Source organism: Hyperolius riggenbachi, chromosome 1, assembly GCF_040937935.1.
Source record: "Hyperolius riggenbachi isolate aHypRig1 chromosome 1, aHypRig1.pri, whole genome shotgun sequence".
In the NCBI taxonomy this organism is placed as follows: Eukaryota; Metazoa; Chordata; class Amphibia; order Anura; family Hyperoliidae; genus Hyperolius; species Hyperolius riggenbachi.
Window position 1 is genome coordinate 471,213,861 of NC_090646.1, and position 144,179 is coordinate 471,358,039.

A 144,179-nucleotide genomic window follows, 5' to 3' on the forward strand; every position below is an offset into this window, starting at 1 on the left:
AATCCCACAATGCATTTGCCTTTATGAGTCATGACTGTAGCTGTCAGACACCTGCAATGCATTGTGGGACTTGTAGTTCCTCAACAGCTGGAGGGCCAAGTTTGCCCATGCCTGGGCTAGGTTCACAGTGGTCAGTTGCTTAATGCATGTATTAAATACAAAGCCTGCTTGCAGTGAGTTAGGGCTCGTTTCCATATGCACGCTTTTAGCTGCGCTTAGGGAAACGCAATCTCAAGGACATCAGAGGGTGCATAGACTGCATTGTCTGATGTTTCCATACATGTGCTGCAATTCACCTAGCGCTTGGTTGCATGCATTTTGGTGCGATTGTGCAGCGTTCCCATTGATTATAGCCACCAGCATTGCAAATGAAAACGAGCGCGATCAGGTACAACACAGTACTGTGAACAGGCCCATAGAATTGTATGAGTAGTGAGATGACATGCAGAATTATTCTGCAACACAACTAAGCACTGCGAACATGGGCTTAGGCCTGAGACCCACTACAAATTGCAAAGCGCAATCATAATCGTTAGCGATTTGTGGTAGCGCTTTACAAGCGTTTTTTGGGAGGGATTTTCCTACTCCTATGCAATACAAAGCACTTCCAAAATGCTGCATGTCCTGTGATTGCGATTTGCTTAATCGCAATCACTGTAGTGGAATCAGTCCCATCCATTTACTTTGGCAGAATGTTTAGGGAAATCGCTAGTGATTGAAAGCGATCCCTAAATGCTCAAAAAACGTTCTAGTGGGTCCCAGCGCTGGCTGAATATTTATATAATATTGCACACCATAGGTAAACACATGAAGATGGCACTGCAATAAAATTCAGTAATGAAGATAAAGCAACTGTGAAAGCATTACTGAGGAAAATAGGAAGCTGGCCATACATACAGTATGTCAGCAGAAATGTAAATGATCATTTAATATGAATGAATCAGGATGAATCAGGACTTTATCAATCTTGGTGGAAAAACTGCTTTTTTCCCATCAAACAATGATTTATCCAATCGTACTGGTTAATCCTAGTCAGACATAAGGTTAATTAATGTTGAGTGTTCAGATTGCTATTTTTGTATGACCACAATTACAATGCAAAAACATTCTCAGCTCACAGCACAGATTTTATAGATAGCTGCCAACTGTCCCTCTTTTCGAGGGACAGTCCCTCTTTGGGAGCCCTGTCCCTCTTTCTTTCCTCCTCATTTGTCCATCTTTCAGGACTCTGTCCCACTTTCTATTTAAATATACTGTATGTATTTCTCTACTGAATTTTTTTTTTTTATTGCCTTTAAACTTTATTCCCATCTTTTAAATCGATGTATTTTCAAATGTTAATTTGAAGGAAAATAAACTAGGACCAAATGAAAATGAAAATGAAAAGGACCAATGTGGTTTAAATTATAAAACAACATATTTTTCTTATGAAATCGCATGACTAGGGGTGTGTCAGGGGCGTGATCAGGGGGGTGGCAGGGGCGCGGCTTAAGTGTCTCTCTTTCTCATCTCAAAAAGTTGGGAGGTATGTTTATGTTATAAAATAATTTAATAGCAGCAATTAAAACAATTAACAATAATAGTGTATGGACCAGCAATACTAATAAATTGAATCTGTAATGGAAGAAATCTTGTATCCTTATGTTCTTGCTCTGATTGTAGGTAATTCCACTGAAGCTGTTGCTGCCTTGTTTTTACATGTTGCCTTAGTAAAATCAGTCAGAAGTTTTGTTTGTTCTTGGCGGTGACAACCCCTTTTTAGCACACACCCAACACTGATGCTTTTGGGGAGAGTTAAATTACACCTCCATGAATGGGAAATTGGATGATTCCTGGTGGTTGAGATTCCAACCGCCAAGGTTCTGTAATGAGAGAGACCAGGAGCCTAATGGTGCAGTATCATTAGGTAAAGTTGGTATGAGTAAGATAGTAAGATATACTCACAAGGGTGGCTTGCACTCCTGCAACCACAGACAGAGAGCCTACAGGAAATCAACCGTTCCCATTCAGTATCCCAGATCCGCTTGGTAGGTACTGGTCGGTCGCTCTCCTTAGGTATTTGGACACGTCGTGTACCATATCCTATCCTGAAGGGTTGGACTAGAACTGAGTAGAGATGGCCGAACCTCCAATTTTAGGTTTGCAAACCTGGTTCGCGAACCTACCACGAAAGTTCGGTTCGCGCAAACTTTCGCGAACCGCAATAGACTTCAATGGGGAGGCGAACTTAAAAATGTAATAAAATTGTGCTGGTTAGAAAAATGATGGAAAAGATGTTTTAAGGGGTCTAATACCTGGAGGGAGACATGGTTAAGTGGAATACACATCAAAAGTATCAGAAAAAAAATCTGGATTTGACACAAAGCAGTGTTTTAAGGTCAGAAATCTCATTGAATGTTCAATTGCAGGCCTACACTGCTTTACAACATCAGGAAGTGTAATCCTCCCTTCCTCCTTTCTCCCGGAGGGAGGAGGGTCTTGTCTTCCTGGGAATTGTAGGATTTCAAAAGCCAGCTTACATACCTTGGCCAGGAATTGAACCCAGGTCTAGTGCTTAGTAGGCAGCTCTCTTCACCACTATATCACCACCAACACTACATGCTGAAGCCAGCCTAGCATGTACCATTATGATATATCCAAGAGAAAAATTAGCTTGCTTAGGGATTTGTAGGCTGTCAAAAGCCAACTCACATTGGCCAGGAATCGAACCCAGGCCTACCGCTCTGTAGGCTGCTATCCTAACCATTATACCACCAACACAACACACTACAATGCTACATGCTGAAGCCAGCCTAGCATATACCATTATGATATATCCAAGAGAAAGGTGAGCTTGCTTAGGGATTTTTATGATTTCAAAAGCCAACTCACATTGGCCAGGAATCGAACCCAGGCCTACCGCATGGTAGGCAGTTATCCTAACCATTATACCACCAACACAACACTCATCTGCCTACAGTAATTACTTGAGGGACAGCTGCTGACAGACTCTGCTAGGGAAAGCTTAGTTAGGCTCTTATAGGCTTGTTAGCTTGCTCCTGGCTGATTGTTATTCCTTATATTGCACCCCACCACAGCTCCCTCCTCCCTCATACCTCACTCCCAGAGGGAGGAGGGTCTTGTCTTCCAGGGAATTGTAGGATTTCAAAAGCCAGCTTACATACCTTGGCCGGGAATTGAACCCAGGTCTAGTGCTTAGTAGGCAGCTCTCTTCACCACTATACCACCAACAACATTACATGCTAAAGCCAGCCTAGCATGTACCATTATGATATATCCAAGAGAAAAATGAGCTTGCTTAGGGATTTGTAGGATGTGTGCCACACGGCTGTCTCCAGTACATCGCTGCTGAAGATCACAGTGCTGTACAGCCCTATTAGACGGCAATCACCACTTGGAGACTAAAGGCGGGGCGGAGCTCCACCTCCCAAGCAGGAGATGCGCGTGCAGCCTGTGTGCGATCTCCTGCAGTATCCGGCCCCTTGACGCCAATTAGAGTTAGGCGGTCCTGGGGCTGTTGCCGCGGTCACGCCCATTGGCGTGACACGGTCATTAGATAGTTAAGATAGTTATACTCCGAGCGCCTCCAATAAGTTCTCTCAGTTGTACCACCATGAATGGGCACCAAATGTGCATTTGTAATAATCTGAAATGTTTTAAACTTCTTCAAAAATGAAATTACTTGAGGGTCAAATTTGATGGGCAGATTTGGCCCGAGGGTTTGACATGTATGCATTAGACAAACACATTTTGAGCCTGGGATTGATCAGAGACAATACAATGAAATGAGAGGAAACTTGGCCATCCCATGAAGGTAAGATTTCAATTCATGAGCAGTTTTGGAAAAGAGATTTATATTACAAATGCTAATTTGTATATGGTTTTCTCTGCAGAGTAACTCCATAAAGCATTAGTGATTAGATAATTGCAGTTATTGTTCCGCTGATAAAAACAACCCGTTTGTCTTTGTAATGGTTGTTTATGGTTTTATGGATATTATTCGAATGGCTTGTCTTGTCTCCAACATGTGTGTCAGCTATGATAAGAAATTTCCTCCAGTCATAATCCTAAAGTTCTGCTTTATCCGGAGCGTCCGCTATTGATTCTGGAGGTGAGTCAAGAGTGAGACTAATTCCACTGGAACTTGCTAGAAAGGTAACTAAAAAGCAAGGAATTATTCTTTATGTTTTGACGTTTTCCATGGACTCGCCTCCCTCTGTATTGGGGTTTCCCAGTCCTGTCATGTTGCTTTGTTTACTGAAGTTTATTGACTGGTTACATTGTAACTCATGAAATAACTGTATGAGTTTAGAAGGTAATGATCACAATAAGGAGATGAAGGTCACATAGTGAATGTCAAAGTGTGTACACATTCATAATGATTGTCACCTTGGAGAGTGGGACTCGATGCTTTAGGTGTAAAAGTTCAAGGCCCAGTGCTGTACAGATGCGTTTCTAGGCTCCAGCCCAGCCTGCATGCTGTTGCTATGGTGGGGTGGGAAGAGACATTGGTGACGTGCACAACAAGCGGCTTCCGGTGGGAAGAATAAGGAGGGGAAGATTGTGGCTGCTTGAGATGTTCTGGCACTCCAGATTTTTAGTGATGCATCAGGGTGATTGTACACACACCTACTTCATAGCAGAGATGCCCCGACCAGCTGCCTCTGCAAAGTTTAGAGTAGCATGTGTAGGAGGCTTTAGTCTGACCAGTACTCAACGAATGAAGATGCCCAGTGCTGTAATCTCCCGTGCTGAGATCACCAGTGCATTTAAAGTGACGTGCATGGTAATGAAAATGTCATAGATTACATGATTACAGAGTAATCTCAATGCCTGTTTGTTTTTTATTTTTGAAATTAATAGTCTACTAGTGCCCAGAGATACATCCAGAGCCAAAAAACTTCAGTGGTGGGTCCAACTGCCTAGAGACCTGACTCTCATATGATAATTCCACAGTGGCGAAGGTCTAGCATATGTAGCCAATACCTACATGATTATCAGTAGCATAGCAAACAAGCTATGAGACCCAGTGCAAGTTTTACATTGGGCCCCCTCAAGCACTCTACAACTGATACAGCACACCAACACCTGCCAAAGACAACCACATTATCAGAGGTGCAGCTCTCTGCGCCATTCCCTGCTCTCGCAGAATATAATGTGACAGAGAACTGTACAGGCCTTGAGCCTGATGCACAATTCTGAGGTAAAACAAACATAGGGGAAGAAGACACAAAGAGCTCAATATAGTGCTGTATGTACTGTAAGTGGGTGATGCTGTATGACAGCTTGAAAAGAGTAATACAAACAAGTGTCCCCACAAAGGCAACCACTGTATAGGCAGGTGGGAAGATTAGACCTCACCCCACTCAGGTTTGCATAGTTCCCCAACCCTGTCTTCAAGGCCCACCAACAGTACATGTTTTGCAGTAAACCACAAACATTCACAGGTGAGGCAATTAGTGTCTCAGCAGAGCTGATCAAATTCATCTGTGGATTTCCACAAAATATGCACTGCTGGTGGGCCTTGAGGACAGCGTTGGGGAACTATGGATTAAAGGACAACTGAAGTGAGAGGGATATGGAGGCTGCCATATTTATTTCCTTTTAAGCAATACCAGTTGCCTGGCTATCCTGCCGACCCTTTGCCTCTTAATACTTTTAGCCAAAGACCCTGAACAAGCATACAGCAGATCAAGTGTTTCTAACATTATTGTCAGAACTGACAAGATTAGCTGCATGCTAGTTTCTGGTGTTATTCTGACACTACTGCAGCAAAATAGATCAGCAGGGCTGCCAGGCAACTGGTATTGTTTAAAGGCAAATCAATACGGCATCCTCCATATCACTCTCATTTCAGTTGCTCTCTGTAGTGTAGATAAGGAAAGACACTCCTCCTCCAAGGGTGGACATCACTAGATGTCAAGGTTGCGATAACAGGTGCCAATACAGAATAAAATACACTAAAAAACTTTTTAAAAAGGAGGTTGTGGTGGACTTACCTCCCATTAGTCAAACTCAGTCTAGTTACAAAAATAACTTTTTTTCCCATTTGAAAAAATGCATCTCTGGAGGCGCCAAGCTTGAACCCTTGGTCTCCACAGTAGAGATGGCCCGAACCTCCGATTTTTGCTTCGCAAACCGGGTTTGCGAACTTCCGCAAAAAGTTTGGTTCGCGCGAAATTCCGCAAACCGCAATAGAATTCAATGGGGAGGCGAACTTTGAAAACTAGAAACACTTATGCTGGCCAGAAAAGTGATGGAAAAGAGGTTTCAAGGGGTCTAATACCTAGAGGGGGGCATGGCGGAGTGGGATACATGCCAAAAGTCCCGGGGAAAAATCTGGATTTGACGCAAAGCGGCGTTTTAAGGGCAGAAATCACATTGAATGCTAAATTGCACGCCAAAAGTTCTTTAAAACATCTTGCATGTGTATACATCAATCAGGTAGTGTAATTAGTGTACTGCTTCACACTGACACACCAAACTCACTGTGTAACGCACCGCAAACAGCTGTTTGTGTAGTGACGGCCGTACTGGACTACTGCGCACCATGGCGAGATTGCTCTTCCTCACTCAGTGATATCAGGTAATGTCTGACTGCCTTATCAACTTTCAATGGTTCCTTCTCTAACATAGTTAAAGCTTACATCTATTTATTTAAATTACTTTTTCTGCTGGCTGTTCACTGCCTGTAACGAGAATCTGTTATGGAGGGCAAGTCTGCCATTGTGACCACGGGTAATGGCCGGGGAATCAGGGTTCAATTCCGGTCCAGAGTTGGAGCCTGAGAAACGGCTAACACCACACATCCAAGGAAGGCAGCAGGCATGGCAATGCATGTCCCGAGGTAGTGACGTCCGGAGGTGGGTGCACTGAACACAACAGGTAGGTATATGCAGTTATGAGTTGGGTGCACTGAACACAACAGGTAGGTATATGCAGTGATGAGGTGGGTGCACTCAACACAACAAGTAGGTATATGCAGTGATGAGGTGGATGCACTCAACACAACAGGTAGGTATATGCAGTGATGAGTATTACAATGTTCACCTGTCACACACACAGGTAGTCACTGAATGTGCTGGGCCTGGCTGGCAGTGGCACACACACAGTATGAATTAGCAAGGCTGTCTATGCAACACAAGTGTTAGTGGGACACACACAAAAAAAATAGATCACAAGAACAAGATTAGCTCTCAAAAGAGCTGTTGCGGGGTGCTATTTTAGCAATACGAATCAGCAAGGAGCAAGCTAACAAGCCTACAAGAGCCTAACTAATCTTTCCCTATGAGAGAGTCTGATGCAGCTTTCCCTTCTCTAATTATTGCAGGCACACGAGTGAGTATAATGGCCGGCGGGGCCTGCCTTTAACCACTTCACCACTGAGGGGTTTTACCCCCTGAGCACCAGAGCAATTTTCACATTTCAGCGCTCCTTCCATTCATTCCCCTATAACTAAATCATTACTTATCGCAATGAAATGAACTATATCTTGTTTTTTCCGCCACCAATTAGGCTTTCTTTAGGTGGGACATTATGCCAAGAATTATTTTTTTCTAAATGTGTTTTAATGGGAAAATAGGAAAAATGTGGGGAAAAAAATAATTATTTTTCAGTTTTCGGCCTTTATAGTTTTTAAATAATGCATGCTACTGTAATTAAAACCCATGAAATGTATTTGCCCTTTTGTCCCGGTTATAAAACCATTTAAATTATGTCCCTATCACAATGTTTGGCGCCAATATTTTATTTGGAAATAAAGGTGCATTTTTTTCATTTTTGCGTCCATCCCTAATTACAAGCCCATAGTTTATTAGGTAACAGTGTTATACCCTCTTGACATAAATATTTAAAAAGTTCAGTCCCTAAGGTAACTATTTATGTATTTTTTTTTAATTGTAAATTTTTTAATTTTTTTTTAATTACAAAAAAAAAAAAAATTGGGGAGTGTGGGAGGTAATGAGTTAATTTTATGTGTAAAAGTCATTTATTTGTATGTGAAAAATGTGTAGGGTGTAGTTTACTAGTTGGCCACAAGATGGCCACAGTAACTTTTTGTTTTAATGCGACCTCCAAGCTTCCTTCCGGAAGCTTGGAGGAAGTATAAGCAGGCTGGACACATGAGTTTTTTCTCACAATGATCGCGCTGCCCATAGGAGAGCAGCGGATCATTGCGGGGCTTAGATCAACGAACGGGAATGGATTTTCCCGTTCATTGATCTCTGGGCGAGCGGGCGGCGGCGTGTTTACTAGCGGCGGGCGGCGTGTTTACGAGCGGGAGCGCGGACAGCGTCGGGAACGCGGAAAGTACGTATTTCTCCGTCCCTGGTTGTTAAAGGATGGAAAAAGGGGCGGAGAAATACGTACGCGCGGGGGTAAAGTGGTTAATAAGGGGGGGAGTTGCTCCACGAGAGAGTGTAGCCTGATTGGCTACAATGTGCCTGCCGACTGTGATGTAGAGGGTCAAAGTTGACCCTAATGGTGCATTATGGGGACGAACAGAACTTCTGGAAAAGTTCGCGTAAACGCGAACCACCGAAGTTCGCCGGGAACCGTTCGGGCCACCTCTACTCAACAGATACTCCAATAATTTTGCCTGAATAAATGTTTTCTTGGGAGTCCCTTTTTATTTTTAGAATGTAGCATGTAACTAGAAACAGTTTGACTACCGTGAGGTAAGTCCACCACAACCTCCTTTTTAGACTGTTTTTAGTGCATTTTATTCTAATGCCGCCTCTGTTATTGCAACCTCGACGCAGGGAGCACAAAGCAATTTTACAGTGAGGACTCTTTTCTACGAGCAGCTGAAGGAGGTGAATTCACCACACAGGCCCACTCATGTAGTTGTATCTGAGCACAGCTGCCATGCTCAGACACAACATGAGCCTTTTTTCACCGCTGGGTAATGCCGCCACATGTCAAATGTGACATGCTCATTGATTCTGAATGCTGCCATTCGGTTGCACATAATTGCAGCCTTACGGCGCTTGTGGCCAGCAGCCAGGCAGCTGAACTGCTTGATAAACAAGTAGTTAATTCATCTGTGGAAAAGAGGCCTCACTAACACCAGGGAAGCACCACATGTTAATCCATTTGAGGCCTTACTAACACCAGGGAAGCACCACATGTTAATCCATTTTCATCTTCGGTGTTACCAGGTCGACACGCATGTTGCAAACCCTTAGCAACACACGTTACCGCTCTAATGCCCACAGCACTAAAAGGTTAGCGTGCGGTGCTCCCCTGGCATTAGTAATGGTAACATTTACTTTGTAACAGTGTTGTGGATCAGGCCCATTGTTCCTAAACTCATCCCTTGTCCCCAAACTCACATAGGCAGTGTCCTTTATTTTCATTACAGGTCTTTTCATTTATGGCGGCTATACATAGTTACATAGTTATTTGGGTTGAAAAAAGACATATATCCATCGAGTTCAACCAGAGAAATCAGCCTGCTCCCTCACATATCCCTGTTGATCCAGAGGAAGGCGAAACACCCTTACAAGGCATGGTCCAATTGGTCCCAAAAGGTAAAAAACTTCCTTCCAGATGGAAATCAGATAAAATCCCTGGATCAACATCACTAGGCATTACCTAGTAATTGTAGCCATGGATGTCTTTCAACGCAAGGAAAGCATTTAAGCCCCCTTTAAATGCAGGTATAGAATTTGCTATAACTACTTCCTGTAGCAATGCATTCCACATCTTAATCACTCTTACTGTAAAGAACCCTTTCCTAAATAAATGGCTAAAACGTTTTTCCTCCATGCGCAGATCATGTCCTCTTTATATTGCCCTCTGATGTATTTATAAATGTTAAGTAGATCCCCTTTAAGGCGTCTTTTCTCTAGACTATATAAACCCAGTTTATCTAACCTTTCTTGGTAAGTAAGACCTTCCGTCCCATGTATCATTTTTGTTGCTCGTCTCTGCACCTGCTCTGAAACTGCAATATCTTTAATGTAATGTGGTGCCCAGAACTGAATTCCATATTCCAGATGTGGCCTTGCTAGAGAGTTAAACAGGGGCAATATTATGCTAGCATCTCAAGTTTTTATTTCCCTGTAATACCTCTAATAGGATGCTGGTATAGCTTGTATAGACATTATGTATTTGGTACCTGAAATGCTTGCCTGTGATCACTTCAGTGAGCTTTCAGGTAACCACCTTTCTTCTATGTACTGTACCAGCATACTTGTCTGGCCTGCTGCAATCAGCATCATTTAATTATTTGTATTTCCCGTAGCAGGAGATCTGCCATCACTCTCCTTTTTGTAGTACAAAACATGCTGCTCAGTGGGACAGACAATGCATGTCTGTGCAGAGATAGTTGGCACACAGTCACCTGAAAGGATTACAGTCATTTCAGGTAACAGACCCTTCATGCTTTTATTCAGTCTTACATTGCTTTGGGACGTGCCACCTGCTAAATGTTAAGTGTTAAGAAAATCTTTTATACAATATTACATACAGAAATAAACAAAATGGGGGAAAAAAAACAATCCTGATGTTTAAAATATTTTAATACAGTCTATAATGCAAATGAAAACAAAATCACTATACATTCCTTTTAAGGGGATAAGTTAGCAATAGTTTACTGCTCAATACCATCATTTCTACCAAAGCTAAAAAAGTTAGTCAAGTTTTCTTTCTATATTTTCTGTTTTGGCTGCCAGCACTAAAAGCCATAGTTCAGACATCTGTGCATTGCATGCAAATCGTTCTTTGCACTTATCATTGTTTTATTACCTTGCTGTCTGGGTTTGCAATGCTGCATTCATGTGCTAATGACAGATACTGCATTTTTAATGCAGTGCTAATAGTATAAGTGTAATTTACACACCATCATCAGTGTTGCCAACTCATCCCTTTAATTACTGACACATGAATTATACAGGTGTTGTGGCTAGGTAAATGCAGTTAAGGCACTGATTATGTGCAAATAGCCCCAGAACCTGTATAACTTAGATGTGTCAGTAATTAACCACTTAAGAACCACAGTCTTTTTGCCCCTTAAGGACCAGAGCCTTTTTTTTCCATTCAGACCACTGCAGCTTTAACGGTTTATTGCTCGCTCATACAACCTACTATCTAAATGAATTTTACCTCCTTTTCTTGTCACTAATACAGCTTTCTTTTGGTGCTATTTGATTGCTGATGCGAGTTTTAGTTTTTATTATAGTCATCAAAAAAGACAGGAATTTTGTCAAAAAAATGATTTTTTTTTTACTTTCTATGATAAAATTTTTCAAATAAAGTAAAATTTCTGTATACATATTTGTCCAAATTTATTGTGCTACATTTCTTTGATAAAAAAAAAAAACATTCAGTGTATATTTATTGGTTTGGGTAAAAATTATAGCGTTTACAAACTATGGTACCAAAAGTGAATTTTCCCATTTTGAAGCATCTCTGACTTTTCTGAGCACCTGTCATGTTTCATGAGGTGCTAAAATTCCAGGACAATATAAATACCCCCCAAATGACCCCATTTTGGAAAGAAGACATCCCAAAGTATTCACTGAGAGGCATGGTGAGTTCATAGAAGATTTTATTTTTGTCACAAGTTAGTGGAATATGACACTTTGAGACAAAAAAAAAGGTTTCCATTTCTGCTAACTTGTGACAAAAAAAATGAAATCTGCCACGGACTCACCATGCCCCTCTCTGAATACCTTGAAGTGTCTACTTTCCAAAATGGGGTCATTTGTGGGGTGTGTTTACTGTCCTGGCATTTTGGGGGGTGCTAAATTGTGAGCACCCCTGTAAAGCCTAAAGGTACTCATTGGACTTTGGGCCCCTTAGCGCAGTTAGGCTGCAAAAAAGTGCCACACATGTGGTATTGTCGTACTCAGGAGAAGTAGTATAATGTGTTTTGGGGTGTAGTTTTACACATACCCATGCTGGGTGGTAGAAATATCTCTGTAAATGACAATGTTTTGATTTTTTTTTACACAGCGGAAAGTGACACTTTGTGAAAAAAAAAACAATAAAAATCAATTTCCGCTAACTTGTGACAAAAAATAAAATCTTCTATGAACTCGTCATACACCTAACAGAATACCTTGGGGTGTCTTCTTTCTAAAATGGGGTCACTTGTGGGGTTCCTAGTCTGGAAACCAAATGCCTCAAAATGACTGTTCAGGGGTATAAGCATCTGCAAATTTTGATGACAGGTGGTCTATGAGGTGGCGAATTTTGAGGAACCGGTCATAAGCAGGGTGGCCTCTTAGATGACAGGTTGTATTGGCACGGAAGTGCAGGATGTTCTTAAATCGTGACCTGGACATGGCAGCAGAGAACATGGGCATGTGATTGATGGGTGTCTCAGGGGGTGATTAGAGGGGAAAATAGATGCAATCAATGCACTGGGGAGGTGATCGGAAGGGGGTCTGAGGAGGATCTGACGGTTTGGCCGAGTGATCAGGAGCCCACACGGGGCAAATTAGGGCCTGATCTGATGGATAGGTGTGCTAGGGGGTGACAGGTGGTGACAGGAGGTGATTGATGGGTGTCTCAAGGTGTGATTAGAGGGGGGAATAGATGCAAGCAATGCACTGGCGAGGTGATCAGGGCTGGGGTCTGAGGGTGTGGGCGGGTGATTGGGTGCCCAAGGGGCAGAGTAGGGTCTGATCTGATGGGTAGCAGTAACAGGTGGTGACAGGGGGTGATTGATGGGTGATTAGATGGCAGAACAGATGTAAACAATGCACTTTAGAGGTGATCTGAGGGTGGGTCTGCGGGCGATCTGATGGTGTGGGTGGATGATCAGATGCCCATAAGAGGCAGGTTAGGGTCTGATCTGATGGGAGGCATTGACAGGTGGCGACGGGGTGATTGACGGGTGATTGATAGGTGATTGTCAGGTGATTACAGGGGAGAATAGATATATACAGTACACAGGGGGGGGTCTGAGGTCGTGGACGGGTGATTGGGTGCCCTAGGGGCAGATAGGGGTCTGATCTGATGGGTAGCAGTGACAGGTGGTGATAGGGGGTGATCAGTGGGTGATTAGATAGCAGAACAGATGTAAACAATGCACTTTGGAGGTGATCTGAGGGTGGGTCTGCAGGCGATCTGATGGTGTGGGTGGGTGATCAGATGCCCGTCAGAGGCAAGTTAGGGTCTGATCTGATGGGAGGCAGTGACAGGTGGTGACGGGGTGATTGACAGGTGATTACAGGGGAGAATAGGTGTATACAGTACACAGGGGGGTCTGAGGTCTTTCTGAGGGTGTGGGCGGGTGATTGGGTGCCCGAGGGGCTGATAGGGGTCTGATCTGATGGGTAGCAGTGACAGGTGGCGACAGGGGGTGATTGATGGGTGATCAGATGGCAGAACAGATGTAAACAATGCACTTTGGAGGTGATCTGAGGGTGGGTCTGCGGGCGATCTGATGGTGTGGGTGGGATATCAGATGCCCGTAAGAGGCAGGTTAGGGTCTGATCAGTGAAGGGTGGCAGTGACAGGTGGTGATTGATGGGTGATTGACAGGTGATTACAGGGGAGGATAGATGTATACAGTACACGGGGGGGGGGGGGTCTGGGGAGGATCTGAGTGTGTGTGTGGGGGGGGGGGGTGATCAGGAGCCCCCAGGGGGGCAGTTTAGGACCTAATCATAAAAATAGTGTTGACAGATAGTGACAGGGAGTGATTGATGGGTGATTAGGGGGGTGATTGGGTGCAAACAGGGGTCTGAGGGGTGGGCGGGGGGGGGGGGTCTGAGGGGTGCTGTGGGCGATCAGAGGGAAGGGGGGGGCAGATCAGTGTGCTTGGGTGCTTATCTTGGTGGCTGCAGCCTGCCCTGGTGGTCCCTCGATCACTGGGACCACCAGGGCAGGAGGCAGCCTGTATAATAAGCTTTGTATGGCTTATTATACAGGCTGGATAGTGTACTGGTTAAGGGCTCTGCCTTTGACATGGGAGACCAGGGTTCGAATCCTGGCTAGGTCAAGTACCTATTCAGTAAGGAGTTCAAGGCAAGACTCCCTAACACTGCAGGGTGGCCTCTTGAGCGCGTCCCAGTGGCTGCAGCTCTTGAGCGCTTTGAGTCCGACAGGAGAAAAGCGCTATACAAAAAATGTTCGGATTGTATACATTACAAAGTGTATTATACACTTTGTATGCGGCGATCGGGCAGCTAGTAACCCACTGGCGCTTCCGAACGGCCGGCGGGTTACTACGCAAGGGGGCAGAGCCTGTCGCCGGCGGCTGATCGCGTTACGCACGATGCAATCGCCGCATAACCGGCGCTTGGCTGTGGGCGGTCGGCAAGTGGTTAAAGGGTTGAGTTGGCAACACTGATCATCATATTTAATCACATTTAGCGCCCAATTCCAAAGGCAGGTGTCGTTTCACACTGCGCTATTTCCATGACAGTTCTCTAGCACAGTAAATGAACAGGACATTTAGCTGGGACTAGTAGGTCTATATTACTAAGCAGAATGCTGCTACTAATACCAGGACTGAACTACACACACAATAAGGCTTGTTAAAGTGTAACTGTCAGGCATAAAATCAAAAATCAACTGTTTATTATTATCTGGTAAACAATAAGGATGCTAACCAGGCAATCCAAAAGTCAAAAATCACTATTACTTTTCTTGTTGATAAATAATCATTCCCCGGTTTACCTGAATCTTATTTGGTACATTACCACACAAAGGAAGTTGCAGGACATGCTGGGTTGTCTTTTTTGGCTTCTTTACTTTCCTCTCAGACTTAACTAATGCAGCCTGATTGGCTGAAGCCTCTTTCCCTCCTGCTTTCCCTGCCACACCTCTGTTCCTCTCTGATTGGCCAATATTTCTCATGCTGAGACAAAGCACTTTCTATTGCAGAGCTGGGTGGGAGTGTCTGAAGACTGGGAGGAGGACGGGCAATGCATGCACAATCAGGCAGAGGAGAGTAAGGGAGGAAATGACATCAGGATTGGCTTCAAGATAGACACAGTTAAAATGGAGAATCCTAAGAAGGATTTTTACTTTTTTTTTTACTAAAGAAAAATCACTAAAATCAAAACGTGGACAGTGCAATATATATGTTAAGTAAGTAGAGCAAGTATTTATCCACTTATATATGTGTTTTTTTCTGAGATAGTATGGATGACAGCTCCTCTTTATTAAACAAAAAACAGTCAGAAAAAAATACACATTTAAAAAATGTTTCCACTTTTGAAAATAAATATGGTTTTGTTTCCTGGTGACCAAAGGGGAGAGCTATAATTTCCATAAAGTCACAATAAAAAACCCCATTGGCTTGCTCTGAAATCAGAGAACTAATGGTTCACCACTCAATCATTCCTATCATGTACCATGACCAGCAAAGCGCCTTCATGTAGGCCAAACTAGCACTGTTGTTCTCCAATATTTCCTATGGAGATGTTTGCTATCAAAGTGCCAGTCCCCTATGGGCCATTATAAAGGGAATATCAGAATACGTTGTTATCGTACTTTACCTATGTAGCACCTGTAAAGTAGTAGAACTTCAGAAGAGGTGAACACACAGAAAAGTTACAATCCTTTCAGCTGATTGACACTTTTCAAAATGTGGTCATCTGAAAAGAGCCATGGTTTTAGTAGAAATAATAGCATTGTTTTCTGCTGTACGGCATACTTGCCCTTTTTATAAATAGGCCCCCATCAGTCAATATCTATTCATGTACTGTATATAATACAAAGCAATACCTGTTAACTACTTAAAGGGGCACTACAGCGAAAAAATTTAAAATTTAAAATAAGTGCAAACATATACTAATAGGAAGTACGTTTCTTCCAGAGTAAAATGAGCCATAAATTACTTTTCTCCTAAACTGCTGTCACTTACAGCAGGTAGTAGAAATCTGACAGAAGTGACAGGTTTTGGACTAGTCCATCTCTTCATAGGGGATTCTCAGCAAGGCTTTTAGACCTCTTTCACAGTGGGACGGTGCATTTGATGCGACGTTAAGGTTGATAACGTGCCCCTAATGCAATAAATGTATAGGTTTTCCTCAGCGCTGTTATCACCCCAATCCTGTAGTTCCAGCCTGCAGCCACCCAGTGCTCAACAAGGGTACATAGTGTCCACCACCACAGGACAAACAATATGCCAGGCTTAATAGGATGTTTTGTAATAGGGGTTAAAATTTGATTCCAATATTTGCAAAGATTAAAAGATTAAAACAAAAACAACTTACATTGTGGGTCCATGCACACTGGACCCAACTGCATACATATAGCTCATAAGGTATCTGCACTGAACTTAATCAAAGTGCACCTTAGCATATACAAATGGTGTGTTCAGAGATAGCCCGTCTCTCCTTCCCTACCAGGTTTCGGCTCTATGCCGTCATCAGGTGCCCCTAATGCAACACATTGAAAGACTATAACTTGGACGTTATAGTACATTCTTCAGCCCTGCGTTTTGTGCGCTGTTTTCATCGCACAGTGATGGAACAAAAACGAGCATATGTTACATTAAAAAAAAAAACAACACATTACTGAGCATGTGCAACACACACAACGCAGCAGGTTTATTGCTAAATGCACAGCATGCAGCACTTTCTAAATATTGCTACACGTTACACACAACGCAACGTGTGCACTGTGAATGTTGCACAGACTTACTATTCCTGTGCGTTAGTCCACGTTAAAACATTTTCTAACGTGCGACTTTAACATTGCACTGTGAAAGAGGCCTTATTGTTTATAAAGATATTCCCTAAAAAGCATTTAAACAATGATGCTGGCCAGCTTCTCTGCTCCCTACACAGTTTTTTGGCAGTTGGACAGAGCAACTGCCATTCATTAAGCACTTTTGAAAATAAATATATCCCTGAGAATCCCCTATAAAGAGATGGACTAGTCCAAAGCCTGTCACTTCTGTCAGATTTCTACAACCTACTGTAAGTGACAGCAACATAGGAGAGAAGTAATTTATGGCGCATTTTACTGTGGAAAAAAATGTACTTTTTATTTGTATATGTTTGCACATATTTTACATTTTACAGTTTTTCGCTGTAGTGCCCCTTTAATAAATATGAACAAGAGCAAAGGTCTATAACAAACCCATGTTACAGCTGTAAACCTTCTTCTGTTGTATGTGTTTACATTCTTGTTTAGGTTTATTCAGTAAGAAATGTGCAAAGTGTAGTAACTCATACATAGTCAGATTGCCCTGATTGCTCTGAGTTGCTGTAAGTTGCACATCATCCCTGCTCATTGGACACTGAGTAAGCATGAAGGAATAGAAATGGTGGTGTGAACTGTCACAGCATGATCAATGTGATTACTAAGCCTGAGCAGTGGCGTACCTACCATAAGGCTGCAGGTGCTCACAGCACCGGGTGCAGCCATGGCTGGGAGTGCCACTGTGGTGCTCAGTCACTCTGTTCTTCCACCTGGGACCTTTTTTCATGATTTGGACAAATAGGGAAAATAGCAGCAGGCAGTGCATGGGACTGTACTACTTCCTGCACTAGATGTAGCACCCCTCCCCCTTCCTGTCCCGTGGGCAATGCATCTCCTCGCTCTTTACACACAGCCTGCATTGAGTGAATGTGCAGAGCAGCAGGGTGAGTAAAGAGAATTATTGCTGTGCTGCAGCTGGGACATTAGCAGGGAGAGGTGACAGGATGTGTTTAGTGCTTCAGAAGTTGTCTTTCATTAGTAGCCATGTGCACTGGCTGCTGGAATACCGGAGTGCCCTAGACTATTGATTATTTATCCTGATCAGAGTAATTCATCAATAATGCAGGGCAGTCTACTGTTGCAGAAGCCAGTGATACAGGTGCTGACAGCTGACTTCTGTAGTGAGCAGAGAAGCAAGCTCCAGGCAATTTAGATTAGCTTGATTGCATGTAATCGTATCTCTCAGCTCCCCCTTCCACCATGTTGTCTTCCCTCGCGACTCTTTCCAGATTTTAGTGGCTTCTTTTAACAGCATGACCCTGCCAAACAGCAAAGGTGATGTCTGCAATCCTGGTGAGAGGTCTACCTGCCATTTCTCCTCTCCCACCAGGCTCTCTGTCTTGAACCTCTACCACTTTATCCCCCCCTCCTCCTATGCATCCCCCTCTTTCGTATGTCCCCCTTTTCTGACTTTCCTCAGAGGAACTCACAATCTAATCATACCATAGTCATAGTCTAATGTCTTACCATATTATTATTGTGTATTTATAAAGCATTGACATCTTCTGCAGCACTGTATAGTCATAATGGTTAGCTCCGTCGACATCATGATGACTCCTTTTCTGCATAAATCACCCAAAATTTGCAGCAACATGCTCAGTGTCCCAAACCGTCAAACCCTCCCATTAAAAAATTGGTTGTTTTGAGGGGTTGTGTGTCTGTAAATAATCAGCACCGGGTGTCAAATTCCCTAGGTACGCCACTGAGCCTGAGTAGACTACAGTGCAATTAACTGTATTATTACTGAATATGAATTTACTGAATATGAATATCATGGTCAATCTTCCCATACATCGCACATGTATGGCCACCTTAACCTCCTGGGCGATAATCCCGAGCTGAGCCCTGGTGGGCCGACTTGCGTAATTTTCTTTTGTTACACGCAGCTAGCACTTTGCTAGCTGCGTGTAACTTCCGATCGCCGCTGCTTGCCGCTGATCCGCCGCTACCTGCTGTGCCGCGCAGCCCCCCCTCCCCCTTGCGCAGCCTGGCCAATCAGTGCCAGGCAGCGCTGAGGGGTGGATCGGGACTCCCTCTGACGTCACGACGTCCATGACGTCGGTGACGTCATGCCGCCCCGTCGCCAGGGCGACCGGGGAAGCCCAACAGGAAATCCCGTTCTGAACGTGATTTCCTGCTTACTCTGATCGCCAAAGGCGATCGGAGTGGGTGGGGGGATGCCGCTGCGCAGCGGCTATCATGTAGCGAGCCCAGGGCTCGCTACATGATATACAAAATAAAAAAATTTAAAAAAAGTGCTGCGCCCCCTCCTGGGCGATGTAATTATATCGCCCAGAGGGTTAATACTCTGCTACAGAAAAGTGTAGCAATGGATGCTACTGTATGCACTTAACATACTCTAAGATCGATTCGCCCTACAAATCCCTATATACAGCTTTTAAGACAAAAAAAATAAGTAAAAACAAATAATAATAATAATACTACCTATATATTTATTTATTTATTGTATTTATAAAGCGCCAACATATTACGCAGCGCTGAACATTAATTTAGGTTACAGACAATATTTAGGGGTGAGATACAGCAATATGACAATACAGGATACAAGAAAACCAGATCACACAGCACAGTATGAGTACCAGGTAATGCTTAGTCAGTCACTGGAGGGGAGCATGGAGATTAGGCAAGTTAGGTTCACTCAGATGCATAGTATGGGTTCACAGTAATGGAGGTGCAAGATCAGGTAGGACACAAAAGGAGGATACATATGAAGTATACTCTTCACATCTACTGGTCAAAATGCCCCGAGCCTGTTTATAAATTTGGGGATATTCACAGTGACCATCCTGCATGAACCCAAATATCAGTGGGTTTGCTTCAGTGAATGTGGTGTCTGGAGCTATCAGTGAGATGCTAAGTTTGTTGCAATATGCATGCAGCTTACGAATATAGCTGGCTTGGAACTAGACCAACCAAATTTGATTGAGATTGGCAGTTCCAAACTGCATACATATTGCAACAACATTTACATCAGCTTGAAAAAACTCTACTTCACTGACCTGTCTAGTGGTGTTTACTCCTCTGAATACCCACCAGGTCCTAGGCACATGCCGAGGTTGTCTTGTGGAGAGTCTGGTTCTGCCCAATATGCTATGTTGTCTCTAGGATTGTTTCTGATGGTAATACGCATGAGAATGTGAAACCTATCCTGAATGGGTAATCCAGCATTTAGGTAACTTTATAAAAGGTGTTATTTGATAATGTCTAGTGGAAACAAAATGTAGAAATAGTGAACCCATATGATTTGTGCCAGCTTATTATTTTAATGACAAACTAGCAGTACTTTCAAGCTAGTGAATGATCATAGATTTAACGGTAGGTCATGAACCCTCGTCAAATATTGCTCTCCCAAGTAGTGAAATGTCTTATGGTTGTAGCTATATGCCTGGGCCTTTTCGTCCCAACCATGTGGCCACCTTGTCACTGATTTCTTGCTTTATGCTGTATATACGGTATGTATATAATTAGGAATGATATCTTATTGTGCGTTTATGGAGACTGAAACTCTGCTACATTAGTGCACTAAACTCATTTACATTGACTGAGTTTTATCACATAATAACAGTAATTAAGCAATAACCACATTTTTGATGTGTCATGCAATCTAAAACAATGCTTAAAGAGAGTCTGAAGCGAGAATAAATCTCGCTTCAGACCTCATAGATAGCAGGGGCATGTGTGCCCCTGCTAAAACGCCGCTATCCCGCGGCTTAACGGGGGTCCCTGATCCCCCAAATCCCCTCCGAGCAGCCGGGGATCTCTTCCTGGTTGGGGCAGGGCTAACCGCCGCAGCCCTGCCTCCCGCGCGTCTATCAGACGCGTACCTCCGCCTCTCCCCCGCCCCTCTCAGTCTTCCTTCACTGAGAGGGGCGGGGGAGAGGCGGCGATGCGCGTCTGATAGACGCGCTGAGAGGCAGGGCTGCACCCGTTAGCCCTACCTCCAGGAAGAGCAAAATTTACGACCAAGTTGGTCGTTGATTTTGCAGGGGGGGGGGGTTGGGGTTGAAGGGACCCCGGTTTAGCCGCGGGATAGCGGCGTTTTAGCAGGGGCACACATGCCACTGTTAACTATGAGCTCTGAAGCGAGATTTATTCTCGCTTCAGAGTCTCTTTAACGCATCACTGAGTGTATGCAAAAGTTCAACTCTGTATAATGGTGAGTTCAAACCCTAGAAAAAATTTGGCTGAGACACTGGCTCTCTAAGGTGTGAGCCAAAAGTCTAGTGTATGTGCGGGGGAGCCATGGGCTTCCCTGAGGATTCATTCAGGGCTAGTTTCACCCCACTCTTTGCTTTGTTGAATAATAAATCGGAAATGTATGACTGAGTATTGCATTTTTAGTTTCATACATAAAAGAATCAATAGTAAGCCAGCACCTATTCAGTAGGAGACCTTAGGCAAGTCTCCCTAACACTACTACTGCCTATAGAGCGCGCCCTAGTGGCTGCAGCTCTGGCGCTTTGAGTCCGCCAGGAGAAAAGCGCGATATAAATGTTATTTGTCTTGTCTTGTCTTGTCTAATAATAAGCCTGCTGATAAAGAGGCAAACTGTTGGGTATAATTGTTAATTCTGAAAAATGCCAATATCCTATTTATAAACATGCAACGAGGCACATGGCATCAACAGCAAATGCAAGCCACTCCCACTTAGGGGGGTTGCTACTTATCGACCTTTGGGTGCCTGTTGTAGCCATTTCTTATAATAAGGGTCATTATTCTGCCTCATTTTCTCACTAGTAAGATGACATGACTTTTCACACTATAAAGGTGCAGTCTATCCCTACATTTTAAACTAGGCTTCTGGATAAGTAATTTTTTTTCCAATTTAAAAAATGTTTATCCCCAACAATCTCATTCTCTCTCTCTCTCTCTATATATATATATATATGTATATATATATATGTATATATATATATGTATATATATATATATATATATATATATATATATATATACACACACACACACACATATATATATATATATATATATATATATATATATATATATATATATTAACTCACATTATATTTTGAGAAAAAAGTCTTCTATAAACTGTTCCTGCCATTGCTCCGTACGTAGCTTTAGGATTACTTCCCTTATTTCGCTGTGCATACATATACGACCAGCACACCACAGAATGCTTCCAATGCTCACTCTGTTGCCACCCAGAAGCAGATGCATACCGCATGAATGGGGGTGCAGCTGCCGTCTGCTCCACAATTACATTTTGTACATACCATTTGCAGGCGTTTATTCAGTGACCCTAGGCCTTAGGTATCTGCATGAACTTTGACATACCCGGTAACTTGTTGCTATCTGCCTTTGTTGCTGGTTAAATGTTGCTTGTGCATACAAGTGCATCATCGGAACATCCAGTACATTTCTCTGGAGACATTAAGTATAAGTATCAGATGAAACATGCTCAGTACTCAGTGCCAGCTTATATGAGTAACAGTGCTCATATTGCAATAAGATTTATTTTTATTCTTTTGTTTTTATATCTGGCTAAGTGCACGAATAGCTCAGACCACCTCAGGAGCTACACATATATCAGGATGTAAAGGCCCTTACATAAGCATACTATATGTGAATACTTCTGTCATCCAATATTGTATTGATCAGTGGACAGTTACGTAAATCTACATTACACACTTGGTGACAAGTGGTGCACATTCATCAGTGTTTACAGTTATTGCACTGTGATAACCCAGGAGGACAGTGACCCCCAGGACAGACGTTTAAATAGCAGTTATATTAACTGCGTTATTAATAGGAAACCTCAAGATTTCTAGACATGAATCATAGGCTGGGGAATGCTGCCCACATGCTGCAGATTGGCTGGAAGATTCTTATTTGATAGAACAAATTAATTAACAGTGCAGGTAGTGTACTGAAGCAAATGTGCAATGAAGCTTTTCTGTGATGACGTCACAGATCCAATAGGATGACTGCATGTAAGCACTGCAATTTTTCTTAAAAGACTTATTTTAATGTGCAGTTCTCCTTCAGAAAGAAAAGCATTTGGGTCACTGCAGGAAGTCATTATTTGATGGTGCCTAGTGGAAATGAGCTTAAAGAGAACCTGTACTGAGTAAAAAATATTTAAAATAAACACATGAGGTAACTTGAAATGAACATTGCATAGTTACCTTGCCATCAGTTCCTCTCAGAAGCTCACCATTTTCTTAAGACAATAATCCCTTCCAGTTCTGACAACATTTTGTCAGATCTGAAATATATCAGTTGCTGTCAGTAAAATATCAGTTGCTGTCAGTTATAGCTGAGAGGAAAACTGATGTACCAGGTAATGTCCATGTTTCCCTATGGCACAAGTGGGTGATGTTACAGTTTAACTGTGTGCTGACCAGAAAGCTGTTATGGGTAATGGCCATTTTCAAAATGGAGGACGGAAAATTCCCTTGATCACAGTGGGCATACAGGACGCGGTACAGAAGAAAGACACTGAGGAGTAGACTACATGGAAGGTAAGTATGACCTGTGTATGCTTATTTTGACTTTTAATTTTCAGTTCAGGTTTTCTTTAAGTTTACAAACAGTAGCACCTACATGATTTATGCCAGTTTATTATTTTATTGACAAACTAGCAGTACTAACAAGCTAGTGAATGATTACAAATAATAGTCATTCATTCACCCTCTTTAAAGAGGGCACTCCCAGACATTGAAATGTATTGTGCTTGTATCTATCTGCTTGGTGCAGTGAGGGCCCGTTTCCACTAGAGCGAATCTGCATGCGTTTCCTGCATGCAGATTCGCATAGACAATACAAGTGGATGGGCCTGTTTCCACTTTTCAGGATTTTTGAGCGTTTTTCTGTGCAGAAAAAATCTGCACGACAGAGCCATCAGAATTTGCATACCGCATACAGCTATGCGATTCGCATACAATGTATTTAATAGGGAATTCGCATGCGGTTTTGGTATGCAAATTTAATCAATGGAAAAGCACACAGGCACTGCCATGGTTAAATTCGCATACATCGTCATCCATGCAAATTCAATAAATACACCCGCATGCGAAATTCGCATCCACATGCGAATTTTTACAGCAACGATTCGCACCGCACAAGTGGAAACAGGCCCTGAAACTTTTCTGCTCTTCGGTAATCAACTGCACTGTTGGACAATTATGTCGAATTGATGGATATATGCCAGTGTGTTGCCAGTATAAGAATAAACCTAGTGACCATCAATCTTAAAAATAAACTAAAATAAATAATTATTTTTGCTTTAAAGCAAACTTGTTAATAGAAAAATGTTAAAAGTTAGATATTTACCTAAGTAGTGGTGGGAAACCTCTGGATGCTTCAGAAGTTTTGCAGATTCTATGCAATCACACCGCAGATTCTATGCAACCACACCGCTGTAGCCCGGGACCCTTTTCTTCTCCATGACCACGCTCCTGTCCATGTATGAGCACGGCCTCCCTGGCACAGACAGGAGCGTGACCATGAGAACACACATGACAAGCTCTTGATGAATATGTTCAGGGGGACCCAGCGCTGCAACAGGGGACTCGCTGAGGATTAGGGAAGCCTCTGGACTTATCCAGTATTGATTGGACTGAGAACTTAAGAAGCATGTGGTATTCCTACATGTAAAATAAACAACTGCTAGGTTCTGTGAGATTTCTGGACCCTTAGAACTGGGGGCATCATTCATGATCTTTATCAGATACATTCTCCACCCCTCATCCTAAACAAAGAAAACATATAAAGGGCTTCTCTAAATAAAAGCCATATTTCGAACATATTTCTGCCCAACATGATTCAGTCAGAGTTGGCAGAATTGATGGGCGTAACCAGTTAATGATTCTATGTTACATATGTACAAAGGTACCCTGTATGATATTGTCCAGTGCAGGAGAGTTCACAAAGCAACTCTACTGAAAATACTGATCTCACAAGAAAATACTTGAAAAAATATTCTGTCTCACTATCAAAACATCACCAGTCTTTTTAACGCTCTGCTATTATCTCGGAAAGCAGCGTGATCTTATCTCTCTGGCGATCAGCCAAATAATAAATTATGCTTCCCTGTCTGATGGTAGCACAGCCACTGGCTTGTTGTTATCACCAGTTCAGCAACGCCCTGATGTTAGCCCACAGTCTAGTAACCCAAAGATCTGCACCCAGTCGACTCATGTACTGGATTTCAGGAGTAAGCATGCTTCTGCACAGCTGCCGGTGCTTTGGTAAAATGTTCTTCTTCAGATTATATCCTTGGATAGATGATTTTCCCAGAGGTTGCCATGGACGCAGACCAGACTCTTGGATTTTATTAGCATCTACAGGACCACCTCCTGCTATACATTCCTGCTTTAATTCTTCATTCCTTGTCCTCAGTTCCATGATATCCTTCTTCATCCTTTCCACACCATATTTTTCTACTTTTTTCCAAAATGTGGCATTGAAATGTTGATAGATAAGTGAGTCCAGTGCATTCCACTGCTGTGCCATTTGATACACCTCAGCACTCAGGCGTGAGACGCCTGAGTCTTTTCTGGCATTTAGCTTAAAATATAATATGTCATCCATTTCCCAACACATCAGCTCACGCAGAAGTAGCAGCGACTCATCAAAATACTCCAAGAGCATGACTAAGTGAAAACGTCCATCAAGCTCTTCTATTAAATCTTGGACTCTGGTGTCTCCTGCATCCATTTCACTGTCATAGCCCATGTCAAACGTTAACAGGTTTCGCAGATAATGTGCATTATATCCACTGGAGTCATAGTAGGTAAGGGGGCTGCGCAGGAAAGCATCCATTTTTTGCTCGCTCCCTGAACCTGGTAGAGTCCATGTTAATGGCACCAATCGACCAAAATATTGGAATGAAGATTCAAAAAGCAAGGCTGGATTGCGGAGGACTGTGACAAATATGGTATCTGGAGGCATGAGCAAACTCACTTCTGAATGCCGGTAACGCATATGATTACACATTATATTAAAACATATACCAGGGCGGTAGCCTTCAACCTGCATGTGGTTAAAGTAGCTTGGGTATTCAAAGTCATTGCGCCCACGGGGGAAAGCAAAGTGGAGCTTGTGTTTTTCTCCATAGCGGAAAAGGATATTAAGGATTGTGCTACTACCGGTTTTATGGGTCTTCAGAAACATAATATGATGCCGTGGAACACAGGGCGATTGGGAACCAGAGCTAGAGTTGGCTTTTGGTAAATGGAGGATTGGAGTAGAAGATGGCTGACAAGGTAATGTCACAGGATTTCTGTAAAGAGACAAAACACACACAAAAAAATGAGTCAAGGTTTATATACTGTTCTAAACCACAATATACTGTAAGCACCAATGAGATAACTGCTAGAGTCTCACATCACTAGTGATTTTCTTAAAGGAGTACTATCGATTGAAATGACTTTTTTTTTTAATACTCTATATAAGGGCTCGTTTCCACTAGGGCGAATCCGCATGCGGGCACTGCATGCGGATTCGCATAGTTAATGTTAGTGGATGGGGCTGTTTCCACCTGTGCGGCGTGCGGGAGCGATTTGGCGGCGGGCCAAATCTGCACGGCGGGACCCGCAGAATTCGCCTGCGTCGAGAATCCGTGCGAATCGCCGCTAATGTATTTAATAGTAAAAACGCATGCGTTTGTTACATGCGTTTTTACCCGCGATTTCGCACCCTTCTCAATGTTATTTTGCCCTGGCAGTGTCATGGTTAATTTCGCATGGCACCCTGCCATGCGAAATCGCACGCGAAATCGCGGGTAAAACGCATGCGGAAACGCACCCGCATGCGTTTTTACAAGCGTCGGAATGCCGGCGAAATCGAGTCGCACTAGTGGAAACGGGCCCTAAGTGTAAACATTACCACTAGTGCTAGGGGCACTTTATTTATTCACCCAGGTCTCTCTCTCACTATCCCTGCTTAAAAATTCATTTCTCACACAGCTCATAGTAGTTTATGTCACCCTGAGCTGCTTGGTTACTCTGTCACACAGCTCACAAATATATTTCACTGTGTCACTCACAGCATGCAGCAGACATGAGGAGAAATAGGCTGATCTGAGGTGGTAACAGGTAACTAAATGAGCTGGAATATTGCTGGAATATAACTAGCTATACCAGGAGTCTGTGTTTACACTCAGACTGGCTGCCTGCTTGAGGCGATTCACTCCAGGCTGCATCCACTTTACAAGCTGCTGAGAGGGGCAGACCACTGTCTACAATTAGCATTATTAGTATCTTTATCAGTAAAGAGAAGCAAAGATAATAAACACACATTGCTAGAATCTTTAACCCCTTACCACCATATCAACAAGATTCTTTCAGCAAGGTGATAATTAAACTATAAACTGAGTTGATAGCATCTCCCCTTTGCAGAGACATGGTCTAGCCCTCTGGGAGCTCAGTATTAGATACATTTGTATCCAACACTGACGCCAAAACTGACAGAGGATTTTACAGCTGAGAGGAACAGCTGTGTGAGGAATCAAATTACTCCTAGTACTTGCCCTAATGTGTGCTACAACATACAGCATTTAAAAATAAATGCATACATCGATAGTATTCCTTTAACCATGAAATCTCCATTGACACAGGAAGTAGAATCCATGTACACTGTGGCATATCCATGCCTTGGAGAGCAAAAAGGGAAAAACTACAACTTAATCCCATTAGTGTGGTTATTGCCAAAATGTTGTGCCCCACCTGGTGAAGTCATGACCCCGTTCCACATGTAACCCGTAAATGAAGCACAACCATTAAGTTCTCCCCTGTATACATGTAGCCATAATGCCCACCTCCTGCTTACTCCACCCCCCCCCCCCCCTTAAAACAGAACTGAATTGTTTGTGATCACTATCTGCATGGAGTTTGTATGTTCTCCCTGTGTTTGTATGGGTTTCCTCCAGACACTCTGGTTTCCTCATACATCCCAAAAACATACAGATAAGTTACGGTAATTGGCTTACCCCTAAACATTGGCCCTAGACTATGATAGACACATGACTATTGTAGAGATTAGATTGTGAGCTCCTCTGAGGGACAGTCAGTGACAAGACTATATACTCTGTACAGCGCTGCGGAAGATGTTGGCGCTATATAAATAATAATAATTTAGCTGAAGTGACAAGTATATGTCCTTGCGAAGATGAATCTCTGAGGAGAGTGTTCAGCCCTTCTGGAAGAAACACAGAGGCTGTCGCCACAGTTACGTAATGTGAAGCTTTATTAGCTACGTGTTGGATAAGGTTAGGTGCAGAATTATGTACCGTATATACTCGCATATAAGCTGACCCGCATATAAGCCGACCCCCATATTTCCCCTGAAAAAACAGGGACAAATGATTGACCCCCATATAAGCAGGGGGTAGGAAATGCTGGATTGGTGAAGCCCCCCAGTGTGTCCCAGTATAGCTAGTATAGTGCCCAGTATGGGTAGGTAGTGCCTCAGTATAGCTAGTATAGTGCCCAGTATAGCTAGTATAGTGCCCAGTATAGCTGGTAAAGTGCCCAGTATAGCTAATAAAGTGCCCAATATAGCTAGATGTAGTGCCCAGTATAGCTAGTATAGTGCCCAGTATAGCTAGTAAAGTGCCCTGTTTAGCTAGTATAGTACCCCAGTACGGCTAGTATAGTGCCCCAGTATGGCTAGTATAGTGCCCCAGTATGGCTAGTAAAGTGCCCAGTTTAGCCAGTATAGTGCCCAGTATAAGTAGGTAGTGTCCAGTATAGCTAGTATAGTGCCCAGTATAGCTAGTAAAGTGCCCAGTTTAGCTAGTACAGTGCCCAATATAGCTAGTATAGTGCCCAGTATAGCCAGTATAGTGCCCAGTATAGCTAGTAAAATGCCCAGTATATCTAGTATAGTGCCCAGTATAGCTAGTATAGTGCCCAAGTATAGCGCTCCCCCCTCTCCGCTCCCCCTGCTGCTATTACCTGCTTTAGGCAGCGGCTTCCTCTAATCCGGGTTCCCGTCTCGCAGCGCTGCTGCTGTGACGATGCAGGGGGCAGCAGAGAGGGCTGCTATAGCAACATAGAGGGCGCTATTGTGGCTGGGAACGCGAAGAATCACTCGCGTTCCCAGCCTGTCGGGTCCTGACGGCGAAACCGGAAGTGGTCGCCGGGGGGTCCAGGAGGATCGGAGCGAGGCTGCGAGGGCACCGGACAGCTGCAGGGGGCTGAGGGAAGCCCCTGGAGAGTAAAACTCATTTTTTTTATTTGGCTTAAGTGCCTCTTTAAATACTCTTTCTCATAATTGGATTTACCTGTGTATGTAGGTCAGGGGTCACTGAGCTTACCAAGCCAATTTGAGTTCCAATAATTAGTTCTAAAGGTTTTGGAATCAATAAAATGACAACAGTGCCCAAATTTATGCATCTGCCTAATTCTTTTTTTTTTTTTTTTTCAAATAAGTTTTATTGAAAATGTTTTTCGTATACAAACATACATTACATTGATAACATCAACACCACTCCCCCACCCTTTCCCAACCTGAAATTTCACCCCCCGCCCAACCTTATTTCCTCTCGCAGTCCCCAACCACACAGAATCATTTGTGAGCTTACACATCAGTGTCATAGGCAACGCCATGTTTCTTAAGGTGTTCTAACCACGGAATCCAGATACTGTCGAATTTTAGGGGACAATTCCTCTGAATATAAGTTAATTTGTACATGGGTATGGTAGCATTGACTATTTTGATCCAGGCTGCCGCGAATTTGGCCTCTGACTGTATCCAATGCAGGATAATGGTTTTTCTGGCAAAATATGAAAGTATGTCCCAAAGCAGAACTAATCTCCTAGAGGGTGTAATGTCGCCTGAAATCCCCAGTAGATGCGTTTTAGGATCCAAAGAAATAGGTCTTTCAAATATTTTTTGTAGCAATTCGTTAATCTGTTCCCAATATAGCCGAATGTTTGGACAATTCCAGACCATATGCATAAAGTCTCCAGGGGACTGCCTACACCTACGACATTCATCAGATCTGTCAGGGTACATATTTGCTAACCTGGCTGGAGTGTAATATATACGTAATATAAACTTCATTTGGATAAGCCTGTCTCTACAGGATATTAAGTATTCCCCTGGGTTTTCCAACAAGTCCTGCCACTCCTGTTCCACAGGAAGTAGAATCCATGTACACTGTGGCATATCCATGCCTTGGAGAGCAAAAAGGGAAAAACTACAACTTAATCCCATTAGTGTGGTTATTGCCAAAATGTTGTGCCCCACCTGGTGAAGTCATGACCCCGTTCCACATGTAACCCGTAAATGAAGCACAACCATTAAGTTCTCCCCTGTATACATGTAGCCATAATGCCCACCTCCTGCTTACTCCACCCTCCCCCCTTAAAACAGAACTGAATTGTTTGTGATCACTATCTGCATGGAGTTTGTATGTTCTCCCTGTGTTTGCATGGATTTCCTCCAGACACTCTGGTTTCCTCATACATCCCAAAAATATACAGATAAGTTACGGTAATTGGCTTACCCCTAAACATTGGCCCTAGACTATGATAGACACATGACTATTGTAGAGATTAGATTGTGAGCTCCTCTGAGGGACAGTCAGTGACAAGACTATATACTCTGTACAGCGCTGCGGAAGATGTTGGCGCTATATAAATAATAATAATTTAGCTGAAGTGACAAGTATATGTCCTTGCGAAGATGAATCTCTGAGGAGAGTGTTCAGCCCCTCTGGAAGAAACACAGAGGCTGCCGCCACAGTTACATAATATGAAGCTTTATTAGCTACGTGTTGGATAAGGTTAGGTGCAGAATTATGTACCGTATATACTCGCATATAAGCTGACCCGCATATCAGCCGACCCCCAACTTTCCCCTGAAAAAACAGGGACAAATGATTGACCCCCATTTAAGCCGGGGGTAGGAAATGCTGGATTGGTGAAGCCCCCCAGTGTGTCCCAGTATAGCTAGTATAGTGCCCAGTATGGGTAGGTAGTGCCTCAGTATAGCTAGTATAGTGCCCAGTATAGCTAGTATAGTGCCCAGTATAGCTGGTAAAGTGCCCAGTATAGCTAATAAAGTGCCCAATATAGCTAGTGTAGTGCCCAGTATAGCCAGTATAGTGCCCAGTATAGGTAGGTAGTGTCCAGTATAGCTAGTATAGTGCCCAGTATAGCTAGTAAAGTGCCCAGTTTAGCTAGCATAGTGCCCAGTATAGCCAGTATAGTGCCCAGTATGGGTAGGTAGTGCCCCAGAATAGGTAGGTAGTGTCCAGTATAGCTAGTATAGTGCCCAGTATAGCTAGTAAAGTGCCCAGTTTATCTAGTATAGTACCCCAGTACGGCTAGTATAGTGCCCCAGTATGGCTAGTATAGTGCCCCAGTATGGCTAGTAAAGTGCCCAGTTTAGCCAGTATAGCGCCCAGTATAGGTAGGTAGTGTCCAGTATAGCTAGTAAAGTGCCCAGTTTAGCTAGTACAGTGCCCAATATAGCTAGTATAGTGCCCAGTATAGCCAGTATAGTGCCCAGTATAGCTAGTAAAATGCCCAGTATAGCTAGTATAGTTCCCAGTATAGCTAGTAAAATGCCCAGTATATCTAGTATAGTGCCCAGTATAGCTAGTATAGTGCCCAAGTATAGCGCTCCCCCCGCTGCTATTACTTGCTTTAGGCAGCGGCTTCCTCTAATCCGGGTTCCCGTCTCGCAGCGCTGCTGCTGTGACGATGCAGGGGGCAGCAGAGAGGGCTGCTATAGCAACATAGAGGGCGCTATTGTGGCTGGGAACGCGAAGAATCACTCACGTTCCCAGCCTGTCGGGTACTGACGGCGAAACCGGAAGTGGTCGCCGGGGGGTCCAGGAGGATCGGAGCGAGGCTGCGAGGGCACCGGACAGCTGCAGGGGGCTGAGGGAAGCCCCAGGAGAGTAAAACTCATTTTTTTTATTTGGCTTAAGTGCCTCTTTAAATACTCTTTCTCATAATTGGATTTACCTGTGTATGTAGGTCAGGGGTCACTGAGCTTACCAAGCCAATTTGAGTTCCAATAATTAGTTCTAAAGGTTTTGGAATCAATAAAATGACAACAGTGCCCAAATTTATGCATCTGCCTAATTCTATTAAAACAATTATTGCGCACTTTCTGTAAATCCAATAAACTTCATTTCACTTCTCAAATATCACTGTGTGTGTCTCATATATGATATATTTAACTTACATGTTTTATGTTACAACCAACGTTTTATACAGGAAAATCATGAAAATTAACAAGGTTGCCCAAACTTTCGCATCCCACTGAATATACCTAATCAATGTATTTGTACAGCAATTCTTTCTACTAATTCTTACTTTCCGTAGTTTCAGAAAGTTCTTGACTACTTAGTGTGGCTGCTCTAGTGGCCTTTTCGCCTGAAAAATGTGCATATTCCCTTTATTTAGAAGGCTGCCAACATCTCTGATTGAAAATGTGTGAGAAATATAGGGGATTTTGTTTCATTCTGCAGTTATTAGCTAGTCATAAAGTACTGTATCCCATACTAATTCCAAAGCTGTGGCAGAACTTTAGCTACTAAAGTCAACAGTGAAAGAAACAGCAAATGCTACAGTGGGAGAAAACCCAGCGTGGCTCTGTCAGTCACATGACTTCTGTATTAGGAATAACATCAACATATAACCTCAGTTTGTCTTTTAAAGCAGTAGGATCAGCCATACTATGCCAGGGAAAAAAAACACATAAATACTTGATCTACTTACATAACACATGTATTATACTGTCCACGTTTTGATTTCAGTGAATGTTATACAGTAAATGACGAGAATTCTGTTCCCGGTGGGGGCCAATGTCTTTTGCCCACAGTTAAAGGGATACTGTAGGGGGGTCGGGGGAAAATGAGCTGAACTTACCCGGGGCTTCTAATGGTCCCCCGCAGACATCCTGTGCCCGCGCAGCCGCTCACCGATGCTCCGGCCCCGCCTCCGGTTCACTTCTGGAATTTCTGACTTTAAAGTCAGAAAACCACTGCGCCTGCGTTGCCGTGTCCTCGATCCCGCTGATGTCATCAAGAGCGCACAGCGCAGGCCCAGTATGGTCTGTGTCTGCGCAGTACACTCCTGGTGACATCAGCGGGAGCAAGGACACGGCAACGCAGGCGCAGTGGTTTTCTGACTTTAAAGTCAGAAATTCCAGAAGTGAACCGGAGGCGGAGCCGGAGCATTGGGGAGTGGCTGCGCCAACACAGGATGTCTGCGGGGGACCATTAGAAGCCCCGGGTAAGTTCAGCTCATTTTTTCCCCGACCCCCTACAGTATCCCTTTAAGGCTAACTCGTGATGTCATTTCTGCCCTTTACTTTTTTTCTTGTCTCCTCCAATCGCTGAGTCACCTCAGCCTTGCTTGTAAACACAAGTGAGTAGGGAATTAGGTTTCAGATAAGCAGGTGGCAGGGAAATAAAGGGAAGAGGAGGAATAGATTATAGATAAAAAGAATCCCCAGCATGCAATTCTTTGGCACGACTACTAAAGGGCCAGTGCTCCTGAAGTATGTGATAACTTCAAATCATAACAGCAGAAAAAGTTTTGAAAGTTTTGAATGCAGGCTTAGCATCTTTATCATTTAATACACTCAGACCAGTTGCTGTTGAAATTTCATTGTTATGGTGACGATACCGCTTTAAAGAAGTATAGCAGACAGCAGCAGGTGTGGGGAGTCTGTTCTGGACTCTGATTTGCTGAGTCACATTTCAACTCACCTATCACCTACATTCCAATACCACTTTATGTCATATTGTATAATAAGAAATTATTTTCAAGAACTTATTATGTTGGCTGATTTACTAAGACAAAGTACAAAGAAAAATGGAGCATAATTTGAGAAGCTTCCGCTGTTGAATGATAAAAAGGATTCTAACCGATAGCTCAGGTCATATTCTCCACTTTTACACCAGTTTTTTCGCCCTGTTCTGGATTACTCAGGCCCAGTAGGAGTCATCAGTATACAGCCTTCTGACTTTGTCTTGGACAAAACCTCAAGGTCAGACACTCAGGAGCAGTGTGGAAGGATTATATCACAGGTAACATGTGAACTCTGCAGATACTGGTATTGTGGTTATGCAACAACAGGAAACAGAATGTGGTTTCTAGGGAAAATAGGACCACGTGATCCCTAGGGCTGGGAACACACGTTGCAATTTCCTGTATCGATCAACGGGTGATCGGACAGGAAGTTGTACCGTGTGCACATGTCCAAACTGCTCCCGATCGATAAAGGAATCAATTTTTCGATAACTTGGCAAAATCAATCCTTTTCTCAATCGGAAACGGATCGGACCTGTTGTAAATAAGAAAACCATTTCACACCCAGTTATGATGGAAAATTAGATTTTTTTAATCTAATCACTGATCATGAATAACACTGTAGTGCATTGGTAGAATAACTGGGGTAAACCCAGTAGAGTACAAGCTATGGATTCACTTATTTATAGCATCAATGGTTTTGTAACCACTTGCTCAGCTACAAGTGACTATGTTCAGTTATAATCACCGACTTTCAGAATTTTGCTGGATGGGGTTAATTCTGGCCCCAGTGTTGCAATTACAAGGAAAATATGCTGGTGCTGAAAATTTAATCTGATGAAGGCTGTATTTGCACCAGGGGTGGAGACAGTGCACAGTGTGTATTAATTAGGATTATTGACTGGAATTAGGCATCATTTGGAAGAGTTAAAGGATATACTCGTATTAAGCAGGTGGATTTTTAGGGTTTTATGTTAAGTGGAGTTTAGGATAAAGGTCCGTACACATGCTCTATAAAATCACCGCAAACAAATGACCAATGCCACGGAAGCGACTTAACCGGCGACAAGGAAAAATGATGAGTCTTCCTAACAAATTTGTCCACACACCAATATTGCAAACGACCAACTCATTTAATTTAAGTAAAATACAGCACATGCAAGCAGAAGCAACATTACACACAACATGTGGACATTCTATAGAATTATTTAGTCTAAATGACATTGTACACACGTGACTGATATCTGCCCAACTGAGTAGATCCACCGGTTGGATTGGTTGCTCGACGTTGTCTTTTGGCTACATTTTTTAACAAGATTGATATCCGTCAAAATCTGTAGTTTATGGGACGTTTCAAACAACCTTTGTTGAGCTTGTGTGCATGGCTTTAGGCCTTGGAATGGGATTATTTGTTAAAAGAAATTGGTAAGGGATAGCCAAATTATAGGGGGAAAATTATAAAACCACTGGCAAAAATTGTATAGATGAAATCTCAGCTGTGTGGCTTATACTAGCACCAAAATGAAAGGCGCCAATTCCAAAAGTCCCAACAAACCATACCATTTGGCCTTCTTTATACAGGTCCTTCTCAAAAAATTAGCATATTGTGATAGAGTTCATTATTTTCTGTAATGTACTGATAAACATTAGATTTTTATATATTTTTAGATTCATTACACACAACTGAAGTAGTTCAAGCCTTTTATTGTTTTAATATTGATGATTTTGGCATACAGCTCATGAAAACCCCAAATTCCTATCTCAAAAAATTAGCATATTTCATCCGACCAATAAAAGAAAAGTGTTTTAAAACAAAAAAAATCAACCTTCAAATAATTATGTTCAGTTATGCACTCAATACTTGGATGGGAATCCCTTTGCAGAAATGACTGCTTCAATGCGGCGTGGCATGGAGACAATCAGCCTGTGGCACTGCTCAGGTGTTATGAAGGCCCGGGATGCTTCGATAGCGGCCTTAAGCTCATCCAGAGTGTTGGGTCTTGCGTCTCTCAACTTTCTCTTCACAATATCCCACAGATTCTCTATGGGGTTCAGGTCAGGAGAGTTGGCAGGCCACTTGAGCACAGTAATACCATGGTCAGTAAACCATTTACCAGTGGTTTTGGCACTGTGAGCAGGTGCCGGGTCGTGCTGAAAAATGAAATCTTCATCTCCATAAAGCTTTTCAGCAGATGGAAGCATGAAATGTTCCAAAATCTCCTGATAGCAAGCTGCATTGACCCTGCTCTTGATAAAACACAGTGGACCAACACCAGCAGCTGACATAGCACCCCAGACCATCACTGATTATGGGTACTTGAAACTGGACTTCAGGCATTTTGTCATTTCCCTCTCCCCAGTCTTCCTCCAGACTCTGGCACCTTGATTTCCGAATGACATGCAAAAGTTGCTTTCATCCGAAAAAAGTACTTTGGACCACTGAGCAACAGTCCAGTGCTGCTTCTCTGTAGCCCAGGTCAGGCGCTTCTGCCACTGTTTCTGGTTCAAAAGTGGCTTGACCTGGGAAATGCGACACCTGTAGCCCATTTCCTGCACACGCCTGTACACGGTGGCTCTGGATGTTTCTACTCCAGACTCAGTCCACTGCTTCCGCAGGTTCCCCAAAGTCTGGAATCGGTCCTTCTCCACAATTTTCCTCAGGGTCCGGTCACCTCTTCTCGTTGTGCAGCGTTTTCTGCCACACTTTTTCCTTCCCACAGACTTCCCACTGAGGTGCCTTGATACAGCACTCTGGGAACAGCCTATTCGTTCAGAAATTTCTTTCTGTGTCTTACCCTCTTGCTTGAGGGTGTCAATGATGGCCTTCTGGACAGCAGTCAGGTCGGCAGTCTTACCCATGATTGCGGTTTTGAGTAATGAACCAGGCTGGGAGTTTTTAAAAGCCTCAGGAATCTTTTGCAGGTGTTTAGAGTTAATTAGTTGATTCCGATGATTAGGTTAATAGCTTGTATAGAGAACCTTTTCATGATATGCTAATTTTTTGAGATAGGAATTTTGGGTTTTCATGAGCTATATGCCAAAATCATCAATATTAAAACAATAAAAGGCTTGAACTACTTCAGTTGTGTGTAATGAATCTAAAATATATGAAAGTCTAATGTTTATCAGTACATTACAGAAAATAATGAACTTTATCACAATATGTTAATTTTTTTAGAAGGACCTGTATATACTCTAGTCTAAAGTTGTTCATTTTTAGTTCATGAGCCTTGTAAACACCATAGTGCCTCTTTGGAAGTGTTTAAATGTGAATTTTGTTGTTATAGTTTCCTGTGCAAACGTGCCACCTGAATCCACAACTTTTTCAGAATGCTTTGCTCTCATCTTTGTTAAGACCGTTAGCATTTATTTATATTAATATATTTATTTATTGTATTTATAAAGCTCCAACATATTACGCAGCGATAATTTTAACCTTGATTATATCAGGGATATATATAACACCTACTCAATGCTAATCTGTCTAAACTCTGCACATATGGCATGCTGCCATAAATGACTGCTAATAGAAGGGAATTAGTCATAAAAGTTCCTGGCCCTTAAACAAACAATCCATAATTCCAGTGTTCTATCTGTGAATGACAGCTCCTAACAGCCGCCTCTGTTTAGAATCCAGTGTGTGTACGGCAGCTACCGACCCCTCTCCACCTCTCGGGCCAGAGCTCAATCTGGGCTGATCACTTTAACCGATCGACAACCAAGAGCAGTGCCCTCCCCACTTACCCTGCCCGTGGCGTGATGTCACTCCCGCCATGCTAAGGACAAGCCACCCATCCCCTTCTCTGGTGCTAATAGTATGGTGGGGACTTATACAATACAATACAATAACATTTCTATAGCACTTTTCTCCCATTGGACTCAAAGCGCTTAGGCTCTCTCAGATTCAGTAGTTGGTAGTAGGATGAAGTATTCACACAACAAAAGTTATATTTCTACAAATGCCAAACTGAACAGGCGGGTTTTCAGTCTGGATTTAAACATGTCCAGACTTATGGGAATCTAGAAGTACCCTTTAATAATAAAAGTGCCCCCAGACATCGACCCCTTACTAGTTGCCACAAATAGCTAACAGTAAATAACACACCAACACAATGAAAAAAATATTTCAATTAAAAAAAATATTGTGGAGGTGATATTGGTGTGTATGGATGTCAGCTGGTTCTCTGATAGAGATTGTAATAATCCGCTCAGCTGGCTGCACAGGCAGACAGCTGTTTGACCATTCCTCAAGTCTGTGGGCTGCAGGTCTCTGGGAGAGAGACCTGTCTTCACTTTGCAAGTTTCAGACCTGCTCTGCTGCTGAGGAATTTGCATACATTTGTCATGCAAATTATCTAGCCGCCTCCTTTGAAGGCTTGCAGCATAAATACCATGTGATCCCACAATCCTTTGCTGGTCATGATGGTTTGTTAATACACTCCTGGAGTGTCAGCCTTGCTATTGTTTGCTAAAGATTATCTTAGAGTAATTCCTGGGGACTGCACTAGGCAATCCTCTAGTGCAGTCAGGTTGCATTATCTGTTTTGCCTGTGTTGTCTCTCTGCTGCGATTGTCCTGCCGCCAGCGGCGGTCGACAGGAAATCGTTCTGTCTGTCTGGGGGTGCTAACCAGAGCAGCGGTTGCTACTGGTAGCCCCTTCTGTTCATCTGTCTGGATTGCGTTAGCCCTAATGGTAGTGGCAGTGCCTCCTTCTGTATTCTGCCTCAGGGGTGCTAATCAGAGCAGCGGTTGCTACTGTTAGCCCCATCTGTTTGTCTGTTTGGATCGCACTCACTCTAGCGGTAGCAGCGGTGGATCTTCCTTGCCTGAGTTCCTGGAGTGTAGACCATAGCCGCGGTGGCTACTGGCTGCACTCATCTGTCTGTCTTGTCCTGTGTTTGCGCCTGCTGTTGCCTGGTGCGAGGCAACCGATTAGCAAGCGTCTACGCAACCTGTTTGTCTGTGTTGATCGTTTGCTTTCGCAAGCATTCATTCTGTCTGTCTCAGTCTATTTGTGTTCATTTATATTACTTGTGGTTAGTTAGGGTGGCACACTTATTACTGGGTGCCTAATGCGCGGTGACCATGCCGAAAACGCGTTCGCTGTTGCGAATGAGTGCGGTGTTTCGCGTTTAGCTAGCGTTTGTTATTTTCCTTGTCTTCTCATTGTTGTTTGCTGTGCCTTTGCTACTCTCGTGCTCTGTCCTGCTCAGTCTTGTGTCACTTCTGGCAATCGCCTCTCTCGCGATTGCGTTCCTACTTTGTTTCTGCTGTTGTGTGTTCACCGTCATTGGTTGGCGACTAGATTGGTGCACACACATACATTCTGTCCCTGTGCTCATTCTCATTGGCAATCGCATCTCTTGCGATTGCGTTCTCTCGCTTGGTTTCCACTGTTGTGTGTTTACCGTCGCTGGCTGGTGACTAGATTGGGGGACATACATCCATTCCGTCTCTGTGCTTATTCAGTCTTGTGTCACTGTTAGCAATCGCCATCTCTTGCGATTGCTTTCCCACCCGGTCTTCACGGTTGTGTGTTCATCGTCGCTGGATGGCGACTAGATTGGTGGACACACATACACCCTGTCTCTGTGCTCTCTCTCTTTAAGGGCTATCTTGCCCTGCATTGCTTCCCCTCGTACAATTCCTATCTGGCATCTGTGGCTGTGCAGAGGATCTGTTCCTCTGCACTCCACAGCTCCATTTGCCGGCAGGAATTCCCCTCTACAGGTGCATAGCACCATTGCTGGGTTCTCTCAGATTATACGCTTGTGGAGGATTTCCACAGTGTCAGCGCGCATCCTGTGCGCTGACCACGGGAAGAATTACACAATCGTTACAGAGATTTACTAAAGACCCCACAGAATGACTATGATGGGAAAGCTATAATTCATGGATTACAATGGATGATGATAATACAACATTTGATTTATCTGACATGTGGTTTTCTTTGGCTTTTATTTAGGACGCTTGTTGTAAATACATTTCAAAGGTAATTTTATTTATAGAGCTATAATCAAGTTGTAAACTGCAGAGCTCCATTATACAGCTTTTAATACAAATACAGCATGTTAAGAGTTTTGTGCAAAGCAATAAAAATACATACTTAACTCGTCTTTGTTTCAGCCTATAAAATGATATGCATTTCTAAGTATATTAAGAGTATCTATCTACATCACCAGAATATTCTTATACCCTCACCATTCCATTGACTGGTCTGCATCTTTTTTCAACAGTCAATCAAATAATATGGCATCCTTCCTTAACCACTTAAGGACCACAGGTTTAAACACCCTAGTGACCAGGCTATTTTTACAAATTAGGCCACTGCAGCTTTAAGGCCTCACTGCAGGGCCGTACAACTCAGCACACAAGTAATTCCCCCCCCCCCCCCCCCCCTGTAATGATTTGCTCAGCTGCCTGTGCAGGCAGGCAGCTTTTTGACCATTGTTTAGGTTTGCATGCTGCAGGACTCTGGAAAGGAGAGCTTCTGTCAGTTTTGCAGCTTGTGCTTGCTGAGGAATTTGCATACGTTGTCATGCAAATTGCCTGGCTACATTCATTGGAGGCGTGTACTATAAGTACTATGTGTTTCCCACAATGCTGGGCTGGTCATAAGGATTCCTTCCTGTGAAACACTCCTGGAGGAGTGTCAGCCTTACTCTTTGTTTGAAGATCAGCTTAGAGTAATCCCTGGAAACTGCACTGGGCATGTTTCCTTAGTGCAGTTAGGATTGCTTATCTGTTTTGTTTGTCTGTTGCGATTGTCCTGTCCCAGCGGTGGTCGACAGGAAATCGTTCTGTGTGTCTGGGTGCTAACCGGAACAGCGGTTGTTACTGGTAGCCCCTTTTGATCTGTACCTGGATCGCACTAGCATCCTGCGCTAGTGCTGTGGATCCTTCTGTTCTGCCTTCCTGGATCGCACTCGCCTTGCGCTAGTGCTGTGGATCCTTCTGGTCTGCTACTCTGTTCTGTCTGCCTGGATCGCACTCGCTTCGCGCTAGTGCTGTGGATCCTTCTGTTCTGTCTACCTGGATCGCACTGGCATCCTGCGCTAGTGCTGTGGATCCTTCTGTTCTGTCTTCCTGGATCGCGCTAGCCACTTTCGCTAGTGCTGTGGATCCTATCTCTCGCTTGTCCCTGTTTTCGTGTGTCTGTCTTGTCTGCTACGAACGCTTGCTGGAGGCTCGGTGAGGTAACCGTTAAGCAAGCGTTCGCGTCCTCTGTTTCATGTTTGTCTGTCGATGGTTAGTTAGGCGTGCTTGTCTCTATTGTGCTTATCACGTGGAGACCGAGCATAAACGCGTGCACTGTTGCGAATGAGTGCGGTGTTCGCGTTTAGCTAGCATTTGTTATTTTCCGTATCTCCTCATTGTATGATTTGCTGTGCCTTTGCTACTCTCGTGCTCTGCCTTGCTATAACCTTGTGTCACGTCTGGCGATCGCACCTCTCGCGATCGCGTTCCTACTTCTTATCTGCTGTGGTGTGTGCACCGTCGCGGGTTGACGACTAGTTTGGTGCGCACACATACAACCTGTCCCTTTGCTCGTTCTCATTCGCAATTGCTTCTCTTGCGATTGCGTTCTGCGCTTCGTACAATTCCTGTCTGGCATTTGTGGAGGTACAGAGGATTGGTTCCTCTGCACTCCACAACGCCATCTGCCGACAGGAATTTCCCTCTACGGGTGCGTAGCACCTTTTGCTGGGTTCCTGCAATTATACGCTTGTGGAGGATTTCCGCCGTATCAGCGCACGCGTTGTGCGCTGATCACGGAGGAAGTTCCACAATCGTTACAGTATGACCAGCCCAACCCAAAACCCTAGTGTAGACGGAATTTCCGATTTGTACGATTTTGTCGAATATGGCTCTTGTACCTTTAAGAGATTTAAGAATCTTGAACCTGAATCAGCAGACGAGTTTTTGTCTGAGTGCACTAAACTGTTAGCGAACCCTGAATTCCAATGCACCCCAGTGTCTACCTGGGCCCCCCAAATGGTCTACATTCTGTTGGGGGGCGAAATGTCAATGTGGGCTTATGATGTGTTAGATCATACCACCCTGAGTCAAAGACCCCTGGAATTCTTGGCCTTTTTAATTCACAATTGGCTGAGATTACCTCAATTACCATACATAATGAGTTGTTGTCAGCAGCTCAATCAGCTGTTCCATCTACTCTTTCATCCAAAAAGCAGCCATCCAGAGCTGCTAAGTCTAAACGTAAAAGATCTAGGAAGACTTTCCAGCGGAAAAATCTGTTGCCCATAGCAACTACAAATAAAGAAATTAGTTCTGTAAACTCTGAAGTACGGAAAGCACTTGAATGTGATGATTTCAGAGAGACTTCTCAGTCTCAGGTTTCGTTGCCCCAATCCAAAGCTTATATGGATCCTATTATAGGTAGGATCGCACACTATATTACAGCAGTTAAAAAATCTGTTCTTGTTCCTGATCTCCACCCATATGGAGATTATCTAGATACTGGCTTGTTTGAACCTCCATTTGCCTCATGGGATGTCGGGGCCTTATTGGAGGAATTTGATTTTGATTGGAAAGCCTTTTGCGATTTTTACATCGCAAAAAGCGAAGATGTCTTGAATGCTTGTCTCGATTCTATGTACCTTCTGATTGATTCCGATGAATGTGACAAGGATGATGTGGATCTGGTGATCTATGTATGGCAAACGATTTTGGATGAGTTACACACACACCAACCAATTGATTCCAATAAAGAGACATCGTTGTCGGATGATTGTTCCTGCCTTTCTGGGGTAAAGCATGAGAGTCTTGACTTTGTGCAATCTGAAATGAATGAGTGTGCCGCTGTGGTTGATTCCTGTGCGAATCCTGAAGGATTCTCTCCTGACAGTGTGCAGTTTGAATCTGTGCGATCTGATGCCTGTTTCTCGGATGTTCCTGCAGATTGTGATCGGCATGAGTCTGCCGGTTTGCTCAAGGATGTGTGGGATCCTTTTTCATTTAGAAACAGATCTTTGAGATCTTCCGTCTGTGACCCTGCTATGGGGAAAATTTCTCGACTATGCAGCGTCAAAAGTAAAATTAATATGCCTAATAAAGTTTATCCTGTTGATGTCGCTATTTCTTCTGCAAATGAGTCTCTGTCTCACCCTGTTCACACCTCTAGGGGCCCGTTGCCTGATGACAGTTGCTCCAGTGTTTCGGTCCTAGATGCCTTGCAGTCTGCTCCGCAGATCGCGGAGGTTTTCGCTATGGAAGCGTCAGTTTCACAACCTAAAGTGAATTTTGATTCGCAGGTTTTGCGTTCTGATTCCTCGGATTCGACATTGTTAGCCGCATCTTGTCTGCTACGAACGCTTGCTAGAGGCTCGGTGAGGTAACCGTTAAGCAAGCGTTCGCGTCCTCTGTTTCATGTTTGTCTGTCGATGGTTAGTTAGGCGTGCTTGTCTCTATTGTGCTTATCACGTGGAGACCGCGCATAAACGCGTGCACTGTTGCGAATGAGTGCGGTGTTCGCGTTTAGCTAGCGTTTGTTATTTTCCGTATCTCCTCATTGTATGATTTGCTGTGCCTTTGCTACTCTCGTGCTCTGCCTTGCTATAACCTTGTGTCATGTCTGGCATTCGCACCTCTCGCGATCGCGTTCCTACTTCTTATCTGCTGTGGTGTGTGCACCGTCGCGGGTTGACGACTAGTTTGGTGCACACACATACAACCTGTCCCTTTGCTCGTTCTCATTCGCAATCGCTTCTCTTGCGATTGCGTTCTGCGCTTCGTACACTTCCTGTCTGGCATTTGTGGAGGTACAGAGAATTGGTTCCTCTGCACTCCACAACGCCATCTGCCAACAGGAATTTCCCTCTACGGGTGCGTAGCACCTTTTGCTGGGTTCCTGCAATTATACGCTTGTGGAGGATTTCTGCCGTATCAGCGCACGCGTTGTGCACTGATCACGGAGGAAGTTCCACAATCGTTACACACACACACACACACACCCCTTTTCTGCCCACCAACAGAGATTTCTGTTGGTGGGCTTTGATCCTTGCGGGCATGTTTGTTTATTTTTTTATTATTATTTGTTTATTTTTTTAAATACATTTCACTATTTAATTCTTTTTCCCCTCGCCTGCCACATCATCCCTCCATCACTCCCCCCTCCCCGCATAGCAACAGAACACGTTATTAGCTACACAGCTGCTATTGTGTCTGTACAGCCCGGCCCAGCGATGTCCCCCAAAGTGAACGAGTACCGAGACCCGATGGGCGACATTCATCAAAAGTGTATACACACCTTTAAATGCACCTGAACTGACATGTGGCATGATGATATAAAAAATGGGTACATATAGTACTAGCTCTACTTAGAAATTGTCCGAGGTCTCTTTTTATTTATATTTTGTTGAAAAGGTTAATTAACTAGTGTTTTTTTTTCTATGCAAATGAGGCAGTTGAATGGTAGACAATTGCAGCTGGGCCTCTCTGGAACAGCAAACGAAAGCCAAAACATTCGGGATGATGAAACAGTGCTGAAAGCAATTTAATCCTGAAAAGTTCAAAAGGCTATCATTTATTTTGCTTTGCAGTTGAACGAAGCAGATTTTACATCCCACTGATATGCTGCTTTTTAAAATTTAGTCTTAGAAATGCAGCCAATAAATTGAAAATAAGAATATGAGACTACAGGAAAATTCTAATTGCTAATAATACTTCTACACGTAAAATGATTTATTACATACGTTTATTTTAATTTTATGTCTGCTTTAATAATCCTTCGATTTGGAACAGAGGGAAAGAGGTCGAAAGATAATTGCTCTTCTTTTACCCCACTCTGTCCAAACTTCCTTCAGTTTAGGTTAGTGCTTTATGTAGTATATAAGCACCCCATGCTTAATTACAGTGGAACCTTGATGTGTGAACATAATTCCAGAAACCTACTTGTAATCTACTGTAAAGAAATATTTAATACAAGGTACTTTACTGTATAAACTGAAAATGTAAAAATGATTTTAACTACTGTATAACTAACAGAATCATTGCTACCTGTTGGCTCACCCCATCCTATTTTTCATGGCTGTAACAAGGAACTTATCCAGTGACAGTTGCTTTGGCATACCAAAATGTGACATTATACAGTCCCTACACTCAGAAATAAGTACAATCCTGCAGCATCAAAGGTAGAAGAACCATTGGCTCAGTTGTGATGACATGACACACATATACTGTATGTTTTGAGTTTGTATATCAAGACGTTGCTTGTATATCGAGCCAAAATTTTATAAAATTGTTTGCTTGTCTTGCAAAGTGCTCTTAAACCAAGTTATTTGCAATCCAAGGTTAGTGGACAAGGTTAATGTACATTTCTCTACCATGCCTTTCATTCCAATGCATCAATACACTTTGGACCTAATACAGTATTCTCTAGTTTAAGATAAGCTTTTGAGTATGGGATTTTTCCTGACTTTCACAAACTTATTATTGCACATTTTCCTGCTGCCAAAGTACTGTACTTCATTATGATGTTTTATAGGTTTCTTTCTTTTTTCTTTTTTTTTAACCCTCTATGTTGGGAGCAGAAAAACATAAAATCAATAGGATAACGTAAATCTTATTTTTAATTCAGTTATATTTTTGCTCCACTTCTTTCCAAAAAGTCAGAACAACTGGGTAAGTCCACCAAATATAGATTAAAATAACTTTTTACACCACATCCCCTGAAATATTGTAGAGAGGTGGCTCTAAGCATGTACAGGTAGTCCACGTTTAACAAAGGAGATAAGGACTGTAGGTTCGTTCTTAACCCCAATCTGTTCTTAAGTCGGAACACTGTGCCATCTCTGTCCTCTGTACCTCCTCTGTGACCCCTCATACCTCCAGTGTCCCCCTCTGTGTCACCTCTGCCCTCTATACCTGCTTATACAAGTTTAAAAGCCATTTTTCCTTTGAATTTTTTAAAATCAATTTTCTCAAAACTACAAGACAAGAATTTTTTTTTACTTGTTCCCATGGAAACACAGAATCCATGCCATTCGTATTGACGGGTCGTTCGTAAGTTGGGCTTAAATCAGGGGCTACGTGTAGTTATGTAGTTGTTCAGGGATTATAGTTCCAACAGACCAACAGTTCAAAGGAAGTCTATTGACATTAACTGTTCTGGAAAAATTCTTGGTGTTTTAACCTCTTCACCTCAAAAGGTTTTTATGCTCAAAAAACCAGAGCAGTTTTCACCCGTCAGCGCTCCTTCCATTCATTCACCTATAACTTTATTACTACTTATTACAGCGAAACAATCTATATCTTGCTTTTTGATTTCCTTGAATGTTGCGATCAGTGCTTTTACAATGCTGTACAACATGTCAGTGTCCTAAACAGTGAAATAAATGACTTGTCAATATTTTTCAACACCTAACAAAGGTGTAATGTTTGGGTGCTCATCTGTACAACGCTAAAAGCTGCAATATGTAACAGCCATTCACCCTAAATGAAAATGTCAAAATGGAGTAAAATGAAGGTAATGTTTATTGTGGTGGACAATAAACAGTATAATACAACTGCTATGTTGGAAATGTAAAGTAAATAAATGCATACTAAAACAGTATACAGTAACTCCTAGGAATAACAGTTCTCTATTTTGGTAGTACAATACAGCTAGTTAACCTCCCTGGCGGTTTATTAGAAACCGCCAGGGGGCAGCGCAGCACTATTTTTTAATTTATTTTTTTTTAAAATCATGTAGCGAGCCTAGGGCTCGCTACATGATAGCCGCTGTACAGCGGCATCCCCCTGCCTGCTTCGATCGCCTCCGGCGATCTTTGATCAGGAAATCCCGTTCAAAGAACGGGATTTCCTGAAGGGCTTCCCCCGTCGCCATGGCGACGGGGCCGGATGACGTCACCGACGTCATGGACGCCGTGACGTCTAAGGGAGTCCCGATCCACCCCTCAGCGCTGCCTGGCACTGATTGGTACCTCAAACAATGCCTGCCGAGCTGAGCTGGGGAGATTCCCATTACTGCTTGAGATACAGAAGAGAGTGTTGTCCTTCTGGGCCCACCTACAGAGCAGCAGCCCCGACTCACCCCACTACAAAGCCATGCTGCACAATGAAGACCAAGAAAAGCCGTGTGCACTGAAAGTCGTGGTCAGCTCTATACTCCCTCCAACCCCCGACCCACAGGTCATAACAAAAGTCCAGATAAAACACACCACAGCTAAGAGCAAAGAAGACTATGTGGAAAAATGGAGGAGTGAAATAAAACAGTCACAAAAGCTAGCCATATACCAGTCTCTACAAAGAGAATATAAAATGGCCCCATACCTGGAAAAGCTGCAAAACTCTCAAGAGAGGAAAATCCTGAGTGTCTACAGATTGAGTGCTCACAACCTCGAAATAGAGTCTGGGAGACACAGACAGACGTACAGACCCAGGGAGGAGAGACTATGCCAACACTGTGAGCAGAAGACCCTTGAGGATGAAAGCCACTTCCTGCTGCACTGCCCCAAATATACTGCAACCAGGGACACTTACTTTAAGAAATTGTTGTAACTATTCCCAGACTTTCTCACACTAGAAGATGAGAGAAAAACATATATCCTTCTAGGAGAAGAGGAATCCACAGTGACAATCGCTGCACACTATGTCACAGCATGCCACAGACTGAGAGGAGCATAACGGAACTGTAAACCTAAAAAAAATGTCCACAGACTGCTTAGCCATTGTCCCCCTACCCCACCCCCTCCCATGTCCCATATTTCCCCTTGCTTTGGCAATACCTGTAATGAATCTTGGTCATGCCAATAAAGCTATCTTTGATTTGATTTGATTTGTATAGAGCTGCCAGTTATAGGGTCTGGAAGATTTCAAATTCTGAAACTACTTTATAACTTCCTCAACTGTAATTTTTGAATGCAAAGTTTTTAAAACTTTGGATAATCTTTTGGAGTGTCAGTGTATCTAGCTGTTTATCTACAACTCATTTACTACTATATGCTTCTTTCTGTTAAAGAGCATGTATTTGTAAAGCTGCCAAGGTCTGTAGTTAGTTTATCTCAATAAATTTGTGAGCAAAGATAGTAGTTGCCTTCTTGGTGTTGGAAAAAAAAATGCTTTAATCCTGAAAAAGACTTTCTCTGCTGACTTTCTCTGCTTCACTGTTTCTAAGTATTAGAACTTGTTAATATCTCCATGTACAGCTCTGGGCATAGTGTGGGATACACAAAACTGTCCAAAGAAAGCCGTATGACTTCCTCCCCTTTCAGCATAACTCACAACTAGCTCCTTCTCTCATGAGTATATTTATAAACATGAATGCTAGCAGAGGGCACGGTGCGAGGGGCCAGAAGTGGTAAACACTGATTATAATTTGAGATTGAGGAGAATGTGTGATGAATATTCTGTACTGCATGAAATAAATGGCTTTTGTTTCTCTAACAAGAATGCACTTCTCTCCTTTCAGTAGAACTCTGTCACATTGCATCATGGGAGATGTGTATCTTCACACAGAGACCCAATCCCCTTATCCTTATTTCTGCATCAATAAGTAGAGAGACTGACATCACTTGTGAGATCTTTTAAACTTCTGTTGTGCTGGAGGAGGCAGTGTTTGAAAAGAAAATAAATTCAGCATATTATTATTATTATTTAGTGCTGACATCTTCTGCAGCGCTGTACAGAGTATACTGTATATAGTCATGTCATGTGTCACTCAACTGTTACTCAGAGGGGCTCACAATCTAACCCCTACCATAGTCTTATGCCCCTTTGTAGTCTAGGACCAATTTAGGGGAAGCCAATTAACTTTTCTGTTTTCTGTTATGTTTTTGGGATACGCATACGGTAGCATTGACGAATTGAATAATTTGTAAAATAAACTATAAACACCCTTAGATGTTTTAAGTATACCAACACTTTAAGAATTACATGGGGGAAATTTCTGTTTAATTAAAAAATATGGATTCATTAAAGAGTTTTCTATATGTGTTATACAAGGACTGATGCATATAGCATGTAACCCACTAGGCTAGTAGGGCTGAAGTCATACACAAGCAGGATAATGAGCTCTCTGTTTAGCAGCAGAGTATAATTCATATAACCATATGCTATTTATGGCAAACATCAATCAAACTGACAGACTATATAAATCAATGGGCTTCCAGACATCTAATATGGTTTTCCATTACCATAAAAAAACACCAAAAACTTGCAGCCATCTACTTTTTTCCAAATGGGTGTGCATTTTGGAACGCATGCATGAAAATGCAAACAAATGTACTTTAAATGCCCTTGAACACACAGACAAACACACTATTGCAGATGTGGGTTCTAGTATAAGCAATGCCTGAAGCTAGTTTTAGAGCAGGGGTAGAGAACCTTGGCTCTCCAGCTGTTAAGGAACTCCCACAATGCATTGCAGGAGTCTGACAGCCACAGTCATCATGATTCATAAAGGCAAATGCATGCTGGGATTTGTAGTTTTATCACAGCTGAAGAGCCAAGGTTTCCTACCGCTGTTGTAGAGGTTATTTTTCAGGTGTACATATGATAAAGGCACCTGGAAAAAAGGGCAGCTTTGTGTCCCACTTCAGCCGGGGACTGAGCTTGTGGCAGTATCCTGAGCCGAGGAGCTTTGTGATGAAAAAACTCAGTAGTAGCTTGTGATGCACAGTGATGTTCTTTTATTAGCCGCCCGTTAGGCAGGAGCTTTCCACCAATTTTTCATGCAGATATCATCACAAGCTGCTATTGAAGCCTTCAGTAGAGGTTCTTCATCCTACGGCTCCTCAGGCTCAGTATATCGCTGCAAGCCCAATCCCTTGCTGAAGTGGGACACAAGCACGATTGCTGGCAGCAACTGCAGGTTTTCCAGCCCATCTTAATAGATGGTACTCCTTCAAATAGGGCATTAGGACTGTTCTTACTACTTCTGTTACAGTGTGCATTTTCTATGTCTCTCTATTTAGGATTAGGTCTATTAGTACAATTGTTTATCTCCTCAGTTTATTATCATTTCATGTTTGCTGTAAGCCTGAGGAATGGCATCCTGTATGGCTACTTCTTCCATCATGGAAGGTCTCATCAAATATTGTTTAAGGACAATTAAGTTTCTTTTTAAGCCTGCTTAGCACAGTATACTGTAGGTCCACTTGGAATTATAAAAGGGTGTTTTTTTCCCCTCTTTATTGAACTGGACCAAAAATGATATAGGTTTTTAAGCAGAGAGCATATGGAAAGGTATAATAGCTTTTAAAGTCCTGGTTCACCCTCCTAAATTTGTAATCGCTAAAAAGTGAGCAAGGCACTATACCATTACCCCTACAATGTTTAGATGTGTGCCATTCCACAGAATCTTGCTTCGAAAAGGTCAATCACAGGACCCTGAGATCCAATTAAAAAAACAGGCAGCTGCCAGGGGACTAGGCATTTCCGAACTAGAGAACAGCTCTCATACTGCAGACCAGAGACATCTGCTGCCGAGAGAATAAGTGTTTGGTTAGCACTGTAGCTCAGCAGAGTCTCATCATCGTCCTACCTAGCTGCTTCTTACTTAGTGTTTAACCACTTGAGGACTGCAGTGTTGAACCCTCCCCCCCCCCCCTATAGACCAGGCTAATTATTGCTAATTGGCCACTGCAGCTTTAAAGCTGGCCATACACTAGGCCGATTCCCGCCAGATCGACAGCAGATTCGATCACTGGGATCGAATCTGCTGTCACATCGTTCCCGCAACACGCCGAATTTCGATCCATTTCGTCCGATCCCGTGGATCGCTCCGTGCAGAAAATTACTGTCGATCGCCCGCGGGTAGGGAGCGCGTCGCTAGCGGCGTTCGAGTACTCGACGACAGACGCAATAGAGCCCGCATACATTACCTGCTTCGCCAGCACGACTGCCCCCGGTCACCGATGCTTCGTCTCTGCGCTGGTCTGGTCTCCGGGTCCGGCATGCTTCACTTCTTCTAGCCCGGCAGGAAGTTTAAACAGTAGAGGGCGCTCTACTGTTTAAACTTTCTGCCGGGCAGGAAGAAGTAAAGCATGCCGGACCTGGAGACCAGAGCGGAGACGGAGCAGCGGTGACCGGAGGCAGTCGTGCCGGCGGAGCAGGTAATGTATGCGGCGGCGGGGGGGGAGGGAGGGAGAGTGGCGCCAGCAGCACCACCACAACAGATTGTGAACGGTTTCAGGCTGAAATCGGTTCACAATCTGTTTGCAGTAAAGGTAGTCATACGATCCCTCTCTGATCAGAGAGGGATCTATCTGTTGGTCGAATCTGATGGCAAATCAACCAGTGTATGGCTACCTTAAGGCCAAGCTGCAGGGTCGCACAAAGCAGCACACGAGTGATTTCCCCCCCCCCCTTTTCCCCCCACCAACAGGGCGCTCTGTTGGTGGGGTCTGATCGCTCCACAGTTGTTGTTTTTTTTTAAATAAATATTTATTTTATTTATTTTTAATAAATTTTGCTTTTTTTTATTTGTCCTCCCCTGCTCCCTCCCTCCCTCCCCCCGCCAGCCAATGAGTGTGATCAGCTGTCATAGGCTGAAGCCGATCACTCCCCAGCCACACGGTTGTCCCCAGTACAGCGCTGCTGTCGATCGCTGCGATGTACATGTAAATAGACCGCGATCACGCCGTCTAACAGTCTACCGTGCGGCAATTGCCGCTCGTAGACTGAAGTGGGGGCGGAGCTCCGCCCCCAAGCATGAGATGTGCGCGCAGCCTGCGCACGATCTCCTGCAAAATACAGCCCCAGGGCTTGACGCCAATTGGCGTTAGGCGGTCCTGGGGCTGCCCCGCGGCCACGCCCATTGGCGTGAGGCGGTCCTAAAGTAGTTAATAAAGCATTTAACTTTTCCAACACCATCCCTAAGGTATTTCTAAAAGCCACCTGTACCTCTCATTGCCCTACCCTATATGCAATAAGAAAACCATTTTTGATGCTCTTCTAACTGATTTTATAAAGACACTGGGTAGAGTGTGGGAAAGGCTAAATGCCTTTTTTTGTTTTTAAAGAAACTGAGCAGGGAAAGGGAGATAAAAATCTGCTAATCTTTAGTGTTGTGGTGCTATCCAACAGAGTTCATCTCACACCAGCAGAGGGATGAGGTGAATGGAGCCTGGCTGGTGGCACTACTCACATCATCCCAGACTATCTCATGTGGGTAATTAGAGACTTGGGCCTCGATTCATCATTGTCTTTGAGATAACTTTTTCCAGTTTGTTAAATTACCAAATTCGAAGTTTAGCGATTTCAAGTTGTATTCATCAAGGTTTTTTGGCATTCGGTGTGAATTCGATAACAATTCGGTAACCATTCGGTAACGTGTCGATATTTCCATTTTACAGCGGTAATTTAACACAAGGCCATAAGATTCCCATGGAATTGTGGGTAAAAGGCAGTCCTTTGAGCACCACATAGCAACATTCTGAATAGGGCTTAACACCTGGACCAGGATTCTGGAAGTGGTTGGGACAATCCCACAATTTGATAGGAGCCTTTTCTAAAAAATTATAGTGCAGCTAGCAAAATTAGTTAACCCTGGCACTGCCTGTGTTCTCTTACAAGATGATTCAAGAGAAATGCAGATGTCGTGTTATAGCAAATAAATCTATTCTCTTACAAATTTATATGGTTGCAGACCTTATTCTTGCCCTTCTGCGCCTTTGAATCACTCTCAGCTGATACATAACCACTTCATATGGCTCCATCTTCTCTGTCAGCAATGATCTGACAGGAATAACGACAGAGCAGTGAAGGAGATAACTAATCCTAAATGTAACGCTAAACCACGCCCACTTTCTTTTTCATGAATTGCACTTTCTTCCATTTTAGCGAATCGTTACCGAATCGTTAACGAATGTTCGCTAACAGCTGTAGATAACTTTGATGAATCTTGAAATGAAGTTAACAAATTCGGTATTTTACCAAACTGTTGTTAACAAATTTGCTAAGTGTTGATGAATCGAGGCCTTGGTCTGTCTTAAAACTGCAATGTACAATGTATCTGCTAGAGCAAGAATGATGAAGGCAGAAGCGCCACTTTGCTCTGTATGTTGAATTTACATATGTTCCATGACATGTAACTGAAAATCTTAATAAAATATTGTTCAAAAAAACAAACAAAACAAAAACAAAACTACAATGTAGTCTCAACAGGAAAAGGAACTACAGGAACCCGCCAGCAAATTACTTTAAATTCATTTACTGCAAAAAAATACAGACATGCAATGTACAAAACTACATTCACTGCTAATGCAGATTTAATATTATAAAATATGGAATGCAAAATTAAGGCTGCCACCCCCCATATCTGCCCTATACGCCTGGCATTAGAAAGTAAGCCTGAGCCCCTTTGAGAGGAAGTGTGTAGTGCACTGTTTCTCAAACCTGTCCTTGTGACTCCCCAACGGTGCATGTTTTGCAGGCAACGTCACCTATGCACAGATGGTGTACTTATTGTCTCAGCTACATGGAATCCACCTAGCTGAGACACTAATTACCCCTGCTGTGTACAGGTGAGGTTGCCTGCAAAACATGCACTGTTGGGAAGTCACGAGGACAGGTTTGAGAAACACTGGTGTAGTGTGAATAATTTACTTTGGCCTTGTTCTGAAGTTCAGACTTCACGCGCTGCCCATGCACAATTGCACAGTCATCTGCGCTTAGAAGCGTGAACAAGGCCTAACTCTGTGTAAAGTATAAATACAGGAGATAAATATTACATAAATATGTAAATACAGTACACATAACATATAAAATATATATTTTATGTTATATTTGAAAAGTGTATAAAATAAAATCCAGTGTCCAGTTATTATTAGTATATTACTTACTCAGTGCTGCTGAGGCTCAGAGGTGGAGCTGCATAGGAATACAACAGAATCAAAAAGCTAGTGAAGAGGGTTCCCAAGACCAGACCTTTCCATACTGAACGGCAAAGCTTGACTTGGGTCAGTTCACACATCATCTGCAAACATCACACATACAAACACCAGTTAGGTTGTACATGATATAACCAACATTACATTCCAGTTCAGCATGTTGTAGAAAAGTACATACAGTAATATTACAAGCATCTGATGAGCTAGTCTGAACTCATTTTGCTTTACAATAGAGACAGCTTGATCACGCCCTTCACACAAAGGCAGATACAACTGTTCAGAGACCTACTGTGAGTCAACTGACTACTATGTGGGTTCATACAGGTGTTTTAATGCTAATCGGAATACAGGGACATGATCAGGCTGTGGTGAAGGTGGTATGCTCTACAAGAGAGGAGTTCCTGTTAGTAGGCTTGTGATTATTTAGAAATAAATCCATTGTTCCTAACACTAACTGCAATATAATTATTAATGTAATATTTATCATATACTATCAAATTTTACATATGAAGTAAGTCATAGGCACATCCTTGCCTGGATATGCATTAGTGGAGCCTCAAGGCACAGAAGTTCTTGCTTCCTCGACTCCACCCACAAATCCTGACATGAACACCCACCAAACAGCACCGCAAGTGTGCTGTCTGGAATGGCTGTCACCTCTCAGCTACATTCCCTGCCCAGTGTAGTTAGCGAGAGGTGTCTCCCAGTAATAGGTAGCCAGATGTACCCCCAGTGTTAAGTAGCTACAGGTCCTCCAAGTATTAGGTAGCTGGAGGTACCCCCAGAATAGGTAGCTACAGATTTTCCCTTAGTATAGGTAGCTAGAGTATAGGTAGCAAGATATAACCCCCTAGTAATAGGTAACCCCCCCCCCCCCCCTTAGTAATACACAGACCCACTTCCCCGAGTATAGGTAGCAGATGTCCCTTTCCACTTTTACGAAGCCAGATATGCCCCAATGTTAGGTAGGCCCGAGTTTAGAATCGCAAGTGGAGTATAGAGAAGCTACTCACAATTCTCAGCATTCCACCGCTAGGATCTCTCTTCAGCCACACGTCCAGCGTCCTCTCTGTGGCTATAGCATGTCATGAAAGACATGCCACTGTAGCCATGGAGACGGAACGCTGAACGTGCAGTTGAAGAGAGATCTCAGTGGTAAAATGCCAAGAGTCATGAGTAACTTTACCTCTATGCTCCATGTGCATGGGAGAGAACAGGGCGACATTTGGGGATGGTAGTGAGTCGCTTCTCCACCATCAGGAGCCTACGGCCCGAGCTTCAGTGCCTCGTTGGTACAGCTCATCTTTTAGACGTTGTACTGTAACTTTGGTTCTGGCATTCATTTTCTCTGCTTGGCTGTCCTGTTCCCAAAATCCCTACAGTTGGCAGTATCTAGGGGCGACTCTGATTTCTTTTTCTAAGGCTGGTGTTTCAACCTTTAAGGGGCTGCCCAATCTATATGAGTGAATGAGGGATGCAGACTTCCCTGTTGTGTATACAGAAGACATGTGGTAAAGATAACTGCTGCAATAAGCCCTCTGTACATTTTCCATAGAGCAATGTCTTCTTTGTAACCAGCTGTGACTGGTAGCATAGCAAAGTGTACAATGATTATAATAATAATAATGGCAGTATTTGTATAGCGCCTTTCTCCTGTCAGACTCAAAGCGCTTGCGAGGCAGCCACTAGAGCGCACTCAGTAGGCAGTAGCAGTGTTAAGGAGACTTGCCCAAGAAACTCCTTACTGAAACAGGTGCTGGCTTACTGAACAGGCAGAGCCGAGATTTGAACCCAGGTCTCCTGTGTCAGAGGCAGAGCCCTTAACCATTACACTATCCATTACACTATGCACCATTAAGTAGGGAAAAAAAAGCTGGCCCAGGTGTCTGCACATATCATATACGGTATATAATATATATATATATATATATATATATATATATATATATATATATATATATATACTTTTTTTCAACCATCCTGATGCTGCATCAGCAAACAGAGGAGTAAAAGGCACACTCAACATTTGAAAATGATGTATGTAATGGCTTTTGCTTTTATAAATTAGTTATTTTTTACGTAATAATATACATATTCATTTTTATTCCTTAATAATTTTAGCATATTTTAAATATAATTTATATTAGAAAAAATGTGTTTTTTTCAATTACAGTACTTTAGTATTTAAGGCTTATTTTCAAACATATTGTAAAAGCTGGAGGTCTAGCTGCCATAGACCCTGAACAAGCATGCAGCATATCAGGTGTTTCTGACATTAATGTCAGATCTGACAAGATTATCTGCATGCTTGCTTCTGGTGTTATTCAGACACTACTGCAGCTAATTAGATCAGCAGGGCTGCCAGGCAACTGTTATTGTTTAAAAGGAAATAAATACTGCATCGTCCATATCCCTCTCGTTACATTTGTCCTTAAAGTGAAATTCCACTCTCACTACAATGTAATTATCTATCTATCTATCTATCTATCTATCTATCTATCTATCTATCTATCTATCTATCTATCTATCTATCTATCTATCTATCTATCTACAGTATCTGTTTGTCTATCTGTTTGTCTGTCTGTCTGTCTGTCTGTCTATCTATCTATCTATCTATCTATCTATCTATCTATCTATCTATCTATCTATCTATCTACCTATCTATCTAGTCTGGTTAAGAAGGATCATAGTCATAGCAGTTTGTAGAGCAGAACTGAAGTGATTTTTTTTATATATATAACACAGGTGGAATTTTACTTAAATCTTATAGACTATTATGACTACGTCAAAGGAAGACACAAAGGCCTCTATTCATTTGACTTTTCTTTGGTGTTTTCTCCCAGGAGATAATGTTTCATGTTATCTACACAATAACTTTTCAGCACCTATTAAATGAAAAACTATGAAAGTAAAGAAGTAATATCAAATGTATTTTCTTGCTTGCTGGTCAAAGGCATTCTGTTAATAAGATGTGAAAACATCTCCTGGGAAAAAAACTCATGAGAAACATTAAAGAGAACCCGAGGTGTGTTTAAAGAATGTTATCTGCATACAGAGGCTGGATCTGCATATACAGCCCAGCCTCTGTTGCTATCCCAAACACCCCTAAGGTCCCCCTGCACTCTGCAATCCCTCATAAATAACAGCCGTTCTGTGAGGCTGTGTTTACATCTGCAGTGTCAGTCTCAGCTGCTCCCCCGCCTCCTGCATAGCTCCGGTCCCTGCCCCCGTCCCTTCCCTCCAATCAGCAGGGAGGGAAGGGATGCAGGCGGGGACTGGAGTTCTGCAGGAGGCGGGGAGAGCAGCAGACTGACACTAAAGAGATAAACACAGCCAGCTCTGACAAGCTGTTTGTCAGCAGCGTGGCTGTGATTTATGAGGGATTGCAGAGTGCAGGGGGACCTTAGGGGGTTTTGGGATAGCAACAGAGGCTGGGCTGTATAGGCAGATCCAGCCTCTGTATGCAGATAATATTCTTCAAACCCACCTCGGGATCTCTTTAACTGCATTGGTGCAAACAGTGATAGAAGATGATGTTGATACCAGGAAATAAGCTTTCTACCTTACGCATGGCTGCTGCATTTAAAATTCATTGGAGATTTCTATATACAGAATAATCTCCTTATAGTAGACTCTGATATAGTTAACTCTGTCATCAGGTCTCGGCCATGTGTCTGTATAAATATACAATGTATGACAAACTCTGATATACGAAAACTGCTTGGCCAGGTCACTTGAAGTTTATTATTAAGGGATTCTACTCTACAAACGTCTAACTGGTTTATGTTCTCTTTTCCTAATATAGATGAGTACCATGTTATTAAAGCAAATATTGCATTTTTTCAGCTTGGCATTTAGATTGGTAAGTGCTTAGAATTAAAAAGGTTTGATAGGTGATGCCTCAACAGGAAAAGTTGAAGAACCCCTGCATTACAACAACCATCAGCAATATTTTTCACAGACAAGCAGCAATGTATACCCAGAATCTACATCTGCAGAAATGATATTATAGAAGAGAATCATAGCATACTGCACCAAGTGCTTCACTCTAATTCCCAGCAGCGTAATATTGTATTCCCCAGCCGCAGCGTGTCAAAGCTTCACACACACAAACAAGGGAGATGAATATTCTGTTGCCGTCGGCAAGGGGGAAGATAGCAAAGTAACATGACTAGCTATGTAACACAAATGAAAATATAATGCATGAAGTAAATATAAATACAGCATTACAAATGATGTTTCGGCCATGTGGTGCAGTGAATTACACTCTAGGCTTTCAGCTATGGGTTCTAAAGTTAAAATCTGAGCCAAAGCACTACATCTACCTGGATATTGTATGTTCCCTATTTGTTTGTGTGGGATTCTGCACTGCAAAAACATACTGGTGTAATGATCGCTGCTGCAGCAGGTATTGCTGGAAGCAGTAGTGCTGCAGCTCAGGCAGTTCTGATCTATTTCCATGCAAGCTGCATAGCTTTGTCTGCCTTTCCCTGCTGTCAGCTTGTGACTGATTATCATTCACCTGTGTGGGAATCTGCATGTCTGCTCCCATTGGATGACCTCAGTATAAAGATCTGCTTCCTGCAGGGTTTCCTTGGGTTTTCATAGCTTCAGTGTAAGCCAGTCTTGCTGTCGCTTCAGCCCCGATCGTGTTTCTTGTTCTAAAGATACTTTGCTGGTTTTGCATCATATATTGGTTCATTGCCCATATATATGCATACCAGCACGTTTATTATTTTCCTTGTATTTGTGTTACGTTGATACATCAGTGTCGCTGATGTATACGTACACGAACTGTTTATATCCTGTGTGCAGTTAGTCAGCTTTCCAGCACGTTTTGGTAGGTTGCGCGTACCGTGACCACCCGTGCTGAGGTAGTTACCCTGCTCCTGGTTACCGTTTGTGGATTGCGTTCATCTCTGCGAGGAGATAACGAATCCTTCTGAATCCTGTCCTGTTACCGTTTGTGGATTGCGTTCATCTCTGCGAAGAGATAACGAATCCTTCTGAATCCTGTCCTGTTACCGTTTGTGGATTGCGTTCATCTCTGCGAAGAGATAGCGAATCCTTCTGAGTCCTGTCCCCTGTATTACTCCAGTCCTAGTCAGCGTTCCTGCTTATGTCATATATCGGTTCATTGCCGATATATACATATGTTAGTCAGAAGTTACAAATAGTTTCATTGATAGCTGTAATTGTAATACGCTAGGAAAACATACTTGTTGTATATTTATCTGTGTTACGTTCATCTATCTTAATCCTGCTATTTCCTGACTATCCTGTCCTGTCTTTGTGAGGCACGCCATCGCCGCATCGCATTGGCTGCCTCATTCCAGTCTGTCTGGTTTTGGACGCTTGCTGTCGCTAAGTAGCCGCTAGCTAGCAAGCGTTCATTCTGTCTACCTGTCCTGATCTCCTCAGTTCTGGTTTATGCGCTCAGCGCTACTTTGCGCTGAGACGTTATAACGAAAGCATTGTTTGTGGCTGTCAGATCTGCACCGGCTCTGTGCGCCACAATCTCCTATTGGAGTCAGTCCTCCCCTCCACTATACTAGGGATAGCCTGTTTCCTTGTGCTAGTGTGTGTACCTCCTCCACACCAGCTCATGCGTTGCATGCTGACTGTGGAGAATACACCACCAAGCCTTACAACTGGTAAGTTAACTTGCTAACACCCCCAGATAGTTCTTTGCAACAAGGCTGAGAACCTAGCATGTGTATAGTGCCCCCCCCCCCCCGCATAGTCAGGAGATTAGACTGGCTGAGGACATTGTTCTCCTACTCACCATGCTGATCCATTGTGTGCTTTGCTGTCAGCCCTCCTTCTCTCTCCATAACAACAGAACCAATCAATAACATTGAGGGTAGTTACATGTATGTACAGAACTCAACTCCAAACTGTCACCTGAGGCATCGAGGTCCAATCCTTTTGGTCAACAGTCATCTAACATGAGTACTAGACTTCCACTATGAGAGGCACACTAGCTCCCCTTTGCTAAGAATTATATTGGCTGTTACTGATAAGGGAGCAGATCAGACCCCCATAATACATACTATATGCACTGTGTGGCCCCTAAAAAGGTCATATACTCTAATATTTTATTGGACCTATTTTAGCTTTGATTACGGCATGCATTTGCTGTGGCATGTTCTTCTCTATGGTCACTACATTTATTTCTGTCCAGAGTAGTATTTATTTTTTGCCACGATATTGTAAGTATGATGAGAGAATCAAACTGTGGTGCAAATTCTTCACCATCACATCCCAAAGATTCTCAGTGGAGTTAAGGTCTGGACTCTGTGGGGGCCAGTCCATGTGTGAAGATGTTGTCTCATGCTCCCTGAACCGCTCTTTCACAATTTGAGCATGAGGAACCCTGGCACTGTCATATTGGAATATGCCCAAAGAAAAAATTCTGATGGAATAACTTGGTCATTCAGTTTATTTAGCTGACCTTATTTTTTTGAAAAACATAATCATCCACACAGTATTTATCCAATGGGAGGCTCTTGTTAAATCCAGATGGTGATCTTCAGGATGGTGTTGTTTTTTAGGGGGGTGTTTTTTTTTTCCTTCTGGTTGAACTTGATGGACGGATGTCTTTTTTCAACCACACTATGTAATATAGTGAAACCACACTGCATGTAAACTAACATACTGTACATGCATACACTAAAAGTAGGAGTTAATTATTTCCCACTTCATTCACCTTGTGCTCTATGTTGCTAATAGTAGGTGCTTCCCTGCCTCGCTGACTCCAGCAACAGAAACAAACCAACAAAACACGGAGAAGTCCTCCTTACCACTTGCTTACAGAATATGACCAATAGGGGATCTCCTTAAACATGGCCACAAAACAAGGTGACAGTCTCCTTAACTCTACTATAAAACATGTCTGACACTATCCTCCCCCTACCCATCCACAAAACATGGTGGTGAAGTCCTTAACCCTAAAACATGTGCCACAGAGGCCTTCCCATCCTATCCATGAAACCTGGTGGAATGTCCTTAGCACCCATCCTAAAACATGTCTAACATCTCTCAGCACAAATCATGGCTCTTTACAAATGATAATATCAAAAGCAGAGATCAGAAACAGTGATTTGCTGTTAGTGGCTGTCCACAATAGTTAGGCAAATTTGCTTGCGGGCAAATTGCTGGATTTTCAGAACATGGTTTAGATAATCCTGGGTCTCCAGGGCTGCACTGAAAATATATAACCCTATGGACCCTTTTACACTTAATTAGTTGCCCTCAGTTATAACTGAAAGAAAGCTGATTTTCAAAGTAATGCCCATGTTTTCCTATGGTACAGCTCCCACTACACGCCTTTTTACTAAAAGCTTTTTCACAATGCACTGCTATGGAAAAAATGCGTAGCAAAGCGTACTAACGCATACTAATGCATACCAATGCATTAAAGGAATACTGTAGGGAGGTAGGGGGAAAATGAGTTGAACTTACCTGGGGCTTCTAATGGTCCCCCGCAGACATTCTATGCGCCACGCAGCCACTCACCGATGCTTCGGCCCCGCCTCTGGTTCACTTCTGGAATTTCCGACTTTAACCACTTTGTCCTCCTTGACGTATAAAAACGTCAAGGAGGACAGGCGCGCTCCCGCGGCCGATCGCGCGCGTGCACGTGCACTCCCGGCTGCGGAGTCGGTAGCCACGGAATCAATGTATCGGACTATGGAGCCCGATCATTGATTCCTCTCCCCCGCTGAAAAAGCGACAGCTTCTCTCGGAAGCTTCGCTCTTTCTGAAGCTGTGTCCCTCTAAGCGTACATTGTACGCTTAGAGTGACGTCATGTAAAAAAAATCGAGATTGCCATCTTGTGACCAGAAAGTAAAACTACAAGTAAATGCCCAAAAACATTACAATACACCAATATTTCCCCAAATAAAACACTTTTATATCCCACCCTCCCAAAAATGCCCACATAAAATGTTTAATAAAAAAAAACAAAAAAACATTACTATAAAAAAAAACAACACATAAATATTTACCTAAGGGTCTAAACTTTTTAAATATCTATGTAAAGATGAAATATTTCTCTCTATTTTTTTTTTATAAGCTTGTAAATAGTGATGTATGCAAAACGGAAAAAATGCTCTTTTATTTGCAAATAAAATATTGTCGCGATACATTGTGATAGGGACATAATTTAAATGGTGAAATAACCGTGACAAATGGGCAATAACAATACGTGGGTTTTAATTATGGAGGCATGTATTATTTTAAAACTATAATGGCCGAAAACTGACAAATAATGAATTTTTTCATTTTTTTTCTTATTCTTCCTGTTAAAATGCATTTACAGTAAAGTGGCTCTTAGCAAAATGTACCCCCCAAAGAAAGCCTAATTGGTGGCGGAAAAAACAAGATATAGATCAGTTCATTGTGATAAGTAGTGATAAAGTTATAGGCTAATGAATGGGAGGTGAACATTGCTCTGATGCATAAGCTGAAAACGACTGAGATGTTAAGTGGTTAAAGTAGGGAAACCAGTGTGCCTTTACGTCCATGCCCTCGCTCCCAGGAACTCACCAGGAGTGTATTGCGCAGGCCCAGTACGGTCTGCGTCTGCACAGTACGCTCCCGGTGACATCAGCAGGTGCAAGGACATGGCCGCGCAGGCGCAGTGGTTTTCAGACTTTAAAGTTGGAAATTTCAGAAGTGAACCGGAGGTGGGGACCGGAGCATCAGTGAGTGGCTGCGCGGGCACAGGAAGTCTGCGGGGGACCATTAGAAGCCCTGGTAAGTTCAACTCTTTTTCCCCCTACCCCCCTACAGTAGTCCTTTAAGTGTAAAAGGGCCCTATGACTGCTCTTTACAAGACATTTCTCATCATGGTTGTAAAAGGGCTTAAACTAGTGTATGTTGTGTAGTGGTGATATGGTAGGCTTTCCAAACCACTACCATGAAATTGTGCTGCTTAAATCTGCCAAGGTCTGATCAGTAACTAAACAGTATTGTCAGCCCAGTGTAGCATAAAGCATCATAAACTTCAAATGCAAGGGATGCAATCTGGCACTATAGATTTTGTTCATCACTTCCAATTGATGGTTGATCTCTAAGAGCCATTCTTATCAAATCTGTATCTCATTTACAGCTGTATATTCCACCTCGTGCTAGACCTCAAAGTCATAGAAGCTGTGCGAAGTGTAGGGAAACTGTGACCAATGAGGACGCAAATCAGAAACAATAGCTAGTCTTTAAAGGTTTGAAAAGCAGTTAGACAATGACTTTCCTTACAAATTACAATTATTTTAAGTAGTGTATGAAGGAGTAATGACTCCTGTTGCATTGTAGGTGTTATACTTCTTCTCACTATGGCATAGCTACACTGATATGGGTTATACTGAAAGACAGGTCTTACAGAGATTCATCGGACACCAGTCAGTTGTAAGAATGTGGACAATAATGAAACAGTTTATTGCATAATGATTACTTCTAGTAGCACAGTTATCTTCATCATTCAGGGATCTGTAGTAAAGTAAAGTTCCTGGTGGCAATACCTACCTAGACGACCAATTCCACTTTCTTATGGCAAACCCCGATTCACCCTATCAGTCCCAGCATAGAAGAAAGAAGAAAATGGCAGACCGCCATTCCAAATGCACCGTTTCAATAGGGAAATATTTGTGTACTTGTGCATCCTTCAAACCAGTTTGTAGGCCCAGGTAAAAATAGTAGAGGTCAGCTGCCACTGTTTGGACACTGCCTTCTGCATATCCCTCTGGGAGGGAGGGAGGGAGAGAGGCTCAAATTTCCTTCTCGTGTTACCCTATAGTAAGGTAAGCATGGTGGTTTGGCACTCATACTCCCTCCTAGTCTAAATGGGAGTAGGAGCATTGTTATAACTGGTATGCAATTTCCCTCCCTCTAGTCTCTTTACTGGTGGCAGTGTGGTTATGATTGACACTCTTTCTTTCTCACCTTTTCTCTTTGGGAGGGGTTATATGGTTACAAATGCCACTCAATCTTCCTACCATTGGAGGACAAAGAAGCCAAATGTGGCAATCAGCTGAAAAACTCCAACTTGGCTATTCAACGTTACCCCTAGAAGGATCAATTGCATTGTAGTGCTGATGGCTGTACACACCTGATCCCATCATAACCAATGGAACTACACTTCAATTCTTTAAAGGGCTTTAAAAGGCTTTAGTCTTCTGAAAGCCCTTTGTAAAAGGTTATGTTTAGGGATTTTCCTAAAGTTCTGGTGTTTAAAAACTTGGAATTTTAAAGGTAAAGGGCCAGTGAGATGAAGGTAAGTATTTCTGAGAACTTCAATGATGTAGAAATGCGTATTCCTTATTACTGTGTCAATATATAGATGATCTGGTAGTAGCTAATCCCGATAAACTGGATGTCCCGATTGTGTTACATGAGAAAAATTCATAACATACCAGCCTGTGTTAGTCATCACATCATATGATCATTCATTTTAATGCAACTGTTCAAAATCTCACTTTAAATAAATACTCAGCGATGATGATAAACACTTAGACACATGTAGGTGTCTTTAGTTGTTTCAGATTCAGACTACTGCCTGTAGAATATGAGTAGCTGTCGACTGACAGGGCTTTTTTTGTACTAAAAATGTATAATGTGAACAGTGCAAACAATAGGCAGCTGACTTGTACTGTTACATCATGTGAAACATAGGGAATGTGACCTTAACCACACATATAAAACATCAATAGGCCACTACCCCAAAGGCCGGTTTACATAGACATTGAATGCATCTCTGCATGCACAGACCATAGTTTTATCTCAGCTGTCCTGGGGAGGGGAGGGAGGGGAGTTATAGTGATGGATGCAATAACGTCTCCAGTCTTGCATAACATCTCCAGTCTTGCATCTGTATGTACGTAACATAACTTTTGGGCAGTTTAGCAAATGCCTATCACATGCAGACACTTGAGAGAAGTCCCTAGGCTTTATTTATTCCTAAGCACAAGGAGCATGGGAGGCATCTGGGGCTTATTTACAAAGTTTCTTTAGTATTGTTATTTACTTTTTTATTTTTCATATGTGTTTTCCTTAATGTTGGAGGAGACAGGAATAAAAAGGTACTGTATTTTTTGGACTATAAGACTCACTTTTCTCCCCCAAAAGTGGTGGGAAAAAGTCACTACGTCTTATAGTCTAAATGCAGGGAGTTCCTGACTTGTGAACGCGTGCCTGTACAAACCTCCAACCCGGCACAATGTCGGAGACTTCCTGTACTGTGCCCATGCAGAGGGAAACACAGAGGAACAAACGCAGGAGACAATAGCGCCCTCTATGCTGTTATTGTGGCAAGAAAGCCGCAATAACAGCATAGAGGGCGCTATTGTGGCTGGGAAAGCGAAGAATCACTCGCGTTACCAGCCTGTCGGCGGCTGTCGCCGAAACCGGAAGCAGGCGCCAGCAGGGACTGGAGGATCGGAGTGATGCTGCGAAGGCACTGGACAGCTGCAGGGGGCTGAGGAAAGCCCCAGGTGAGTAAAACTAATTTTTTTTTATTTGACTTAAGTATCCCTTTAATGATGTACAAGATTATGATCTAATCTAAAGTGAGGGACCAAACTCCTAACTAATAAATCAATGAACCAGTATAAGTGCATAAAGTCCTAACTAATGAATCAATTAATCAGTATAAGTGCATAAATATGAATGTAAGTGTATGCATAAATATTATCAGGTACCAAAATAATCAAGAATGAATAATTTAAGTCGAAGTGCGTGACATAAAAGTGGTACAAATGTGCTACTGCACAATCCCCATGTGACCGCATCACATTATACATGAACTCAAAATAAATAGTGACAGGCGCGGTAAAATGTTGTTCTTTGTACCTAATATACATATAATTACCCTGGTGTCTACTAGAATAATGCTGCTGACAATTACAATGTAGAGTCACCTGCTTAATTCCCCTATGCATATTGCAGGTAACCCCACTTCATCAGAGGCTCGTAACTCCTAAGGGCCTATTTCCACTAGATGCAGACCCGTGCCATATCTGCAGCATAATACCGCAGGTGAGTCGGACAAGGAAACGCTGTCTATTTTGGCAATGACTTGCCATCTGAATCGCACAGTGGTGCAATTCTGGATGGCATGCTGCAGTTTCCCATAGCCAGCACCCGAATCCCTATAGCAGGGCTATAGCGATATGGCTGCGGCTTTGCAGCAGCACGAGTGCCGCATACTGGAAATTGACGCGGCACCCAGTGGAAATAAGCCAGCTCAGCCACCCTATAAGTGCTTTTCTGAGCACTTTGTAATTGATTAGCGCTTTCTGAGTGCTTTTTAAAAATCACTCCCATTCACTTTAATTAAAATCGCCGTAAAATCACGTAAAAATCGCCTTACACATAAAATCGCTGGAATTGTATGCGATTTTTACTGCGATTTTAATGAAAGTGAATGGGAGCGATTTTTTAAAAGCGCTCAGAAAGCGCTAATCAATCACAAGCATTCAGGAAAGGGCTTATAGTGTGGTTGAGCCCTAAGTGTTGTACTCACTAAGCTGCTTAAAGAGAACATTAACTGAGAGGGATATGGATGTTTCCTTTTAAACAATACCAGTTGCCTGGCAGTCCTGCTCTGATTGCAATAGTGGCTGAATCACACACCTGAAACAAGCATGCAACTAATCCAGTCTGTCTTCAGTCAGAGCACCTGATCTGCATGCTTGTTCAGGGGCTGTGGCTAAAAGTATTAGAGACACAGGATCAGCAGGAGAGTCAGGCAACTGGTATTATTTTAAAAGGAAAAATCCATATCCTTTTCGGTTTAGGTTCCCTTTAAAGATCTGGCATCTCCCCTGCTTCACAAAGGTAGATACGTTATTCTCATTCTACAACACGTGTCGAACTCCAGGCCTGGAGGGCCAGATCCATGCCAATGTTTAGGATGGACCCAGAAAGAGAGGAATGTGTTCTACCTGATGGACCACACCTTTTGTGATTCAGACCCATCAATTCATTTGAGCTGTGTCAAAAATATGTGAGGATCTCGGCCCTCGTAGGACTGGTTTGACATACCTGTTCTACAATATTTGGTCAGCTCTCTATCGTCGCAGGAGCTGTTGCAGATGAAGAGATCAAAGTACTAATATATAATTGGACTTACTTGCCTAAATAGAGGTTGTTACCTAAACGTACTTTGATTTTATTAACCAGTTCGCACCCAAGGGTTTTTACTCTAACGGACCAGAGCAATTTTCACCTTTCAGAGCTCCTCCCTTTTATTCCCTAATAACTTTATTACTACTTATCACATGAAAATGATCTATACCTCGTTTTTTTTGCCACCAATTAGGCTTTCTGTGGGTAGTACATTTTGCTAAGAATTTTTTTTATTCTAAATGCGTTTTAATGTGAAAAAATAGGAAAATAATGGAAAAAAATGCATTATTTCACATTTTTGGCCCATTATAGGTTTAAAATTAGATTAAATTATGTCTCTATCACAATGTATGGCGACAATATATTATTTTGAAATATAGGTGTTATTTTTCTGTTTTGATTTTGTCCGGTCCATAATTACAAGCCTCTATGTCGTAAAGTAAAAGTACGGTAATTTTCCCTCATACAATATAGATTAAAAAAAGCTGGGTCCCTAAGGCAACTATTGATGTATTTTTTTAGCTGTTATTTTTTTTTTTTTTGGGGGGGGGGGTAATGTAAGTTATTAATTTTATTAGCATTGTGTACCAATGTATGTGCATGTATGTGTAATTTAACTTTTTGGCCACAAGATGGCGCTGGTGAACACTCTCCCGTTATGGGAAGTGTCCACTTTTTTTTCTACATTTTGCTACACTGTTTCCTGTTTTATGAATGGACGTGGCCGCTGATCACGGTCAACACCTATACAACACCTGACTATCTATCGAAGTGCACAATAATATATACAGAAAATATATACACAATCACAGTACAAAAGGGATTAGGCAGAATATCAGAGTCAGCAGGAGAGCAAGGTCAGCAACAGGTTATCAGAAAAGCATGGTACCAGGGATTAGGTAAAAGGAAGGTCTCAGACAGAAGTAACAGAGTTCGGCAACAGGAAGGCATACACAGAAATCAGGGCAAGGAACAGGAACCAGGGTGTCCAGAAACTCAGACCAGGGAGCTCAAAGTTCTGGAAATTAGCAGGGGGAAGAGTTAGTCCTTAAATAGTCCATGTGATAGCAAACACAGGATGCAGCTGGTGATGAGAGTTCCATTAGAGGCCTCTACAGACCAGACAAAGAACTGCAAGTTCTTACAATGCAATTAACAGGCCCCCTGCTGGTGGATGGTGGAGTTTCAGGACCATGCAAAGTCCTTAGAGCCATCTGCTGGTGGAATAATAGAAGTCCATGACAGTCCTGCTCCATGTCACCACCAGCAGGCAGAAAGCGGTAACACAAGATTCCTGACAGACCCAAAGACCGTCTTTGGAGAGTCTCACGTTTTCATATCAATGAACCTTCTATTAAATCTCAAATCACCTTAGCACTGACATTTTACTGGGAAATGAATACAAATTCTACGGTGGACGTGGTCATATGGGATGTGGGTAAGGCGGTCATACGTGGTCATTATATATCAAAAATTAAGTCACATCGTGACACAAATCGGGTGCACCACATAGAACTAGAGGCAAAAGTTAAGCATGCGGAGGCTGCCTTTGCCCAAGCACCCTCGACTGAGCACTGGAATCAATGGCAACAGCTGATAAGGCAATGGAAAATAGCACAGGTCTCCCTCACCAAAAACTCCCTTCCACATCAAACACAATATTTCTTTGAATTCGGGGACAAGAATAGTAAACTTCTAGCATGGTTGGCCAACGAATACAACGGCCCATCTACAATTCCAGTCATCCTAGGTCAAAAGTATGTTTTACTGATCCTGAAGAGATAAATGTTACCTTTACAACCTTTTATAATTCTTTGTATTCCTCCAGGGCTCAATACTCTTCCTAGAACTTCAACACTATTTAGATAATATAGATCTCCCAAAATTGTCTGATGATCATAAAAACATTCTGGATATGATAATTACATTAGAGGAAGTTCAACTAGCAATCTCCAAACTTAAACCTAATAAAACCCCAGGCTCTGATGGCCTACCTGCAGGATTTTATCACTGCTATTGAGATATTCTTGCCCCTAAATTGTGTTCATTATTCAACAAAGTCTTTGAAAATCAGGCATTACCTGATACATTCTCAGAGGACATAATTATTTTACTACTTAAACCTGGGAAAGATCCCCATAATTGTGGTTCATATAGACCCATCTCGCTATTAAATACTGACGCCAAAATTCTAGCTAAAGTCCTAGCCAATAAAACAAAACAAAAAATATTACTGCCCTAATTCATAACGATCAATCCGGCTTCATGCCTGGGAAGGGTACGAATATCAACTTGAGACAACTGTTTTACCAACATCTCGTTGGCCTCTTCTGTGTCTGGGCGTAGGGTTATCGCCTTATCATAAACAGTATAAAAGATTGCAGTGTGGATCACCCCTAATATATCAAAATATTATAATTATAATTTTAAACAGACAGTGCAATGGGGTTTTTTAGAGCCAAAGTTTTTTCTTTATAATTTATTCTTTCTTAACAGTCTCTCCAAATCGCGGACAAAGCATGTAGATACAAAGACCGAACCTCCACTTCACATAAAAAGATAGCCTGACATGTGTTTCGCGGCCAACAACTGCTTCCTCAGAGGCACATCGTATACAAACATCTGTTAAAAACATATGAACCAAAATACATACCATTAGAGACCCATGCGCAAATCAGGATAAAAATGCCAGCCCAGAGAGGTCTGGGAGAGAGAAGTAAAGAGTGCATATATATCTTACCCGAAGGTCAATCTAAAAGGCCCCAGGATCTGATACAATGCAGACCACAAATAATGAGCTCCAGTATAAGAAACACCTCTGATATAGAGGGCTACACAAACCTTCCCTACATAATGCACAATATCACACTGAGAATCATGATAGCGAAAAGAAGTATAGTGCAACAACCCTTATAAGTGACATATCACTACTAGTATGGTGAGTGAAGCATAAAATATCTACCATCAGTGTCCATAAGGCAACATGAATAGTGCCAATATGGACATGTATATTACATGCGAGAACCAACCGTCCGTGCATTTACATAGAGAATGTGAAGTAAGAGCTAAAGTGGTGCATCAGTGTTTAGTAGGTGGGGCACGCAGCCACCAGCATCATAGCACCTTAGAGACAAAAAACCACCAGAGTGTATATGACCCACTATCATCATATTACGTGACATATCACGCAATGATATGTTTTTAACAGATGCTTGTATACGATGTGCCTCTGAGGAAGCGGTTGTTGGCTGCGAAACACGTGTCAGGCTATCTTTTTATGTGAAGTGGAGGTTCGGTCTTTGTATCTACATGCTTTGTCCGCGATTTGGAGAGACTGTAAAGAAAGAATAAATTATAAAGAAAAAACTTTGGTTCTAAAAGGGTTGTCGCCTTGCTGGACACCAAGAGGGCCTTCAATTCTATAGAGTTGCCATTTATGTGGGAGATTCTGTCTAGATATGGTTTTGGTCCTAGATTCATTGCGTGGACCAATGCACTACATCGTAACCCATCAGCTAAAATTTGTACGGGAAAAAACATCTCAGAATCTTTTCCGTTGTCCGGTGATACTCGCCAAGGTCGTCCCATGTCTCCATACCTGTTTGCTTTGGCTATTGAGCCACTAGCCATCTTAATTAGGGAGAATATATACGGGGTATCCAGATAGGCACCATAGAGGAGCGTATCTCCATATACGCAGATGACACCCTGTTGTATTTGGGTGATCTGGAGGTCTCACAATCAACTGCTCTTGATATAATTAATTTCTTTGGTGCCTTTTCTGGCCTACGCATCAACAGGGGGAGGGCTGTCGTCATGCGCTAGATGATTTCCAGCCAATATTGGCAACCTACCTTTTACAATAGGTGCAGGAATTTTTAGGCGTTAATATTATGACATAACTTACAGACTACTTCAAACTTATTAGATCACCAGTGGTTGAAGCCTTTCGCAAGAAATGTCAAGTATGGAAAACACTCCCATTATCTCTTATAGGTAGAATAAACTTTGTTTAAAATGGTCGTCTTATCTAAATTTCTGTATGTTTTCAACAAACATCTATTCCGTTATCAAAAAAATTCTTTAAAAAATCTGCACTCAATGATTTCCAAATTTATATGCAACGGGCATGTCCCAAAGATTGCTCTTACCACATTACAATTGCCAATTGATCAAGGTGGATTAGCTCTACCAAATATGCAACTTTATTACTATGCAGCAGTGGTGGTATCAGTAGGGTGGTGGTCTTCCCAGGATGCTTATAACTCCGCAATTATCACTGAACCCGCCAGACTAGGCTCATTTGAGTGCCTTACTCTCCTGGTATTTAGAGGCATATCAAGTGATGAGAGATGCACCATGCCGATGTTTACTGTGTGTAAAGTGGGGACGGAGGTACTTAAATATGTAGGTGAACATCAAACTATTTCTCCACATACTCCCCTCTGGGATAACCCCAATCTTAACCACTTTACGCAAATTCCTGACCCGATGCTTTGGATAAAACAAGGCATTAAATCGCTTCAACATATTATCGGGGACAGAGGACTGCTGTCTTTTAATGAAGTCAAACATCAATATGCTCTCCCCAATAAAATATTATTTCGTTTTATACAGCTCAAGCACACCTTCAACTCGCAATTTCCAGGCAATAGTGCAACTCTTGTGATGTGTACTTTAGAAAAAGCACTTATACAGAGTAGATTGGATAAACTTTTGTTCGCTATTTATTTTGTGCTTTTGCAAACAAAACAGGTCTTTTTAAATGCAAAGAAAAATGGAATGGGACGTCCCAGATTTGGATGACACAGATTGGGAGGATATATTAGAAGAGTGTGTTAATGTTCCAATCTCAGCCAAAGATAGGCTAATACAAGTCAAATTCCTGCATCAAATTTATTTAACCCGAGGAACAAATCATAAAATTGATTGAGCCAATAGCAACAGCTGTCCTTAGTGTTGGTTTGAATCTGGTACATTCCTTCATATGTTCTGAAGTAGTGTAAGAATATTGTACTTTTGGAATTAAATTTTCACCATTATATTCAAATTACTTTCCAAACAAAATATGGGTTGTCCTAGGATAGCTCTACTTGGACTCCTAGATAATGTTTCAGCTGGTAAACACTCACAATATCTCATATGAATCCTTTGTTTTTATGCCAGAAAACAGATACTAAGGGTATGGAAAACAAATAAAACGCCATCGGTTAACCACTGAAAAAAAACGATTAACCCTGCTCTTCTCCTTTACCAGAAAAAGGAGAGAGAAGAGAGCGCCTCTATAGTGCAATACCAATGGTCATTATCACCTGGCACACGGAGCTTGCCTGGCCGCCAGAACTACCACGGACCCTTGTTGATGTCCCCTACTGGCCACGGTTGACGTCCGAGGAGTGGAACATTGAGCATGTGAGATTTGCTTGCAAATTTATGCGATCTTGTATGTGCATTTCTTTTGCAATTTGCAAACTGAATTAACTTCCCTAGCGGTAACCCCGTGCTGGACACGGGGTAAACCGCGCAGGAGGATTTCTCAGGCCCCGCTGGGCCGATCTGCATAATTTTTTTTTTTATATAAGCAGCTAGCACTTTGCTAGCTGCGTGTTACTCATGATCGCCGCCGCCCTGTGCCGATTCGCCGCTACCCGCCGCATCAGAGGGTGCCCCCCCCTCCCGAAGACCCGTGCGCTGCCTGGCCAATCAGTGCCAGGCAGCACTGAGGGGTGGATCGGGACTCCCTATGACGTCACGACGTTGATGACGTCATCACGCGCGTCGCCATGGCGACGGAGGAAGCCCTCATGGAAATCCCGCTCAGAACGGGATTTCCGGATGGGCATACGCGCCGGCGGCGATCGGCGCATACGGGAGGACGCCGCAGGAAGGGGGAAGCATGTAGCTAGCGCTAGGCTAGCTACATGCTATTAAAAAAAAAAAAAAAAGGTCAAAAAAACCCTCCCTCAAACCGCCAGGGAGGTTAAAGGTATTGCACCAGAGGCGCTCTGAGACACTTCTCAAATTCCACCACTGAGAGAGCTGCACTGAATGCTACTTTTCCTCCTTTCATTGGGCTTGATTCACAAAAGAGTGCTAACTGTTAGCACGGCCGTTTTCGCGCGAATTTTCGCATTGCGCGCAATCGCGAATCTTCGCACGAAACGAGAACGATTTTGCGCAAAAATTCTCGTTTGCGCACGAAAACCGTTATCGTTTCACGCGAAAATTCGCGATCGCACGCGATGCAAAAAATTTGCATGAAAACGGCCGTGCTAACAGTTAGCACTCTTTTGTGAATCAAGCCCATTGTCTGACACTGACATTGGAGAACTGATTCACTTTGGACATAATATCCTTTAGTCCTGGTTGTAACACGCAGCGCACATATATTTGTCTATTGTGTCTTCCCCTTTACCGTATGACTTATAAAAGTCGCAACTGCCCGACTTGATTTGATAAAATGTGGGCGTCCTGGTACAGTAATAAAGACATAACCTGTCCTGAGCCTGATTAAATATACACTATTGTTTATCTAATTAAAAAAAAATATATATATATATATGTATACACTATTGTTAATAACAGACTTGCTAAATATATGCCAATTACTAGACATTATCCTCATGCTTATTCTTAACTAATGCTGGATACACACCATGTGTTTCCGCGTTCGATGCGTCCGTCGATTCGATTATTTCCGACATGTCCGATTCACGGTTCGATGGATCGTTAGGTCGATTTGCCATACTTTACATGGCATTCAACCTAAAAATAATCGAAATGCGCTCGGAAATGCTCGGAAATAATCGAATCGACGCGTATCGACGGACGCGTGCCACGCGGAAACGCATGGTGTGTACCCAGCATAAGTCCGGAGGGGGACGCTCCTGGAGCCTATTCTATTCTAACCTTGTTCTTATCTTTTCTCTTCTTCTTTCTAAATCATTCTTGCTTTCTTCCAAGTGCAAGGAGGTTGTTTTCTCTCTTCCAGAGACAAATAATATAATTATTACTTAAAGTGGATCCGAGATGAACTTTTACTCATTGCATAATTGTGTTCCTTTCCAATAGTTTATAGGGCATTCCTCAAGCCAAATACTTTTTTGTTTTTGTTTTAATACTCTAATTCCCTATAAACTAAATAAGCCCCACCCACAGTTTTCAGAGAGCCTTGGCAGTAGGAAGGGCTCATGGGAGCTCAGTATGGGCAGGAGGAGAGGGATGTATTACTAGCCAGAGATTTCAGAGGCAGAGGGGAGGCGGGAGGAGGACGGGGGATTAGGTTTTTTTCAGTCTGAGTGCTGATGGTGCAGATAAGCATGCCTCTGTGTAATGTTTACAAACAACATGGCTGCTGTCATTGTATCACAGGAAGAAATAATCATATTCTATTAAAGCAGTATGCAGACAGATTTGCTCTTTAAACCATCTAAACTGTACATAAGATATATAGACAAGTTACTTGTTATAGTTAGTTTTTCATCTCGGATCCGCTTTAATATGGCTGCTGCATATAAAATCATCTGTATGTTCATCCCTGTACGAGGTCATCTGAATTACTTACTTACTATCATTGATGTAATTAAGCCCTCTGTACTTATCAAGTATAATGCAGTGTTCTCACCAGGCTCTTTTAGCCGGGTGCTCCACCCGACTAGTTTTGAAGAGCAACCGGCTGTCATCGTCTCACCTCCTCCTATGCTGTAAGCAGAGTTGCGCACAGAAGCACCGGCCCTGCATTCTCTCATATTACCCCACCCGGCTACTTTTTCATGCCACCTGGCTACTATTTAATGCCACCCGGCTGGAAAAAAATTCTGGGGAGAACACTGTAATGCATATATTTTGACCCTTCTGCGCATGGTTTCTTTCTCTGCTCTTAATATGTACTTTTGTACTTTTCTCTTTACTCAATAATAAAACTGATTTGTTTAAAAGAGAAAAAAAAAAAGCATGCTCGATCTTTAAACAACCTCAGGGACGGCCCCAAATGACCACCTTGGACATGTTCCGTCAAGCGTATGTATGAAACTTTGGTTTCTTCCTTCTGTTTTAAAAAAAAGTGCAGTTACCCTCATGATTATTATCATATCATGGTCATTAAGATTATTCCTTTCATAATACGAATAATGGCCCCTTATAAAATAAATAAAATATTTAGAATGTTATGATAGTTATAATTGTAATATTTGCATATTATAAATTCAGGGCAATTAGGTTACAGTGGGTACTACAAGATAATCTGAAACAACTTAATGTAAAAGCGGGGCCTACAGGCATCCTGAACACAGTGTTATATATTCTCATTTACGCGTGTCACACAATATGTACACAGTATAAGCAAAAAATATATTTGCAGTGGGGAATTCAATTTGTTTTTGAATAGTCTATGCACAATACAAAGCTATAGAGTCTGTCCCGGCGAGCCTGTTGTACATACAGGTTGAAGGCCTACAACTTCATTGTTGATACTTTCTCTTTGAAAGCCAAATATCTTGGCCTAATATTGACATTGCCTTAAGTAATGGGTTACTGATTACTCCCGTCCATTAGTAGAGAGTTCATTCTGTAACCTGAAATGTAAGTCCATACATAACAGCTAGTCATCCATACTTTACTGCAGTTACACATGATAATAAATCAATCCTAACATGCAATATCAACAACAACAGGGCAAGACTGGGGCTGCTTGTTATGGGGACAAACCCCAATGATGCTAGTAATACACTGCAGCTTTTTAGTGGCCCCAAAACTTTGGTTCAGATTTCTAGAGCTCCACACAGTTTGGCAGGACAGTGGTGTAGTGGACACCAATCTAGCCTTGCAGCACTGGATCTCAGTTTGAATCCCAGCCAGGGCACTATCTGCAAGGAGATGTATGTTATTATTATTATTGATTTATAAAGCGCCAACATATTCCGTGGCGCTGTACAAAGTAATGTTCTTTCCTGTATCTGCATGGGTTTCCTCCGGGCACTCTGGTTTCCTCTCACATCCCCAAAACATACAATTAATGTAATTGGCTATCCACCTAAATTGGCACTAGACTACAATGGACTATGGTAGGGATTGAATTGTGAGCTCCTCACAAGGGGGAAAGTTAGTGACAAGACAGTATATTCTGTACTAAGCTGCGGAAGAGGAGATGCCAAGGCTATATAAATACTAAATAATAATGATAGTGTTCCTAACTTTCCAGTGCTTCCCATAGTACAGCCCAATTTATATTGTTTCTATATAGCATCCAAGCTTCCCAATGACCCCAGTCTGTGTCCCAGTTGTGACTCCTGACTGGGAGTATTATTATTCCGTTTCAATACATTTTTATTAGGGAAGAATAAAGCATATTGAAAAAAAGAGAAACATACATATAAACGTTGCAAGTAAAACATGCAATCTCAATAGGAACAGAATAATCCAGTTAGCATGTAAAGAGCTGAATCACAACGATATCACAGAGAAGCATGACAAGGAATGGACAAACTTCCCAGAACGAGGTTTTAACATTTTAAAGTTAAGATTAAGCTACACAGAGAAGCCCTACATAAAAGCACACCTGAGCTAATTTTAGTGATTAACATATCTAACAAGCAAGTCCTACAGTCTCTGCCGGTAAAGACCAGCAAAATCCTGGCATGGTTCTCAAAAAGGAATGAAAATAATATCCAGTATATACAAAAGTCAAAAGCACCAGTAAAGAAGAAGAGAAAAAGAAAATACAGAGGAGGACTACTAATAGCCAGACCGGAAGGGAAGTGTTCCCAACACAATACTCCACAGGGTCTCAGTCTGAAGAGGAAAGGAAAGTTATTGCATAATAGCAGAATACTCATCTGCCGACTGGTACTTGTACCAACAAGCCTAAATTTTAGCCATTCTGTCAATTTGATAATGAGCTATCAACACCATTTCTTCCAGGTCTCTGGTCCTATTCAATCTCTGGAACCACATTTTGATTGTCGGAAGTGTCGTTGATTTCCATAAAGCTGGGATCAGTGACCTCGCTGAATTAACCATATGTGGCAATATGGATTTTTTTGTACACACTCGGAGAGTGTGTGGCATTGTGTAACAGATAAGGGGCTGACGTAAATGCCACAGGCAGACCAGATACCTTTATGATTTCATGAACTTTAATCAACTTCAGAATGGCTGTAACAAGGGACAATCCCAAGCAATATGAAGCAAAAATCTAGAGCCTCCCATACACCTCCAACAATTCATTGGGACTTGCTGATAAAACTTGTGCAGGAGTCCTGTACCAAAGCATTTGGAACTTGAAATTCTGTTCTTTAGCACTTGTATTTCGAACAGATTTGTAGGTATTAACCTCCTTAGCGTTGTGGACGACTTAATACGTCCATTACCACTGGGCTGATTTGAATATTTTTTTTTTTAAACACGCAGCAAGCACTTTGCTTGCTGCGTGTCTCACCTGATCGCCGCCGGAAGCCGCCGATCCGCTGCCGCGATGCAGGGCCCCCCCCAGGCAAGACCCCGTGCGCTGCCTGGCCAATCAGTGCCAGGCAGCGCTGAGAGGTGGATCGGGTCTCCCTGTGACGTCACAACGTCGATGACGTCACGACATGCGTCGCCATGGCGACGGGGGAAGTCCTAAAGGAAATCCCGTTTCAGAACAGGATTTCCTTATGGCTTACAGCGCCGGCGGCGATCGGAGGGGTGGGAGGGATGCGAAGGGAGGGGGGCATCATGTAGCTAGCGCTAGGCTAGCTACATGATTGAAAAAAAAAAATTAAAAAATAGCGCTGCGCTGCCCCCTGGCGATCTTTAATAGACCGCCAGGGAGGTTAAGACATTAGACCATTGTTCTGCAGTCAGAGGTGAGGGCAACAGTTGATTCCATTTTTGTCTATATAGTATCACTGGAGTAGGCTTCTTGGCCAGAAGGAAGGAGTACAGCCAAGACAACATGTGTGATCTGGGGGATTTCTCCAGACATTTCAAGGCAAAGGGCGTCTGAGGTGACAAGGCCTTAGGTTTAACCTGAGAGGAAAAAATTAGATGTCTAATTTTAAAGTAAAGCCATCTAGGGATATCTTTGCCATCCTCTGGATGGCTAATACGGGAGTATTATTATTAATTAGTATTTATAACGCTGACATCTTCCGCAGTGATGTACAGAGTATATATTGTCTTGTTACTTATCTGTCCCTCAGAGGGGCTCACAATCTAATCCCTACCATAGTCATATGTCTATGTACAGTATGTATCTTGTAGTGCATGTACCGTAGTCTAGGGCCAATTTTAGGGGGAAGCCAATTAAGGAGGAAACCCATGCAGGCACAGGAAGAACATACAAACTCCCTGCAGATGTTGCACTTGCTGGGATTCGACCGGGGAATCCGGCACTGCAAGGTGCGAGTGCTAACCACTATGCCACTGGGACACCAGCTACTGCTTAGTGAGATGTGAAGACTGATCTGCCAATGACTGTTGAAAGAGAGAGGAAGCCATTGGTCTTTACTGGTGACCACCTGCAAATGATGGCAGAGGCTGAGATAGAGGACATTTATGTACTCTTGTAGACTGATGGTAATTAATGCATATCCTGTGTCACGGGGCCCCTAGTGGCCGGACCGCAAATTGCCTTCCAATCGGTTTCAGCACACAGACCATGCAAGCTGTGGTCGCGATCGTTGCGCAGAAACCGCTGGAACTTGGGCAGCAGACCGACTAGAAGGGAGCCTGTGAGTTACGGTAATTACAAATTACACACTATTTCAGGGTATAACTGCCACCACCTCTGTTACCATGAGACACAGGAACTCACTGACTGGCTGAGCCTAGACCTACAAATAAAACAGTTAAACACACTCTATTCTCTCTAGCTAGCGACAATAGTAGCGTCTCCCCAGAGACTCAGGTTCAGTTTTTGTGTATGGCTGAATAATAGGGTAGCGGAATAAACAAACTGACGCTAGCGTCAATTTATTGAAAAGCAATATAAATAATTAATATATACAGAAAATCATTAAAATCAACAATTAAGGAAACATTAATAGCCAGTATGAAAAATAAAAAGGGAGAAAATACTTAGTTCGTGGAAAGATGCCCTTTCTGGGAAAATCATAAGGTTCTTGGTTTCAGTTCAGTTCCGCTAGCAAAGTCCAAACAAACCAGGTGCCAGCATGTCCTCAAGTCCTCCCCTTGTCCTGGAGACCAGAAATCATATCTAACCATATATAGGCTCTATCTCACAGAACCGTACAGGTCAGGGCAGATTTACTAACATTTTCAGATCCGTCCCGATTTACCCAGCACCCTGATGCCAGACCCCTGTGGTATCACCAGGGCACTTCCGAACTGCCTAACTGACAGTCTTTTCCTCAGAATGTTCTGAAACTTTCCCAGTACCAGCGCCAGACAGGGCCCAGCATGCTCTGTTAGTTTGGAGGGTCTGCCAGCCTGGCAATACAGGAAATATGACACATATAGCAGTTTATGGAATATTATATACATCTGGGATTTACAGCAGGTCATTTCTAGGTGAAGGCTCTTTTGAAGCTTCGGGCAGCAAGCTATGCGTCAGCTCCCCTGCTGGGATTGTAGCCAGAGAGTCTGACTTTTCCCCAATAAATTGGTTCTGCCATGCTGCTTATCAACGTCATCTGATGGATGGGCCATTAGCACAGCTGGGTGCCGGGGACACTCTGCAGCAGGCTCCTGCCTTTTGGTGGAAGGAGGAAAAAAACAGTCTTTTAAACTAAGAAATGTCCGTTTCTGATCGCTTGCCATGACTGTGCAAATCTAACCAGGAAATCAGAAAAATCGGCTGCGAATCTTCCAGATTCACCCACGTTTCTCACGGCTGTTCCGTGACATCCTGTGTGTACCAAACAGTGTTCTTTCACCATGTCTCCAAGGAACTGAAATGAAAACGTTAAAAACTGTTTTGGTAATGTATAGCTGGCTGCAAACTGAAACTGAAATGATAATGATTAACATCAAATGATTAGCTTTAGCAATGCTATCTGTTTTTCTACACATTGCCAAATGCAAGTGCTGCAATACTGTGTGAAGTGCTATGAAATCTCCTTAAAGAGGAACTGCTGTGAAAATAATGTATTGAAAAAAGTGCTTAATTTTTTACAATAATTATTTACAAAAGATTTAGACAGTGGTTGCCCATTATAAAATCTTTGTTCTCCCTGATTTACATTCTGACATTTATCACTTGGTGACATCTTTGCTGTTGGCAGGTGATGTCTGTGGAAGGAGATCAGGGGCGTAGCAACAGACCCTGCAAGGGATGCGACCGCACCCAGAAGCCGTAGGGGGCCCAGTGGGGAGAGAAGTTTCTATTCCCTGTCCTGAGAGACTGACAACTAAGGGCATGGAGAGAAAAAACTTTCTGTTCTCTGCACAATTGTTCTAATGACTGCATCTGCTCAGCCACTGATAAAGAATCATACAAAGTTTTGTAGCAAAGATTTGTAGACAGTCCCTATTCAGTGTGCAGCAGGGTCTTGTGCGCAATGCCCCCTCCCCAAGTGCTGTGTACTGTAGCGATACTGGAGCATTCTGCAGAGCCAGTTTTGCTCCATCAGAGATGGTCGGAGTGAGTGTAATAAGCTGAGGGGGGGAGTACACTTGTCTGCCGGTTTTCTGTATGTGTCTTTTGCACACCATGTGTGTCTGTATGTGTGAAAACATGTGCATTTTATTACAGAAGCTAATGTAATTGATAGAGAAAATGCGTGCCGTGCTTCACTGCTGTCTGCTTTTATCTGCATGGAGAAAACACATTCAAGTGTGCACTAGACAATTGGTTCTCAGTTTACCTATACAGAAACAGGGAGAGGAGGGGGCCAGGGCCGGGCCGAGGCATAGGCTGGAGAGGCTCCAGCCTCAGGGCGCAGTGTAGGAGGGGGCGCAGAATTCATTCAGCTGTCATTCCTAATTGTGTTTGAAGCAGAAAGAAATAAGAAAAGGGGATACATGGCAGTGACTGCAAGCCATATAACTAGATATTAAGGTGTTGGGGAGGTTGTGGGCCCTGTGGCGCCTCTTAGTCTAATAGCAATCAGTGTGTGATGGCTGGGGTGGCAGGGATGGAGGGGCGCACTTTGGTGTCTCAGCCTTGGATGCTGGAGGACCTTGTCCCGGCTCTGGAGGGGGCCCCATCCAAAGTTTCGCAGGGGTGCCCAGTGATTTCTAGTTACGCCCCCGAGGGAGATGCTGCTTTTTTGGCAGTTGGAAACAGCTGTTATTTCCTGTGGGAGGGGTTTTACCACAGTATCAGTCAAACAGAGCCATCTGATGATCCGATTGAGAAAAGGCAAATATTTTTTATGGGAAAGGCGATATCGGCTACGGAGTGGAAGTTCAATCCTTAGTTACAGTTCCTCTTTAACCACCCTAGTGTTCTATTTTGTGCGGCCGCGGTTGGCTTTTTTTTTAAATAAAAAAGGCTATTTTTTAGTGTAGCTAGCGCTAGGCTAGCTACAGTCTCCCCTTAAGTCCCCTGGCACTGTGTCCCCCCCTCCGCTCGCCGCCAGCGATATTTACCTGGCTGAGATCCCACGATGGCCGAGACTTCCGCCATAGCTTCAGGCTTTGCTATGGCGACGATCGGACATGACGTCTGACGTCATCGACGTCATGTCGTCATGCACAGTTCCGAACGCCGCCATAGCGACCTCTGGAGTCTATGGAGAGGCTGCGCCGGCGCGGTCTCCCAGAAAGTGCAGCAATCGGGGGGATCAAAGCGCGCCGGCGGCGATCTGAGGGGTGATGTGGGCCAGAAAGACCCTCCAGGGGCTGAGCAATATACCACGGCGGTAATGGACAAGCTGAGATCGTCATTACCGCCAAGGTGGTTAAGGACCAATTAGAAGAAAGCTTTCTTCCAACCTGTCCTAGGAATGTTTTACTTTTCTCTCCTGCTTTCCAGCACAAACGCCAACCCAACACCAGACAAACCAACTTTTGGATGGCTGCATGGGCCTAACAAATCAGCAGCTGAATATGGTTAGTTCCTCCCTCCCCTTGTCTCCTTCTACTGCTTGCTTTCTCCCTTCCCAATTCAAAGTTTTTACAAGTAAACATATTGGGCTTGATTCACAAAGTGTTGCTAACTGTTAGCACGCCTGTGAAAAGCCCCTTAGCACGCCTAAAAGAGCTTTTCACGCGCTAATTTGCGCGCGAAACGCATCACGCTAACTAACTTAGCACTCTAGTTAGCACGCCCTAAGCCTTTATGCGTGCTAACTAGGTTAGCACCGCTTTGTGAATCAAGCCCATTGAGTTGTGCAGTGGCAAAGCCAGGATATTCAAGGGGTGGGGGATTCCGGATAGGTCTCCCTCAGCCACGCACAATATAATATTATGGTAGGGCATCATGCTGGGTAGGGATGCTGGGTACACACAATGCAATTTCCCATCTGATTGACAGGATCTGACGATTATTTCTGACATGCCCAATATGCTCCCGATTGATACATGATTGATCAGTAGACGTTTGGATACAAATAATAATGAGGACAGTTGACATCGGTAATAAAGGGGAAAGTGAAGTATATTACGAGGTCTCAACTTCCTCCTTTACTAGCACACAGCAGGGGCACAGGGCAGTGCTCATACCTGGCTCTGTGCTCTGTCAAGTTCTCCAGAGCTGCTCTATGCTCTGTACACACGCTGCTGCTACATCCAAAGTCAACTGTAGTAGGGAATGAAAAGGGGCGAGGATTCACATAGTGCAGACAGCAGTACAGTGTGGTGAGCTGCAGGATGCCTGCAGACATTCTGGTGTCTCAACTTGTGCCTGTCCCCAGACACTGCACTGGCCCTGGTCTGAGGGGGGATTCTGGGCACAAGTGATCTCCCCTAAACTTTCTTATGTTGTGCACAATTACTTGCTCCTATGGCAGTGCTAATATGGGGCACATGTTTTTGTACAGCACTGTGACCTCTATTTGAATTCATTTATTTCACCATAGGTTTTTTTTCCTGGGGTCATTGCCATAAATTGAGCATAACCTAGGATGTGATATCTGCTGAAAGGTAGAATTGAAGGGGTCTTCTATGTCTATAGGCTTCTGAGATGCAAATCATGCCCTGATGGTAGAAGGGGATATAATTTACATCACAGATTATCTATACGTTTCATGTATTCCAGCTAATCTGTGAAGATTTTTTTTATGTGCGTTGGGGTTTATGTTGCTTGTGGGGTTTATGTTGCTTGTGGGGTGTGGTACAGAATATATTTCCTACACAACTAAGCTGGATTTATGGCTACCAGAGCTTCAGTTTGCTTTATGATTTTAAGTCTCCTGTTAACTGCACAACTAAAGCAGATGGATATTGAACTTCATTTTACTTCTATAGCTGATTTTGCTTTTTGTACAAAAAAAAACAAAAACATTTTTAGAGGTGTATGATTTTCAGAGGTCAGATGTAAAGCATTTTTCCCAAACATTATGGTGTCTTGAAATGAGGGGGCTATGTATGTAAAATGTAATTTCTACGACACTGAAATTAATGCAAATATCTATCAATTACAGTCTGGAATATGAACTTTAATCACATACAGTGGTGTGAAAAACTATTTGCCCCCTTCCTGATTTCTTATTCTTTTGCATGTTTGTCACACTTAAATGTTTCTGCTCATCAAAAACCATTAACTATTAGTCAAAGATAACATAATTGAACACAAAATGCAGTTTTAAATTATGGTTTTTATTATTTAGTGAGGAAAAAAAACCTCAAAACCTACATGGCCCTGTGTGAAAAAAGTGATTCCCCCCCTTGTTAAAAAATAACTTAACTGTGGTTTATCACACCTGAGTTCAATTTCTGTAGTCACCCCCAGGCCTGATTACTGCCACACCTGTTTCAATCAAGAAATCACTTAAATAGGAGCTATCTGACACAGAGAAGTAGACCAAAAGCACCTCAAAAGCTAGACATCATGCCAAGATCCAAAGAAATTCAGGAACAAATGAGAACAAAAGTACTGTAATTGAGATCTATCAGTCTGGTAAAGGTTATAAAGCCATTTCTAAAGCTTTGGGACTCCAGCGAACCACAGTGAGAGCCATTATCCACAAATGGCAAAAACATGGAACAGTGATGAACCTTCCCAGGAGTGGCTGGCCGACCAAAATTACCCCAAGAGCGCAGAGAAAACTCATCCGAGAGGCCACAAAATGCCCCAGGACAACATCTAAAGAACTGCAGGCTTCACTTGCCTCAATTAAGGTCAGTGTTCACAACTCCACCATAAGAAAGAGACTGGGCGAAAACGGTCTGCATGGCAGATATCCAAGGCGCAAACCACTTTTAAGCAAAAAGAACATTAAGGCTCGTCTCAATTTTGCTAAAAAAACATCTCAATGATTGCCAAGACTTGTGGGAAAATACCTTGTGGACCGCCGAGACAAAAGTTGAACTTTTTGGAAGGTGCGTGTCCTGGTAAATCTGTCGTAGAAGTAACACAGCATTTCAGCAAAAGAACATCATACCAACAGTAAAATATGGTGGTGGTAGTGTGATGGTCTGGGGTTGTTTTGCTGCTTCAGGACCTGGAAGGCTTGCTGTGATAGATGGAACCATGAATTCTACTGTCTACCAAAAAATCCTGAAGGAGAATGTTCGGCCATCTGTTCGTCAACTCAAGCTGAAGCGATCTTGGGTGCTGCAGCAGGACAATGACCCAAAAGACACCAGCAAATCCACCTCTGAATGGCTGAAGAAAAACAAAATTAAGACTTTGGAGTGGCCTAGTCAAAGCCCTGACCTGAATCCTATTGAGATGTTGTGGCATGACCTTAAAAAGGCAGTTCATGCTAGAAAACCCTCAAATAAAGCTGAATTACAACAATTCTGCAAAGATGAGTGGGCCAAAATTCCTCCAGAGCGCTGTAAAAGACTTGTTGCAAGTTTTCGCAAACGCTTGATTGCAGTTATTGCTGCTAAGGGTGGCCCAACTAGTTATTAGGTTCAGGTGGCAATTTCTTTTTCACACAGGGCCATGTAGGTTTTGAGTTTTTTTTCTCACTAAATAATAAAAACCATCATTTAAAACTGCATTTTGTGTTCAATTATGTTATCTTTAACTAATGGTTAACGGTTTTTGATGAGCAGAAACATTTAAGTGTGACAAACATGCAAAAGAATAAGAAATCAGGAAGGGGGCAAATAGTTTTTCACACCACTGTACACATACACTAAAGAGCAGAGTGGTAAATCAAAGAAAATGTGTACCACATATTATGGAGAGGACTGTATACAGTAGAATCCCGTTATAGTAAACGTCAAGGTACCTGGCCAAGCAGTTTGCCATATCATCAGTTTACTATATCAGAATTGGTCATACATTGTACATATGGCGCATGGTCGGGATTTGGAGACTGAGTTTACTATAGCCAGAGATTTACTATATCAGAGTTTACTATAACGAGATTCTACTGTAGTATGTAATACTACCAGGAAATGCCTGTTCACCAATATTTTAAAAGGAATGAAAATAGCTGGCCATAGATATAATGTTTGCAAGCTATGCATTATGGCATATTATCTTTATGGTGGCGCCATACAGTCACTTCTGCAGTTGGACTTCGATACCAGGAAGTACTGACTGAAGTGTGACTACCACAGCCCTCTGGTTTTTGCAAGCGAGCACTGTAGGAGGATAGTAAGGCAGTATACCATACAGCCTTACCCCTAGTAAAAACCGTGTTAGGAATAAAAGTGGGTTACATTAAAGAAGACATTTTAAAAATGCAACTATTTGCACCACTAATTGAACAATAAAGGCATAAAGTGGCTCCCTAGATTTTGTCAGTTTGGTGGGAGATTTAAAGGAGAGAAGACGAGGAAACTGCAGCTCTGCAATGAAGACCTGAGAAGGCTTCAAGCACCTCCTGAAGATCACAAGTCGGCAAGCAAAACTCCAGGGAAGAAGAAGAAGGCTGGGAGTCCCATAAGAAGAACTGAAGAGTCAGGAAGTACAACATGGGACCCATAAAAGTTTTATCCAAGTTGGCTTAGTGTTTTATTTAATTAAAAGTATTTAACATTTGGTGTGGGGATTTTATTTGCATTTATGGCCACTAAGAAATGAGTCTTTAAAAGACTTCCTATAATAATTGGTAGGCAGAGATGATCAATAGATTGCTGTGTTACTGGAGGCAGCGAGCATATATCAAATAAACCCTTCCTAATTACCTACTATTCCCATGGAGTATACAGAGGAAAGGTTAGAACTGGTCCACCGCCTTAAAGGACAACTGTAGTGAGAGTGATATGGAGGCTGCCATATTTATTTCCTTTTAAGCAATACCAGTTGCCTGGCTGTCCTGCTGATCCTCTTTCTCTAATATGTTCAGCCATAGACCCTGAACAAGCATGTAGCAGATCTGGTGTTTGTGACATTTTTGACAGCTCTGACAAGATCAAGTGCATGCTTGTTTCTGGTGTTATTCTGACATTGCTGCAGCCAAATGGACCTGCAGGACAGCCAGGCAACTGGTATTGCTTAAAAGAAAATAAATATGGCAGCCTCCATATACCTCTCACTACAGTTGTCCTTTAAAAGACACCCCCACCAAATCCCTGATAGACATATCACACTGATGAACATACCAGATGGGAACCCTGGCCTTCTGTGTTTTTCCTGCTCATTACCAGCCCCTATGCCTGAGAATGTTAATGGGTGTTCATATGCTAAAGAACTGCCCATAATTTGTTTATTTATTGTAAACAAGAAAATCAAATCATTCCAAATGGAACAATATACATTCTAAAAATACAACTTGGCTGCGCAGCATCACTTAACACCAGCTTCCTGCGGGTCCTAAGTTGGTCCTTACATAGCATACAAGAAACATTCTGCTGGTAGTAGCAAAGCTACCATGACTTATTCAATAATACAAATTAGATCAATTATATGCAATTTTGTGCATGTGTATTGATGCACACAATACATTTTTTATAAACTGAATGTTATATTTACGTCATTTGTATTTAATTGCACTACATCATGAGATTACCGGTACATAATGTCAGTGCGCCAGTAAAACTTTGAGACAAAGCAGATGTTACAGTTCAGCCTCCCATATTTTTAATGCATGGGATACCAAAATTGTGTGAAATAGAAATGTACAGTGATTTATTAATTGCACATCTGTATTTTTTTGGTAATAATTATATTAACATTTTCTGACAGAGCCCAGAAGTTCACAAAGGATTAATCTTTCAGCAGCAGCAGCAAAGAGGAGGTGGGCTGTGTCAGGTCTAAGATCACAGTTAAAAACTGTCTGGTTTTGCCTTCCATCTATTTTCTGACTACTTAATTTGGATGATGGTGGGATAAGGTGTGGTTTTTGGACATGTCACATGCTATACATCTAGCAATTGTGCTTCAGTTGACTAAGCAATCGACTTCAGTCTGGCTGATCGAAATTCGATCGACTAGTGGCCCACCTGCTACAAGTGATATCCTATGCAATTCACCTTTGGAGCCTCCATGCTGTGAATGCTAAAAATGATGCTCTGCATGCTGAAATCGTTTCTGGAACCACAACATCAGGGACCAAGGGATCAGACCGAGAAAAAGAAGAAACGTGAAGCGACCTCAGAGCAGCCTAGCCACAGGAAAAATCCCCCAGGTCAGTCCTCCCCTGCTCGAGCGGACAGTGCAGATTTTTATATTGACGTGGACTTGCACAAATACATACGGTCCCTACCACCCAAAGATTACTTCAAGATATGTTAGCCAGATAGAAGCAACATACCGGAGAGAGCTAGAAACAGTCAAGGCTGAAATCAGACATGTTGGTCACAGGGTAGAGAGGGCCTAGATAGGACAAGAAAAACTAGAACAAGCACAATAAGATCATTGTGAGATTACAGCTGAGCATACCACTCAAATCCAGGACCTGTATCTAAAAATAGATGATCAGGAAAATAGATACCGCCGTAACAACCTTAAGGTCCAAAGTATACCGGAGGCCACAAAAAACGGAGGACCTGATTCCAACTCTCACAGGGATCTTCAACCTCATCCTAAGTAATCCCACTGACACCCAAATCAAGATGCAACCGCAGGTTGTCCCCAGTCAGTACTTATCCTGTTAGGCCCCGAGAAGTAATCTGTCATCTTCATTACTACTAAGTGAAGAAGGAAATTTTTTCCGCATCGCATCAAAAATGTCCATTGGATTTTAATGGTGCTAAAATCTTAATTCTTGCTGATCTGTCCAGGCTTACCCCACAAATGAAAAGGGCAGTCAAACCTATCCTAGATATTCTAAGAGAATGCCAGATCTCTTACAGATGGGGCTACCCATTTCAGCTACAAGTCAGACATGGAGTCCGCTCCGCTCTTCTGAGAGAGCCAAGCGATATACCAAGATTCAGAGAGATTCTTGATTTACTATCATTAACAGTTGAGGGACAACCGCTTAAATCCCCTGATAACAAGAAAAGTCTGCCCCAGAGAGCCAGATTGAGAATGTCTGTCAGGAGCGGCAACCAAAGAGGGGGCTATTAACTGATGCTTAGACATACCATTACATACATCCCGGTGCCCAAAATTAGCGTCTTAGCAGCAATATCATGGCTTTACGTTGGGGGGGGGTAAGGGTTAGGAGAGGGGGTAGGGGTAAGGGGGGGGGAACTTAAGCACCATGGGGGGGGTCTTCGGTTTAGGCACCACCGGGGGGGGGTCTTAGGGTTAAGCACTGGGGGGTCTTAGGTCTACGAACCACCAGGGGCATCTTAGGGTTAGGCACCACCAGGGGGGGTTTAGGATTAGGCACCACCAGGTGAGGGTTCTGTGTGAGAATAAGGTTCAGTTTAACTATAGTAAAATATCGTTAATTATTACCAATATTTTACTATGGAATCCAGCAGTAGAATCGCTATTTGAAGAGATATTCTACTAGAGGCAATCCCCTGCGCTCTTTTATTTTCAGGCGCCTTCATTTCATGTATGCCATCAGAGCATGCCTGCTTATGTTCAGTTCAATTAGTTATTTTTCTATTTTGACTAATATATATTTGGATGTGTAGGAGGAGTTTGCATATAAGATATAAGCTGTCCTTCTACTTTACTAATTGTATATATAAATAAGGTGCCACAATGTTTGTTTGTTATGGGCTCAGGATCTGGGTGCCTGGGCACGTGTTACCGAAGTAGTGGGCACGCTACTAGAGTACCGTGGGTCACATTACTAGAATATCTCACGGTACTTACGTGCGGACGTAACGGTAGTATTGCTGTGCGCTGTGCATGCATGGTAATATTACCAATGTTTGACAAATAAACACAAAAGGCCCATCGCCTGGCAGAATTTGCTCTGTCCACTGTTTATTAATGTACCTGAGAGGACGTGCTCCGCTAAAAGCATTGAAGAAACACAAAGTGGAATCCTTAAAAAAGCTTCCTGTTGTGTTAAATTTGTTGCAGGCTTAAGCACAAGATAAGGGCAGAGGGCGCTTTAATGCCTTTCGGGATAGTCATTAGTAAATGATATACATGAAAAAAGGCTATTCCGGCGCTTCTTCTCTGAAGTGACACCGGTTTTGAATTAAATTTAGCTAAGTGAAAGCTCTTCTAGTTGCTAGTTAAGTAACCAGAAGGCAAATGATTCACAGTGGATATGTAGAAGTAGGTGAACAGGAGAAGTGGCGGCATGCAGCAGAGGCCGTTTGCCATTTAACTGTGAAACAGATGAGACATCTGTTAAAAAGGGGACAGTAGTATAGTGATTACTACTAATCTTTCAGAAGAGCTAACAATATATTACTGAATTTTGTTAATTTGGACCTAGCTAATAAAATATATTTCTTCTTTAAAATAACTCCTACCGTGTATAAATCAACATGGCTCAGTAATAAATCAATAAACGATTAATTTGAACATGTAAGACATTATCTTGATCTTTCAATAATTTAAAAAGGTTTTCCCATTTTCTATATATATCAATGAAAAAACAAACAAATATAAAACAAAAAAAAAGATACACACTCAATCATATTACATATACTGCTTACCGGAAACTAATGAGAAAAGAGATCAAGACCACAAAATGGTAACAGTGGGAGATGTTCAAAGTCCTTCTAGCAAATGGATAAGAGTACTCCACCTTGTCTCCTGGTGCTAGGAACCGCCACAATAACATGGCTGTAATCCATAAGAAGAGATAGGATCTTGCATTTTTCTAATATGAATAATCACATTACTGCCTGAGATGACACAATGATGAGATCAGTCTGTATGCCTATCAGTACTTTTCTGGAAGCTTGGTGCAGATGGCTATTGGATGCCGACACAGAACTCTTAGAGGTCAAAGAATGAGTTTAAAGTAGGCCATATGTACAGTGCTGCCCATAATTATTCATACCCCTGGCAAATTTTGACTTAAAGTTACTTTTATTCAACCAGCACGTAATTTTTTGATGGGAAATGACATAGGTGTCTTCCAAAAGATAATAAGACGAAGTACAAGAGGCATTATCGGGGAAAAAAAAGATTTCTCGGCTTTTATTTACATTTTAGCAAAAAGTGCTCTGTCAAAAATGATTCATACCCTTTACAAACTGTCACAGTCTGTGAGAAAATGCAAAGTTTTATATCATTCCAAATAGTCCAAGCTGTTTTAACCTGCTGAGCGGTCTGGACGAGCTCAGCTCGTCCAACACCGCCAGAGGCTGCCGCTCAGGCCCTGCTGGGCCGATTTCCACCAAATAAAAAGCAGCACACGCAGCCGGCACTTTGCCAGCCGCGTGTGCTGCTTGATCGCCGCTGCAGCGCGGCGATCCGCCGCGTGCAGCGGCGAAAGAGGGTCCCCCCAGCCGCCCGAGCCCAGCGTAGCCGGAACAAACAGTTCCGGCCAGCGCTAAGGGCTGGATCGGAGGCGGCTGACGTCAGGACGTCGGCTGACGTCCATGACGTCACTCCGCTCGTCGCCATGGCGACGAGGGAAGCGAAACACGGAGGGCCGCTCATTGCGGCCTTCCGTGTTATTCCTTGCCGCCGGAGGCGATCGGAAGATCGCCTCCGGAGCGCCCTCTAGTGGGCTTTCATGCAGCCAACTTTCAGTTGGCTGCATGAAATAGTTTTTTTTTAATTTAAAAAAAACCCTCCCGCAGCCACCCTGGCGATTTAATCAGAACGCCAGGGTGGTTAAAGCATCCCAATTACCCTGATTAATTGGGAACAGGTGTTGCAACTCAGCAGGTGAAAAACAGCAGCTCTCTGTATTTGGTTTGTGGACAATCATGGCTAAGACAAAGGAGCTCAGAGAGGACCTGTGACTGCGCATTGTGGCTCCTCACAAGTCAGGAAAGGGCTACAAGGCCATTTCTAAATGCTTTCAAGTTCAGTGCAAAGTATTATTAAAAAATACAAGATGTTCCGCACTGTGGAAAATCTCAGAGGACGTGGTCGGAAGCCAAAAGTGACACAGGAGACACAGGAGAATAGTGAGAGAGGTGAAAAAGAATCCAAGGATCACCACCAAGGCCATACTGGTGAATCTGGGCTCTGCTGGTGGCAAGCCATGTCTCAAGGCAGACAATCCAACAGACACTGCACACTGCTGGGTTCCACAAATGCAGACCAAGGAGGATGCCCCTTCTCCAGAAAAGGTACACAAAAGCTTGTTTGGCCTTTGCAAATGCTCACCGTGACAAAGAAGAAGACTTCTAGTCTTCTGTGTTACGTGCAACACACACAATTGCAATGCTCACTACCAGTTCAAGCAATTTCCTACCTTTATCTGGTCAGCAGGCGCCATTCAGCTAATCAGGTGTACGGTCATACACCCTTAGCCTGCCATACCAAATCTAGCAGGAATTGCATAAATTAGCATTCAGGTGGGAGGCTTCGGTTGGACGTAAACGTTGATCTTTTATAGGGACCGCCGCGTGTAGGCATCTCCCACACAGTCCCCTCCCTAACCACTCACCTGTCAACCGCATCCTGGAAGCTGCAAAAAAGAAATTTAAAATTAGGGAGGGGACTGTGTGGGAGATGCCTACACGCGGTGGTCCCTGTAAAAGATGTAATCAATGATTACGTCCAACCGAAGCCTTCCACCTCAATGCTAATTTATGCAATTACTGCTAGATTTGGTATGGCAAGCAAAGGGTGTATGACCGTACACCTGATTGGCTGACTGGCGCCTGCTGACCAGATAAAGGTAGGAAATTGCTTGAACTGGTAGTGAGCAATTGTGTGTGTTGCAGTTAGCATTCAGTTTAGAGGCAATGGGGGTGAAGTCCCTGGAAGTGAGAGGTCCAGGGCTCACCCGCATTTCCCTCTAGGTATCGCATGGCGGTTTGGGGGCCCCAGCCAGTGAGAGAGACTGGGGCCCCCAGCTGTCATGCGAACCAGTGTTTCTGTGTTATGGTCAGAATAAACAAATACTGAATTGTTTGGTCACAATGATGTTTCCTTCATTTGCCATAAAAAAGGAAAATGCCTTCAACCCAAATAACACCATCCCAACTGTCAAACATGGGGGTGGGAACCTAATGCTTTGGGGGTGTTTTTCAACCAATGGACCAGGAATGAATCACAATGAATCCCAGTAACCAGGCACCATGAAAAAAGAGCAATACATGAGGATTCTTAATGACAACGCCAGGCAGTTTGCAGAGAAACTTGGCCTTGGGCACCAGTGGACATTTCAGAATGACAAAGACCCAAAACACACAGCAAAAGTGGTGAAGAAATGGTTAGCAGACAACAACATTAACGTTTTGGAATAGCCCAGCCAGAGTCCTGACTTGAATCCAATTGAAAATCTGTGGCAGGAGCTAAAGATCAGGGTGATGGCAAGAAGACCCTCCAACCTGAAAGATTTTGAGCTCAGTGCTAATGGGCAAAAATACCTGTGGAGACATGCAAAAAGCTGGTCTGCAATTGTAGGAAGCGTTTGATTGCTGTAATAGCCAATAAGGGCTTTTCTATTGATTATTGAGAAGGGTATGAATAATTTTGGACTGGACACTTTTTGCTCAAATGTAAATAAAAGCTGATAAATGTTTTTTTCCCCACAATAATGCCTCTTGTACTTTATCTTATTATCTTTTGGGAGACACCTATGTCATTTCCCATCAAAAAATTACTTGCTGGTTGAATAAAAGTTAACTCACAATTTGCCAGAGGTAAGAATAATTATGGACAGGTCTGTATCATTGATATACAGCACAATAGATCACTGTGATCGAATCTGCTTGAAATTGGTAATGCCCGATTCGTGTAGGTAATCAGGGAGCCCACTATGCAGGTGGCCAGAGAGCCCCATCTCCCGTAGTCCAGAGAGCTACCCTAGTATACTTGGCCAGGAAGCCCAAATCCAAGTGTAGGTAACCAGAGGGCACCCCTGCCGTGTAGGTAGTCAGGAAGACAAAGAACCCTCCCCCCATAGCAGGAGAGCCCCTCCTTTAGCTGGCAAGAGAGCTGCCCTTTAGGTAGCCAGAGTCCCCCCCCCTTTGGGTAGCCAATAAGTCCCCATCCCTTAGGTAGCCCAGAGGGCCCTTCCCTTTAGGTAGCCAGAAAGCTCCCCTCCTTTTGGTAGCCATGCAGCCCCCTCCCTTTAGGTACCCAGAGAGCCCCCCTTTTAGGTTGCCAGAGAGCAGAGCGCGAGTAGTAGTCAGCTCACCTCACCAGGATCCGCACGCACTGCATGTACTTCCTGGTCATAAGCATCTTGTCTCATGGTAAAAGCACCCCCTATCACAGGAGGTGCTGTTATCATGAGATGGGATGCTTAGGACCGGGATGTACATGCAGCACGTGTGGATCCCGACGAGGTGAGTTGACTACTGCTCCCAGTGCACTCTCTGCATGTGCCCCTCTGTCGCTGCACCTCCCCTCTGCCGCTGTGCCCAGGGCGACGCCCCACCCTGGAAAGAGGCATGCTTGAGAACATAGATAAACCGGGACTGAATTCTTTATAAAAATTGTCTGCTATTTGGGGGTATTTGTTTGCCGCTCTCACCTGAGTCTTATCAGAATCTATGCAACACTGAATCCAAACGGACAATCCCTATAGGTATCTAATTGAGAGTAAAATAACTCTACTGTATATACACAATAAAATAGTTAAAAAAGAGAATCCCAGTCAGGTAACTCTTTGGTTAAGGGTCGATTTGCACTTGCGCACATAATCAGTAGGTGGAGGTCCTTGCTGATCCCCCAGCCCTGGCTGCTGCCAGAGTGGTGTAGCTATTCCACATAGGCAGACCCTAACACTTAACAATGACAGAAGTCTAAGTTAAATTCAGTCTCTATGGATGTAGAACGAGACCTGCATTAACCCCTGTGTGCTCGACACCTGCCACTGGATGCTGCGGAAACAATATGCTGAAGTGCTATTTACAAAGTGATGATATATAGTTATCTGACATGTTTCACCAAAACGGCTTTTTCAAAGATGCTATACATATATACAATGAATAGTGCACCCCCCACCGACAAAGTTTCCCCCAGCACAAAGCCCAAGTCAGAGCTACAGCACCCTGTTGGGTGCACAAATATATACTGGAGATGATGACCTGACCCCACCCGGAGGGTGTGTCGGTCCTTCTTAGACATACCAGTTCAGTGGTGGTGGGGAGGGAGGCATAGGCGCACTGGGGGCTGCATCGCTTTGCCCCTGCATCAGCGCTGTGTATACGGCGGAGCAGGCTCCGTGACGCCGCCGCTCTTCCTGTTGGCGGCTGACGTCACTTCCTCCCAGCGATCCCCATGGTAACAGGGACGCTGGATAGATAGGCAGTGTGTCCAGCTGGGCGAGCTGCGCCGCCTCCCATCCCATTGGCGGCTGACGTCACATACCCGCGGCGATCCCCATAGTAACAGAGGACGCCGCCCCAGTGTTTGTATACATAGCGGTCTATGCAACCAACTCCTGGCTTGTACTGTGAACAGTGCAGACAATAGATTGAGCAATGCGGAGCACAGTCATTTCCCCTGCTCCTGTGTGCAACTCTGCAGGTGTAAATTAAAAATAGATGGCCAACATTAGGTACTGTATAAATATACCAGGGCCTCATGCGTGTTCTCTATGTATTCCAAGGACACCGTGGGGCTTGACTCCAATGTTAGTGCTGGTTATGCATGTCACTCCTTGAAATCTGTCCATTATCAGAATCTAGCAAGAATTGCTGAAAGGTTAGTGAGTTATGAAATGTAATTATATATTATAATAAAAAAAAACATTCTTGCTGTGGGAGCTGCACATGACTGTAGTCAAACAAGTACTTATTTACTAACCTTTCGGGAACCTCTAACATTTGTTGTGTTAAGGCTGCAAACTTGATCATGTAATAGCACAGAACTTTAAAACAAAAATAATGTAGTGCAGGTTTGCTAGATTGCTTACATTCTCCAGTGTGTTTCAGGGTTTCAGTATATCCACCCCTCTAAGTAACAGCAATGATGTAGAGCAAAGACTTTGAATTTATTTCCTTTTCTGTGTTTGTTGTAGCTGAGGACTCATATAATTATGTGACAGGAAAAAAATGCTGTTATAGAGCTATTAGCATCAAAGCCAAAGTTGATAATGCTTTAAAAATATATTTACGTTTACTATAACTTCTAGTAATTGATAAACACTATTTACATAATTAATTTTGCAAAAAACAAACAAACATTTCACGGCATGTATTTTTAAGTGGCTAATACTTTTGCACAGTACTGTATACACTGATGAGCTAAAACATAAAAACCACTGACAGGTTAACCACCTTGGCGGTAACCGCTGCGGTGGATTTCTCAGGCCCTGGAGGGTCTTTTTGCACAAAATTTTTGGAGTGGGTGTAGCTAGCACTTGGCTACCTACATTACCGCTCTGATCTCCGCCGCCCCACCCTGATCCCCCCGATCGCGCTGTTTTGACTTACCTCCTCCCCCGGAGCCCGCGCCGGTGCAGCCTTTTCATAGCCTCCAGGGGTCGCTATGGTGGCGATCGGAACTGTGCATGACGTCGATGATGTCAGACGTCATGTCTGATCGTCGCCATAGCAACGCCTGAAGCTATGGCGGAAGTCTCGGCCATCGCGGGATCTCGGCCAGGTAAATATCGCCGGCAGCGAGCGGAGGGGGGGGGGGGCACAGTGCCGGGGGACTTGGGGGGAGAGTGTACCTAGCCTAGTACTAGCTACACTAAAAAAAAAAACATTTTATTTTAAAAAGCCACCCGTGGCCGCATGGCCACAATAAATTGAACGCCAGGGTGGTTAAGAGGATCAGGGCTCTTTTGTACGGGCAGCTGAAGGTGGTGAAGCCATTCAGCTGCTCTCTGGCTACAACTGGGTGCTTCGTCGGTCTTGGTACTGGACAGGCGCATCTCCCCCCCCCCATAGTGACACATCTGAGCAGGGCCACAGCTGTGCTCAGAAGCAACATGTTGCCGTTCTCTGCCACCAGGTAACACCCCCACGTGTCCAGTGCTGACACACAGAGGGCTACAAACACTGCCATTCAGCTGCATTTTAATTATACCCAAATGACTCTCGTGGATGGCAGATGGGAGGCTGAACTGGCCAACAAACGTGCAGTTCAGCCTCCCCTCTAAACAAGGCTTAACTTAACTCTGTGTGACACTGGCACCTAACAAGGGTGGGGTGTCATGGATTGTAAGCACGCAAGGGCAGGGTCATCCTCCTAATGTTTACTGTTTTTGTTGCAATATTTGTGCTGCTTGAGACTCTGCTGTACATTTTTTGGTTGTTCCTATGTTCCCCGTGTCATCTTATTGTGCTTTGTAAAGCGCTGCGGAATATGTTGGAGCTATATAAATAAATTATAATAATAAGGAACAGTCAGCTCTTGAAGGTGATAAGTTAAAAGAGGGAAAAATGGGCTATGTAAGGATATGAACAACTTTGACAAGGGCTAAATTGTGATGGCTAGATGACTATATCAAAGCAACTGGTTCACAAGCCATTCAAAGTGCCCATAGTGACCCCCGCTAAAAGCATCTGCAATGAGAAAAAGATGCGATCATGGAGCAAAAGAAGGTGGTTTGGTCTATTGGGTCAAGTTTTATTTTGGATGATGGTACCCTGGTCTCATGAATTCTATTTTCTTTTACATCATGTGGTTGTTACACTTCACACACACACCACTTTACAGTAAAGGTACTCCCTGCTTCTACTTATTACAGAAAACCTTCAAAGATTATGTGGGGTCCATGTCTTGAAGGGTCACAAATGTTTTTGTTTAATTACCATAGCCATTTATAGCCATAATGTTTTTATTTTCTTGTGTGAGGTAAACGGAGGAACGGTAGAAAGCTCCAGGTGCAACCTCAGAGGGAGTATAATTTAAACAGCACTGGTGTAAATGGACGTCAGAAGACCAAGTGTGCCAACTAGGGATGGCTTGAAATGCCGAATTCCAAATCTTACACAATTTTGCACAAAATTCTAAAAAAATAAATAAATCTGAATTTAGAAAATTCTGAGCATTGTGAAATAATTTTAAATTGATTGTGAATTTTCACTTGGACATTCCTTGAACATGCACTGTAGACATGTTGCACACTTACGCCAAATCCAAGAAATTTTTTTTTGCTGTATACGCGGAAAAAAAAAGCTTGTGCACTACACTCACATACTTTTACAAAATTATCAGAATTTACATGTCAGAATTTTGTGTATTTTGAATTGTGACTTTCAAATCGAAATGGTGGAATTCCACAAGTTGGAATTCAGAATTCTGCGAAAACCAAGTGCTTATCCCTACTACTAACCAGTAAAAAAATATTGGCTGGAAAACTCTATTGGCTTTTAGTTGATTTGGTAACCAGGATTAATAAGTATGTACTGATTGCTTTGCTGTCAGAAAAAACAAAAAGAGTAGGCATTGTATCAGCATTTGCTGCCAGCATCCACATAACATGTCAGCTTAGTTCCACAGAATGAGCACCTGCCTGATGGGTAAATGTCTACGTATAAACATATTGTTTATAGGATATGTAAGTCAGATATGTATGTATGTCAGAGTTTTTACAATTAGGTGAAAAATCTATGGGATTTTCAATCATTATATGTCTGCATACATATACAGGGCCGTCGCTACCATAGAGGCAAATGGGGCCCCAGAGCCTGTAGGGGCCCCCAAGGTGTCTCGCCATCTTCTTAACTCTTGCTCCCCGGGGGCCTCTGCAGAGTTTGTGGCAGAGTAGCGTTTCACCTGTGCTGGCGGGCAGGTGAGACACTATACTGCCAAAGACTCTGCAGAGGCACCAGGAAGCACAGTAAAGCTGGGAAGGGATTGGGCGGAAGGGTCAGGAGCCGTCTCAGGGAATTTTGGCTGCAACAAAGGGCCCCTAATTCTGCTTTTTGTTCTGGGGGTGTTTGTTGGGGGCCCCCAGACAGATTTTGCCCTGGATCCTCATTGTCACTAAAAGCGGCCCTGTACATATACAGTGGTGTGAAAAACTATTTGCCCCCTTCCTGATTTCTTATTCTTTTGCATGTTTGTCACACTTAAATGTTTCTGCTCATCAAAAACCGTTAACTATTAGTCAAAGATAACATAATTGAACACAAAATGCAGTTTTAAATAATGGTTTTTATTATTTAGTGAGAAAAAAAACTCAAAACCTACATGGCCCTGTGTGAAAAAGTGATTGCCCCCCTTGTTAAAAAATAACTTAACTGTGGTTTATCACACCTGAGTTCAAATTCTGTAGTCACCCCCAGGCCTAATTACTGCCACACCTGTTTCAATCAAGAAATCACTTAAATAGGAGCTATCTGACACAGAGAAGTAGACCAAAAGCACCTCAAAAGCTAGACATCATGCCAAGATCCAAAGAAATTCAGGAACAAATGAGAACAAAAGTACTGTAATTGAGATCTATCAGTCTGGTAAAGGTTATAAAGCCATTTCTAAAGCTTTGGGACTCCAGCACCACAGTGAGAGCCATTATCCACAAATGGCAAAAACATGGAACAGTGAAGAACCTTCCCAGGAGTGGCCAGCCGACCAAAATTACCCAGAGAGCGCGGAGAAAATATCATCCGAGAGGCCACAAAAGACCCCATGACAACATCTAAACATCTGCAGGCCTCACTTGCCTCAATTAAGGTCAGTGTTCACGACTCCACCATAAGAAAGAGACTGGGCAAAAATGGCCTGCATGGCAGATATCCAAGGCGCAAACCACTTTTAAGCAAAAAGAACATTAAGACTCGTCTCAATTTTGCTAAAAAACATCTCAATGATTGCCAAGACTTTTTGGAAAATACCTTGTGGACCGACGAGACAAAAGTTGAACTTTTTGGAAGGTGCGTGTCCCGTTACATCTGTCGTAGAAGTAACACAGCATTTCAGCAAAAGAACATCATACCAACAGTAAAATATGGTGCTGGTAGTGTGATGGTCTGGGGTTGTTTTGCTGCTTCAGGACCTGGAAGGCTTGCTGTGATAGATGGAACCATAAATTTTACTGTGTACCAAAAAATCCTGAAGGAGAATGTCCAGCCATCTGTTCGTCAACTCAAACTGAAGCGATCTTGGGTGCTGCAGCAGGACAATGACCCAAAACACACCAGCAAATCCACCTCTGAATGGCTGAAGAAAAACAAAATGAAGACTTTGGAGTGGCCTAGTCAAAGTCCTGACCTGAATCCTATTGAGATGTTGTGGCATGACCTTAAAAAGGCGGTTCATGCTAGAAAACCCTCAAATAAAGCTGAATTACAACAATTCTGCAAAGATGAGTGGGCCAAAATTCCACCAGAGCGCTGTAAACGACTCGTTGCAAGTTATCGCAAACGCTTGATTGCAGTTATTGCTGCTAAGGGTGGTCCAACCAGTTATTAGGTTCAGGGGGCAATTTCTTTTTCACACAGGGCCATGTAGGTTTGGAGTTTTTTTTCTCACTAAATAATAAAAACCATCATTTAAAACTGCATTTTGTGTTCAATTATGTTATCTTTGACTAATAGTTAACGGTTTTTGATGAGCAGAAACATTTAAGTGTGACAAACATGCAAAAGAATAAGAAATCAGGAAGGGGGCAAATAGTTTTTCACACCACTGTACATAATTTAGCATCTTTTGCACTATTTATGGTAGTTTCATTATAAACTGCAGACTATTATTACCACTGGCAAGTAATGATCTTCCATCAACCTCTGAGCTTTTTTAAAATAACCTGAAGTGAGAGGGATAGGGACTGACATGTTTATTTCCTTTTAAACAATACTAGTTGCCTGGCTGTGTTATTGATCCTCTGCCTCTAATACTATTAGCCATAGACCCTGCACAAGCATGAAGATCAGATGTTCTGACAAAAATCTGCCAAGGTTAGCTGCATGCTTGTTTCAGGGGTGTGATTCAGACACTACTGCAGCCAAAGAGATCAGCAAGATTGTCAGGCACCTGGTATTGTTTAAAAGAAAATAAATATGGCACCCTCCATATACCTCTTGCTTCAGGCTCCCTTTAAATGTTTTTCCCTCTACAGTAGTTCCTACGGTGCATAATAGCTCTCTTCCTTGGGTTTACAGGCCTGTTATCTCCTAGACCTTATGCTTTCTGATAGCTTATGATACATGATACCAATGAAGCATGTGATATTTGTAATCTCTTTGAACTTAAATTGCTCTATTGCACAAATAAGTCTCATGATCTGATGAACTATAGACAACTGACTAGTTTATGTTCTGATATATTTTATTATCTTGTTAACAACCTGACACTGTCTGTATAAACAAAATAAATATGATAATCAGCTTATTCTGCTGCCTGCACTGACTTCTGCTTGGATTTTGACTACTCTCTGCCTGCCTTATATGTACAGTTTCACAATTTTTTTAAGTTTATTCATAAATTTTATTAATTCAACAAATTTGTGTTTTCATCTTTTATTTATATGCAGAATGTCTCCTAGGCTTTTATTCTGGCATATTTTGGTGAGTTATGACTTAAAAATTTTTTTTACCACTTTTGACTCATAATTCCAGAAAGAAATGCACCACCAGGGAGGTTAAGAAAAGACAGGTGATCATCAGTGGTGGGCAAAAACTGCTATCTTGCCTAGGGCCCCATTCATCTTAATAATTTTCTGATTGCATGCACATTCTAGATCAATGTAAGTTTTCCTCTCTGTTTCTCTAGAAAACCAGGGCTGCCATTAGGGGGATAAGTATAGTATTCCCGTCCAGGGCCAGGGACGTATTTGAACTCACAGCCCATGTTAATCAATGGACTCTTTGACATGTATTGCTCTTTGTGTGCAAGTCAAAACATTGCACAGCAAGCTTCATTTTTGCAGAGAGCACACACAGTTTCCAAATGATTAAATTGCACGCCTGCAAACTTGTATGTTTTAGCACAATCAAATGTGTGCAGTGTGTGCCAAAAAATGCATGCCATACGAGTATGCGCACAGAATATCAGGTGCCACTGTCTTCTATGGGGCATTTAACCCAAAAGCTAACAGTCTAGTTCCAGCCTCTCACAGCATTATGCATAATTCTTCTTATTTATATGCAGCTGTAATATAACTGGCCTTTGTAAATTCCATTTCCTGTTATACCATGAGGATGATACTAATAAACTTCTCTTGAGGCGAGAGGCATTTTGGATCCACAGGATGGACACTCGCACCCCAAAAGGCCTAAATACGCGTTCGGACCTAAATTTAGTTTATGACTGTTAAATCTGTTCCCATTTTCACCCCTGCTATATAGGACTGCTATATAGGACTTATGCATTGTCTTTTTTCCTCTTTCTCTCCCCTCCCCTGCTGAGCAGTCTGCCTGTGCAATTTAAAGTTCCAGTGGTTCTTTCAGTGGTGACTTTTTATATTACTTTTTAGTCTCTTTTTTGATAATTGTTATTAAATAAATATACTATTTTTTAATACATTTATATACTGTATGCATTTGTAATGTCTCCTTTAACCAGCTGAGCGGTCTGGACGAGCTCAGCTCGTCCAACACCGCCAGCGGCTGCCGCTCAGGCCCTGCTGGGCCGATTTTAACGAAATAAAAAGCAGCACACGCAGCCGGCACTTTGCCAGCCACGTGTGCTGCCTGATCGCCGCCGCTCTGCGGCGATTCGCCGCGAGCAGCGGCGAAAGAGGGCCCCCCTAGCCGCCTGAGCCCAGCGTAGCCGGAACAAAAAGTTCCGGCCAGCGCTAAGGGCTGGATCGGAGGCGGCTGACGTCAGGACGTCGGCTGACGTCGATGACGTCACTCCGCTCGTCGCTATGGCGACGATATAAGCGAAACAAGGAAGGCCGCTCATTGCGGCCTTCCTTGTTTATTCTGGGCGCCGGAGGCGATCGGAAGATCGCCTCCGGAGCGCCCTCTAGTGGGCTTTCATGCAGCCAACTTTCAGTTGGCTGCATGAAATAGTTTTTTTTTTATTTAAAAAAAACCCTCCCGCAGCCACCCTGGCGATTTAATCAGAACGCCAGGGTGGTTAAGGAGATGGCTGGTTGAGGTATAGGGTGGAATTTTTTTCTCCCCCCACCTACATAAAGCCCTCCCTTTGCAAGTTCACTTTCAACTATGATTAAGGGCAAATTGTAAGCCCGACACGCGACAGTTGAACTTTGTGATTGTATTGCACCTGTCATGTGGAATATTTGAATAAAGAATACCAGCGTTTTTTCAACCACTGTTTGGTTTGCTGATCCTTCTGTACATATATCATGAGGAACATTGTAGACTACAATATGGATATTACCAATAATAAAAAAAATGTCTCTGAGGGTCCTTTGACACTACTCAGAACAATTCTGCATGCCAACTCATAGCCTATACAAGTCTATAGGGACTGTTCACAGTAGTGCGTAGTAACGGAACGCATTATAGTAGCTTGCAGCATGCAGGCTTTGTACTAAAGTCTATGTCTAGTCTCCAATGCAGTTCCCACTTATAATGTGTGTTATGCCACTGACCACTGTGAATCCAGCCTAAAGGCTGCAGGCACCCCTGTTCCCCTAAATTACTGGTTGGGTAACATAGAGGAAAAGCTAGATCGGCAGATTTTTTTATTTTTTTTATATGTAATAAGACTGGGGAAGCACACACAGAAACAACTATTTTTATCTTGACAACACTGGTCCGTTCAGGATCGGATCCGTTTAAAACAGATCAGTTTTTCTAACCTTTTTTTTTTCTCCCCTCATTTTGCAAGAAATGCCCTTTTGTAGCATACGTTTCCAGTCCGTGGAAACGTATGCCCAGCCGTGGGGGGGAGAGGCAGCCACCATGCTAGAGGGGTATAGCAGGCAGGACAGGGGTGGCAGAGGTCAGTGGGGACATCCCCCCCTCACCTGGGTCCCCTGTCCCCGCCACCCCTCCAGCTACATGCCGCAAAACTTGTTACAATGTATAGCGGCGGCGAGAGGGGAGCTTACCTTCCCTCCACTTCCTCCGATCGCCGTGTCACTGCCTGCAATATCGCCCTCTATACTTTGGAGGGCAGCATTTCAGGCAGTGACGCGGCGAGCGGAGGAAGTAGGAGGAGAAGGTAAGCTCCCCGTAGCGGACACGGGGGACTCAGGTGAGGGAGGGGGGGAGGGCGACCCCCCTCCCCGCTGACACCCCTGTCCTGCCTACTATACCCCTCCGGCATGGTGGCCCCCTCTCCCCCCACAGGCTGGGACACAGAAAATGGATCCGTTTCTGTGTCCAAAGATGTTTACCCAATATGAGAATATCCCAGACCTGTACCACTATTTACCAAATAGGAGAATATCCCAGATCTGCACCACCACTTGCCCCATAGAATATCCCAGACCTGCACCATTATTTACCCCATAGGAGAATATCCCAGACCTGCACCATTATTTACCCCATAGGAGAATATCCCCACACCTGTACCACTATTTACCCCATAGAAAAATATCCCAGACCTGCACCACCATTTACCCCATAGGAGAATATCCCAGACCTGCACCACCATTTACCCCATAGAAGAATATCCCAGACCTGCACCACCATTTACCCCATAGGAGAATATCCCAGATCTTTACCACTATTTACACCAAGGATCAGTGTTTCTCAACATCATTACAGCATGTGAAGGTGGTACTGGGTCCTACTTTCTGCTGGTGCATCTTCTGCCCCTCTGGGCTGAGGGCCAATGACCATAAGCACGTCACATTTGGTTGGTGGGTGCTGCCTGCTCTCTACAACATTATTACAGCATGTACTTCTTTATGAAAAATTAAGTTTACCAAATTCCTCTATTGCCAGTAACATCATTTTAAGTACCCTTTTACCCCTGTGCAGTATATTGTGTTCATTGCATTATGGTGCAATGGACAATATAGCTACATCAAAATGTGGTACCATTATATTTCAGTGGAGCCTTTACCACTGATCGGTTTGTGGCGTGGTGCGACGAGCTCCGACAGAACAACGCACTGCCTGCTGTGTGTTACCAGGTGACGAATGGTTCAGAATGTCGTGCAAGCATAAGCCTAGGGATAGTATTCTGCCCTGTACGTGTCACATCGCACTGAAAAAATGTGATGCGACTTTTCATCAACGCTGTAGTGCAAACCTATTTTTGTGGATGGGCACTGCAAGTGGACAAAGTGTGAAAGTGGCGGACAGTGTAATGTCCACTCCGATGGTCCGCCTGTAGCCCTTGGCAGATGTGTTACCCTCGTAGGCTATATGGGGGAACGCATCTGCCTGCTCAGTATTTTCGCAGACTGCACAGAAGTGTGGTCCGCTCACCACAACAGATCCTGCGAATCCATTGCAGCGTGCCAAGTGTGACCGGCTACTATTTATAAAATAGGAGTCGTTCACTGTCCGTTTAGCGATGATCGAAAAACAAACAAAAAATGTCCATTGTCTGCTCTAGTGGAAACACAGCCTAAGTCCCAGACCTGTAATGCTATGTACGTCATAGATCATATGCCAAACCTGTACAATTATACACCTTATATATATTGCCATCCCATCCCAGACATTGTATAACTATATAACTTATAGATTGCAATCCCACACACCTGGTACAACCATTTATTCCACTCAGACATCCGTACAGTTATTTACCCAATTGATAGGAATTCCAGACACCTAAACAACAATTTACAATATAGACACCAGACACCTGTACAGTTTTGATCCAAGGCCATTTTTACACGTACACATTTCAGTTACCTGTACAAATATTTCTTCTGCAGATGGGTGTACCAAAAACCTATTTACCTTCTAAACTCTTCCCTGAACACTTATTAACTTATAAACGGGTATCCCAGACACCTGTGCAACTCTTTACCCCATAAATTCGTTTTCCAGACACCTGTACAACTATTTAGGTGATAAATGGGTAGTCCATACATTCACTCTACAGATGTCACTTACCTTCCTCAGTGAAGTGTCCCAGGCAGGCTGTAACTTCTTCCCAGTGTCAGATGTTAGACTTCACCATGCTTGCAAGAATCCAGGTACACCAGGGTGAAGGAATCATCATGCCTTGTGTGGATATAAAAATGATCCTAATGCGACTCTCCAGAGACCTCTACAAGCCACCCACATAAACCCTGTCTCTTTGTCGTGTCTCTACTGTGTGCTGTCCGTCCTCCCTTCTCATATGACCTTCTTTTCTCACTGGCCCTTCTCACTAGTTTTGTATATGTGTTTACATCTCTGCAGAAAGACGAGAGAATGAAGTTAGCAGGTTATAACTCTAACCCAAACTGCACAGAATCTTCCTAATAACTCCACAGAACGACTTGAAATGATGCAGACAACGTCCTATTGCCCACAGCCCCACCTCTCTCCACCCCTCTGTCTCAGTACAGAAAGCCCATTGAGCTCCCTGAGAGAACAAGGCTTCTGTTATCAGCTGGCAGAACAAATAGCAGTCTCACAAGCTTGACTCTGGGGGTCCCACTGTCACAGGGCAGTGAGGGAGGGAGGACTGTGACTTACAGGTGGGTGTTGCTAATATGGCCTGTCACTGCTAGAATTATAAAGGCAAATCAATGGCAAGTGGATAGTGCAGTCCTGTAATAAGATCAGATGACCACGTGCAGCTCATGTTACAAACCCTTCACCATCACTAGAATGTCAGACGGGATAAATGTTCGGTGGGCAGGAATTATTAAATAGTCAGTACTGGATTGCTTTCACCTGTGCTGGGGTAGAATTACGTCCCTCGCTAAATGAGCTTTCTGATTTCCTTGGCTTTGATGTTGTTGTGAGAATTCAGGGCGTATGTTTGCTTTCCTTTCTTGAGGGCAGGTACTATTTACACTATAGAAGCCACCCATTATTAAAGTCTTCACACTTCAGCACGCTGGGATAGGAGTGCATGCATTGCTTTTTTACAACACAGAAGCTTGAGCCCAAAATTAATTAATAAGACATGATCAACACTTGTATAAGCTTTTCCCATTGCTTGTGAATAGTAGAAAGCCTGCAGATGGTTATGGTAAACTAAACTCCAACCAGCAAGCCAAACGCATTGGAGAGGTAGGTCGGTCACCTGCAGAAGGCCAGAAGAAGTACTTGTAGCGTGGAAGTGATTAGTTTGTTCTTTTGCTACCTACATTTGCTGATAGTGCCAAGAATAGTAAACTGTTTATTCAATACCTGTTCACAATGTAACAAACCACTTTGCACCACCCTCTCTCACCATCAGAGATGCTCATCAAGAGTTTGTGATCACAAATAACGAGCTGTTTCATGACTGATGTGCTATAGGTGCTCCAGGGTGATAGCATAGGTGGGCGCTATAGGTGTGGTAGGCGGGGAGGAGAGCAGAGCCGCGGAGGGCAGAGACGCAGCTCTGCTATACTTAGTATAGCAGAGCTAAGGCATCTTTGAATTTGGCTCCAAGGCAGAACATCTAAATGGTGTGGGAGGTTGTTAGCTGAGATAAGAATCCTTGTTTACACCATGCTCACAGACCTGGGAGTTGGACTGACACAGGGGTATCGTAAATTCTGAGTTCACAAGTTTAGCCATATAGGCTGAGAAAGAGTTTAAATATCATCAGCCTCATACCAATATAAAACATTTTTTGTCCTTATTCAAGCCCTTGTCCACTGCTTTGAACCAATTTATAAATGTTGTTTCTGCTATTAACCGATCATTTGGCGTTTTGAAGCCACCCTTCAGGGCAGTGACACGAAAATCATACATGCTGTGACCATTGGAATGAAAGTGTGTAGCAACTGGGAGTTCAGATTTGGTATCGTTAATAGTGTGCCTGTGAGGAGGACACAGGGAGACATATGAGGTACAAGGGGGCATGAGGTACAAAGAGGGCATAATCCACAAGATGCCCCTTCACCATGAATGCACCAGGTTTAGTATATTTTTTCCCTGTTTTTTTTCCTCTAAACCTAGATGCGTCTTATGGTCAGGAGCGTCCAAAAAATACAGTTAGTGCTATATAAATACACAATAACAATATAGTAGAACATTAGACTATGTAAGAACAAAGTGAAATCCGCTCCACCTAGGTCACTAAGACTGGAACCAGCACTGAACATCACAACCTGTCATAAGAACTAGAATGTTTGTATACATAAATTCATGAATATAAAAATATAAGTATACCAAAGAGATCCAAGACCATAAGAACAGGTTCAAAATATGACAAGGGGGTATCCCCCTGGATCGATAAATAATTGGAAAACCCCAAACAAAGACAATGGTCGATAAGGTTAAACAGGAAACAGTAAAGAATAAAAAGATACACTAATGAGATAATACAGTGGGCAGTTAGGTGATACAGCTCAGATCCCATCTAGTATTCAGTCCTTGTGGTGGGCTAGTCCCCAAATGAAATATCCAAAAGGCTTCTCGGATAAATAATAATCTAATATCTTCACCTCGAAGTGGTTTAATGATACCTTGAAAAGGTTGTCGCCATGATGGACTCGTTAAAGTGACGGCCACATTGGAGAGCTCATCTATAAGCCAACCTGGACCCCTGTAGTGCTCAGAAATACATTGTCTAAAGGGGCCCATACACAACGATTTTCTCGCCGATATACAGCAGTTTCGATCACAGTGATCGAAATGGCCGTGAAATCGCCGCGCACACCACTGACAGAACGATGGATTTCCGTCCGAAATCCATCGTTCCTGTCGACTCCCGTCGATACATCCGTGCGGAAGATTTTTCTCGGTCGCCGGCGGGTCGGGAGTGCATCGATAGCTGCGTTCGAATGCCCGACCACCGACGCAATACAGCGGGTATACATTACCTGCTCCGCCGGCGCGAGTCCCCTGGTCCACCGTTGTCTTCTCCGCCTGGTCCCGGCATCTTCTCCGCATCAGCTTCCGCATCCCGGCATCCGGCATAACTTCCTGTGTCACTGCAGTGACAGCGGAAGTACAAATAGAGGGCGCTCTATTTGAACTTACGCTGTCACTGGAGTGACAGAAAGTTATACGCGGATGCCAGCTGGGAGCCGATGCGGAGAAGATGCTGGGACCAGGCGGAGAAGACAGCGGTGGACCAGGGGACTCGCGCCGGCGGAGCAGGTCATGTATGCGGGGGGGGGGGGGGGGCGGCAGCAGCGGCAGCTCCACAGATTGTGATCGGTTTCAGGCTGAAATCGATTCACAATCTGTTTGCAGTAAAGGTGGCCATACGATCCCTCTCTGATCAGAGAGGGATCTATCTTTTGGTCGAATCTGATGGCAAATCGACCAGTGTATGGCCACCTTTAGATGACAGGTAGTACACCCGACATATTGAATTCGACATGTGGAATGACATTAAATGGACAACTGGACAAACTGGACAAATGGACAACATATATAGTATAATATTAATAAATATACTGCTTCATCAAGAAACTCTTGTTGTCACAAAAAGAAATCGCAGATTTTTGTAATATAACCCGGATTGTTTACCCACTTCAGCCTACAGTGTCGAAAATCGTATGCATTTGAGCAACGTTCACCTCCCATTCATTCGCCAATAACTTTTATCGCTACTTATCACAATTAATTGATCTATATCTTGTTTTTTTCTAAATCCATTTTAACAGGAAGATTAAGAAAGAAATGGAAAAAATTCATTATTTCTCAGTTTTTGGCCATTATAGTTTTAAATTAATACATGCTACCGTAATTAAAAGTCATGTATTTTATTTGCCCATTTGTCCCGGTTATTACACCATTTAAATTTTGTCCCTATCACAATTTATGGTGCCGATATTTTATTTAGAAATAAAGGTGCATTTTTTCAATTTGTGTCCATCACTATTTACAAGCTTATAATTTTAAAAAACATAATAAGATACTCTCTTGACATGTATATATTAAAAAAAAGTTCAGACCCATAGGTAACTATTTATGTTTGTTTGTTTTTTATTTGTAATTTTTTTTATTTTTTTTTTTATTAAGAAATGTATTTTTCTGCGGGGGACTTAGATCGGTGAATGGGAATTATATTCCCATTCACTGATCGGGTAAGGGGGGTAACGGCAGGCAGCAGGAGCGCGCACGACCGCGCGCCTCAGGCAGCGGCAGCAGCACAGTCTATATCAATCCAGATAGACTGAAGTGGTTAAGGACTTAGCATGAACTCTGCCTGCCCTGATCTCGGCCTGTCTGACCATGCATCTGTATTGGAGTACTGCACCTTGATTACCTCAGCTCTAAAGGTCTCAGGTGACTATTGCAAGTACACTGTATTGCATCTTTGCTGCCTGGGTGTGTTGCTAATTGGCCAGGTTGTATGTGACATCTACCTGCAGGGGTTTTGCTTGTTGTTAGGTAGTAGCTTTGCGCAGGTGTTAGGGCTGGATTAGGTGCCAGTCATATGGACATTATGTCTGACCTATAGCTAGCACCCGGCAAGCCTGACAACTTGTTTGTATTGAGAGCTGAAAGCCGTAATAAATACCGTTCCATCCGACACACTTCTTTGTGACTGTGATGAAGAACTCAGGAGATGCTCCATGCTCCTTTAGAGGCCCACTTTTTTACCTCTTGAGATCATCCAACAAGGGTACCAACGTTCAAAAACTCGAGATTTAACAGTGTCCAATGCCATATGTAATGCATCCTAACTAGAGCAGTTACGATAAGCTCTGGTAAATTCTCCAGCTGGTACTGCCCGGATGGTGAGGCGCGGTTGACAGCTATTAGCCCTGATCATGGTGTTCCCCCTAGAGGGCTTACAATAGGTAGAAGAGGACACAGTGTCCATACGAGGGTCTCCCACTAGATTGATGTCAACATAACTGATCTCAAATGGGGCCCATTGAAAGGTGAATTTTAAATTAAAAAAATTTTGATTAAGATAATTGACAAAACTAGAGGCCTCGTCAGGCGTGCTGTCCAAGACGATCAAAAGATCGTCAGTATATCTGCCATACCACACAATAGAGCCTGAAAAGATATTATTGTCTGAAAATAAGTGTAATTCCTCCCATATATAGGTTGGTGGGAGAGGGAGAATATTTTGCGCCCAACATTCCACCGCGTCTACAACGCTCCACAGCGTTGTAAAAATACATTGAATCAAAAATAATTGTGGGCAAGGAGATATAGGACAGCAAGACCAACGAAGGCTCTAAGATCCACCGAAAATGATGAGTGCCTGGGCAGGTGGTATTCAATTGCCTGGAGGGCAAGGTGGTGAGGAATAGAAGAATATAAGGATTTAACATCTATAGTAATCCAACTATATTTCCCAAGCCGCTTAAAATCCTTCAGGCTACTCAAAACGTGCTTGGTGTCACATATATATCCAGGTAGTCGTCTGACCAGAAGCTGCAAATGTTGGTCTACCCAATCACCTATGCGTTCACCCAGGAAAAGCTGGGTTTATGGATCTTGGGCAGATGATGAAAAACCGGGACTATTGGGGCGGATACAGCCAAGTATTGTGTTAATCTAGAGAAAAGGATGGTAATTCTATTTTTAACCACTTAAGCCCTCGGTCGTTTTCACTTTATGCATCCGAGCAATGTTCACCTCCCATTCATTAGCCTATACCTTTATCACTACTTATCACAATGAACTGATCTATATCTTGTTTTTTCCGCCACCAATTAGGCTTTCTTTGGGTGGTACATTTTTCTAAGAGCTACCTTACTGTAAATGCATTTTAACAGTAAGAATAAGAAAAAAACTGAAAAAATGCATCATTTCTCAGTTTTCGGCCACTATAGTTTTAAAATAATACATGCCTCCATAATTAAAACCCACGTATTGTATTTGCCCATTTGTCCCGGTTATTACACTGTTTAAATTACGTCCCTATCACAATTTATGGCGACAATACTTTATTTGGAAATAAAAGTGCATTTTTTCCGTTTTGCATCCATCACTATTTACAAGCTTATAAAAAAATATATATATATATTTCATCTTTACATAGATATTTAACCTAAGGTAAATGTGTGTTTTTTGTTTTTTTTTAATTGTAATTTTTTTTGTTTTTTTTATTATTCAACATTTTATGTGGATATTTTTGGGAGGGTGGGATGTAAATAGTATTTGTTTTGGGTAAATATATGTGTATTTTTTTTTACATTTAGATGTAGTTTTACTTTTTGGCCACAAGATGGCAACCTTGAGTTTGTTTACATGACGTCACTCTAAGCGTAACATGTACGCTTAGAGGGACATAGGAGGCAGAAAAAGCTAGGCTTCCCAGAGAAACTGCCACTTTTTCTGCAGGGGAGAGGAATCAGTGATCGGGCACCATGGCCCGATTCATTGATTCCTGGGCTAACGATCCACAGCCGGGAGCGCACGTACATGCGCATGCGATCGGCCGTGGGAGCGCACGGGAGCGCACATGGCCTCCTTGATGTAGTTCTACGTCAAGGAAGACAAAGTAGTTAATAACCCTCCAGGACAGTGACATTGAGATTAGGGCTCTGCCCCGGAAACAGGAGACACCTAAGTGAGCGCTATAAATTTGTTCCCTAGGTATCCCCACCTCAGTTGTGCTAAATGACCTGAACCTTGTATATAAGATACCTTACTTTTCCTCACCCACATCAAAATACATGATGTTTTACGGGCGGGAACTAAGACTGTCCTGGAGGGTTATTAAAAATTGAATTACCAGGAACTAATCCTGTTTTTTTATCTAACCCTCCAGGACAGTGACATACATTGAGATGAAGCAAGTATCACCCACCTTAGGGAGGGACCACAGCTTGCAGGACTTTTCTTCCAAAGGATTGTTCTCCTGCAGACATCAGATCCAACTGGTAGTGTTTTATGAACGTGTTCATGTTCTCCCAGGTTGCAGCTTTACAGATGTCTGATGCTGATGCCCCAGCCCTATAGGCCCAGGTTGTTGCCATGGATCTACCTGAATGTGCTGTTATATTCTTTGGCGACTGTAGACCTTTCTTTTTATAGGCCTCCGCAATACATACTTTTAACCATCTTGCTATTAAGGTCTTCGTCATTTTTTCTCCAATTCTACCTCCAGAAAAATTAATAAATGGACATCTTGACTTCCTGAGTTTTTTCACTATTTCTAGGCATGTCAAAAGAAATCTTCTTACATCTAACATTTGCCACTGCTTTTCCTTTGAATGAGTGGCATTTTTACAAAAAGAAGGTCGAATAATTTCTTGGCTTCTGTTTGCTATTGATGATACTTTTGGCAGGAATTCTGCTACCGCCCTCAGTACCACCCTATCTTTAAAAATAGAACAAAAACGTTGCTCTGAACTGAGTGCTTCTAGTTCTCCAATTCCCCTTGCTGAGGTTATGGCAACTAAAAATATAGTTTTCATTGTTGAATACCTTAAAGAAACTTCTTGTAATGGTTCGAATGGCTCTTCCATCAGAGCATTAAGAACTAAAGACAAATCCCATTTGGGATATAACATTTTAATAATGGGTTTTGATCTTTCTACTGACTTGAAAAACCTGATAATCAACGGATCCGTTGCTAGTCTCTTATCTAAGAACACTGACAAGGCTGTCACTTGCACCTTCATTGTACTCAGTGCCATTCCTCTATCCATCCCATCCTGCAAGAATTCTAGGATAGTTGCTATATTATTATGTTTAAAATGTTTCTTATTCTTCCAAGCTAGAAACGTCTTCCAGTACTTAGCATAAATGGACCTTGTCACATTTTTTCTGCTATTTACAGGGAGTGCAGAATTATTAGGCAAATTAGTATTTTGACCACATCATCCTCTTTATGCATGTTGTCTTACTCCAAGCTGTATAGGCTCGAAAGCCTACTACCAATTAAGCATATTAGGTGATGTGCATCTCTGTAATGAGAAGGGGTGTGGTCTAATGACATCAACACCCTATTATATCAGGCGTGCATAATTATTAGGCAACTTCCTTTCCTTTGGCAAAATGGGTCAAAAGAAGGACTTGACAGGCTCAGAAAAGTCAAAAATAGTGAGATATCTTGCAGAGGGATGCAGCACTCTTAAAATTGCAAAGCATCTGAAGCGTGATCATCAAATAATCAAGCGTTTCATTCAAAATAGTCAACAGGGTCGCAAGAAGCGTGTGGAAAAACCAAGGCGAAAAATAACTGCCCATGAACTGAGAAAAGTCAAGTGTGCAGCTGCAACATCACTGGAGTGCCCAAAAGCTCAAGGTGTGCAATACTCAGAGACATGGCCAAGATAAGAAAGGCTGAAAGACGACCACCACTGAACAAGACACGAGAAATGAGAGTGAGTCTTGATGGGCCAGATGGATGGGCCCGTGGCTGGATTGGTAAAGAGCAGAGGGCTCCAGTCCGACTCAGACGCCAGCAAGGTGGAGGTGGAGTACTGGTTTGGGCTGGTATCATCAAAGATGAGTTTGTGGGGCCTTTTCGGGTTGAGGATGGAGTCAAGATCAACTCGCAGTCCTACTGCCAGTTTCTGGAAGACACCTTCTTCAAGCAGTGGTACAGGAAGAAGTCTGCACCCTTCACGAAAAACATGATTTTCATGCAGGACAATGCTCCATCACACGCGCCCAAGTACTCCACAGCGTGGCTGGCAAGAAAGGGTATAAAAGAAGAAAAACTTATGACACGGCCTCCTTGTTCACCTGATCTGAACCCCATTGAGAACCTGTGATCCATCATAAAATGTGAGATTTACAAGGAGGGAACACAATACACCTCTCTGAACAGTGTCTGGGAGGCTGTGGTTGCTGCTGCACGCAATGTTGATGGAGAACAGATCAAAACACTGACAGAATCCATGGATGGCAGGCTTTTGAGTGTCCTTGCAAAGAAAGGTGGCTATATTGGTCACTGATTTGTTTTTGTTTTGTTTTTGAATGTCAGAAATGTATATTTGTAAATGTTGAGATGTTATATCGGTTTCACTGGTAAAAATAAATAATTGAAATGGGTATATATTTGTTTTTTGTTAAGTTGCCTAATAATTATGCACAGTAATAGTCACCTGCACACACAGATATCCCCCTAAAATAGCTAAAACTAAAAAAAAATTAAAAACTACTTTCAAAAATATTCAGCTTTGATATTAATGAGTTTTTTTGGTTCATTGAGAACATGGTTGTTGTTTAATAATAAAATTATTCCTCAAATATACAACTTGCCTAATAATTCTGCACTCCCTGTAGAATTGTCTTAATAACTCTAGTAGAGAGGAGTCTTAGCCCTTAAAACGTACCCCTCAGAAACCACGCTGTTAGACGTAGATTTGGAATCTCTATCCATCTGTGTTCCTCTTGATCGAACAATAGATTATTTTGTGGAAGTGGCCACGGATCTCTTTTCAACATCGATAGGAGCAGTGGATACCACAACCTTTTCGGCCAGTCTGGGGCTATTAGTATTAAGGACATTCTTGATGACTTTAACTTCTGCAGTACCAAGGGAATCAGAGGAATTGGTGGGAATGCATAGGCGATTCTGAAATTCCATACATGTACCAGCGCATCTATCCCCCATGCTCCTATTGGGTCTAGAGAGAAGAACTTCTTGCATTGAGTGTTCTTTATGGTGGCGAACAGATCTATTTCCGATTAAAATTGTTTGTTATCACCCTGAATAGGTCTGGATCGAGCCTCAACTCGCAATTCGACACCCTTTGCCTGCTTAACAGGTCTGCCATTGTGTTTAGTGTTCCCTTTAGATGAATGGCTGATATTGACAGTAGGCTCACCTTTGCCCAGTCTATAATCTTTAGAGATAGGTCTAATAACTTTCCGGTTTTTGTCCCTCCTTGTCTGTTGAGATAAGATACCACCGTGATGTTGTCTGAACGTATTTGTACGTAATGACCAGTCAGTATTTCTGCTGCTTGGCACAGAGCAATCTGTACTGCTTTTAACTCTCTGAATTTGGACGACTCTTGCATTATCTGGTCTGACCATGCCCCCTATAGGTATAGACTGTCCACATAGGCACCCCAACCTATCAGACTTGCATCTGTGGTTATTATTTTTGTAATTGGTAGTCTCCAAAGTCTCCCTTCCAGTAGATTTCGTCCTATCGTCCACCAGATTAGAGATTGTTTTACTGAATCTGGGATTATTAGGATTTCGTCCAAAGAATCCTGCTTTTTGTTCCACTTTTGCAGCAACCAGTTTTGCAGCACTCTCACATGTGCCATTGCCCAGAAGATTGCTGGTGCTGTGGAAGTCAGAAGACTTACGAGACTCATTATTTGCGGTACTGAGATCGTGTCTGCTTGCTGAAAGTTGGCTACTGTGGACTGTATTATTTACACTTTTTCCTCTGGCTTTTGTAGAGGAGAGTTCACTGTAAAACCCAGGAAATGGATTACTTGCGTAGAGATTAGATTGGATTTCTGATGATTGACTAACCAACCTGCATCCTCTAGTTGTTTTATTACCGTCTTGGAGCGCCTCCTGCCTTTAGCTGCCTAGTGATGTATTCATTTGCCATCAGGATTGTGTAATATGCGTCTGCTTGGTCAGATGTAGTTTCTGTCATTTTACTCGCTCCTGCCATGTACTGCTAACAGGATATATAGAAAGTGCTTATACAGTGGCCTGATGAAGGGTGTTGTATGCCCAAAACGAGCGTGTCGTTGCCAATCAATGTTTTGCTGAATGCATTAAGCCTTTGCTAGAACTGATTATTGAAATTCCTGTGATTACTTATGCAAGTGAGGAGCATCCTGCAGAGACCTCCTTTTTTAAGGATTTTTGTATCTGTGTCAATAAAGATTTTTTGATATTTTTGTACCACAAGATTTGTAAGACTTTGTGCTTTACATTTATGCTGTAGTCCTTTCTACAAATACAGTGCATTATTTATTAAAGCAGTGGTTCTTGCTGTAGCTCATAGCGATTCCGTTGCTGCATATGTTACATAATTCAAGCAATTTTTAACAACACTGATGCACCTAAAAAAGACATCTTAGAAGCTTTAAAAGGTGCATACGCACGCACTACAGAAGCCAACAACAGGTCCGTCAGACCCTACCGCTGGGCGGACTTTCAGCAGACAGTAGTGCGTCTGTACACACTGTCGGCGGACTGATAAGGCTGTTCCTGAACGATCCGCTGAGCAGATCGTTCAAGAACAGCCTTATCAGTCCGCTGACAGTGTGTGCGCACGTACTACTGTCTGCTGAAAGTCCGCCCAGCAAGAGGGTCTGACGGACCCTTCGTTGGCTTCTGTAGTGCATGTGTATGCACCTTTTAAAGCTTCTAAAATGTATTTTTTATGGTGGCCATACACGGTACACTAAAAACGTTCGATTTTTCCGTTTATTCGATCTAAATGATCGAATTGAAAGTTGAAAATATTTTTTTTTTCGATCAAGAAATTCGAACGATTATCCCTTTTTTCCGGAAAAATGATTGGACATGCTGGAAAAATCTTTGTATTCGATCTAATGGGATAATCAAACTAAATTATCTAATTGAAAAATTGTACCATGTATGGCCACCTTTAGGTACATCTGATTTGATTAGATCTTCAATCTTTTCCACCCATAAATTCATTGTCCTAGCTACACAAGTAGTGGCTGCTGCTGGTTTGAAGTTTGTAGCAGCGGCTGTGTAAAGGGGCCCATACACCTAACGATTTTCCTGCCGATATACAGCAGATTCGATCACTGTGATTGAGTCTGCTGTGAAATCGTTGCGCAAACGTTGACCGAACGTTCGATTTCCGACCGAAATTGATCGTTCCCGTGCATTCCCGTCGCTCCGGAAGATTTTGCTCGATCGCCGGCGGGTCGGGAGTGTGTCGATAGCAGTGTTCGAATGTCCGACGCAATACAGCGGCAATACATTACCTGTTCCGCTGGCGCGTGTCCCCGCTGCTCCTTCTTCGCTGGGCTCCGAAGTCCGGCAGGCTTCACTCCTTCCTTCACTTCTACTGTTTAAACTTCCCCGGACAGGAAGTGAAGCTGGAGCCCAAGAGCCGAGCGCGGAGAAGAAGACAGTGGAGACTGGGGGACTCGCGCCGGCCGGTTCAGGTAATGTATGGGGGGGCTGAAATCGATTCACAATCTGTTTGCAGTTAAGGCAGCCATACGATCCTTCTCTGATCAGATTCGATCAGAGAGGGATCTACCTGTTGGTCGATCTGATGGCAAATTAACCAGTGTATGGCCACCTTAAGCCTTTTTTTAAGGTAAATCAATTTTCTTATCACCCGGATCCTTTAAAAAACCCATATCTTCAAACGCCAATTCATTATCTCTATTTAATTGACTGAAAGCTGAATCCAGCTTTGGACAGGATTCCCATAATTTTGCATCCTCCTCTGCAAATGGAAATCTTTTCCTGAACCCTCTTGAAATAAATAATTTGTCAGGATTTTTCTACTGAGTGTTAAATAAATTTTTTGTGGATGGGTGCACTGGGAAATTTAGTTGAGGTACAGGATCCATACCTGAATAAATCTTATCATGCATAGAAGTCATAGCCGGAGCAGGCTGTTCAATATTCAAGGTGGTATAGATAGCTTGAACTAAATCACTAGTCTCTTCAACAGAGAATTTAAACTTTGAACAGACAATCTTTTCTTCGGCTCCACTTTGATCAGACAAATCCTCCTGCGAGGATTGTGGATTGGGTTGCCTGCAAGGCAGGTCCCTCTGTGTCCTGCTGTCTGCCCCCACGTGTCTGCTGTCTGCCCCATGTGTCTGCTGTCTGCACCCAGGTTTCTGCCCCCCATGTGTCTACTGTCTGCACCCAGCTGTCTGCCCCCCATCTTTCTGCCCCCTTGTTTCTGCTGTCTGCCCCCCCCCCGGGTTGCCTGTCCTCGGGTCCCCCGTGTGTCCTCGGTTCCCCCGTGTGGGAAGCGGCAGCAGCTTACCTCCTCCATCTTGCCCGCGGCGATTGAAGACATCCGGCTTCTGTGGGCGGCTTCCTATTGTGCCGGCTTATAATGATGAGTCATCGATGACGCGTCATTACAAGCTGGCCCTAGAGGAAGCCGCCCACAGAAGCCGGATGTCTTATATCGCCGCGGGCAAGATGGAGGAGGTAAGCTGCTGCCGCTTCTCAATGGGGGGGCCCGAGGACACACGGGGGGACACGAGGAGGGGGTAGAGGCAAGCCGGGGGGAGGAGATAGCCACAGCAGAACGCACAGGCAGGGAATCCCCCGACGGCGGGTCGTGGTTTGTATCAGTGGGGTTCGTAAGTCTGGGATTCCCTGCCTTTACCGTATAAGATGCAGGGACTTTTTCTCCCCATTTTTTTGGGGAGAAAAAGTGTGTCTTATACGGCGAAAAGTACGATATTTAACACACAAATTTGTAATGCATCTCAAATTTAAGTAAAGTCCAGATTAATTTACATTTTAACCACTTAAGGACCAGGGGCTTTAACGGTTTATTGCTCGGTCATACAACCTACCATCTAAATGAATTTTACCTCCTTTTGTTGTCACTAATACATCTTTCTTTTGGTGCTATTTGATTGCTGCTGCGATTTTTAGTTTTTATTATATTCATCAAAAAAAAATAATCAAAATAAATTTTGTCAAAAAAATGATTTTTTTACTTTCTGTGATAAAATTTGTCAAATAAAATAAAATTTCTGTATATATTTTTGTCCAAATTTATTGTGCTACATGTCTTTGATTAAAAAAACAAACCATTCAGTGTATATTTATTGGTTTGGGTAAAAGTTATAGCGTTTACAAACTATGCTGCAAAAAGTGAATTTTCCCTTTTTGAAGCATCTCTGACTTTTCTGACGACCTGTCATGTTTCATGAGGTGCTAGAATTCCAGGATAGTATAAATACCCCCCAAATGACCCCATTTTGGAAAGAAGACATCCTCACTAAGAGGCATGGTGAGTTCATAGAAGATATTATTTTTTGGCACAAGTTAGCGGAAAATGACACTTTGTGACAAAAAAAAGTTTCCATTTCTGCTAACTTGTGACAAAAAAAAAAAAAAAAATGAAATCTGCCACGGACTCACCATGCTCCTCTCTGAATACCTTGAAGTGTCTACTTTCCAAAATGGGGTAATTTGTGGGGTGTGTTTACTGTCCTAGCATTTTGGGGGGGTGCTAAATTGTAAGCACCCCTGTAAAGCCTAAAGGTGCTCATTGGACTTTGGGCCCCTTAGCGCAGTTAGGCTGCAAAAAAGTGCCACACATGTGGTATTGCTGTACTCAGGAGAAGTAGTATAATGTGTTTTGGGGTGTATTTTTTACACATACCCATGCTGGGTGGGAGAAATATCTCTGTAAACACAATTGTCCATATACAGAGAGATTTCTCCCACCCAGCATGGGTATGTGTAAAAATACACCCCAAAACACATTATACTACTTCTCCTGAGTACGACGATACCACATGTGTGGCACTTTTTTGCACCCTAACTGCGCTAAGGGGCCCAAAGTCCAACGAGTACCTTTAGGATTTCACGGGTCATTTTGAGACATTTGGTTTCAAGACTACTCCTCACGGTTTAGGGCCCCTAAAATGCCAGGGCAGTATAGGAACCCCACAAGTGACCCCATTTTAGAAAGAAGACACCCCATGGTATTCTGCTAGGAGTATGGTGAGTTCATTGAAGTTTTTAATTTTTGTCACAAGGTAGTGGAAATTGTTTTTTATTGGTTTTCTTTCACAAAGTGTCATTTTCCGCTAACGTGTGTGTGTGTGTGTGTGTGTGTGTGTGTGTGTGTGTGTGTGTGACCAGGAGCCACCAGGGGGAAGTGTAGGACCTAATAAAAAAAATAGCGTTGACAGTGTCAGGGAGTGATTGATGGGTGATTAGGGGCGTTATTGGGTGCAAACAGGGGTCTGAGAGGTGGGCAGGGGTCTGATGGGTGCTGTGGGCAATCAGGGGGCAGGATCAGTGTGTTTGGGTGCAGACTAGGGTGGCTCGATCACTGGGACCACCAGGGCAGGAGGCAGCCTGTATAATATGCTTTGTATACATTACAAAGCGTATTATACACTTTACATGCGGGGTTAATAACCCGCCAGCGCTTCCGAACGGCCGGCGGGTTACTGCGCCAGGTGGATGGAGCCTATTGCCGACGGCCGATCGGGTCACCAGTGACGCGATCGCGTCACCAGTGACGCGATCGCTGCATAACCACGCCCTCCCGCAGGGCTGACAGCGGTCCTTTGGGCACAGTCATTTCGTCCGCCCATCGGCTGTGGGCGGACGTTATGTGGTTAATCCTTTGACAATACACCTGGACCCTATAATACACTGAATATGCATGCGACTAATAAACATGTTCTATCATACCAGCCATGCATTTAGATTGGAGTACAGCCCAGATCAAATAAAACATTTATTCACTAAATATAAATCTGGACCTTAAAACACTGTATGTGCACAAGCAGTAACTGCAACACAACAATTGAGCATATACTTAGCAGACAAATGCCAGTAAAATTGCAGCTGACAGCTCCAAAAGTGAACAAATATCACACCTCAGATCAGCTCACAGCATTTGGATAAGTTAGCAAAAACCTATCACTTTTTGCTCAAAGTAATATACATAGCACTATACAGCATAACAGACCTCAGATCAGACAGCATATCAAAGTCTGTATAAATACAGGCAGCCAGATATAAGTCAAAGTATCCGCAGTGCATAATACATACTCAGACCTTCAGATCAGACAGGCTTACTATCCTCCAACAGCATCCTCTTACCTCTTCGGCATCCTAAAAGGCGACCTACAGTGGCGGCTCCAGCTTCAGATTTTTGGGGGGGCTCAAAGGGGGCACAAGGGCTGGCAGGCCGGGCTTGGCGGGGGGGGGGGGGGGCGTCAATTTGTTGGGCGTGGTCATGACGTCATGTGGGCGGGGCTAACTGTAATGTAGTTGTACCAGCAAACGTAGTTACATTAAAAACATGAAGTAAACGCACATAATGACAGATAGCCTTTCACCAGTAAATGCACATAAGAGTCAGCTTTTCACCAGTAAATGCACATAATGACAGACAGCGTTTCCCCAGTAAATGCACATAAGAGACAACTTTTCACCAGTAAATGCACATAATGACACAGCATTTCCCCAGTAAATGCACATAAGAGACAACTTTTTACCAGTTAATGCACATAATGACAGACAGCGTTTCCCCAGTAAATGCACATAAGAGACAACTTTTCACCAGTTAATGCATGTAATGACAGACTGCATTTCCCCAGTAAATGCACATAAGAGACAACTTTTCACCAGTTCATGCACATAATGACAGACAGCGTTTCCCCAGTAAATGCACATAAGAGACAACTTTTCACCAGTTAATGCACATAATGACAGACAGCGTTTCCCCAGTAAATGCACATAAGAGACAACTTTTCACCAGTTAATGCATGTAATGACAGACAGTTTCCCCAGTAAATGCACATAAGAGACAACTTTTCACCAGTAAATGCACATAATGACAGACAGCCAGTGTCCCCAGCATAGGAAGCCAGGTGTATAGCTGTCCCCAGTATATGTAGACAGGCGTATAGCTCTCCCCAGTATATGTAATCAGGCTGGTGGTGGTGGGCTGGGGGCCCCAGGGCACCTCAATCCTGACTGGTGATGGGCTGGAGGCCTCAGGCCTGCGTGGCTGGTGGTGGTGGTCTAGGGGCCCCAGAGCAGCTCAGGCCTGGCTGGTGGTGGTGGGCTGGGGGCCCCAGGGCAGCTCAGGCCTGGCTGGTGGTGGTGGGCTGGGGGCCCCAGGGCAGCTCAGGCCTGGCTAGTGGTGGTGGGCTGGGGGCCCCAGGGCAGCTCAGGCCTGGTTGGTGGTGGGCTGGGGGCTTTAGGCCTGGCTGCTGGTGGTGGGCTGGGGGCCCCAGGGCAGCTCAGGCCTGGCTGGTGGTGGTGGGCTGGGAGCCCCAGGGCAGCTCAGGCCTGGCTAGTGGTGGTGGGCTGGGGGCCTCAGGCCTGGCTGGTGGTGGTGGGCTGAAGGCCTTAGGCTCAGGTCTGGGCTGGCTAATGGTGTTGTGGCATGTGGGCCCCAGGGCAGCTCAGGCCTGGCTGGTGCCAACATCACATCATGTAAAAAGAAAAACAAAAACATTCAATTCGGCAGTTGGCTTGGCTGCCCAGTGCCACCAACCTTGAGTCCTCCTCCTGCTGCTGAGCTGTCTGTCAAATGGCTAGCTAGCTGTCCAGTCCTCGGCTCTGATGTTTGTGCATGCTGGCTGGCAGTCACTCACTAGTAGTGAGCAGTGACGCAGTCTCACTCTCGCTCTGGTCTGGCGGGGTCTGGCTGCAGAGTCCCCACACTGTGCTGCTGGCCTGGCTGCTTACAACGGGCGTCGGAGCAGCAAGCCTCTCTGAAGATGAGCGGGCCAGCCCGGCCAGGTGAGGCAAGGGCGCTGCACACTGCATCCGGTGCGTGTCATGTGACGGACGTCGTCACATGACACAAATTTATAGGCAGGAACGTTGCTTGCGGGCCGCTCTGTGCCGGCGTGGCTGCACATCTGGCGGGGCGGGGTTCCGTGTCTCTGATCCAAGTGACAGCCAGGCCAGCCCTCCTCCAGTCCTCCTCTTTCCTTTCTTCTGAACTTGGGGCGGCCGTGGCCTGCGGGGGGGCTTTAATGGGGGCTGATTAGTTGACAGCTGGGGCTGAAGTCTGGGTAAGCCCCAGCATAGCGCCACCACTGGCGACCTACCAGTACGAGGCGACCTACCGGACGAGCTAGAGGCACAGATACAGACACTATTACTAAATGTGAGTGTTATGATTTTTATTTTTTGCCTAAATAGCAAACCCCATTTAATGCACTACGGAGCGCTCTCTTGTCTCCCTACCCTTTTGTCTCTTACAGTTGCTGGCACCAACCAGTTTAAGAGAGCAGCACCGTATGCATTTTTAAAGGGCCAGTGCTATATTGTTTAAGCGCAAGTTTTTTCTTCTTCTCTTCGGCGTCCATCTTTTGCCTTGCACCACGCCGACTGGCATGATGGACGCGAACGGCGCTCTATCAGCCGCATAGACCGGAAGTGATGCCACTTCCGCCTTGACGTCACTCGTTTGGGCGGAAGTACCGCCAAACTGAGGGCAAGCCATCCACCTCCGTACAGGCTTCCTCCCCCACCGCTACACATGGGACACTATCCAGGGCTGAGCCACGCCGTCCTCCTCCCAGCGCGCATATCCGCTCAGGTAGCCGCCTGGAAGGACCCACATAAAGCGGGGAGAGAAACTTGCTAGCACACAGTTTAAAAAGCCTCCTGGCCAGTGAGACTAGTCCTCCAAAGGGATCCCAGCTTAGCCTCAGCGCTCCCAGGCTGTTGACCAGCAGACCCCTCTTACAGAGGTCATGTTCCCAGGGAAGGAAACACACAACTGAGGTGGGGATACCTAGGGAACAAATTTATAGAGCTTACTTAGGGGTTTCCTGTTTCTGGAGCGGAGCCCTAATCTCAATGTCACTGTCCTGGAGGGTTAGATGTAAAAAGTATCTTCTGAAACTCCTCTGTAGGATCCATTTTTAACTTTTCCGACCATTGTCGATTGTCAATTGTTCATCAATCCAGGGGGATACCCCGTTGTCACCTTTTGAACCTGTTCTTATGGTCTTTGACTATCTCTTTGGTGTACTTATATCTTTATATTCATTAATTTATGTATACAAACATACGCATTCTAGCTCTAATGACGGGTTGTGATGTTACGGCTTAGGCATACTATTTTACAATTGAGTAGTGTGCTTGATGATTTTCTTCTTGTCGTTTCATATGCTATGCATGTTTTTAATGTTCACTTTGTGGAAGTCAATCTCAATCTTCGAGTTGATAAAGTTTGAATTTATCGACATTGTGCAGAACTTCCTTGCTTTTGCTGACATAGGACTATGGTACGATTAGATTGAGCTCCTCTGAGGACAGTCAGAAAAGGGGGACATACAAAAGAGGGGGATGCATAGGAGGGGGGGGGGGATAAAGAGGTAGTGGCACAAGACAGAAAGCTTGGTGGGAGAGAAGAAATGGCAGGAAGGATTCTCATCAGGACTTCAGACATCACCAGTGCTGTCTGGCAGGGACATGCTGTTAAAAAAAAGGCACTGAAATCTGAAAATAGGAAAAGGTCATGGGGGAAGACAACAGGGTGGGAGGGGGAGCTGTTAGATAAGATTACCTGCAATCTAATCTAAATTGCCTGGAGCTTGCTTCTCTGCTCACTACAGAAGTCAGCTGTCAGCACCTGTATCACTGGCTTCTGCAACAGCAGACTGCCATGCATTATTAATTACTCTGATCAGGATAAATAATCAATAGTTTAGGGCACTCTGGTATTACAGCAGCCAGTGCACATGGCTACTAATGACAGGCATCTTCTGAAGCACTAAACACATCCTGCCACCTCGCCTGCTAATGTCCCTGCTGCAGCACAGCAATCGTTCTCTCGAATGCTCACCCTGCTGCTCTGCACATTCACTCACTGCAGGCTGTGTGTGTAGAGAGTGAGGAGACACATTGCCTACGGGACAGGAACGGGGAGGGGTGCTACATCTAGTGCAGGGTGTAGTACAGTCCCATGCACTGCCTGCTGCTATTCACCCAAATGTTGCCCAAACTATGAAAAAAGGTCCCAGGTGGAAGAACATAGTGGCTGAGCACCACCACTATCCAGGGCAACACCTGGCGCTGTGAGCACCTGCAGCCTTGTGGTAGGTACACCACAGCATAGTCCTGACAGTGATTGTCCTCATAGCCTATGTCCCTACCATTATTATTTTGTTTTTATCTCACGGATTTCCAAATGTTTAGTAGATCGGAAGACAACATCCCTAAGGCCTGGAACCCATTGCAAAACGCTATCGCTAATCGCAAGCGCTAGCATTTTGTATGAGCAGTTTGTCAGCAGTTTCATGAGCGTTTTAGGAAGTGATTTTACAAAGTGTATCAATTTGCTAGCAATTGTGTAGCGATTAGCGATTAGCATTTTAAAGTCTGATTGGTCCTTTCAATTAATTTTAATTTTGTTACAGTGTGTGGTAAGGTTAAAACGCTAGCAAAATTGCTTCATGCAGGTTTTAATGAGCGATTAAGCCAGCGTTTATATACTTTACATTGAAGCGCTAACGCTCCCAAAATGCTGCATGTCCTGCGTTTGCGATTTGAGGAATCCATTAACATTAGCTAAGCGTTTTTGCTAAACGCTAGCGTTTTGAATCACTCCAGAAATGCTCACAAAACCACTCTTGTGGGTTCCAGCCCTAAAGAATGATTTGAGACAGAATTGGGCAATTTAAATATGGACTTAGATGATGAAGAAGAAAGATCTGACACACAAGAAAGTTCAATTTTTTCACAGGTACAAGCCTCTGGTGAAGATAGTATGTCCTCTAACATTCCACAGGTGGCTGCACCAAGTAGCCGCAACCCAACTGAACAAGACAAAAAAAAAGAAACAATAAAAATGAAAATGAGGATCTAATAACCTTTTTGAAGTCAGTTATGAATGTTATGGAGAAAAAAATAATTCTTATGTACTGGCAATTAGTTTAATTCTAATTATAGTGGGTGTTTATAAGGAAAACATGTTTATGTTGAGGCATGCCTTAATAGATGCAATCCATAATTTAACTGCTGGCTTCCAGTAGTGCCTCTCGGGCAAATATCCAGTCAGTGCCAGTTGATTACAGCAACCTGAGATACACCCAAAGTTATATGCCGCAGATGCATGCTGAGCCATTTGACTTTGGTGCTGCGATGAGACCTCGTTCTACTTCTAATTTTGCACACAGAGGTCACCACCATCATCAATTCAAACTGATAATTATCATGTACAGGACCTACAAAATACTCCTTACATGCATCACACTTATGTGTCACAGACAACACCGCCAATTGCTGAACACACTGATTCTTTGAGTCCAACATCAGCTTTATTTTACCCTTCAGAGATTGAAGTCTCCACACTGACAGACAAGAGATTTCAGTGGCTACAATCCTGCCTTTCCCAGACAGTCCCGCCAGTATCACTATATCTCAGGCATCAAGAACCTCAATGAATGGTATGTGACTCATTGCATTCATTTAAAGATAATGCTAGGTACACACGATACAATTTTCTGGCAGATTTACCTGCCAGATCGTTTTCCAACATGTCCGACCTGAATTTCGATAGATTTTCCGATTGATTTCCGTTCACTTTTACGAAAATCGATCGGAAAATCTATTGAAATTCAGATCGGACATGTTGGGAAAAAAATCGATCCGGCAGGTAAATCTGCCAGAAAATTGTATCGTGTGTACTTAGCATAACAGGAACATGTAAGAAAAAATAATCAATACTTATATATAAGGAGAGAGAAGGATCTGGGTGCTATAGAGCCTTCCCGCTCCTCTCATGGCCCCCTCGCTGCAATTGCAGCCTCCCCCGGTAGAATCCCCCACTGGAGGAAGCTTCGGGAGTTGGGCAGCTCTGTACTGTGCCTGCGTGAGCTCGCAAGAGACATCTGAAACCTTCTCCGGCAGGGGAATTCTATCGGGGGAGCCTGCATTGCAACCAGGGCACCGAGAGAGGAGAGGGAAGGTGTCACAGGAGCCCTAGTGGCTGACCGCACTTAGCCTTCTAAACGGTGCCAGCGCACAGATCGTGCGAACTCTGGTCGCAGTCAATGCGCAGGAACCGTTAAGAATTAGCCGCAGACAACTCAGAAGGGAGCCTGTGAGACACGGGTAATTACAACGTCACCTACTGGTTCAGAGTAAACTGCCACCACCGCGGTTACCATGGGACCGTGGAGCCCACTAACTGACTGACTAGTCCTGCGAATAAAACGGTTAAACACACGGTATTCTGTCTAGCCAACAACAAACAAACAGTAGCGTATCTTCAGAGACCCGGGATCAGTTCTGCGTGTGCTGATAAGCAGGGTAGCGGACAGTGAATGACTTGGAGAAAGTCGTTTATTCATGCAATATAAATAATTAATATATACAGACAATTATTAAAATCACAATTATTAAGACAGTAATAGCCAGTATAAAAAATAAAAGAAGGGAGAAAAATACTTAGTTCCTGGAAAGATGTCCTTTTTGTGGGAAAACAGAGTTCTGGGTTTCAATTTGAGTTCAGAGTTCAGACCAGGTGGATGCCAGCATATCCTCAAGCTGGCATCTGATGAGTTCAAGATGTTTCAGTGTGGAGGACACTGAGTTTGGGTCCTCTGCCATTCTTATGCCCCTGCTTCAGTAGGAGGGAGTGAGGGCGGGGAGCCATACACCCCCTTAGAAGATGAGATGAGCCCTCCCCTTGTCCTGGGGGCTAGAAATCATATCTACCCATATATGGGCTCTATCTCACAGAACCGTACAGGTCAGGGCAGATTTATGAACATTTTCAGGTCTGTCTCGATTTACCCAGCGCCCTGATACCAGACATGAGGGGTGGGACCCCTGTGGTATCATCAGGGCATTTTCAAACTGCCTAACTGGCAGTCCTTACCTCAGAATGTTCTGAAACTTCCTCAGAACCAGCACCGGGGCTCATGCTACACTTCCCCCACGTTTGGTGAAGCTGCCATCTCAGGAACCCCAGAAATATGACAGATCTGGGAAGTTATGGATTATGCTATGAGACTCAGGTTTATTCAGGATGTGTTCTAGCTGCTAACAGCTGACTTCCCCTTTGATCTTTACCAGTGAGCAAGGTGTCAAGACCTCCCGGAGATTTGTAGCCTGCCTGGCTGCACCTAGGCATCCTGATCACCCCTTGGTTAATTAACATCTACATGAGATCAGCTAGGTGTCACCTTATACCTGATGGATGGGCCATCCGCACAGCTTGAAGCCAGGGACTCTCTGGGCCCAGGCTCATTAGCATATCAAAAGAGCCATCCAGCCTTTAGGATGGTGCTCTCTCTGCTAAGAAAAGGACTTCAGCTCCCCCTACACACTCAACCCAGATTGTATCGATTTGAAGCGCAATCGATGCAGGGAATCGAGTGCGATCGCTTTTTCTTCACGGGCGGTTACAGGACGCGCCTGCGGCCCCGCAACCGTCCGTGACAGCCCTCCCTGGGGAGAAGGCAGATAGACATTCATCAGCAAGATGTGTGTCGTTGCCGCTAACCTGCGAGATCTGATCTAGTTCCCCGTTGGCGTTCTGGGGTCGGCTGCCCGCTGCGTGTCAGCCAACCTGGCTGACGGGTCTCGGGTTGCCGGTGCGGCGGGAAAACCTATTGGAGCCTGTGGCTCGGTTCCCCTGGACCGGGCGCGGTCTGCTACCCTCAGGGTTGACCCGACATGGACCATTCTGGACAGGGCGTTTGCGCCACTGCAGTCGGACGTGGTGTCTGCCGGGACTGCTGACAACGGGCAGTGGGTTGGTTAGGTCAACAGCCAGCCCACGCAGGGTTCCCCTGCTAAGTGGCTGTGGACCTAAGGGAACCCCGCGGGGATCCCTGGACCTTCCCAGCTCCTGACAGACGGCACATGCTCTGCAGTAGTTTGCTACATCCCTGTTCATCCGGGGCCAATAAAACTGTTTCCGAATACCGGCAAGTGTCTTGCGGACCCCTGAGTGCCCTGTCAGAGGATTACCATGTGCGGATTTCAGCACATGTCCCCTGAACGCACTCGGGACCACAAGCCATTTGGTATTCGCGTGGGATCTACCTGTAGGGGGCTGTACAGACTCACTGTACAGTCTCCCACCTTCCCAGTACACCTTGAAAGCGGCCCCGTCTGCGAGGGGCTCAGCGGCTTGCTGCCTGAGCACCTCCAGGCTTGGGTCACGTTGTAGTGCGGCTGAGAATACGGCGCTGTCAGTTTCAGCCAACTGGCTCATGTCACACGAGGCCAGCGGCTGAAAGGTCTCATCCCTGCGGTCAGAGGAGGGGGAGGAGGCCGGAACCCCCTCCACCTGTTCTGAGCTCGGGTTCTGAGCAGTGCAGCGGCGCGGTACTGCTAGCACAGGTACACTGTCAGAATGGCACAGACGGACATTACTCAAATCATCATTGCATGCAGTAATGACATTGACAGGTATAGACATTTTTTCATTACAGACAGGTTGTACAGTAAACTCAGGTACAGTTACAGCATCATCACAACAGACAGTCTGTACATCAAACTCAGGTGCCTTTGAAGCAGGCACTATTGAACCTGGTACCCTTGAACTGGGCACCTTCAACCCGCCTCCCCCTGGTGCTCCCCCAAGTGTATAAAGTACCTGGTGGTGGGTGGAGAGTCCGTCTCCTTCCGTGAGCGACAAGGCGGTCGTGGCAGGTTCATAGTAGGACACAAGCTTGCCCAAATCAGTCCCCAGCAACACAGGGACTGGGAGAACCTTCATAACCCCAACAACCCTTTCGTGGATCCCTAATCCCCAATCCAGCTTCACTGTCGCGTGGGCTATGTGAAAAAGGGTGCCCTCTACTCCAGTAAGGGCAAGGGATCGGCTGGAGCTGATGCTCTCCTTTGGCACAAGGTGTGAGTGAACTAACGTGATGTCAGCTCCGGTTTCTCGAAATCCGGTGACAACTTTGCCGTTCACTCTAACAAGTTGCTGCTGGTCGGTTCGGTCGCGGATTTCCTTTCCGCGGGCAAACAGGACAAAATCTGATGATCCAGGCTGTGGTTCGCTGGCGGGCTGCCTCTGCTGTGGGTGAGGTGCAGGTGATGCAGATGATCCAGGTGCTGGTGGTGTCTGTCTCCGCTCCGGACAGTCGAATTTCATGTGTCCGGGCTGGCGGCAGTAGTGACAGGTGACCTCTCCAGGCGCTGCAGGCCTGGGTGCAGCAGCTGCGCTGGGTGGCCTCTGTGGCGGACGGCTCACAGGGGCAGGAGGGTCTGCCGAGGTATTGGGCTGACCACCTCTCCAGCTGAATGGGACAGTTCTGCGGGTATCAGCCACCCGGGTAGTTGCAAAAGTCTCAGCAAGGTCTGCAGCGACAGTTGCTGAAGCCGGCCTGCGTTCTAGCACAAACTGGCGTACATCAGCAGGGCAAATGTTCAGAAATTGTTCCAGGACTATCAAGTCCTCCAGGACATCATAAGACCCTTTGGTGAGGCCTAGTGTCCACTGGCGGAGTGTGGTGAGCAAGCTGCTGGCCACATCTCGGTACGAATCCGAAGGCTTTTTCTGCCAGGCCCTGAACTTTTTCCGATAGGCTTCTGGCGTCAGCTGGTACTTAGTAATGATAGCGTCTTTTATAGCAGCATAATCATTATCCTTCTCCGCAGGCAATTCTGCGAAGGCATCAAGCGCTTTGTAGCGCAGCAAAGGTGTCAGATGTCTGGCCCACTGGTCTTGGGACAGACGATACTGACGGCATGCTTTTTCAAAAGACCGCAAAAACAAGTCAATGTCTGTGTCTTTTTCAATATTAGCAAATTTAAATTTTGCACTTACGGGTGGTGCAGCTCCTTCAGCAGGGAGGCTGGGCGGTGAACTCCGGCTGGCCTGTTGAACCTTTGCCATGTTGAGCTCATGCTGTCGTCTCTCCCGCGCCTCTGCGGCTGCAGCAGCAGCGGCTTGCCGCTCCCGTTCCTCCCGCATTTGGCGCTCCTCACGCATGTACTGCAGGTACTTGTCCAGGTCAGTGTCCATCAGCTTTTGTAATGCCTGCTGCATTAGCGGATCAGTACAAACGGACAGTCCAGTACTGGCCGGTTCCAGGCGAGTACTTTCAGAAACTCTGGGATTGGGGTCCACACTGACATTCTCCTGCGTAACTGTTGCAGCAGGGCCCGCAGGATGCTCAACCTCCGTATGCGCAGAATCTTCAGTCTCTGGTTCCCCTTGACTTGGGTCAGATAGGCTGGTATCCACTTCAGCGGACACCCCCGGCTCCCGCAGTTGCTGGGTATCCCATTGAAACAATTCCGTTACCAGGTCCCGTTGTGTCTTGCGGCCGACATCAATGCCTCTCTCTTGGCAAAGATTTTGCAGGTCCGCCAGGCACATTTTCTTGTAGTTCCCGGACATTTCCATGCCAAATAAAATAAAACTTTTGGGGAGGGGTACTGGCTACACAGTCTCTCTGTATATATAAAAAATATATTGCCTTCCAGCTACACCAACGAATTAGTTCGTTTCTCGATAGCGCTAGCGCTATCGTAGATACTTTCAGCACAACACAGGTCCCAACCGCTGCCTAACACTGTCACAGGAGCCCTAGTGGCTGACCGCACTTAGCCTTCTAAACGGTGCCAGCGCACAGATCGTGCGAACTCTGGTCGCAGTCAATGCGCAGGAACCGTTAAGAATTAGCCGCAGACAACTCAGAAGGGAGCCTGTGAGACACGGGTAATTACAACGTCACCTACTGGTTCAGAGTAAACTGCCACCACCGCGGTTACCATGGGACCGTGGAGCCCACTAACTGACTGACTAGTCCTGCGAATAAAACGGTTAAACACACGGTATTCTGTCTAGCCAACAACAAACAAACAGTAGCGTATCTTCAGAGACCCGGGATCAGTTCTGCGTGTGCTGATAAGCAGGGTAGCGGACAGTGAATGACTTGGAGAAAGTCGTTTATTTACGCAATATAAATAATTAATATATACAGACAATTATTAAAATCACAATTATTAAGACAGTAATAGCCAGTATAAAAAATAAAAGAAGGGAGAAAAATACTTAGTTCCTGGAAAGATGTCCTTTTTGTGGGAAAACAGAGTTCTGGGTTTCAATTTGAGTTCAGAGTTCAGACCAGGTGGATGCCAGCATATCCTCAAGCTGGCATCTGATGAGTTCAAGATGTTTCAGTGTGGAGGACACTGAGTTTGGGTCCTCTGCCATTCTTATGCCCCTGCTTCAGTAGGAGGGAGTGAGGGCGGGGAGCCATACACCCCCTTAGAAGATGAGATGAGCCCTCCCCTTGTGCTGGGGGCTAGAAATCATATCTACCCATATATGGGCTCTATCTCACAGAACCGTACAGGTCAGGGCAGATTTATGAACATTTTCAGGTCTGTCTCGATTTACCCAGCGCCCTGATACCAGACATGAGGGGTGGGACCCCTGTGGTATCATCAGGGCATTTTCAAACTGCCTAACTGGCAGTCCTTACCTCAGAGTGTTCTGAAACTTCCTCAGAACCAGCACCGGGGCTCATGCTACACTTCCCCCACGTTTGGCGAAGCTGCCATCTCAGGAACCCCAGAAATATGACAGATCTGGGAAGTTATGGATTATGCTATGAGACTCAGGTTTATTCAGGATGTGTTCTAGCTGCTAACAGCTGACTTCCTCTTTGATCTTTACCAGTGAGCAAGGTGTCAAGACCTCCCGGAGATTTGTAGCCTGCCTGGCTGCACCTAGGCATCCTGATCACCCCTTGGTTAATTAACATCTACATGAGATCAGCTAGGTGTCACCTTATACCTGATGGATGGGCCATCCGCACAGCTTGAAGCCAGGGACTCTCTGGGCCCAGGCTCATTAGCATATCAAAAGAGCCATCCAGCCTTTAGGATGGTGCTCTCTCTGCTAAGAAAAGGACTTCAGCTCCCCCTACACACTCAACCCAGATTGTATCGATTTGAAGCGCAATCGATGCAGGGAATCGAGTGCGATCGCTTTTTCTTCACGGGCGGTTACAGGACGCGCCTGCGGCCCCGCAACCGTCCGTGACAGAAGGCTCTATAGGACCCAGACCCTTCCCTCTCCTTAGGTAAGTATCTATTTGATTTATGTTTTACAGGTTCCCAATAGCTTTAATACTCCATATGCTATGGTATAGTAGTTTGTCCACCGGTGGTAATGCATGCTACCATACCAAAGGTCATGCATATATCAGGTCATTTAATAGAGGTACTTGGTATCACATAATGCTGCTGATCCCTGTCTGTTCAAGGCAGTGATTACGGTTGATGAGAAATTTAAGAAACTGCACATTAGTATGGAAATTAAAAAAAAAATGGCAGCCACATACAGTGGGTTGCAAAAGTATTTGGCCCCCTTGAAGTTTTCCACATTTTGTCACATTACTGCCACAAACATGCATCAATTTTATTGGAATTCCACTTGAAAGACCAATACAAAGTGGTGTACATGTGAGAAGTGAATCGAAAATCATACATCATTTCAAACATTTTTTTACAAATAAATAACTGCAAAGTGGGGTGTGCGTAATTATTTGCCCCCCTGAGTCAATACTTTGTAGAACCACCTGTTGCTGCAATTACAGCTGCCAGTCTTTTAGGGTATGTCTCTACCAGCTTTGCACATCTAGATACTGAAATCCTTGCCCATTCTTCTCTGCAAAACAGCTCCAGCTCAGTCAGATTAGATGGGCAGCGTTTGTGAACAGCAGTTTTCAGATCTTGCCACAGATTCTCGATTGGATTTAGATCTGGACTTTGACTGGGCTATTCTAACACATAGATATGTTTTGTTGTAAACCATTCCATTGTTGCCCTGGCTTTGTTTTGTTTTTTAAAGATTCTTTATTTTATTTTGAAGAAGAAAAAGCATTTTAAACAAAACAACAACAAGTGGTTCATCACAGTCTTGAACAAAATAAATACAGATAACAATAGCACTTAGTGGGGAGGGGCATTCCTAGCCACAGGTCAGATATAACATTCCAAACTATTGTGCACAACAGTTAAAATCCTAAGCCCAGGGGCCTATCCCTTCCCCCACTATTAACACTTAAAGAGTAAAACTGTAGTGTTACCACTATTAAACGGAGTATATGAAGAGGGGTAAGGGGAAAGAAAGAAAGAGGGGGAAGGAAAGAAAACTAGAGGAAAGGAGAGAAATAGAATGGGTCCTCTGAAGACCAGATGCAGAGAACACATTAGAGTGAAATAAAGAAGGAAAGATTTATAGTAAGATCCGCGCCGGGCCGAACCCAATTAGACCTCACATGATCTAGTAAAAAACTCAAGTTTATGAGGAAAAATGTGGAATCACCCCATTACGAAGGGGAAAATGTAAAATATTTATGTATCCTGGGGAATTTGTAGGAATTCTTCTGATTCTAGAAACATATCCCAGTGAATCCATGTACGTGAGAAGGCCTCGTCCCTATCGTGTAAGGTGTGGGTCAAAGACTCCATCTGATAGACAAACTTTATCTCATTGATCCATTCCCTTATTGAAGGCACAGATTGTGATTTCCAGTGGCGAGCAATAAGGACTCTTGCAGCTTGGATCAAATGGCGAGAAAGAGAGCGCTTGAATTTTTTAAAGGGTTTTGGGGTATTATGGAGCAAGTAGTATGAGGGATCTTCTATCGGATCTCCGTCTGTTAAAATTTTAATGTATTTCTGGACCGATTGCCAAAATGGTTTTATAGCTTCGCAGTCCCAGAATATATGGGTTAATGAACCTACTGCATTGTCACATCGCCAACATTGAGAGCTAGTATTAGGGAAGATTTTATTTAATCTGCTCGGAGTCAGGTACCACCTTGACAAGATTTTATAATTGGACTCTTTGATCCGAGAGGACATTGAGGCAGATTGATTTAGCGTAAGTATCTTCTGCCAACGCTCATCAGAAAATACTCAGTTAAGTTCTGATTCCCATTTAGATTTGAGTTCTAGCGACCAGGTGGTATCTGAGAGCAGAAGTTGATATAACTGGGAAAGCGGTTTTTTTAATGGTGCCCTTAGATAAACAAATTCTCAAAAGTAGAGAGTGGTCTAGAAAGTTGCTCCCTATTTTCCAGAGAACTGAGAAAGTGGACAAATTGCATGTGACTCCATTCGTCCAAAAATGGACATGAACGTGAGTCACGTATCTGTGAGAGTGGGATCCAAGCTTTATTTTGTGTGAGGTCACGGCATCTAATTATGTCACCCATTCTCCAGCAGGCATAGCTTTGAGAAGAACAGCCTGGGGGGAATAATGGGTTGTTTAGTAAGGGCACCATAGGGGAAGGCCAAGGAGATAAATCTGGGAGATGGCGGACCCTAAAGAGAGCATTTAAGGTGGAGTTCACAGAGAGATATTCATTTTGTATTTTAAAAGAGGACCAAGGATAAACACAAAGCTCCGTGCCAACAAGATCTTGCTCCAGTTGTACCCATCTTTTCTGATTAGAGTTCCTGCGCCAGTCAACTAGGCGAGTCAAGGATGCTGCAGAGTGATATTTTCCCATGTCCGCTACAGCTAAACCACCAGAATCTTTGGGCAGAACAAGTGCAGTGTAACGGATGCGTGGGGGTTTGCGTTTCCAGATGAACCGTGCAAACCGCTTCCGTAAAGTCTTAAAGTGTTCCGCTGGCAAGACTATTGGTATAGTTTGGTAAAGATATAGTATTCTTGGTAAAATGTTCATTTTTATAATGTTGATCCTTCCTAACCAGGAAAAGCAAGGTTTGTCCCAACGCTGTAGATCGGAAGTTAGAGTTTGGGTCAAAGGGACAAAATTGAGTCTGTACAAATCATTTAGTGAAGAGGGAATACGTATGCCAAGGTATGTAATAGCTTGTGGTGGCCATTTATAAGGAAAGTTATTTTTGATCTGGGAACTTAAATTAGTTGGCATGAATACCCCCATAGCTTGGCATTTGTCTGGATTTATTTTAAAATTAGAAATGTATTGGTATGATTTTAATTCCAGTTCCAAAGAGGGGAGGGAAGTGTGGGGTTCTATCAGGTAAAATAGCAGATCATCCGCATAGGCCGCCACCTTGTGCTCTGAAGAGGGTAGTTGGGGGCCTCTGATATTCACATTCTTGCGGATAGTGCGTAGGAAGGGTTCTAATAAGGCAAATATTAAAGGGGAAAGGGGACAGCCTTGCCTTGTACCATTGGCAATAGGGAAAGAGGCGGAGACAACACCATTAACACGGACCTGCGCAGACGGGGTGGAATAGAGTGACATAATCCACCGCAACATATGTTGACCAAGGCCTATATGTTGAAGTGTAGCCTCTAAAAAGCTCTAGTCAACCCTATCAAATGCCTTTTCGGCATCGGTGGATAAAAGAAGCAGAGGGGTATGTGTCTTATGCGCCCATTGGATAAGATCAATTGTGCGTATGGTGTTGTCTCTCGCCTCACGTCCTGGTATAAAACCAGTTTGGTCTGGATGAACTAGTGAATCCATAAGGGGGGAAAGCCTGTTTGCCAACACTTTGGCAAACAGTTTCAAGTCAGCGTTTAATAGGGAAATGGGACGATAATTAGAGCACAAGGTGGCGTCCTTACCCGGTTTAGGAATAACCGCTATCTGTGCAGATAGCATGTCTCTGGGTAGACTAGAGGGAGGAGCATCTTCCGATACTAAGGCATTAAGAAACGTCAGTAAGCGGGGGATCAGAATGTCTCCAAAGGTTTTATAATAATCAAGTGGGAGGCCGTCAGGACCGGGGGCCTTGCCAGTAGCTGAAGACTTTATTGCCTGTCTAAGTTCAAAGTCAGTTATAGAGGATTCTAGATCACTAACGATTTGTTCAGTCAATTTGGGCAGGCCAGCAGCTTGTAGATAAGTGTTTATGGCATGAGACCTTGCCTGGTTAGGAGGATCAGAGTTGTTAGATGGTAAGTTGTAAAGGGAATGGCAATAATCCCTGAAAACCTTGGCGATTGATTCAGATCTATATTTTTTAATTCCCAAACGGTCTTGGATATGTGCCACATTAGTGTGAGCATAGGTTTCCCGGAGGGCCCTAGCTAGCATTCTACTGCACTTGTTGCCAAACTCATAATATGAGCGTTTGCACTTAAGAGCCAAGTGTTTCTCCCCGTGAAAGAGAGAGGTTTTCAGTTTTTCCCTTTCCAATTGCAGATTTTGCAAATCAGCACATGATAAGGGTTTCTTGTGACGCGACTCCAGTACTCTAATAGTGTTTAAACTATGAAGAATGTCTTCCAGCCTTTTTTTGTGTCTGAAGCTCGCCTCTTGTATCATTTTCCCTCTAATGGTGCATTTGTGTGCTTCCCAGATTGAAGAAAGCGGGACTTCTTCAGTAGTATTTGTTAAAAAATACTCCTGAAGGGCGTTGGAAATGGATTGTTTAAAGTCCTTATCTTGCAGAAGGGAAATGTTCAAACGCCATTGTCTAGGGAGGTGAGTTTTAGGGCGAATACCCAATTCCAGTGTAACCGGAGAATGGTCAGATAGCGTCATATTGCCAATCTCTGAGGAAATTTGTTCAGAGAGTAGTTTTTGAGAGATAAAAATATGATCAATACGCGTATAGGAATTGTGTAAGTTGGAGAAAAAAGTATAATCGCGCCCGGATGGGTGCTGGATCCTCCAGATATCGACTAATTGGCGCTGAACCAATTCCCTCCTACACTTAGCAATTGCTCTGTTGGTCAGGGAGCTCTTACCCGTAGAGTAGTCCACAGATGGGCCCAGGATCATGTTAAGATCGCCTCCCAGAATTAAGCTTCCCTCTGCGAAGCTATCAAGGGCATCGAGAGCCCTGACCAAATAATCCACCGCAACATATGTTGACCAAGGCCTATATGTTGAAGTGTAGCCTCTAAAAAGCTCCAGTCAACCCTATCAAATGCCTTTTCGGCATCGGTGGATAAAAGAAGCAGAGGGGTATGTGTCTTATGCGCCCATTGTATAAGATCAATTGTGCGTATGGTGTTGTCTCTCGCCTCACGTCCTGGTGTAAAACCAGTTTGGTCTGGATGAACTAGTGAATCCATAAGGGGGGAAAGCCTGTTTGCCAACACTTTGGCAAACAGTTTCAAGTCAGCGTTTAATAGGGAAATGGGACGATAATTAGAGCACAAGCAGTGGCGTATTTTGAGGGGTGCAGGCATGGCTAGTGCCATGGGCGCCATAGCACCCATGGGCGCCATGCCTTCCCCCGTTCTGTGCTGCCCGCTGTCTCCTTATTGCCTCAGATCAGCAAGCGCTGCCGCTGTCCACATTGCCTTCCTGTCAGACGTGCGTGCGTGCATCGGGTGCAGGGGACGCACCACTTTTACCAGCGGGGAGGGGGGAAGTTGCTACAAGCTGCTACTTATAAAGATAAATATACTTTCAGATCAAGCTGGAGCCTGATCTACATTTTCCTACTGCTCGGAATTTGCAGCTCCAGCCTCCAGCTCTGTGCCCTGCTGAGCTGACGAGAGGAACTGGAGGAATGTGAGACCGTCCAGCTCCCCCCTCCCTCGGGAAAATGAGGACGCCGGGAGAAGAGGAGAGAGAGAGAGTGAAAGAAACAGACGCACGTGCACGGGAGACAGCAGCGTGATGGAGTGCTGTGAGCTGGAGGTGCTGCTGTATGTATGGAATGTGTGCTGCATGTGTATGTGTATAAATGGCTGCGTCTGTCTGTGTGCAGTGTGTATGGATCTGTGTGTAAATGGCTGTGTGTGTGTAGGGTGGGTGTACAGTGTGTGTAGGGTGGGTGTACAGCGTGTGTAGGGTGGGTGTACAGCGTGTGTAGGGTGGGTGTACAGTGTGTGTGTGTGTGTGTGTGTGTGTGTGTGTGTGTGTGTGTGTAAATGGCTGTGTGTGTGTGTGAATGGATCTGTGTGTAAATGGCTGCTTGTATGCATGCATTGTGTGCTGTATGTGTGGCGTATCTGACTGCACACAGTATAAATGTAAGGTGTGTAAATGTATGTGTGCCTTTGTTATGTGCATGTACACATATATATTTTTATAGAGACATTTTCCCCCTTTATGTCCCCCCCCCTCCTCCCTTGTGTCCAGTGTTGCACCCCTCCTTTACCTCCCCTTCAATAGTAATATGGGGTTAATATACTCACAGAAGTGGGCTCCCATGTGCCTGTACTTTACTTATAGTAAGCTAGCTGCTACCCCCAGTATGTTCTGTATAAGCTGTTACTCTGGGCCTGTACTGATGGTAAACTAACTGCAGTGTGTGCTTCTATCCCCAGTGTGTACAGTATAAGCTGTTATTTTGGGCCTGTACTGATGGTAAACTAGCTGCAGTGTATGCTGATCTCTGCAACCCCCAGTTTGTGCAGTAAGCGGTTATTTTGGGCCTGTACTGATAGTAAACTAGCTGCAGCGTGTGCAGATCTCTGCGGCCTCCAGTATGTACAGTATAAGCTGTTGCTCTGGGCCTGTACTGATGGTAAACTAGCTGCAGTGTGTGCTGATCTCTGCTACACCCAGTATGTGCAGTATAAGCTGTTATTTTGGGCATGTACTGATAGTAAACTAGCTGCAGTGTGTGCGGTCCTCTGCTACCCCCAGTATGTACAGAATAAGCTGTTACTCTGTGCCTGTACTGATAGTAAACAAGCTGCAGTGTGTGCTGATATCTGCTACCTCAAGTATGTACAGTATATTCTGTTACTCTGTGCCTGTGCTAATAGTAAACTAGCTGCAGTGTGTGCTAATCTCTGCTATCTCCAGTATGTACAGTACAAGCTGTTACTCTGTGCCTGTACTGATAGTAAACAAGCTGCAGTGTGTGCTGATATCTGCTACCTCAAGTATGTACAGTATATTCTGTTACTCTGTGCCTGTGCTAATAGTAAACTAGCTGCAGTGTGTTCTAATCTCTGCTATCTCCAGTATGTACAGTACAAGCTGTTACTCTGTGCCTGTACTGATAGTAAACAAGCTGCAGCGTGTGCAGATCCTTGCTACCCCCAGTGTGTACAGTATAAGCTGTTACTTAACCATAGACAATTAACTTGACTAAAGGTGCCCATACACTCGTCAGATTGGCAGCAGATAGATAAGAAATGCATCTGATGATCTATCTGATGCGTTTTTAGAACATTTTTTACCAGGATAGAATTCCAATAGATTTCAGTTTGAAATCTATTGGAATTCTCTCTGATGGCATTTTTTTGCCATCAGATTTCCATTAAGGCCTATGCAAACTGATAAGCAATCTCATCAGATCGACCCAAATGTTCCATCCTGCCAGCTCGATGGAAATCCATCGAAATCGATCGAAATCGGCCATCGATCGGTCGATTGGCCAACCGATTTGCAAACGATCAATCGATCGATCGATCGGGATCGATCGGTCGGCCAGAAAATCGGCTGAGTGTATGGGCCCCTTAACAGAGGAAAGGGGATCTGACTGCTGGGGGGGGCGCAATTTAAGTGTTTGCCATAGGCGCTTTATTACCCAGATACGCCTCTGAGCACAAGGTGGCGTCCTTACCCGGTTTAGGAATAACCGCTATCTGTGCAGATAGCATGTCTCTGGGTAGACTAGAGGGAGGAGCCTCTTCCGATACTAAGGCATTAAGAAACGTCAGTAAGCGGGGGATCAGAATGTCTCCAAAGGTTTTATAATAATCAAGTGGGAGGCCGTCAGGACCGGGGGCCTTGCCAGTAGCTGAAGACTTTATTGCCTGTCTAAGTTCAAAGTCAGTTATAGAGGATTCTAGATCACTAACGATTTGTTCAGTCAATTTGGGCAGGCCAGCAGCTTGTAGATAAGTGTTTATGGCATGAGACCTTGCCTGGTTAGGAGGATCAGAGTTGTTAGATGGTAAGTTGTAAAGGGAATGGTAATAATCCCTGAAAACCTTGGCGATTGATTCAGATCTATATTTTTTAATTCCCAAACGGTCTTGGATATGTGCCACATTAGTGTGAGCATAGGTTTCCCGGAGGGCCCTAGCTAGCATTCTACTGCACTTGTTGCCAAACTCATAATATGAGCGTTTGCACTTAAGAGCCAAGTGTTTCTCCCCGTGGAAGAGAGAGGTTTTCAGTTTTTCCCTTTCCAATTGCAGATTTTGCAAATCAGCACATGATAAGGTTTTCTTGTGACGCGACTCCAGTACTCTAATAGTGTTTAAACTATGAAGAATGTCTTCCTGTCTTTTTTTGTGTCTGAAGCTCGCCTCTTGTATCATTTTCCCTCTAATGGTGCATTTGTGTGCTTCCCAGATTGAAGAAAGCGGGACTTCTTCAGTAGTATTTGTTAAAAAATACTCCTGAAGGGCGTTGGAAATGGATTGTTTAAAGTCCTTATCTTGCAGAAGGGAAATGTTCAAACGCCATTGTCTAGGGAGGTGAGTTTTAGGGCGAATACCCAATTCCAGTGTAACCGGAGAATGGTCAGATAGCGTCATATTGCCAATCTCTGAGGAAATTTGTTCAGAGAGTAGATTTTGAGAGATAAAAATATGATCAATACGCGTATAGGAATTGTGTAAGTTGGAGAAAAAAGTATAATCGCGCCCGGATGGGTGCTGGATCCTCCAGATATCGACTAATTGGCGCTGAACCAATTCCCTCCTACACTTAGCAATTGCTCTGTTGGTCAGGGAGCTCTTACCCGTAGAGTAGTCCACAGATGGGCCCAGGATCATGTTAACCAGCTGAGCGGTCTGGACGAGCTCAGCTCGTCCAACACCGCCAGCGGCTGCCGCTCAGGCCCTGCTGGGCCGATTTTAACGAAATAAAAAGCAGCACACGCAGCCGGCACTTTGCCAGCCGCGTGTGCTGCCTGATCGCCGCCGCTCTGCGGCGATTCGCCGCGAGCAGCGGCGAAAGAGGGCCCCCCTAGCCGCCTGAGCCCAGCGTAGCCGGAACAAAAAGTTCCGGCCAGCGCTAAGGGCTGGATCGGAGGCGGCTGACGTCGATGACGTCACTCCGCTCGTCGCTATGGCGACGATATAAGCGAAACAAGGAAGGCCGCTCATTGCGGCCTTCCTTGTTTATTCTGGGCGCCGGAGGCGATCGGAAGATCGCCTCCGGAGCGCCCTCTAGTGGGCTTTCATGCAGCCAACTTTCAGTTGGCTGCATGAAATAGTTTTTTTTTTATTTAAAAAAACCCCTCCCGCAGCCACCCTGGCGATTTAATCAGAACGCCAGGGTGGTTAAGATCGCCTCCCAGAATTAAGCTTCCCTCTGCGAAGCTATCAAGGGCATCGAGAGCCCTGACCAAAAAAGCCGGTTGCCCACTATTAGGGGCATAATAAGTGCCAAGTGTAAAAGTTCGGGATAACTAAGTACCTTTTATAAATAGGAAGCGGCCGGAGTTGTCCTTGTGTTCCTGCAAGAAACGAAAATCGAAATCCTTGGACAGTAATATTGCTACACCTTTGGTTTTTGTGTCAGGCGAGTTACTGAAGAAGGCCTGAGTGTAATACTTATCAGTAAGTTTGGGGGCAGTATTGCCTTTGAAGTGCGTTTCCTACAGGAACACAATGTGCACACGTTGTTTATGAAGTTGGCGTAAGAGGGCTCTACGTTTTTCAGGGAGGTTAAGTCCCTTCGTATTCAGGGTTTGAGTTTTAAGGAACATGAGGATGTGAATAGCGTGCTAAGGGTGAGGTCAGGGTCGGCGCAGCATAGATCTTTAGAAAACAAGTAAGAGACAGGAGAGGAAGAACATAGGAGAAAGAAGAGAAAAAGAGTAATGGGAAAGGAAAAATCCATATCCCATAGCATAATATTAACAAACTAAAAATTGTGCAACATAGATCTAAAACATTTGAAATAGCCTGTAAGGCCATAATGGGTGGGTTACGAAGGGACATTCCACACACAAGGAGTATCTCGGAGCCCCGGGCATACACATCTGTATAAATGGCTATGAGCCCATGAGAAGCTGGAAAACTGATAAACTGATTGACATTTGTATAGTCTTAAGATATGCACGGGGGAAGGGATGGCGGGGGAATAAAAGGAAAATATACGGGAGCGGGTATTGATTAAACCGCCATAATGATGTGTCTATAGGGACAGGATTAAACTCTCAGTGGAAATACAGCCGTGTATGTCACAGGGTTTGCGAAACATAAAAGTGCCCATTGAGATAAGAACCTATATCATGATGCACATGCAATATAACCATTAAAGGTAGAAAACAGACCAGCCACTGTGTAAAGGTCATACGTTTCGAACTGGGTAAAACAAATTAATGCAGGGAACAGGTGGTATATCAGCTATCGAAGTAAGTAAGTCCAGAACACCAGAAGAAAAAACAAACAAAAAAAAACAAAACAAGAGGAAAAAAATGTGAGTCTTAGGTCCACTAGTTTCTAGTTTCAAAAAAAAAACCAAAAAAAAACACGGAAGTAAAAATAAGTGTTGATAGGTCACTCGTGAGAATAGTTCTTCAGAAAAAAGAAAAAAGAGAAAGGGCTGAAGAAACACTTAAGACAACTCACGAGGATGAGTCACGCTGAACTTCTCTTGCCGGTTTCTTTTTCTGCGGTGGGTTAATCAGCAGTCGGTCAGGGTCCCATAGAGGAAGAGGTACTTGTTCAATCTCTAAGGATGAGCAAAAGGTAGGGACATCAGCAGGAGTGCGTAAAATGGCTGAGCGGGAACCAATCTTTGCTTGAAGATTGAAGGGGAAGCCCCAGCGGTAAGTCGCTCCCTCAGCCTGTAAAGCTTGAAGAAGTGGCAGAAGTGCTTTTCTTTGGGCTAAAGTGAAGGGGGCCAAGTCCTGGTAGAGTGTGATCTGGGCTCCATCAAAGTCAATAGTACCGTGACGCCTAGCGGCTGCCATAATAGCTTCCTTAATAGGAAAATGGTGGACTCTGCATATAACATCTCTGGGCGGGGAGTCACCCTGAGGCATGGCGCGTAGAGCACGATGAACCCGATCCAGTCGGATCGGAGGTGAATGGATCTGATCGAGGACTTTATCAAATATAGCCTGCACAGTAGCTGGAAGATCCTCATTGCGTGTGGTTTCCGGCAGGCCGCGAATGCGGACGTTATTGCGGCGATTCCTATTTTGTAGGTCTTCTAGGCTGGATCGGTAAAAGTTATTCAGGGCAGTTTGTTTAATAGATGCTTCTTTAAGGAGCTGTACATCTCGTTGTAGCTGAGAGATATTTGCTTCTGCTCCTGAGACCCTGTCTGTCAGGCCAGTAACCTCTTCACGCAGAGCAGCAGCTTCAGACCTCGTGGTGGTCAAAATGAGGTCAGTCTGTTTATCTAAGTCTTCCTTTGTTGGGAGGCTTCGTAAAAATTCCCAGATGTCCTCTAGACTTTTAGCCGAGGGAGAGGATGATAAATTGCCAGGGGCTGCCGCTGGGCCAGCTTGGTCTGTCATCTTGATCTTGTCAGGATTAGAGCGTGTGGTTGGGCCTGTGAAGTACTTCGCCACGGAGTTAGTGACAGTATTTACGACTGAGGTCTGGTTCTGTCTTGTTCCTCGTTTGTTCCCTAGTGCTGTGGTGGTATCAGGGAGAGGATTAGTTTCAGAATGCTTCTTCATTATAGGCAAAAAGACAGCTCTCAGCCCGGAGCTCTGGGAAGACACGTCCTCACAGTTTCATGCCTGGCTCCGCCCCCACCCCCCTGGCTTTATGTTTAGGGTCATTGTCCTTCTGGAAGGTGAACCTCCACCCCAGTCTCAAGTCTTTTGCCGTCTCCAAGAGGTTTTCTTCCAAGTTTGCCCTGTATTTGGCTCCATCCATCTCCCCATCAACTCTGACCAACTTCCCTGTCCCTGCTGAAGAGATGCACCCCCCGAGCATGATGCTGCTACCACCATATTTGACAGTGGGGATGGTGTGTTCAGAGTGATGTGCAGTGTTAGTTTTCTGCCACACGTAGCGTTTTGCATTTTGGCCAAAAA

General features: G+C 43.8%; 1 protein-coding gene across 1 annotated transcript; it reads right to left on the minus strand.

Annotated features, from left to right (window-relative positions):
* Window positions 1-21,674: 21,674 nt before the first annotated feature.
* Window positions 21,675-105,163, minus strand: GAL3ST1 (galactose-3-O-sulfotransferase 1). The gene is made up of 3 exons (XM_068240544.1): window positions 104,751-105,163; window positions 53,243-53,376; window positions 21,675-25,942 (listed from the first exon to the last, which is right to left on the minus strand). Exons 2-3 carry the CDS (start codon window positions 53,374-53,376, stop codon window positions 24,787-24,789), a joined length of 1,290 nt encoding a protein of 429 aa, XP_068096645.1. The 5' UTR covers window positions 104,751-105,163; the 3' UTR covers window positions 21,675-24,786.
* Between the last annotated feature and the right edge of the window lie 39,016 nt (window positions 105,164-144,179).

Excerpts from the sequence above, each read along its gene's own strand:
- GAL3ST1 (XM_068240544.1), bottom strand. The coding sequence starts at position 53,376 with ATGATGTGTGAACTGACCCAAGTCAAGCTTTGCCGTTCAGTATGGAAA. Across the intron at positions 25,943-53,242 it reads CTGAGCCTCAGCAGCACTGA|AAATCCTGTGACATTACCTT; the intron begins GTAAGTAATATA and ends GTCTCTTTACAG.